Source organism: Sminthopsis crassicaudata, chromosome 1 (genome assembly GCF_048593235.1).
Source record: "Sminthopsis crassicaudata isolate SCR6 chromosome 1, ASM4859323v1, whole genome shotgun sequence".
Lineage (NCBI taxonomy): Eukaryota > Metazoa > Chordata > Mammalia > Dasyuromorphia > Dasyuridae > Sminthopsis > Sminthopsis crassicaudata.
In genome coordinates, this window is record NC_133617.1 from 39,250,016 (window position 1) to 39,394,194 (window position 144,179).

Sequence of the window (144,179 nt, forward strand, 5' to 3'; positions counted from 1 at the left end):
GAGAAAAGTGCTTTATAAACCTTGTTACTTTAAAAATATGAATATTGCTATAAGTGCTATTTATTCATTGGGCAAATAGAATGTTGTGAAATGAACAACAGAAGAAGAGAGAAAGATAGAGGTACACACAGACATCTATCCATACAAAGAGAGAGGCAGATAGAGAAAGGCAGAAATACACATGCAGACACCCACCCATCTAGAGAGACAGAGACAGAGACAGACACAATATAGAGACAGAGTGCCATAGAAATAGAGAACAGAGGAAGAGAGACAGAGACAAAGATACACATACGGACACACACTCATATAAAGGGAGAGAGAAACACATACACACATAAACACACACACACACACACACACACACACACACACGCAGAGACAGAGAAAAAGACAGAGACAAAGAGGAAGAGATAGAGACAGAGACAGCCAGAGAGCCAATGACACACAGAGAGATGGTGACAGAATATAGACAGGGACATCCAGATTGGCATAGTTCCTCCCATGCCCTTTCTCAAAAGAGCTTGAGGTAACATTTATAAGAATGTTGAAGGACAATGTTATAATATTTTTAAATGTAGTCAGTATGTTGCAATACATCTTAACACTGTCTGGATCTTAAGTAGATCAGATACTCTTTGTTTTAAATTTAGTTGTCACTCTTAATTCATTTCTCTAACAAAGGCCTTTTTGTTCTCAATTCATCATCCATCTAAGGGAAAGGGCCAACTCTGGCAAGGACTTTTAGACTATAGAAATAGAATATTTAGAAACAAAACAGTTTTTTTGTTTTGTTTTGTTTTAAGAGGTTTTTAATGTATGATCACACCCAGTATTTCTGACTACCAATCCCACATTTTTTCCCCTATTGAATTTACCCAATCAGATGGATCATGGGGAAGGGGAGGAACTTTTTTTTTAAACACAGAAAATTCATGAAAACTACTAAATACTAGAATTCTTAGCTTTCTTCAGAACTCAGTTTAAATACTAACTTTTTCTTGAGACCTTTTCTGATAATCCCTCCCTCCCCCTTTGCTGGTAGTTCCTTTTCTTTTGAAAAAACAAAACAAAACAAAACAAAACTTTCATTGCTATACTTTTATGTGTTTTATATAGAAATACCTCTTGCTCAGTCATTTGCAACTCTTTACAACTCCATGGATCATTGGAAGCCAGGCTTTTTTATACTCCACTTTCTCAAAAGATTATCTGAGTTCATGTTCATTGTTTACATGACACTCATTTTTTTTTTCACCTACTTTTACTTTCAATCTTGCCTAACATCAGGGCCTTTTCCAATAAGTTCTGCCTTCTCATTTGGTGGCCAAAGTATTTAAACTTCAGTATTTGACCTTCCAGTGAATAGCCTAAATTAATTTCTTTAAGTAAATTTGATCATACTTAGCTAGATACATATTGCCTCTCCCATCAGAATGCCAACCCCTTGTTGACAGGGCTATTTTTTGCTTTTTTCCCTCTGTATCCACTACTTAACACAGTGCCTACTACAGTTACTTACACTTAAAATTGATTGAGCCATTGATTGGTAGTTCAACCTCTTCATTTCAGAGAGGAAGAAAGCTAAGGCCAAAAAAGGGAAGTAATTTTGCATAAGATCATGAGGTTAGGAGAAATATTTCTTTCCCTTTTCTATTTGGTTTTACACTTTAAAACTTTTATAAAATCATTTCCTTGAAATCTTTTTTTATGTCACCTTCATTTCCAAATACATCCTTCCTCCACTTCCCCTATTAAAAAAGTCACCCCCAGTAACAAAGAATAAAACAAAGGAAGACAAGCAGCTCAGAAAAACTAACTGAAATCAATATTTATTGAGGAGTCAAAAGGACTACCAGATAAGATGAGGGAACTCTGCAGATTAGGGAACTGACACTTTATCAGTTGTGGGAAATTAATTTACCTTTTTTCTAATCAGGATTTTTATTATAGATTAATCATACTTGCTTCTTAAAACACTAAAGTTTTATCATGAAAAGTTTTGATCCTGTATTCTTTATGACCTGATCTTGCCCAATCTCCAGTTCTTTGAGTATCAGTCTCTTTATTAGTAAAATAACAAGATTGGGCTAGATTCGTTCTAAGTTTCTGCTAGCTCTAAATTCTATCTTGGGCAGGTGGGTGGTGCAGTGGATAGAGTGCTGGGCCTGCAATCAGGAGAACTTGTCTTCTTTTGTTCAAATCTGGCTTTACACTGGCTATGGGACCCGGGGCAAGTAACTCAATCCTGTTTGCCTTAGTTTACACAACTGTAAAATGAGTTGAAGGAGACAGTGACAAACCACTCTAGTATTTTTGTCAAGGAAATCCCAAAAGAAGTCATAACAAAAATTGTCTTCTGTAAAATTTGGACTGGATCATTTATTTACAAATGGAAGGGATTCAATCCCCTACTTCCTTTCCCCAACCTGTTCTTGACTTTCTCTTCTTTACCTTATTTTACTGAAGAGCTGGAGGATCTGAGAAATGTGATATGCTTAAGGTCATTCAGGTAGTAACAAAATTCAAATTTGAATCCAGCACTCTGCCTACATTGTTACTTTTCCAGTTCCTTTGCTGTGTATCTGTGCCTTAAACGTTCCCTCAATTGGGGGGGTCCCTAATCCAGAGATATTGGGAATCAACTCAATTCTTAGTGCTATTGAGAAGTAGAATATGCTGACTGGGAGGAAATAATAATAATAATAATAATAATAATAATAATAATAATGTGTAATTTCTAGTTTTAAGGATTAAAAAAGGGTTTTATATACATTTGTTTCTCCTTTGAAACACAATAACTCTGTGAAGTAAGTATGGGCATTGTTATCCCTTTTAAAAGTTGAGGAAACCTAGATTCCCAGGTCTTCTGATTCCAAGCTCAGCATTCTTTTCCCTTGATATACCTGGCAATAGGAATCTTCAAACTAACGCTTATATGACTCCTTGTCCAAATTTGGGATAGTAAATGGCTGGCATTTATATACCACTTTAAAGTTTACCAAGCGCCTTATGAATATCGAGATCATATTATTTCTGATCTTATTATTCTCATTTTACAGACAAGGTAACTGGCCCAGTCACTCAGCTAGTGAGTGTATAAGACTGGATTTGAATTCGTTTTCCTGACTCCAGGTCCGGTATTCTATCCATTATGCCAGTGTCCACTCTTGGGAAAATCGGGGCTCCTACTCTTGTTCTGACTAGCAGTTTCCAACTGCCCACCCAAGAAGACCCCCTACATACCACAGCAGTTTCTACCTACCCGTACCCGGAGAGAGTAACAAAGACATTTCTATGACCTTATTCTTCTGATCCCTTAATCTCACCACCTAGCTCCCTTCCAACTCCGAGAAACTGTGATTCTGAAACATTTATTAAGCGTCTACTGCATGCAGAGCACTGTACTAATTTTGTAAGGTAGGGTATTTTTAAAAGGACCTGTCTCTGTCCTCAAGAAGTTCGTATTTTTGGGGGGGAGCAGAGGTTTTCGCTTTTGTCTTTGTATCCTCAGCTCTCCTGGCACACAGGAGGCGCTCACGGAAAGAGGGCGGATGGTGAACAGGTAAGCATAGGGATGGTAAAAAGAACTGAGAGCTAGCAACTGAGCAGCAGAAAACCCCCGGGAAGGAGAGATTACTTCTGGGAAGTGGGGGTGGGCCATGTCAAAGCCTGCTGGTGAATCTGAATACCAGTTAGCTGCAGATGCTCCTCTGCCCTCCTCCTTTCTTCATCTCGTCTTGTCCTGGCACCAGGGGCCGCTCGTGCTCTCTGAGATGCTCCATGAGGTGGGAGCATCCCCGGCTCACCTCTCGTAGCCTCTCCTTTCTCCCCTCTCCCCCCCCTCCCATTCTTCCTCATTGGTACCGGCCGCGCCCGCGGATGGAGGGGCTCGAGCAGAGTCAGAGGTAGACCCAGGGAGGGATCGCGCCCTCCCCTCAGTCCCACCGCGCTCGTGTCTCCTATCCCAAGCCGGCCGGGTGAGGGGCTTCTCAGGCCGGGGGCGGAGCCTGGCTGGAGGCGGGGCTAGGGCCGGGGCTGGGGGCGGCGCTGGGAGCCTAAGCCTCTGCCGAGCCGGTCCATGGCCTGGGTAGCTTGTGTCCCCGGCTGGCACCATGCGGATCCTCTTCCTGGCCGTGCTGCGGCCGCACACCGGCAACGCCGTGACGGCTGCGCGGATCCGGTACGTGCGGGGAGGCACGGGGGCCGGAGGGGGGAGGAAGAGGAGGAGGAGGAGGAGGGAGAGGAGGAGGATGCGCAGCGCAATTCAGCCCGGCTCTGCAGCCCGGCTTTAGTCCCCAGGGCCCGGGAGGCCCGGCTCCCGCCTGGGCGCGGTAGGGAGGGCCCCCGGAGCTCCACTGAGGACCCTTGTTGCCGTCCCTTAATGTGCTTTGTGCCTTCCTGCTGCTGAGAAGCCAACCCCTCTACTCCATATATCCTTTCTCCCATTAACACTCCCTCTCCAAAATGCACCCTCCCTCCCCATTAATGACTTCTGCTCTCCTCTATTAACATTCCCTTACTCCCGTTTATATACCTTCTCCCATTAATGCACCCTCCCCAAGCCCACTGATGTTCCTTGTGCCTTCCTGCCTTTGGGGCACCTAATCTGCCCCTTATATGTCCTTTCTCAAATTAATGCCTTCTCCACCGCCCATTGATGTATCTCCCTTTATTAATGAAGACATCTTTTCCCTCTAATTCTTCATCCTTCTCCCATTGCCTCATATAAATTTTTCTCATTCGTGAACCCCTCCCCTTCTTAAAAGTATACCCTTCTGTTCATTAATTTTCCTTATGCCCTCTTGTCTTTGGCGTGCTTTTCTCCAATTAATGCGCCTTTTCTTTCCAATAATGTACCTTTCCTCTCCAATTAATATACCTTATGCCCTGCTACCACTGATATGTTCTCTCCCCATATGGCCTTCCCTTTTGCACTTAAGGTTCTTTAACTTACTCCCTAAAAACAGGCTCTTCTCTCCTCCAGTAATGTATTCTACTTACCCCTGCTCATTAATATACCTTATGCCCTCCCCCATTAATATACCCTTCCTCCCATTAATATACCCTTCTCCCATCAAGACCTCCTCCACAATAATATACCTCTCTTCTCAGGTATGTGCATTCTCCCCTGCTGCCATTAATATGCCCTCAGCAACTATTATTACTTTCCTCCCATTAATATTCCTTGTCCTTATGAATGCACCTTCCTCCCTTCAAAAATGCATCCTCCACCCAACCCATTAATATTCCTTATCTTCTCCCCCTCATTCCTTAGGATGATTCCTCCCGCCTTTAATATCCTTTCAACCCTCCTTTAATAAGCCTGCCCTCCTCTTAAAAGTCCCTTTATCCCATTAAAATACCTTCCCTTTATCATGCTCCTTTCCCCACTCTATCTCTTAATGCATTCTTAATTTGGGTCAATTCAACTTCATTCAAGAAAAAGAGACTGCTAGGAAACCAGGAAGACCTTGGTCCAAATTCTGTCTAGTTGTGTGGGACTAGTACTTATCTCTCTCAAATCCTAGGTCTAGGCAATTTTTCATATCAATAAATTCCAGAGAAAGTGCCAGCTTTAGAAGAAGGTCTCTGGGCTGGGCTGTCTTTCTGTCTCTCTTCTCCCCCTCTCCCCTTCCCTCGTCTCTCTCTCTCTCTCTCTCTCTCTCTCTCTCTCTCTCTCTCTCTCTCTCTCTCTCTCTCTCTCTCTCTCTCTCTCTCTCTCTCTCTCTCTCTCTCTCTCAGTACTAGGCGATATAATGAATAAAGCCTGGACCGGAAAGAATCATTTTCCTGAGTCCATATCCTTCCTTAGCCACTTAGCAGTGTCCTTAGATAAGTCACATAACTCTACTTGCCTCAGTTTTCTCATTTGTAAAATGAGCTGAAGAGGAAAATAGCAAACCACTCCAGTATTTTTTGCCAAAACTACCACAAATGGTGTTAAGCAGAGGCAGACATGACTGAAATAACTGAACAACAACATTAGCAAAATGTATATATCTATCAAAAGTAAGTTCTATGAGGGTAAGGGCTATTTCCTTTTTTCTTCATCTTTCCAAGGTCTAGCATTGCTCCTGGAAAATGTAACTCTTAAGAAATGTTTGTTGATTGATCAGGTGAGCCTGATGGATTCTAGAAGGTCTGATCTTAAAATTAATTAATTATTAATAAATAATTCAGTATATTTATTGTGTGACTGGCATTTTTCTATAAGAACACAAGAGCCATTAATTTTTTTTTTTTTAAAGTATGTTACACTGAAAACTGCAGTAATATCATGGTCTTACTTATCTTTTTGTATTCCTTTTTGAACTTCTCTTTTACTTTTTGATTCTGTGGTTTGTCAACATTTATATATATATATATATATATATATATATATATATATATATATATATATATATATATGTATATATTTGTCTCTCCTCTTCTAGTAGCATGGGCATTCCTGTGTAGCAAGTAGGGGTGGTGATACAAAGACAAAAACAAAGAATTAGGGGCAGCTAGTGTATAGGCCAGCCCTGGAATCTGAAGGATCTGAGTTCAAAAGTGACCTCAGATGTTTACTAGCTGTATGACCCTAGACTAGTCACTTAATCCCAATTGCCTCACAAAAGGGAAAACAAAACAAAACAAAACAAAAAGAAAGAATTAGTTCCTATCATAAAATTAGGGTGTGTTCTGCTGGACTTCCAGTAGTGTATTTGCTTGCTTTCCTTTTGGGGTGGGCTGTGTATAGATTTAGAGTTGAGAGGGATCTTAAAGTGCAACCTTATCATATTATTGAGGAAACTGTGACCCTGAGAGAAGTGACTTGTTCCGGGTCTTTGTTGTTTATTTGTTGTTCCTTCTTGTAGAGGACCCTAAATCCTGGAGGTGATGTCTTGATATGCAAATGATTTGATTTAGGTGTGGGAGGGCTATGTAACGTCACCTGCTTCACTTTTCCCTCCAGAAATATCTAGGTCCTGTGGCTAGACCCGGAGGACTGAAGATAGGCTGGATGAAATGGGAGATCTTGGCCTTTTTAAATTAAGTTTTGTCTCAGTTTGATCGAGTTGTGATCTGGTTGATCGAGGCAACACACTTTGGGTGTTTTAGGCTAGTGATTGAGTCAAAGAATGGCCTCTTTTTACCTGGTCAAAGAAGATCTTCTGGTTTCTGAGATAACAGAAACAATTCCTATTTATATTCACTATGAGTCTCTCTGAGACAAACCATGATCAATTTGGGCTTGGCCAATCAATGAGAGTCTGAGTGATTTGAGTTTAAGGTATGGTCTTCTGGAAAAAAATTTAGTCATTTAACCCTAAGATATGTTAGTTGGTTTGAGAATTCAACAAAACAAAACCCAAATATATTACATTTCTTTGGGCAGAACACCCATGGTAAGGGTATGATACCCTATGTGGACCGAAGGAAGAGAGGGGAAAAAAAGAAGAGAGAGGAAAAAAAGAGAGATAGAGACAGATGGAGAGGCAAAGAGAGAGACAGAGAGAAAGGAAGAAAAGAAAGGAAAGGAAAGAGTTGTGTTGCCCAATTGACCAATTCCAATTGGCTCCTCAGTTGGGGCACAGAGGAGGTTGCTTGTCCTTCATCCTCAAAGAGGACCATCTGGTATGGGATGTCATGACATGCAAATGAGTTGGATCTAAGTGAGGGAGGGCTGTGCAAGGTCACCTGCCTCACTTTCCCCTCCAGAACCATCTGGGTCCTGTGGGCAGACATAGATCTGGAGGACTGGAGATGGCTCTAGATGTAATGGGAGATTGGAGCCTTTTAAGGTGAAGGTCTTTAACAGATCTCAGTTTGCCTGAGGCAATGCCCAAGCAACTTTTTAGAATGGTGATTGAGACCAGAAATGGCCTCTTTTATCTAGTCCAAAAACAAAGCAAACAAATCTTCTCAGGATCACATGGCTTGTAAATAGGATAATTGGGATTTGAACCCTGGTCTCTTCCAAATTCAGCATTCTACTCACCAAAAGATGACATTTCTTAGAGAGGAAGCATATATAGTTACAGAAATACAAACTATATACAAAGTAATTTCAACCCTCTACCTGCCTTTCTATGTCTTACTCTTATAGAATCTTGTGAGGGAAAAGTTTTTTTTTGCAAGATCATAGACTCTGAACTTGCAATTCTTAGTTTCTAGAATTGAAAGGGTGACTAGAGACCTTCTAGTTAGTGGGCTTATCAAGAAACATTCTTAAATGTTTACTATGTTCCATGCATTGTATTTGCATTATAAAGAAAGGTTAAATGATAGACTCCATGCTCAGGAAGCTCATAATTTTAACAGAGAAGATAACACATACTAATAATGTACAAACTAGATCAACTATATGTTGGAATACACAGGAGAGCTGCTGAAATACATAGGAGCCATTTGACAGTGGCTGCTTGGAGATTTAACCCAGAATGGTTCTCCTCTTGTGAGAGGATGATACAAGAAGGCTGAGAGGCTGTTGTGTTGTCTGACCTCTCCTCTTCCCTCTGCCTCCAATTTATCTCAATCCTATAGTCTGCAACACCTATGTCAGCAAAGACTGCTTTGCAGCTCCTTCAGATGTTATGATTCATAGCTGTGGAGGCTCTCAGAGAATTGACCTGTCCCTTAACTATGATATGCAAACTATATACAACTATATGCAAACAAGACAGAAGGGATGAATTAGAAATAACAAAGGGAAGGCACTACAGTCTAGAAGCTCTGGGAAAGACTTGTAAAAGATGGGATTTTAGCTGAACCTTGAAGGAGAGAAGTCAGGAGGTAGATATGAAGAGGGAGAGCATTCCAGACATGGAAAATGGTCAGTGAAAATTCTCAAAGCTGAGAGATGGGGGTCTTGCTTGGGTAACAGTCAGGACTCCAGTGTCCCTGGATTGCAGAGTTCATATTGAGATGTAAAGTGTAAGAGTACTGAAAAGACAGTTAAGGGCAGCTTATGAAAGGCTTTGATTGTCAAATATAGAAGATTTTATATTTGATTCTGAATGTGATAGGGAGCCACTGGAATTTATAAGGGAGGAAGGGTAACCTGGCTGACTCCTGCTTTTGGAAAATATCTGAGTGGAGGATGGATTGGAATGGGGAGACCAAAGGAACAGACAGACAGGTACAACAAGAACCAGGAGAGAAGAGAGTTCTAAAAACCTAGAAAAAATTAGTTTTAAGGACAAGGAGGGAGATCTACCGTGTGAAAAGCTGTAGTGATGTTAGTAAGGATGAAGACTGAGAAAAGGCTATGTGGTTTGTTAGTGGAGAGATCACTGATAACTTTGGAAGGAACAGTTTTGGTTGAATGATGAGGTTATAAGCTAGACTGTAGAATTCAAGGTGAGAGTGAGTGGCCACATTCTATAGGAGGGTGTAGTCCTTGCTCAAGTTCATACAGTAGATTTGCCTAGATTCAAAATTATAGGTAAGAGCTGATGTAAATAAAGTTAATTTATAAATAATACTGACACCACAAATTTTGCATCAAAGTAGTGACACAGTGGAAAGAGCACTAGAGTGGAGTGAGACTCATCTTCCCATGTTCAAATCTGGTCCCAGACAATGACTAGCTGTGTGATTGTGGAAAAGTCACTTAATTCTGTTTGTCTCAGTTTTCTCATCTGTAAAATGAGCTGGAGAAGGAAATGGCGAATCACTCCAGTATCTTTACTGAGAAAATCCCAAATGGGGTTAGAAAGAATTAGACATGACTGAAAAAAACTGCTGAATATACACAGAACAGGAGTATTTAAGCCTTTTTTTTTTTTTTTTTTTTTTTTGAATCATGGACCTTTTTGGCAGCAAGCAAACATAAAGCATTATCATTACTTATAAAATTCTCTAGTGCAGTTAAATAATATTATTTTCCTAATATTAATACTTGGCTTTAGAATAAAATATTTAATCTTAAAAATCTCTTAAAATTATTTTTGTTTTACATTGAAGTTGATTGTGACCTATTTTAGGAAGGAAAATTTTATTCAACAACAACAACAAAGTATTTCACAAAAGTTCCAAGGATATCCATCTAAAGCTTGTGAAATAATTATAAAGTTTAATCTGGAATATATCATTATTATAACTTATTACAACATCCCTGTGAGGCAATATGTTGTAGTGGAAAGATCCCAGGTCTTAAGAGTAAGAAAGCTGAGATCGAAAATTGTTTTGGCTATTTAATTATATGTCATTGGGCACACCAGTGAGAACTGTCAAATATCAGAGCTTCAGTTTTTAGAGACTAGTGAGGAAAAACATCTAATATAGACCTCTACTCTGGAGACATGTGGCATAGTCTAGTGGGTAGAGAGCTGCAGTTTCTGACCACTGTCTAGCTAGTTGTGTGTTCTTGGGCAAATTGCTTAGCGTTTCCGTGAGCCTGTCACTTTATCCATGAAATGAGAGGCTCCTAAAAGCCCTTGCAGCTCAAAATCTAATCCTCTAATCTTGTAGCAGGTATAGTGCAGGATACTGGGAATCTAAAGGCAAACATGAAACCACTTGTACCTTCAGGAATTTTACTTCTATGTGGAAGAAAAATGTATATGGATATAAGTATATACAAAATAGGTATAAGGTAACTTTTGGGTAAAGAGTATAAGGTGGTGCCATAGTGGATAGAGTGCTAGGCCTGGAGTTAGGAAAACTCATCCTCCTGAGTTCAAATCCAGTTTCAGAGATGTATTAGCTATGTGATTCTAGGCAAGCAACTTAATCATTTTTGCTTCAGCCTACTCATCTGTAAAGTGAGCTGGAGGGGCAGCTAGGTGGCTCAGTGGATAGAGCACCAGCCTTGAATTCAGGAGGACCTGAGTTCAAATATGGTCTCAGGCACTTAACACTTCCTAGCTGTGTGACCTTGGGCAAGTCACTTAATCCCAGCCTCAGGGGAAAAACAAAAACAAAAAAAAAAAAAAACCAGTGAGCTGGAGAAGGAAATGGCAAACCACTCAGTGTCTTTGCTCAGAAAACCCCAGATGGTATCACAAAGAGTTGAATGTATTTGAGCAACAATAAAACTTTTGGATGAAAGCACCACTTGCTGAAATAATCAGTAGACACCTTAAGCAGAAAGTGGCCAAAAACTTTTGGTGAAGAATATCAACATTCTGTATTTTAGGCACAAGGTTGTCAGAAGCAAATTTTTTTAAAATTTTTGTTAATTGTTAATTATTTTAACAATATTTAAATATTTAATTATTTAAAATTGTTCATTAATTGAACATTAATCTAGATTCAAACATTGTTTTGCATAAGTCAGAGAGAGGTGTTCAAACTGGCAGAACTCCTCTCTTGCTCTCCAACATGCTCTTGAACCCTAGTCATTTTGGACTCTGCTATGCCCCATTAGTGAGAATAATGAATTCTCTGAAGTGGTCACATGTATTCAAGTTCAAAGTATTTGAAGAAGTTGTAATGTATGGAAAGTATGGTAATTGGTTCTAGCCCAGTGGAAATGTATTGTAAATTTGAATAATCTCCCCATTTCAAGGGGATTCATTATGGGAACCTAACTCAACATTTAGAGGAATAATAATCATGCTAATGATAGCCACATTCACATTGCATTTTAAGGTTTGCAAAGCACTTAATCTCAGTTGTTCTTCACAACAAACCTGGTGCTACTATACACATTTCATAAATGAGGAAACTAAGGTTGAGAAGTTATGTGACATGTCCAAAATCATAAGACTAGTAAACAAATATTATTTGAGAAATGATTTGAATTCAGAGCTTCCTGATTTTAGAACTTTGTCATTCATTGATTATACAACATGGGAGATACTGGCACAAGACTGCCCAACATGGCGTACCCTCATCAGAGAAGAGGCTGTGCTCTATGAATGAAGTAGAATGGAAGTAGCTCAAAAGAAACTTGAGATGAGCAAATTTAAAAAATCCATCCCAAGTATTCACATAGACTATTTGTGCCAGATCTGCGGTAGAGCATTTTGAGCTCTTATTGCTCTGATCAGCCACAGTCAGACACACTGTAACTTGTCTAACAAAGTGATGTCTTTTTGGTCCTCTTTGAGAAGGAAGGACAGCAACAGCCTCCATTTTTCTCTTTGAGTGGATCAGTCAAGCCCCACCTGCCTCTGGTTGGCCTACCCTTTAATTTACTTTAAAGGAGGAGCCCTTCCTGTAGTTGACTTGGAGAATGGGAAAGAGCTTATTGTTCTGGAACTGATAATTAAAGAAAGATTGATAATGGATTAATGGTTGCTTAATATTTTTGTAAGAGCTTATATGAGAGGAGGTTTTGCTTCTACACTTTTAAATAAACTAGGGATTCTAAGCTTTCATAGTTAAGATATATTTAAACATGATGGACAGCCTAAGTAAAAGCATATATATAGATGGGAGGACTGTGTATCATAAATCATTCAACAAGTCAAGTTACATCAACTAGCATTGAGTTTTATTATGTACCATACTAAGTGGACAATGACACAGTAAATAAGAGTGCTGAGCCTGGAGCTAAGAATGAATCATCTTCCTGAGTTCAAATGTGACCTCAGACACTAGCTGTATGACCCTGGATGAGTCACTTAACACTATTTGCCTCAGTTTCCTCATCTGTAAAATAAACCGGAGAAGGAAATAGCAAAACCACTCTAGAATCTTTGCCAAGAAAACTATAAATGGGGTCAGTGAAGAAAGAGTAAGACAGGACTGAACAACTACTGTACTAAATTCACATTCTAATGAAGGAGCCGTAGTGCAAAAGTCTGTATTCACAATATAACTGAGAAGCAATTTAGAAAGAAGATACTAGCAATGGTAGTGATGAGAAGAAGGGGCTGTTGTGGGAAAAACAGCAAAAAGATGTTTTTCTGACTATCCTGTAGAAGGGAAGTAATTTATAATGAAGGAATAAGCCTGAAATATTGGTTGAAACCAGTATGTGAAGGACTTTAAAATGCCAAACAGAAGAGTTTGTATTTGATGTAACTGGAACTATTCAAGTTTATTGAGTAATAAAGTGATAGAGTTACACCTATCTTTAGGAAATGTGACTGGCAGATAAGGGAGGATGATTTGGAGAGAGACCTCTCTGGATTTCAGTTTCTTCAACTTCTAAATATTAGTTCAGACTAGATCATTATTTATAAGTATCCATCTCTCTGAGTACGTGATATGAGATGTTGGTCTAAATCTAATATCTGTCAGATTGCTTTCTAGTTTCCCTAGGAAGTTTTTATAGTGAGTCTTTAATCCCAGTAGTTGGGGATGATGTGCTACAATGTCTAGTGTTCTGTTTGTTAACAGAAAGGAAAGACATCTCTTTTACTAAATGTTGTCCCTATTTGACCTAAGTTTTTGTTTTCTTCTTTGTTGTTGTTAATTAAATATTTTGTTCTTTTGGTTCTATTGTCTTCACTAAGCATTAGTTCATTTTTCTCTAAATTTCTCATTTTCAATTTCCCTGTGGCACAATAATATTCTTTCATGTTTTTATTGTAGCTTTATGGGAAATGGTTCGTAGCCATTCTGTTAAGTATATACACAATTTATTTCCAGCATTTTAAATTTGAATACCATTCTATTTTCCCCAATACATATAAAGATATTTTAAAATATTCATTTTCTGGTGAAACTGTGTTTTAAATTTTCTCCTTCCCTCCTTTACCTTCCCCTTTCCTAGAATAGCAAACAATTTGATATAGGTTAAATATGTGCATCCTGTTATTTCCAGCATTTTGTTACTACAAATGGGGCTTCCATGAGTAGTTTAGTAAATGTTTGGCTCTTCTGTCTGTCATTGTCGTCTTGAGGAATAAACCTAAACCTAATAGAATTGCAGGGTTAAAGAGTATGAGAGTTTTTAGTTACCTATTTCCAATATTTTCCCCACATATTTTGAATCATTTAAAAAATGAATTAGTGTGCTTGTTTTCTCACAATGGGTTGGTTGCTTATTTCTTCTCCAATTTTCAATGTCTTGGTTACTTGGGGTGAACACTCCTAAAATCCTTGCCCACTTATTTGGGAGTCAGCTCTAATTTGCTACAGGAGACAATTGTAAAGTTGTACATCTCAGAAATCTAATTTGTAGCCATTGCTAAAAAATTCAGGCTTAATTTTTTTTTTTTGTTTTGCTTATTGTCTAGACATAAAATTTAAAAATTTAGATTAAGTATAAAAGTATGCATGCATTTTTTTCCTCCTGGGAAAGCCCAATTGTTAAACATTTACCAGCACACCTATCTAATGCTCATTAAACATTTTTAGGAAATTTAGGGAACTAAGACTTCCCTAAGTTTCCCTAGAGTGTGAATCCTTCATCACTCTACTGCAGACCTGGTGATTGTAAGATAATAATAATAATACTTTATAGGGCTTTAATTTTTGTCTAATGCTTTATATCTCATTTGAGCTTCACAACATCCCTACTTATCTCTTGTGCTCCTTGAACTCTTTTCTATTCTTTACATTCTAATTCTTCAGGAGATAGAACACCTGATTTAAAGTCAGGAAGGCAGGTGTTCAGATTTGTCCTCTGAGACTTACAAGCTATGTGAGCCCACTTTTTTTTTTTTTTTCCTCTAATTGCCTCATCTCTAAATTGGCACCTGCCTCCTAGGACTGTTGTGAGGTGCAAATGATATTAATTGTAAAAAAAGCACAGTGAGAGAAAAACCCAAGATTTCATTTCATCTTTTGTCTCTTCCTTTCCAGAACTAAGCTACAACTTAATCTCCAAATGAGGAAGGGAAAAAATCTTGGATCTCCCCAATATTTATTATTTAATAACCATTTATCTCAAGAAGTACTTGTTGGATTGATTTAATAAGAACATTTCTCCCTAGCATACTACAATTGCAGTGTTGGAGCTTAAAAAAACTTTGAATTGCAATGCGTTTGCATTAGATAAATGATTAGAAAGAACCTGAATTAGAAAACTGGGTTTTCCTTTCTGCCTCTAACACTGTGTGACTGTGGCCAGATATCCTTCTCTATCTTTTTTTTTTTTCTGCATCTATAAAATGAGGAGATTCAACTCATTCATTCATTGGCTATTTACCTAGCTCCCATGAAATACAGGCTTGTATACTAGGCCCAAGTGAGGGAGGTACTTAACATACTTGCATTTTCATCTTAAGTATTTTCTTTCTTCCAATATAGAAGAAACCCATTTTCCGCTTATTAGATGGTCTTCAAGACAGGCTATGGCTGCAAAATTCAGCCCCTTTCTGGCTGACTTTGTCAGAATTCCTATTTAGACCCTGAGTGGCTTCTCGGTACCTGTGGGATTTTGAGGTTCTGTGACTTGGAACTGGGTCCTCTTTTCACTATCTCTGGATATTATCCACCTCCTTGGAAATAGAGTTGGAATGAAAAGGAACCAGAGTAAATTATAGGATTAAGAAGAAATAAAGATCTCATTTCCACCAGAGAAGCAGAGTTCAGTTGTGGAGGAGGCACAAATGTCTTACATAAATTTGAGAGAGAGCATTGGTTTAACAGTTGGTGAGGCCTGGATTCAAACATTAGCTCTGCTAATTACTACTTGTGTCATCTTTGGCAAGGTGGTTGGACTAGGTGACCTCAAAGGTCTTTTCTGATCTCATGAAAGTTTTGTCTATTTGAAAGTACATAGTGGATGATTACTAACTAAACTAAACCCAGGTCCTCAGGGGGAGGACCGTGGTGAGGAAGGGATTTAGCCCTTTTGGTGATTGCATAAGAGTTAAGTGTTTAGGAACCATGAAATAACTTTCCTTTTAAAATAATGCTTTATATGTAACAAATAGTTGACTCAAATGATAGGAATGAAAAGAAACAAACCATCCCTTTAAGATTCTGGAGTAAATGTCCAACTCTGAAAAGAGCATTAGATGAGGAATCAGATATATGATCTCCATCCTAGGTTTTATTGGGAGTTGGAGGTGGTGATATGGTTTGTAACTTCATCTTTCTGAACCCCAGTGCCTTTATCTTAGTAGTGAGGGGCCGAGGTTGACCATCTGTAAGCACTCTTCCAGCATGAAGTTTTTATAACTATCATTAAAATGCTGGAAAATATGAAAACGTCAAAAGATTTTTAGTAGAGATTGCTGAAGGGAAGGTGAGTACAATTTTGGGAGACGGGGCCATTATGCTTGCAGTTATCTTTGAGAAGAAAGATCATTAAATGCAGAAAATAGTAACCTTTTATTCTGCCTGCCCAGAAGACAGACTTCGATAGGTATTTTTAAAATGTAAAGCATTTCTAGGATTAATAGATCCAAAGAAGTCAATGGTCAGAAATTGATGGAAAGAGTAGAGCATAAGAAGTGAATTTAAAGACCATCCCCTAATATATTCCATTCTTTTTTAGGAGGCAAAGTAGTTTTGTGGTATTGTTATTCTTTTTTTTTTTTTTTTAAGAAAAAATACATGCATACTTTATTTTTTTATTAATTATTATTTTTAATACACATTGCTTTATGAATAATGTTGGGAGAGAAAAATCAGAACAAAAGGGAAAAAAAACATAGGAGAAAAAAGGAAGCAGAAAAAAGAAGTGAACATAGCATGTTGATTTACATTCAATGTCTTTAGTTCTTTTTCTGGATATGTTGTGCCACAGTTCTCTTTTATTGTTCTGCCTCAGTTTTCCTAATTGGTCCTGTCTCAGTTTCCTAAATTGTTCTGCCTCAATCCCCTTAGTTGCAAACTCCACCTCCTGTTCATTAAGACTGGTATAACTCAGAGGAAATGAATTATCAGTGTGTAAACTCAAGATAAGACTATCTTAGATACCTACTTGACATCTTTACTTCTATTTTTTCAGACATCCTGTCTCTAGCCAGACACTTTCTTACCTCCCAGTTTATTAGAATTTATGGTCCTACCCCCCAACCTGTCAGAACCTGATTAATGGTTCCTGCTTGGAGATTCCTGATCACCAGAGTTTGGACTCCACCCTCCTGTCTTTGTTAGCTACTGTGTATGAATGTCATTGAGAACTCACATTCTATGCTGGATGCTGGATTCTGGGAGACCATAGTCTCATTCAGCCCTGGAACCAAACCATGGATCCATTTTGTCCCAATAAATCTCTCCCTTTCAAATAAAATATTAAAAACTCTCTAATCTCTATCTTGCCTCAGTCTCTCTGGCATTACAGATGCAGATGGTATTTTCTGTCCAAAGTCTATTGGGATTGCCTTGGATCATTGAACCACTGAGAAGAACCAAGTTCATAATTGATCATCACACATTCTTACTGTTATTGTATACAATGTATTCTTGCTTCTGTTTGTTTTTCACAGCATCAATTCGTGTAAATCTTTGGCCTTTCTAAAATCAGCTTATTCATCATTTTTTATAGAATAATAATATTCCATTAACTTCATATACTACAACTTATTCAGCCATTCCCCAATTGATGAGCATCTCTACTCATTTTCCAGTTTTTTGCCACCACAAAAAGAGCTGCTACACACATTTTTGCACATATGGGTCCTTTTCCCACCTTTATGATTTCCTTGGGATACAGGCCCAGTAATGGCACTGCTTTGTCAAAGGATATGCACTGTGTGATAGCCCTTTGGGCATAATTCTGAATTGCTCTCCAGTATGGTTGGATCATTTCATAATTCCTCCAAAATGCATTAGTGTCCCAGTTTTCCCACATTCCCTCCAACATTTATCATTATCTTTTCTTGTCATCTAATCTGAGAGGTGTGAGGTAGTACCTCAAAGTTATTTTAATTTACATTTCTCTGATCAAAAGTGGTTTAGAGCATTTTTTCATATGGCTAAAGATGACTTTAGTTTCTTCATCTGAAAATTCTCTCTTCATATCCTTTGACCATTTTTTAATTGAGGAATGATTTGTATTCTTATAAATCTAACACAGTTCTTTACATATTTTAGAAATGAAACCTTTTAATCTTATTCCTGTTGGTTATGTACTGTTATTCTTAATCATCTCACTATTACTAAGAATTTAGAAAGAAACAAAAGACAAAAAAAAAAAAAAAGTTGTTGGGATGTGTGTGTGTAGAGTTTTGTGCCTATTTCTTTAGAGGATTAAAATAACTAGACAATTACTTTTTTTTTTTTTTTCCCCCCAGGAGAAACAGTAGATGCATTTTAAATCTAAAGGAAATTGCTACCTCATTTTTCACAAAATATTAAGTATTGAAAAATAATCAGTATTTCTGAAGGAAAATTGATGGAACAATAATACAACAATGAACAATAAGCATTTGTACATGGATACTAAAAGCTTTGTTATGGATGTGCATTTTACCCAATTCTCTAAAATATAAAAGAAATAGTGGTGATACTAATAGGAATATTTTCCGGAGACCAATGAAAGAAGACTTGGGATTGCTAAAATTGAGAGGGAAAGATATGCTTTTTTTTTATGTTTAGAGAAAAAGTTCAGCTTCAGTTTTCTTCTCCTTATTTAGAATCTGAGATTCTGAGAATGATTGTTTTGAAATGTCAAATTAATGATATGGCACACAAATATGCTATTTGGACAAGTACTGGATTTGGATTTGGGGGTACATGTTCATCTGGTTATGGTGCTGTCATTAACTCACCTTGTGTGAGACTATGGAGCAGTAAGTACTTTGAGGGCTAAGAAGATACCTGTATTCATGTAAGAGACATTTATTAATTACCTACTTTATACCAAGCACTGTGCTGGGCAGTTGTGATACAGGAACAAAAATGTGGAACATGGACTTTATTGTATTTTTTAACCTCTTTCCCTTTTCATACAAATGGAGAGTAGCTCCTTTTGGGATAGTATTACCCATACGTGATAATATTATTTAGAGCACAGCTTAGCTGGAGAGCTTTGTTCAGAAATTTGAGTTGCGTTATGGGGAATAGGTTAAAAAATTTTAAAGGGGCAGATATGGCAGGAAGTCTCTGCATAATATAAGCACTGCCAGAGACAAAAGAGGAAGTCTATTGAGCTTCAAGCAAAAATTCCTTTCAAACAAGTCCTTGATAAGTCGTGAGTCTTTCTATCCAATCAATCTCAAAGGTCAGAAAATGACCTTAATGATAGTTTAGAGCCAAGCAGCCATATGGAATGGGTTTGGCTATGAACTCACTTGACTGCTCAACACTAGCTTCCTAGTGCCTGGTTCCACTTTAAAAATCCTATTGATCCAGAAGGGACTAGGATTTCATGACAAAACATGAGACATTTTAAACATTTTTTATTTTACTCTATCTATTTTAGTTTCTGGCTTGTGGGGGTGTTTGTTTCAGTTTTGGTTTTGTTGTTTGTTTTGTGTATATGTGTGACCCATTTTAGGGTTATCTTGGCATTGATGCTAGAGTGGTTTCCCATTCTCTTGATCATTTTATAGACGAGGAAGCTGAGAAAAACACAGTGGTTTGCCTAGGATTATACAGTTAGTGTCTAAGGCCAGATTTAAATTTATGAAGATGAGTTTTCCTGATACCAAACCCAGCACTCTATCTACTGTGTCACCTAGCAGCTCATTTGAAGAGCTAGTTAGGTAAGAAGTTGATAATCTTTTGTTCTGCCTCCCTCATGGAAGATAGATTTTAGTTATATTTTTAGAATATGATGCATTTTGGTTTAACAGACCAAAAGAAGTCAATAGGCAGAAATTGTTGGGAAGAATAGAATGTAAGAAATAAGTTAGACCATGCCCCAATATTTTTATTTCTTTGAAAATTTGGAAGCTAGAATACTTTTATCTATCTGTCTGTCTATCCAGCTATCTATCCATTTCTGCATATTAATCTATCCATTAATCTCTCCCTTTATCCATCTTTGTCTATCTACTTATCTCTATTCTTTTATCATGTACCTATCTCTCTTTATCCATCTATTTATTTATTCAATCTATCTATCTATCTATGTATCCATTCCTTTTACAATTCAAGAAACTGAGGCCCAAATAGATTAATGGTTTAAACTGAATTACTTAGTTATGAAGGGCCTGAAGCTGATTTGAAACCAGGCCTTTCTGACTCTAGATCCACAAATCTAGCCATTGTATTCTATACTTTGTACTCTGCTGCTACTTCTGCTGTTGAATATCTAAATTAAGCCTTAAGAGGTTTTCTTCATATTATAGGGCCACATAAGAAAAAAATATCAATACTTGAGGAAAGCACAATATCCAGAATTAGGGAGCTGACAAAGCAGATACTTCAGGGGTGATTATTTGTATACCTGAAAGATTTTGCAGCTTTAAGCAATTTTCCTATAAATAGGAACATCCCTTATGAATTTCAGCATTTATAGACCCATTTATTACTTGACAGAAAGAATAGGAACAGAGTATCTGAATGTAGAATGAGCCACTGCTGACTGCTGATCAATCAGAAATTAAAGACCAATCATGTCCAACATTATCAGGTAATGAAGAAGTGAAATTAGAGTCACAAAAACCTTTTTCTTGCATTTGTCAGATATCAATTAAAAAAATTGTTGCTAATAACTTCTTAAAAAGAAAAATGCATTTTGTCATGTGATCTCTTTGGAAAACAGAACTCCCAGATAAAAAAAATCTCTCCAGTAATGCAAATCAGTACCTTCTCAGAAACTTGCCAGTTTAGAGAATTGGGGTATAAACTTAGTAATGGAATCTTAAGGCCAAAGGGTATGGACAATTAAGTCACTTTATTTAATTAATTCCAAATCGCTTAACAGAATAGTTATACTGATTGACAGCTTCACCAACAATGTACTGAATCTGATTTTCCAGATTGTAGGGGCATTGTGCCCCTAACCCCCTCTCCCCCCCAATTTGGAAGGAAAAACCATAGAACATTTCTAAGGAAGAATGACCGAATATGAGACTGAAGGAGAGAATGCAGTTCAAATCACCCCAAGATTTGTAAAGTCTGACTGACAGGAACAATAAAAGGGCTATTAGCAGAAGGAGAATAAAGGAATGAGTTTAAGGGGAGGAAGATGAAGACTTCATTTTGGAAGATGAAGACTAACTTTGAAGTACAACCAAGTGGGAGGATATTCCCCTGTAGAATGGGCAGGATAAAGTTGAAGTTTAGAGATTTGGGAATGATCAGCATAAAAGTGACAACTACAATTGTAAGAATTGATAAGTTTCCAAAGGAACAGAATGTGGGGAGAGAGTAGAACCTGTGACTCCCACAGTTAAAAGAGTGAGAGGGATTCAACAAAGTAGACAGGAAACAGATAAATCAAATGTTATGGTGACAAATAGCATAACATTCTGTGGCCACCAAACTACATAAAGTTATCATCTTTGGTCCTGGAGGAGAGTAGTTTCAAAGACATAGCCATAGACATCCAATAGCATGGGGCGGGGGGGAGGGGGGGAGGAGGCGGTAAATTGGCATTTTCAACAGCTATCAGGCTTTTCTCAGGGAAAACATCTATTTTTTACCAGATTGCCCAAAAATAAGTCAGCTCTGGAACCAATAGATATTTTTTTAAATCTATTTTCATTAAAATATTAATTCTAACAGCTAGCCTGTAGTATATTAATGTTTTTCTTTCTTTTTTTTTTTTTTTTTTTTTTTTCTTTTCTGGGCTTTTTCTTGATGAAGGGATCATCTAGAAGCCGTAGGTCACACATGTATTCTGAAAGACACCCTTGGCTTTGAAAGCTCCTCGGCAGTAACCAGCCTAATTGTCACTGAGAAGTGTGAGGCAGCCCTTGCCCTTCATCTGTATAAAGGAGGCAGATTTTTGCAAGGTAACCGCTTTCTGTTTAATAGTTAGACTCTTGAGAGACCAACAACAGCCATGCATACCTGGTGACAAATGAAGCATTAGCATTAAATATGCATCCAAATGGAATTATCCCTTTCATCCACATGCACAAGTGAAGGTAGAGGGACTACATCTTTGTAATATGTTTTTAATTGTTTGTTTTTTACCTTGGGACGAAGTATTGGACAAGAGACCCAGGAGGGAGGGAAAAAGAGGTGTCTAATAAATAATAGGTTCAAAGATAATGCCAAAATGCACAAATCTACAAATTTATAGAACTTATTATTAGTTTAAAATCCAAACATAGATAAATATCCAAATAAACATTGAAAATAATGAGAGGAATTGATTGCATTTTAAAATGAAGGAGTTTTCTTGGCAAAGATGATGGAGTGAGTTGCCGTTTCTTTTGCAGTTCCATCTAAAGATGAAGAACTGAGTCAAATAAGGCCTAAGTGACTTGACCAGGGTTTCAGAACTAAATCTCTGAGGCCAGTTTTTTTTTTTTTATTATTATTATAGTATTTATTTTTCCAAATATAGTTCTTTTTGAAAAATTTTAGCTTTTTTAAATTTTATTTAAAATTTTATTTTTATTATAGCTTTTTATTTATAAGCTATGCATGGGTAATTTTTCAGCATTGACAATTACAAAACCTTTTGTTCCAATTTAAATGTAGTTTTAAAACTATAAAATAGTTTTCTTTTGCTGAAGCAGTTGGGGTTAAGCAACTTGCCCAGGGTCTCACAGCTAGGAAGTGTTAAGTGTCTGAGGCCAGATTTGAACTCAGGTCCTCCTGACTTCAGGGTTGGTACTTATCCACTGTACTACCTAGCTGTCCCCTATAAGATAGTTTTCAATATTCACCTTTGCAAAACTTTGTGTTCCGAATTTTTCTCCCTCTCTCCTTCACCCTCCCCAAGACAGCAAGCAATCTGATATAGGTTAAACGTGTGCATTCTTCTAAGTGTATTTTTACATTTATTATATGGAAGAAAAATCAGGGCAAAAGTGAAAAAAAAAATGAGAAAGGAAAAAAAAAACACAAGCAAACAAATAACAACAACAATAACAAAAAGGTGAAAATTCTATGCTTTAATCCACATTCAGTTTCCATAGTTCTCTCTCTGGAGGCACTTTTCATCCCAAGTTTATTGGAATTGGCCCAAATCACCTCACTGTTGAAAAGAGCCATGTTTATCATAGTTGATCATCCAATAATCTTGTTGCTGTGTACAGTATTCTCTTGGTTCTGCTCAGTTCACTTAGCCTCAGTTCATGTAAGTCTCTCCAGGCTTCTCTGAAATCATCCTGCTGATCATTTCTTATAGGACAATAGTATTCCATGACATTCATAAACCATATTCAGTCATTCTCCAGCTGATGGGCATCCTCTCAGTTTCCAGTCTCTGGCCACTACAAAAAGGGCTGCCACAAACATTTTTCACATGTGGGTTCTTTTCCCTCTTTTATGATCTCTTTGCAAGCCCAATCAAACCCACTCTGGATAAAAGGGTAAGCAGTTTTATTGCCCTTTAGGCATAGTTCTGAGGCCAGTTTTGAATTCAAGTCTCCCTGACTCCAGGCCTGGTGTACTTATTCCCTTCTTTTTTCTTCCAATACCTACACCTTCTCTCATGCCAGCCCTGATGTCATTGATTTTGTGTAAATGAAGAGAAAAACAGCAGCTCCTCTTGATAAAACACTTTATAATTTCCAAAGCATTTTCCTTGGCAGCTACCCAATAAAGTAGCCACACTCCAATTTTATAGAACAGGAAGTAGGCCTAGGGATGTGATATCTGATTTCAAGGTTATTCTAAATCCAAATCCCTCCCTCACCTTTTTCTCAGTGGCCATTATAAAACCTAACCTTGTTTCTCACTCTCCAGAAATGCTTTCAATCGAATGTGATTGGAATAGATGTCTATCAATTACAATGGTTAAAGCAAGTGAGATAACCTTTGAAACCATGAGCAAATTATTTCCCATCTCTGAGATCCATATGTAAAATTTTGGGATTTGACTTGGACTTCTGTAAGGTACCTTTTAGCTTGGAATGCTTGATCCTGTGCTTTTATAAGAAGTCATTAATTGGAAAATCTAGTGAGAGCTGTTGGCACATGTGTCCATCAGCCCTATTTGCCTTTTATCCACTTCAATCTTTTTCTCTTTGGTGGATTTAAAATATATATATATATATATATATATATATTTTTTTTTTTTTTTTTTTTTTTTCCTGACAGTGAACGGGGTGGAACATAGACTAATGGAAAGAGTTGGAGTGAAAAGATTTGAATTTGGGTACTGGTTTCATTGCTTTAATTGCAATGTAAGGCTGGGTAAATCATTTCCCCCTTTTAAAGTTTTTTTTTTTTTTTTCCCCTTTTCTATAAAATGGTGATGTCAGTTTTTAAAGTACCTGAAAGGGCTTTTGTGAAAAGAACATTTTGTAAGCTTTAAAGTCCAATATAAATGGACCATTATCTTTATTTTGTATGACCTTTATTTTGTTGATGAAACTAGGGTTCAGAGTGAGAGCAGATGATTTTCCCAATCACATGACTAATGATAGAACAGGACACCCACAATCAATCTTTTCTGTTTTGTTACACTGCCTTACATTTACTAGCAAAACACTAGAAATTCTGTGTGTGCGCATGCATGTGTGCTCATGCACACCCAGTAATGACAACCCCAGATCTCTTGGTTCACATAATAATGTTTTTTCCACTAGACCATGACTTGCCATATTCATCGACAGTTGTGAATCAGTTGATCAACAAACATTTATTATATACCTACTATATGCCAGTCTAGATGCTGAGGATATTTATCCAACCCTAATTTCACTGCTCATTTCTGATCTTGCATCCCCAGCTTCCTTTCACTCTTCTGTGTGTCTAATAAACTGACATCTTATATTCAACATATTCAAAAGTGAACTTATTATCTTCCTCTCCCCCTTCCCTCTAGCCTTCTAAACTTCTCTATTACTATCAAAGGCACTCTCTTCCCAGTGCTCCAGGTTTTCAACCCAGGGATCATCTTCCACTCCTTGTTCTCTCCCACACCATCCCCAGCCCCATGCTATCAGTTGCCAAATTCACAAACTGTTTTCTATTTTCATACTATCTCTCATGTACACACTTCTCTCCTGATACCTGACCACCCTGGTGCAAGCTCATGCTTGCTGTGTTGCAGTAGTCTGCTCTGTAGTCTAAAGGCTCCAAGTCTTTCCCCACTTCAGTGCAAACAAAATTATTTCTTGCATGTATGTAATTCTTAGCAAATTGTTCACCCATTAGAATTTAAGGAGGGTGAGATCCTGTTTTTGTATCTCTTTTTTCTTGGCATACAGTAAGCATCTAATAGATGCTTATGGATGATGATGATATGGAGGTGAAGATGGAATGCTTACCAGGAAAGGGTAGGATTATAAGGGAGATGGAATACTATGCATGAGGAACAGCAAGAAGACATGTTTGACTGAACTACTGAAAGTGTGCAAGGATAGAATATATAAAGCTGGGAATCTAGGTGGGAGCAGTTGCAAAGGCTTTTAAAGGCCAACCAGGAGTTTGTATTTGATCCTAGAGCTCATAGAAGTCACTGAAGTTTACTGAATAAGTAAGTGAGTATATGACAGTTGGACTGGAATGGGAAGAGACTTGAGGTAGGGAGAGCCAGCTAGGAGGCTGCTGTGGTACCCCAGCCAAGAGTTGGTCAAAATCTGAATTAAAAGGAAAAACCAAGTATGGGAATTTATATATTTTTAAATATGCAAATATATTCCCAGATACAAATCCAAACATTTAAAAGCAAAAATGTAAAAAGCCTGGAGTAGAAAAAAAGGCAGTGTTGACTATGTAGGTACATTTACCTGTTCCCCTTTCTACCCCCTTTAAACCCCTCATATAGAAGTCTGGGTCTCTAATATATATTCATATGCACATTCACTTGTACACACACATCTTTGGTGGGGCAGGAACCAAGCAGCGGGATCTCTTTACAAATGATTTCTTATTCCTCTTGCTTATTTTAAAATTTAAAATAGAGATAATACCATAAAATCAGAGATTTTGAGCTGGGTGAAAGAGCTCATTCTAAAGATGAATTACTTAAGGCTTGGGGAAGATAGGTAGTAAATGACAAAGTTGGGTTTTGAATCCAGGTTCTCTAAATTGAAAACCAGTTCTTTTCCCATCATACTACACTGTAGTAGTTACAGAGTTGTCCAGGTTGCTTTTTGATACTTTTTTTTTTTTTAATTATACTAAAAGTCCAATTAAAGACATGGTTTCAAATTTTGGGATATACATAGCCCTCCTACCCTAAGATTTATATACCCAAAGAAAAGTATTTAGGACTTAGCTTGTGTCCTAAAGCTCCAGTAAGCAATGAAAAAGTTTTGAATTGAACATTATTAATAAGGGCTTTCACTGTGACATCCAATTTTTTAAAATAAGATGTAATATAGTTTTAATATGTATAGGTAGTCCTCATTCTGGCCCTTGAATGTGTTGCAAAACTTCCTTTGTATGTTGGTTATTTAGAACTCAGGATGCTTTTTTTTTTTCTCACAGATATTGTGTTGTATATGTATGTCGGTATGTTCACAACAGTGCAGTAGGCATAATACAGCATAGATAGGAAATGCATTCAATGTTTCAAGAAGTAGCCTTCTTTCTGAAGTCTTCCCTGACCTTCATCCAATCCTACAAGTGGTTTGTTGCTTCCCACCCTCAAATTAATTTGCATAATCCTTATCTATCTATCCATCTATTTTACATCTCCCACCCCACTTAGGATTTAAATTCTTTGGGGAGCAGGAATTCTTTGCTTTTTTCTCATTATCGCCAAAGCTGCTTTTAATACATAATATATAACCACTCTTTGGATGTAAAGAATGTTCTACTTCATACATATTAGGAGTTAAATAATTTTGTTTGGGCTAGCTTAGAAATCTAACATCTATTTGTATCATTATTTCTATGATAAGTTGTATTTTAAAGTTCTTGTTAGCGATAACAAATATTTCCCCTATTAGCATTTTTGGAGAACCTTTGGAAGACATTGGATGGGACTTGGGAGCAAATTGTTCTGGTTGATAATAATTTGTTATATTCTATTAGCCCTTTACATTCAAAAAATAATTCCTCTAATTTAAACACACATACTCACATATCAAATTAAACAAGAAAAAAATAGAATGCATTAAAGGATCCTTGCAGCCTCATGACTTTGAATGTATTTTGTCTAAAAAGGCCTTATAAAGTCATATTGGAATGGATATTTGTGTAAACCTGATAAGTCTTTGTCATTGTTTAGGTTTTGATAATTTAGCATGAGCATAAATAGTGGCCAGAAACTCTGAGGGTCTTCCGGGATTGATATCTTTTTGATGGCAAATTAAACCCTCATCTGTTTCAACTTTTACCCAGCTTTCACTCATTGAATCAGTGAATGGCCTCAGACAAACTGAATCCTGGGAAAATCCTTAATGTAGGAAGGCTAAGATCTCCCCATTGTGTGGCGAGTTAGCTTTACCTGTATCTTGCCAATGGATTTTAATAACTTTGGAGGAGAGAATGAAGCTAATGTTTTTGAGCAGCACTGTCTGAACTATTCTATCCAGTTCACCTACAAGTCAAGACATCGTCCTCAGGATGCCTTTGATCTTTTTGAAGATGAAGGACAAACAACAACTTGTGGCCTTTAAGAGGAAAGAGTTAAAGTCAAGCCTTCCTAGATCAGTTCTTTGATTCAGACTTATTGATAGTAGTATCTTTTTTAGCTAAGAAAGAAAAGGTGGCTTTAAATGATTTAGTGGGCAAATTCCTGTATTATTCGAGAAGCATCATTTTTAGATATTTTTGCTTTTTGGGGGTCAGTTTACTATCTAAAATTACTATTACTTTTCAGGTCAAAGAATTCCTTTTGGAATCATTTTTGGAGGAACAGATATAAATGAAGATATTAACCATGAAGAAAAGAGTCAGGTGATGGGGACTGTTCTAGAAGAAGCCAGGTAAATTTTAGAAAATTAGATGGTATGGTGAAGAGAGTGCTGGGTTTAGTTCAGAGAGATGAGTTCAAATTCTCCTTCTGATACTTAATTAGTTCTCTTACACTGGCTTAGTTTTCCATCTCTGTTTCCTCATCTTAAAAAAAAAGGAGTCATAGTAACTGTAATATGTGCAACAGTATTATTATAAAGCTCAAATTAGATAATTTGCCTAAAGTACTTCATAGACCTAGAAATATCTTGCACATGATAGGAGCTTAATAAATTGTTTGATAAATTGTATTAGGCTGTAATAACACAAACAATCCAGGCTTAGTTAGTTTTCCTTTTTATCTCTTGTTTCCTCATCTTAAAAAAAAGGAGTCATAGTAACTATAATATGTGCAACAGTATTATTATAAAGATCCAATTAGATAATTTGCCTAAAGTACTTCATGGACCTAGAAATATTTTACACATGATAGGAGGTTAATAAATTGTTTGTTAAATTATATTAGGTTGTATTAACACAAACAATTCAGCTTGAATAAATTTATTATAATAAAAGTTATACAAACAATTCCATTGACTAGATGCCTTATAACTCATTAGACTTTTCCTTCGAACTATTTGTTTTGGCATTTTAAAAAACTAGGACATGAGCAGCTTGCTTTTTGGGAACATTTCTTTTCTTTTTTTTTTTTTTTTAATAATAGCCCCATATGTTAAGTGTCTGAGATCAGATTTGAACTCAGGTCCTCCTGACTTCAGGGCTGATGCTCTATCCACTGCGCCACCTAGCTGCCCCTGGGAATATTTCTTTACCTAGAAATGTTACCTTTACCATCAGATTATTTATCAAACTCAAATAGAAAGTATTTATTCATACTACTCTTTAGATCATGGAGATCTTTGGGAAGAGGGAACAGTTACACTAGACTCCTCTATTTTGTTTATGTTATTCATCACATTATATCACTCTAAATGCACATCATTTCTCTGATTCCCATGCATCTAGATCTCTAGGTCTTCTAATCATTTTAAACAGGACTTGGTAACTCTATGTTTTTGGCTTGAGCCCCTTCCCCACCTGTCATTGGCTCACCTCTCTTAACAAATACAGATACAGGAGTAAGAAATGTGAGGGCTAAAAAGGACTTATGGCAAGATTTGGTACCTGAACTTGACAAATGGGGATTATCCTGATCTTCAAATAATTCACTTTCAATTTGAAGTGCTTAAAACATGTAAGTTCCTATTTAGTACCTTGTACAAAAAAATTTAGGATCATAGATTTAGAACTGATGGAACTTTCATCTTGAAAATTTAGTGTAGCCTTCTAATTTTACTGATAAAGAAATTAAATGACTTTTTCAGGGTCATAGGACAGTAATCACTGAGCAAAGATGTGAATCTGGGAATTCCTTCCATGTTCAGTGTTGCCTTTCTGGGTTATGATAGATGTCAATCTTGTCTCCTAAAACTAGTGTTATTAAGTATGCTCTTGGCTTTAAATTAACTAATACCTTGGAAATTTTTTGAAGGAATTAGCTAAGATGGAGTCTTTTAAAAATGTTTGCAAGTTTCTTTTGCAAATCTGTAGGCATCAGAGATATTTTAGGATAATTAATTTATAAATTGAAAGATACTATATTAAAATAGGTCTGCTCTTATACTTGAAAATAATTAGTTTGATATCATTCATAATGTATGATTTCTTAGAGAAAAAGTCATTCTGTTCCCCAGAAGCAGTATTGAATGAATTCCTCCTGTAGTATTATCACTAGTATTATTCATTGCATATTTATTAAAGCAAACATTGATTTTTCTCCTGTATTGATTGCAGACTAGTGTGTAGGAACATTGCCTGAATCATAGATTACTTGTCCAGCACAATATACCACAAAATTCTATAAAAACAAAATATTGAACTGTGTCTAGCTTTATAATGAGTGCTTTATTTTTAATCAAATCCCCTTAAATAGTAGCTATTTTCCTATAGGGTGTATTTTCTCTTTTTGTAGCATTTAGTGAACTTTAGATATATGCTTTTCTACTTGTTTAGGTGAAGTATTGTGAGCGTAATGGCAAGAACTGGACAGTAGAAAGACCTCAGTGAAGATAGCAGAAAGAGAGACACAGATGGAGAATGAGAGACAGAGACAGAGAATGAGACGCACAAAGAGATTTCAAAGAAAGACACAAGAGCATCCATTTGCTCAAGAGAACAATACAATTAATAAAAATGCCCCAAAGAAACAAATTTGTTATAAATTATCAAAGAAATGTATATCTCATTAAACAAACCTTTCTTTTCTTCTTTCCCCACTTCCAAAGAAAATGACATGGAAAAAAAAATTTAAAGTAAGAGAAGTAAGGGGAAAATCATCAGAATAAAGGCATATCCTCCTTATTTTTTGACACTATGTAGTATTACTACATAGGAAAGAGCATTGGATTAGTAATCAGAAGTCAAGGGTTTAAATCTATTACTTATTCTCTAGTCTCCCCATCTAACCTTGGATGACTTCATTTTTGGGGGTATAATCGCATAGGGCTCCTTCCTGCCCTAAAATGCTAGGATTATTAGAATGGTTTTTATAATGTAAGAAATGATATGCTCAAATGGGCCCCATATGGGTTTTTTTTGTTTGTTTAATTAAAGCTTTTTATTTTTCAAAACATATGCATGGATAATTCTTTGACATTCCTTGCAAAACCTTGTGTTCCAGTTTATCCTCCTCTTTTCCCACCCCTCTCCCTGGATGGCAAGTAATCCAATATATGTTAAGTCCAACATATGCATACATATTTATACAATTATTTTGCTGCACAAGAAAAATTAAATCAAACTAGAAAAAAAATAAAAAAATAAAATGCAAGCAAACAACAAAAAGTGTAAAAATGCTATGTTATGAACCACACTCAGTTCGCACAGTCCTCTCTCTGGGTGTAGATGGCTCTCTTCATCACAAGATCTTTGGAACTGGTCTGAATCATGTCATTGTTGAAGAAAGATGGACCCCATATCTTTAAGGAAAAATCTAAATCAGCAAAATTTTTAAGGAGATGCCAGAATTCAACATCATGGGAAATAGTGTATAGAATTTGTAAGTATCAATGAATGTCACCAAGAACAGAATTAATATAGTTAAAGATTAATTGACAGGCAATACTATTGAAAATTTAAAAAAAAATTAGAAATGGTAAGGAAGCAATTGTAATGACAGGTACAGATTTGGTGAAGAACCCTCAGACTTATTAAGAGTATCTGAAATTGCTGAAGGAGGGGAAAAAAATTGATAGATACATTTTTTTCAAAGTTATCAAAAGGCAGCAATGTGCCATGGATAAAAAGAATCCGCTGAATCCTATGAATGTGTGTTTATGAACAGGAAAAGCTCAACATTCAATTAACTCAGACTTCTTGGGAGTTTTCAGGACTAAAATCCAGCACTCCCTCTTCCCTTCCCAAAAATGTCTTTCAAGTTCTAAGAAGGAAGACATTTATCAAAAACATCGATTAGGATTCAAGTTTTTTGCTTTACTTTCTTGAGTTTTTCCTTCAGTAACTAGAAAGAAGAAGAAGAAATTGGACAGTGACTATACCATACCAAACATAAGTCTTGATCCTAGACTTAATTTTGCATCAAATCTAAGAATTCGTTTTGGATATAAAAATCAAGGTTTTTAAAGCCATGAAAGTAACAAAAAAATTAAGTATAGTTCAGTTAGCTATAGAAACACCATGAGTCAAGTACTTTAGAACATGAACATTTTTATTTTTCAATTGTGATTGCCTAGATGTTATAGAATATAAATATATAGATGTCATATATATATTATGTAGTTTTGTGTATAGTAGCATGGAATATATATGTACATATACCTTTTTAGTATGTGTGTGTGTATATATATGTATGTACTTATATATATACACATACAATACATATATAAAATTGATCACAGTTTTATACATACGTATAGTTACATATAGTTATGTTATTGTTAGGTAAATCATTGAATGATAAATACCATTGGTTAAAGTTTCTAAATTAGGGAGGGGTCAAGTTTTAAAGATGAGAATTATAGAAAAATGTGATAGTATTACGGAGATACTTAGTTTAGAATGTTTTAAAAGAATGGAATCCAGTGGTCTCTGGGAAGATAAATACCCAACATGTTATTGAAAGAGAGAAGTAGTTTAAAACTGTTACAGCTAGCTCCAGAAAATACAAAATTCTCTGGAAGATAGCAAAGTCAAAATCAAACCAGAAAGTACTGAGAGATAAACAAGGGAATTTTGAAAAGCACAAATAAAAAGGAATGCATATCAGTTTTAGATACACATGAACCAAATAATTTAGAAGTTAAATTTATAAAGGAAATACAATTTTGCAAAAAAGAAATAGAAAATAGAAAAAAAAAAATAGATCCAAATCCATCTATAACTTTTTGCCTTAGGGAAGTGGGGAGGCAGAGGGGAATTTGCCCTTGTTTATTTACTTAGAGGCAAGTTTTGAACTAACGCTTTTTGGACTTTGCTGTCCCAATCATTCACAACAGTGATAAATGAAATCAGATATTCAATCATTAAAACACATAAGCATTCCATAAATACAACTTTAAACCAATTTTGACATTCAGAAAGAAATAAGCAATTAGGGATATATCTTCTGCAAATACCCAGATGAAGTCAATATTACAAAAATGCCAATGCTTTTCAATTGACATATAGAGTCAAAACAATACCAATGGCTTACTTAATATGGCAAGAGTAAATGAAGGGGAGCTTTGAGATAAAAAAGGATTTCAGAAGAAGAAATTATTTAAGCAGATCTGAAAGCAGGCACCTTTGAGACTTTGATCAGAGATTTGACCTCTCTTTCTCATTCACCTCCATTCGACAAGTGATATCGATTACTTTTCCTCTGTGAGATGTTGAGATCAAAGACAAAAATAAAAAATAAAACTGGCCTTGCTCTCAGGAGCTTACATGTTGCTTTAATGTGAGCTCCATCAGAGCAGATTGCCACCCCCGCCCCCCCCCCTGCCATGCATGCCTTCTAGGGTCCAATTCTTATCCTTGCTTTTCCACAAATCTGTCCACGATCTATGCAATACAATAGGAACTGTCTGCTGGGTTTTTTATTTCCTATCTACCAGGGCCACTTTTAGGGCTGTCAATCTGAGAAGAAGCCATCATATTATTCAAATATGATAATGAAATCTATCTGGTACTGAATAAAAAATAGAAAAGCAGACCAAAGGAGCAGAATGAGCAAGCTGAAATTGAACCAAATGTATATTAATGTTCTTTTAACCTAAGAAGACATGGAAAACCTTATACAAAGTGATAGTGTGAGACAGAATTAGAACACTGTATCCACTATTACCATGTAAGAAATAATAGCAATGGCAACATGCTAGTATAAAAGTAGGAAAGAAAATAGGAGATTCTATACAAAAAAGGTAATATGTTAATTATACATTTCCTTTGCAAATGAAATGGTTTGTGTTTATGGCCTGATTTGTGATTATATTTAATTGCATTTATTATTGAGGATATTACAAAGTTTAGATTAAAAACAATTCAATAATGATATAAAACTTATGAAAAAGATTTTATAAGGAATTTATCTAAAACCCCTGAAATATATACATTTAAATCACTATAACCTCTTGAACCTTAATCTATGGAAGTGGGACTTATTTACTCCTTTCCTTCTCAGTCTCATTTTGTGGCATTTGCCCGGGTCCTGGATCAGAATTTTACTTAACAAAAGACCAGAAAAATAACAGGCATTTGCATTCTTTGGTGATTTTTTTTCACTCCAGCAAAACTCTTTTTGAAAGAACTTGATGGGAAAAAAAAATTGAACCTCATAGTAAGTATTTTAGTCAGCCTCTTGTTTTTTCTTATATGTTTTGCACTAAAGTCGTTTGGAAAAGTTTTCATAGTAATTGTTACATAGTAATTTTTATTTTTTTTCTTAGATTTGCAGTGGCTTTTACAGAATCAATGAAGGAAATGGCACTAACTAAGTGGGTATGTTTTAATGTTTTATAATTAATTATATATAGTTGTACAAATGGAATCTTAGGCAAAGTAAAAATAAATATATTGGAAAGATATCCCATTTGTATATGGAGATGTCACCCCACTACTTCTGATTGTAACAACCAATATGGTGAATTTTGTTTTTCATTTATTAATGTTCTTTTTTTATGTAGCTGCTTTGAACATTTATGGATTTTTTCAGTGGAAAAAAATTACTTAACCAACCATTTAAGGCAAATATTAACTTTTTCTCCTCTCCTTTGTGCTTGACTGACTGGAGGCCTATATTATAAAGTCCTAGTAAAGTAAAGATCATTGACTTTATATCTGCTGATAGCAGCAGACTCTTGGGGAATAGATGTCCTTTTCCAAAGTCAGGCCATTTAAACTGATAGAATTCTGTTGAGGAAAAAAAAAAAGAAGAAGAAAATAGTGGGGCAGCTAGATGGTATAGTGGATAGAGTATTGGCCCTAGAGTCAGAAAAACCTGAATTCATATCCAGTCTTAAAGACTTAACACTTCCTAGCTATGTGACCCTGGACAAGTCAATTAACTCTAGTTGTCTTGCCAAAATTAAAGAGGAAAGAAAGAAACTAGAATTCAGTTGAGGAAGTGATTGCATTGCAAGTTCAATCCCATGTAGATTCTGGGATTCAGTATTTCAGAGTTGGGAGGCTCTCAGAATATATTAGTCCAAAACATACTTTAAAAATAGTTACCACGATTAACATTACAAACAAATGAATATCCAACCTCTGTTAGAACAGTTGGGAATTAATTCTTAAGGCAGTCCAGGTCACGTTAGAACAGCTCTAATTGTTAGGAAGTTTTTCCTGATGGTCAGACCTTCATTTACCTTCTGGTAACTTCCACCTGTGTCTTCCTGGATTTTTGTAGGTGCATTCTGAGTCCAGACAAAACAAATTGAATGTCTTTTCCACTGCCCCTTTAATATTTGAAGAATGCCTTCCTATCCACTCTGAATCTTTTCTGCAGCCTAACCAAGCCAGTTCCTTCAGCTGCTTCCTCATCTTCTCCCCTCCTGGACACAAACTTGAGGACTTTATTATGCTGGTTGTCTTTCTCTAAATTCTTCCCACTTAGGTAGCATGTAGAGAAACTTGCTAGTTTTATTCAATATTTTCATTACATTCTTAGTAGTTGTAAATGCATCATTTTATAAAACCCATTTTCAGTTTCTACTTTTTTCTGATCATAATCAAGAATACAATAGTTTTAAATCAAAGAACAAAACAGATCCCATCTATATTATGGACATAGTCTATATCTTTGCATTTCTGCAATACCTTGTACATATGGAACTGTTTTTTTTTTTTTTTTTAATTAAAATACTGTTTTAGGAGGATTAATTTTGTAGAATTGTTCAGAATGGATTGAAGGAATGAGAGATTTTTTTATTTTTTTTTATTTTTGGCAGCAAGACTAAGTTGGGAAGTAATAACTCTTATCTCAGCATGGGAGACTTAAGGCCACCATGAGAGTTGGTGACTGGGAAGGTACAGTTGACAAGATTTGGTTACTCTCTGCACATGAGGTGAGAGAAAGACAGAAGAGGCACTAAACATGAGGTTTTTGAAATTGAGTAACTAAAAAAGCAGTGGTATAATAGAAATAGAGAAGCTAATAAGAGGAACTAAGTTTTAAATTTTTTTCTTTTTTTTATGGGGAGAGGAGGAAGGATGCTGCTGGTATGAGGAGCAACATAGAATTAAAATTTCTTTTTTCTACTTATTAAATTTATGGGGCAAATAGGACACTCAGGTGGAAAAATCTCAAGTTGACATTTGGTGAGCTCAGGATAGAAGCCAAAACTAAGGACAGAGCCCAGAAACTGGAGTCATTTACACAAAGGTGATAGTTGAATCCGTGAAGGTGGCTTATTTTTAAACTACTTTAGAATTTGAATAATGCAGCAACAAAAAGTACATGAAGTCCAACTCCAAAATATAAGGTCCATACTTTTTTTAAAAGATAATTTTTGTAAAGAACCTACTTCTCCTTTTACATTCTTGACAATCACATGGTATTTGAGTAATTATAATTTGGTTCTTAATTGCCCTATTGTCTGCTAGAATTTTAATTTTGTAATGCTTATATTAGTGAATGGATTTAGTTTGCTACATAATGGATTAACTAATCCCCTAATTATTACAAAACCACAATAAAAATCACTAATACCAATGAATCCTAGACAAAATAAATTTATGAATTTTCTTTGGATGTGATTCTCTCTCTAGAAATGTTATTTTATATAGTCTTATATAGTCTTAGAGGTTAAATGTAGGTCATAATGGCTTATGTATAGGTTTTTATATAACTACATATATATATATATGTATATATATACACATTTAGATATAATAATATATATGTATGTATGTAATATATATGTATACATATATATGTTTATATATATGTATGTAATATATATGTATACATATATATGTTTATATATATAAAACTACATTTATATATAATATATATGTATGTATATAATATATACACACACATATATATATATATATATATATATATATATATACGTACATACACAAACATTTTTTTTTCTGGTCCCTTTTCAGTATTTTTTAGATTTGTGTAGACAACATCTCAATGTAAAACTTTTAATGTAGTTAAATTGTGTTTAATGGTAAATTATGAATGTTACATAGTAGACTTTTATTTTTGGATAAATTCACTTCATATAATATGATTTTTGGCAGAGGTAACTGCTATATTTCATCATCATTTTTAGCTTGTATAATTTATATATGTTCTTATATATTTCATCTATAATTCTTATTAAATATTACACATAAGTGTAAATGTATGGTTTAAGAAAAAATTAAACTACAAAATTTTAATCCATTAGTATTTCATAAAATTACAATTGAGAGGGTAGATGCATTCTGCTATAGAGAAGATGTTCCTTATAAATAATATGCTTTACATTTCTGACTTTGTAGTACTGTCATTAATTTTGATAACTGCTTCACCTAATGGGGGGAAAATTATTTGGTCTGCTTGAAACCCCTTCTGAACAAAATACAGGTCATCAAAGGAAGGATTCTTGGAACACTAGTCTACATTCTTCGATCTCTTGACATAGGCTTGAGGTTGTTTCAATGCCTATAGGCTTATGATAAGTTTCATTTGATCCAGTCCAATGGGATGAAGATGATATAAACATTGTCTAACTCATGCTATTAATTGTTATAGGCTTATTCTCTCCTTTCTCATGTGCTTGCCTCATTTGGATTTTCTATGTCTGATTTGTATTTTCATCATTAAGAACAAATCATTGGCCCTAGGGATTTGAAGTAATTATTTTTTTGGGGAAAGGGACTTCAAGGCCATTATGTAAAATAGGAATCCAATACAGGAGGAAAACAAATGAATGAATGTTTTTTGGTTTTTTTTAAGTTTCTTCTGTTAAAAATCAACTAACATTTAAGCACTACAAAACAATGGAGATCATTTTTCAGTGGTTAGTATTCAGATGCATTCTTTGGGGCAAGAACATTTAATGATTTTTATTTATTTATTTTTAAAACTAGCCTCATTTCCAGCCTTTTGCCATTATCTTTCCTTCTGTATTTTAGGTAGAAATTGCTTTTTCTGCATTACTTATTGTAGGCAATATATATATATCATGTGCAATTTACTTTCCATTTGTACATAAACTCATCAGAAATTCTTTTGGAAATTGATATGCAGAAAGCAAGAGAGGTTTCATTAGCTGTTTCATGAACAGTTCCATACCACAGGTGAGCTTAGAAAATTAACCCAGTGACTGGTGCTAGCGTAACTAAGTGCACTATTTTTAAGGACTGATTCCCAGCATGTTGAACCTAATAACTTCTTATTTACTTTCCCTGCCTGATTTTTTGTCTGTCGTGTGGTTATCTCAAAATTTCAGACATCAGTAAAAACCGCACATATTCAGCCCACCATGTACCAATTCCTTTTTATATACGTTGATTTGATCATTTTTGTCTTTAAGAATGCGAGGTTTTACACCACTGTATCCACTTTCTTTTTAAGCAAAACATCAAGGATTGATTATATCTTAGCTTCTGCTTTAATAATTATTTAATAAAGTATTCTCTTTTCAGAGAACTTTGGTTGGAGGAACTGTGAAAATGTCTGAAGTTTTCTTTTCCATGTGAGACCACTGGAATCTGAAGTTCCAAATTGAGTAATGAATTCCTGAGTTATGTTACTGGCAAATATGTCCTATTTATCTGGGTGTCTAACCTTGGGAATGAACAAAGAATGTTCAGTTGGGCCCAAAAGGTCAAGCCAGGGGAAAGGCAAAAGTGGCTTCTGAGACATCCTTAGAGTAATTATCAAACAAATTGGATTTTTAAAAAGCTACAAACTTCCCTGGAATTTTCCTTTGACATTGTGTATATAGCTTCATCTTTCTGCCATTATGCAGGAACATGCAGAATGTACCACATAATAATACTGCCTTGTTTCTAATGGAGGTTGTGGCTTGTTATGGAGTTAACAACCATCCACCTGTTTGTTTCATTGTGGATTAGAGCAAATCATTATTTAAATTCCATTATTTAATTTATTTCTCATCCTACTACTCTTTCTATATGTTTTTCCTTTTTTTTGAAACATTTTTCTTTGGCTAGTTTTCTGGCCTTGGGTAGAGTTGAAAGAATGTTTATTTCTCCTCTGCTTGTGGGCAGGTAGAGGGGAAGAAGGAAATATGTGGTTGGGTCTAGGGAGGGGGAAGAGAGAGATCTTCTCAAGAGATGTGAACCTACTTCTATGAGTTATTTAATTCTTTGATGAAGACATTTTTGGTAATATATCAAACCTATTTTCACTATTTATTAAAGAGTTTTGGCTCTTTAAGTCAAAATGTAATCAGAAGCTTTTTAGTGATTTTAAAATCACGTTTATTTAAATCTTTTGGGAAAATTACTAAAATTGCATATATCCTTTTAAAAATGTGAATGTTATGTATCATCTCCATTTACAGGTTCTTTACAAGTTTTTATAGAGATCTTATATACTAAGATTACATTTAAATTCTGTTTCACACTTTGAAAAAAACATTTTAAATAATCTTTTTAAAAACTTGGTAAATAAGGACTTTGATAAAGAGTATTTGGCTCATTAAACAAATAACTTTTTATATCTTTAGTCCAAAGTACACTGCACTTTCAAGTTATTATTTTTCTAATGTTTGTTTCTGTTATTCAGTAGCAGAATATATTATAAAAAACTGCCTTGAGGTGATATAATTATATATGTATGCATATATATATATATATATATATATATGTATGTATGTATATATGCCAGTGTTTTGTGATAAATCATAATGGGTAAATAACATATGTAGTTCCAAAAAAACTTTCACTTTTCTGTTCAGTTACACATGCACATGTTAATATAAGTTATTTCTAAAAGGCTTTTAATCTTTTTTAATGTATCAAATTAAGCAACAGCTTCTTATTGACTCATAAAGTATAGGTGAAGGTTATTTTAATTTCTTTCAGAGAAAAAGCACTTGAAATATACTCATCTTTATGGTTTTTGCATTAATTAGAGAATATAAGCAGCTAGATGAAACTTTTATTAGGACAAAGAGAGTTATATCATTTCAAAAAAGTGAGGAGATAATATGAAATGAGCAAAGAGAAGTAATTTCTATCTAGGGTATTTTAATATATAATATCTTTCAAAAATCAATATCATCCTTTTGACTTTTTACTAGGTTGTATAATTTTTTCCCTTTATTATGAAGATTAAAATAACCACAGTCTTCTTTTTCCCCTTAATAGTATTTCTTGATATACATTATTTTTTTAAAAAGTTGAAAAGTGTGTTACTGCAAAATTAAATAAACTTGATTCTTTCCCACACCATTTTTAACCTTATTATAAAACAGATTTTAGTGAAAGACTATTGTGATTTATAAAAGCTCACTATACAAATACCAAAGGCTTTTCAAAAGATGAATTTGTTCCACTTCTGTGCTGAAAATTTTTTTTCTTGTGGGTTGAAAAGTATGCAATATTTTTCTAAAAGGAGCATTTTAAGTTTGTATGCTAGTGATCACAGTGGACATGAATAGCCTCAATAAGAAACAGTGATGAAACCCTAATCATAGCTCTCCAGTCTGTCTTTTCCTCCTTTATAAATGAATTTTTAGGCCTCCTAATTTTTTTTTTTTTAATTCTGTTTTAGGACTGAAGATTAGCAAGGTGGATAAGAATCTCAATTTCTATTATAATACAGAATTTTGTTAGCTCCATTCACTCAAGTACTTTTTCCTTTTGTTTTTCAGGAATATTATAGCTTAATACATATATTTAGAACCATCTCAGGGGTTCTCAAACTACAGCCCGCGGGCTAGATGCAGCCCATCCGGTTATGGCAAATGGGCTGAGGGGCGGAGACAGAGTGTGAGTTTTTGTTTTTACTATAGTCTGGCCCTCCAACAGTCTGAGGGACAGTGGACTGGCCCCCTATTTAAAAAGTTTGAGGATCACTGAATTCTTGAAGGATTTAATCTTAAAAGTCTTTGTTGCATACATATGTCATTTAAAGGAGATTTTGCTTCTGGTGTCTTCAGGAATGCTTTCCTGGACATAGTCATTTTGGTATGCAATTCTGTATTCTTCCACATTTTTGCCAGCTGATTAGTGATCCAGGGAGGCAACTGGTAGAGATGAACTTATGAATGGATGCTAAAATGGTAATGGACTTAAGAACATACTGCTATTCCAAATCCTCTCACCCCAATCCCATAGTCTGCAATGCCCCATAATTAAGTGGCCAAAGGTTATCTTATCTCCCCTACACAGGTGGCCTTCTTATGATTTCTTTTCTCTTTCCATTTTATACATGATATTAATTAAAATTTAGTTCTTATACAGGCAATTTCCTGAGTGCTGACCCTTTTCTAGGGACACCAGAGGCAAGGCTCTTGAGATTTATGTTATACCAAGATGTCTTTGTAGTTTGAGTCCATCAATCATCATCTAGACCAGAGGACATTTTGCGGCCCGCCTATGGCAAAATCAGACCTGAATTGAGGTTCAACCTAAACTCACATTAGCAACACACACTTCTGGCACTGGGCTGAGGCGGCGGAGACAGAGTGTGAGGCGCTCCAACAGTCTGAGGGACAGCGAACTGGCCCCCTATTTAAAAATTATGAGTACCACTGATCTAGACATTTAGTTGCACATTTAGTGATACCAGTCACTCAAACATCCAGATTGGCTTTTTCACTGAATTTACGGGACTGTTTTGATGTCATATCCATATAGTCTGATCATAGTCCTGGCACCAACCTTCTGCAGTTGAAAATGTGACTTCTCCATATCCTTATCTGTTAATTATCATCTTGGTTTTAGACTTGATCTTATGTAGGAATTTATGCTAGCATTTTGAAATAGACATATTAGTCAATCTGAAAAATAGATTTTTTTCCCCTTTTGGTAACTAATTGAGGAATCCTATCATCTTTACCCAAAAGGAATAGTAAATATGTACATTTGATGAACAATCCATGAGTCATTCATGTTAGGTAATTTGGTCTTTTTGATTCTTGCCATATTGAAAAATCTGAGTTTTTTTCCCCCTTTTGGAGTCTAGTTCTAAAGGTAAACCCCTTCCCTACCCAATAAAGCAAGAAGCTCAAGCCAAGCTGTCTGAAAACTTTTCTCTTCACCTGAATTGTTAAATCATTGTTTTTTGTTTCTGGCATTTCTAAGCTCATTTAACTTTTCTACTAGCCCAGTAAGTGCAGAATCATCACATTGGTTGGTGTCTGTTATAACATGCATTAAATCTAATTTTAGGTCATTTCTTTCACTCTGCTTTTGGTCTAACGTGTGTGTGTGTGCATACGTGCATGCACACATGTGTGTTTTGTTTTAATGGGCAAAACTCCTTAAAATATAAGGAAAGCTTTTTGCTTTGGCAAATGTCAAAAGTCTGAGTAGCTGAATAGATGATTTTGGATAAGTGTTTTATGAGTAGGCTGTTAATGGTTACTTTATTTCTGAAATTTCTTTTTTTCTTTTCTTTTTATAAGTCACATGCTAAGGGTAAAATCTATGTCCAAAATCAAGGTAAGGACTTTTAAATAAAAAAGGTATGTTCTTTCTTTGATTTTATCCTATGTGGTAATATCTGCTTTGTTTATTTGCCTATTTATTTATTTATTCATTCATTTATTTATGTATTTATTTGTTCATTTATTCATCTTCATTCTTTTTATTTATTTAATCTAATATTTATCTAGTCATACATTCATTTATTTATTTATTTGCTTATTTATATTTGCTTTTGAAGTTTTTTGGAATGAATTTTGAAGTTTTAGAGAATGAATTGACCTACTATTCAGTCTCTTGATTGTCAAAACCTGTTTCCTCTTTGTCTCTTTTTCCTACCATAGTCAAATTTCATAGGTATTATGAAGCTTATAATTCCCTATGGCATCATAGTTTAAAACTTAGTCAACTAGATGCATCTTCATCATTATTCTCATACCTATCAGTTTTTTTTAATGGGGGACCTAATAATAGAATTACCTGGAAATGTTATTTGAGAACTTCCATTAGTAACAAATAAGCTAGAGTCAGGAGAATGATTTATAGTATAGAACACCAAAACTGGAAAAATGAATAATTCTGAAATCCTTAAGAACTCTGATCAATGCAATGTTCAATTATGATTGTAGAAAACTGCTAGGGAGGAATGCTGCCCTCCTCTGACTGAGAAGTGAGACTCAACATGTAGACTTTTTTTGAAAAATCAGAAAAATTGAAATTTTCAATGAAAATGAAAAATTGAAGATTTTTTCATGGGAATTTTTGTTTTATTTGGTAATTTTTTTTTAAACGGGGGACTACTCCCCCACCAGAGTGAGGAAAAAATTATAAATATTTAATGATTGAAAAAATTAAAAATAAAAATTTCATCATATAAGTTTTGGAGAGATCTGTTTGAAAGCTCATTCCAAAATCATGGTTTCAAGTATAATGTTTGTCCAATTTAATGGCTCCAGAATGGACCTTTTGACCTTATTAGCTATTTTATGCATACACATTTTTGGTAACAAAAAAAGACCAGATGAAAGGTCAGAGTGGATTAGTCTAAATCTCATACTAGAAAAACACTTCAAACAATCATGGGCATGACTGAAAAAAGCACTAGACTGAGAGAGAGAGAGGAATATTTGATTTTTAATAGTGGCTCTAGTTAGGACTAGCGGTCTGATCTAGGGCAAGTCATTTCCCTTCCTCTGAGCCTCAGTTTGCTTTCTTGATGAGGTTGCTGATGATGACTGTTAGGGGTTCTTCCATTTCTAAGACCCTAGATTGCTAGGATTCAGATGTTCCTCTTTCTCTTCTCCCTGGGCAGAAGTAACCCCTATAAATAATTTCAAGCTTTAGGGTCTCATAATTGAGTGAAATTTCTCCCTCTACCAAATCTATGTTTGATGCTTTATGTTGGGAGTTGACACTTAGGTTTTTTTTTTTTGTTTGCTTGTTTGTTTTTTTTTTTTTTTTTTTGAGGCTGGGGTAAAGTGACTTGCCCAGGGTCACACAGCTAGGAAGTGTTAAGTGTCTGAGACCAGATTTAAACTTGGGTCCTCCTGAATTCAAGGCTTGACACTTAGTTTTTGAAGACTAAATTTTCTGAGCACAAATTCTGATAGGTATTACTAAAATGGAAAAGGCCTCAAGCATAGACCTAGCTTCTGGCTATTAATCTATCACCTGAAGACCAGATTAGCCAACATTGGTTACAAGGGGATTTTTTGTTTTTTTTGGTCATATCTATACATAAAACTTGACTATGAAACAGGCTTGTTATCTGCATTTCCCCAGATAGGAAATCATCAGTTTGTGAAATATTGAAGAAAATATGGCATTCTCTTCAGAAACTGGGATTTTATGTGATTTTTCAAGTATAAAAAAAGTTGATGTATTTAGGGAATTAATGTAATTCATCCTTGGTTCTGGAATTTTCACTTTTTACTTTCTGAGTAGTTGTAGCAGGAGTGCCTTATAATGGCTTTTTACAATTTACCCAGAACATCTAAATCCATTGTTTTGTGATCTTCACGATTCTACAAGGCAGGTGAAAATATTTTAAACTTTATTTTCACAGAAGGAAATAAAGGCACTGAGAGATTATATGACTTGCCCAAAGAGATAAATCTAGGAATGACAGAAACAAGAAGACCCCCAGGTTCAGAAAGATCTGCCCCTCTACCATTTTGCAAATTTCTAACTCGATTGTAAACATTTTGAATTAAAGAAAAAGTGGATTAACTATAACACATGCTACTCTGGGGGATTGGAGATTATTAGAAGACTGTCTTGAATTTGCTTGTTATACCATTTCATTAAATTCCTGAGATATGAAAGATATCATAGATGTCAATTATATCTAGCCTATTAACTTTGAGCAGCTTATAACTTCCCTAGTCATCATGGTCATGAAACTTTTAAAGTTTACTAGAAACAAGTGAACTTTTAGAAATTTCATAACAGGCAAACACAATCTCTTGTAGTTGGGAGTTTATAATCTAAATTAAGGATTTCCCCTTGCACTTCTACTTAATCGTGCAGAACTTTTAAGTAATTTGTTGTATACGATAGCCAATTAGTTCATTTTTTCCATGGATCTTGATATGTTAGAAATTTGGCTTAGTAAAACTCCATAAGCAGAAATCAATAAGTAGAGTCCAGGGAGCTTACCAGTTTCTCATATGTAGTTGCAAGGATTAATGAGAATTCAGGAAAGTATTTAGATTGCATAGCTGCCACATAAGAACTATCCTCCTCATTTAAATTCAAAGCATGATAGCTTTTAATTATATATTAGTAATGTGATTCAAATGAAATGTCTTTTTTTTTTTCCTCCCTCACTTGGACTTAGGTGTTTCAACAATACCAAATGTCATCTTTAATTGGAACACATTTCTACAAAGTACAGGTAATATATTAATTCTTTTTATAGCATTTGTCTCAAAATCCCTATGAGTAAATAAATCAGCATTCCTTCACTGTAAGCTGCTGGCCGAGGCTGAGATGAGGAAACCCAGTTCTTAGGGGTATGAGAGGAAATGGGAAATCGGTGCTTAATGGACAGAGGCCTCTCTCTAGGCATAGAGCACAGGGCTCAATTAAAACCAGACTGGAAACAATCCTGCTTTCCTTTGATTCCTTCTGATTTCACTTCCTAATCTGAGGGCTGAGGAATCATTTGGAGAATTTCCTTCAGATCTTTTTTCTCTTTCCCCCTTTTTAGTGACAACCTCTTTTCTCCCCTGCACTAACTGAGCCTTAACAGTGAAATACAAGGGAAAAGAATCAAGGTGTTTATTCTTAAAAAAAAAAAAAAAAGTTTTCAATAAATACTTTTTTTTAAGATGGCTAGTAATTCTCAATTACATTTTATTTAGATTATATGTACTTCACAGTTGTCTTAGAGAGATGGTAGCACAGCCAAGAAGTAAAACTTGACTTTGTATCATTTTTTTTTCCTTTGAGGCAATTGGGTTCTTGTAATTTGCTCAGGACCTCCTAGCTAGTAAGTATGTGATGCTGGGTTTGAATTCAGGTCCTGTTGATTCCAGGGCTGGTACCCTATTCACTGCACCATCCAGCTGCTCCTTAAACTTGACTTTAAATATGTAATCTGAGTTATAAAACTCCACCTATGTGCTAATGCTCACACCCCACCCCCAGATTTTCCATTCCAGAGATTACAAATCAGGACTGTACCAGATGGGCAAAAGGCAAAACTTAATGAGGGTAAAAGTTAAATTGTCAATTCTGTTTCTGGGCCTGAAGCCATTTTAAATGCATTCATTTCAAATTGGAACAGTTTTCACACCTCAGCATCGGAACCCTATATCACATGCTCCATGTGAATGTAATATTATATCAATAAGAAAAATTCTCCACCATTTATGGGCAGTGCTCATTTCAAATCCCAGTCCCCTTTATTTCCCAACTCGAAACTTCTGTTTTCTCATTTTTTAAATGAAAGGGTTGAGTTGGATTATCCTATGGTTACTTCCAGTTCTAAATTTAGGATTCTCTGATCCTCTGATTAGAAATCATTTTAGAGTACAGTCATCAATTACGTAAATTCCAGCAGCTTCTGCTCTCAGCATTACAAAGTACCAACATTACCTAGCTTCTTTGTCATGTCAGCAGATGTGTAACCTCCTATGACCATTCAAAATTGATCAATGTGATGTGTTTTTAGAATACAATAGCAACACATTTGAAGTTAGCTATTCCCCAGAATAGAATAATTCATCATCAAATCCTGTATTTTTACTGTGGATTGTCTCACAAGTATCACTGTTCAGTAATTTAAAAAATAACCAAGTTATTAAAAAGGCTCTTTAGAAAATATTTTCTCTTATGATAATTTTGGATAAAACATGATCTTTAATATCGATTAGAGTAAAATTTCAGATTTATTCAAAACATTTTAGATAGGAGGAACTTATGTGTGAATTACCATCCTATTTGAGCCTGTCTGGTAATAGTTTGAAAAAAGATGTAAAGTTATTCTGGCCAGTGGTTTTTATAACCAAATGATTCTCATATTATCAGTTATTGATCTTTTTTAGATTCTGGTGATGGTGACCTCCATGTTCTCCATCATTCTTGAGCTTATGGAATATTGAGTAGCTTTCCAGCTGTAGTACGCATGTACTTTGGGAATGTCACTTCCAGCTAAACACCAGACAATGTAAATGGTAAATGTGATTAAAAGTCCAAAATTAGTAGTTTCTCTTATGAGAAAGTTGGCCATTTTTAGGGCAGGTACTCACTCACACTCAGAATTCCAGAGAAATATTAACATCTGAGAAGTCAAAGCAGAAGATGAAGGGAAATACCTAGTAGAATAATATTTAGTATAATTAGAATGAGTGTTTGACTGTAAGTCATGTTTTTTTTATTGTATATTCTTTAAACATCTGTCTCCAATTTTATGATATTCCCAGCTTTTAACTTGACTCATATTTTCCTTTTTCCTTCCATAGGAAAACTATTTTAAAAATTATTGGCCTATAAAGATATAAAATACACATACCTCCTGCAAATGACATTGATAACAAATATAAGACTCAATATTTATTTAAGGATTAAAACACTTTGCTTGTGCTAAATGGATCTTACCTATCAGTGTGGAACACAGTAACTACCATTAAATTAAGAACCAATAAGGCAGGTCAGGTGTCCTAACGAGGAATTCTCATGGGATACTTTTACTAGCTGTGCTCATCTAAAGATCTATTTATAGACATTAAACTAATTACATGTTCCCTAGAACATTTCCCTTTGGCGTGCCTATAAATCATGCATGGTGCAACAGCTCTATATTTTCCTAATGGATTTTTTTTTTGGTTTGGTTGTGGTCTTTTTTTTTTTTTTTTTTTTTTTTTATTTCAGACGTACCTGATGCAAATAAATTTAGGATGTCTCCTAGATAGGTAGGGTGATTTAAAGCACCAAGAGCTATTGTCAATTTTAGAAAAATAGATTACTCTTCTGTTTTTGTTTTGTTTTGTTTTTTTCTTGGCTTTTCACTTTGGAAGCTCAATTTGCTTAACTTATTGTTGTGACTTCCTTAGTAACTTGATAATTTAAAAAAATTGATTTTTCATAGTTTCATGGATTTAGAGCTAGAAAGAAATAGAATTTAAGAGGTCTCTGAATTAAACTAATTAAACTAAGACCCAGAAAAGGAATAAGTGACTTGTCTTCAGTCATTTTTTAGTTATATCTGACTTTTAGTGATTCCATTTGGGGTTTTCTTGGCAAAGTCTATTCCCTCCTTCAGTTCATTTTACAGGTGAGGACACTGAGACAAAGAGGGTTTAAGTGATTTGACCAGAGTCACACGATTAATCAGTGTCTGAGGCTATATTTGAACTCGGGAAAATTAGTCTTCCTGACTTCAGACTCTGTACTTGATCTATTGCACTATCTAGCCCAGGGTATTTTATTCTGTTGTAGCTGTCCAGTTGTGTTCAGCTCTTCATGACTTCATGGAGAAGTTTTTGGAGTTTTCTTGGCAAAGATACTGCAGTGGTTTACCATTTCATTCTTTAACTCATTTTATATATTAAAAAACTGAGACAAACAGGATTAAGTGACTTTTCCAGGATCATGCAGCTAGTGAAAATTTATATTCAGGAAGATAAGTCATCCAGACTGTAGGTCTAATGTTCTGTCTACTGACCCATCTATATCCCCGATATAAATACATACTGCAAATAATCTGTTGAACTCAATTAAAAAAAAAAAAAAAAAACTAACCTGTAACTAAAAAAATCACCCCCTACAAAATTATTGCCCATATTCTTCTAAAGAAAATTCATCCTTAAAATTTTAATGATATTTTTAATATCACTCGACTGAATATTCCTGATCTACAAGTTATATGGCTTGAAAAGTTTTGACGGTGTAACAACCTAGAAGAAAAAAAAAATAAAGATGTGATAACAGAATAAGGAACATACTATCCTTTTCATGCTGTCTGCTACTTGAGTTGTCCCAAAGATACTTTGTGACCCTACAGAAAATGAGTCTACAAAGCAAGTTTTGTTATAGTTGTTGAATCATTTCAGTCATGTCCAATTTTTCATGCCCTCATTTGGGACTTTCTTGGCAGGAATACCAGAGTGGTTTGCCATTACCTTCTCCAGCTTATTTTACAGATGAGGAAACTGAGGCAAACAGGGTGTGGTGACTTGCCCAGAGTCACACATCTAGTGTGTGGCTGAGTTATATTTGAATTCAGGTCTTCCTGACACCAGGCCAGGATCTCTGGGCACTGTAGTACCCCCAAGGTATTCAGATAATAAGTGGCAGAGACAGGAATCAAATCCAGGTTGACCCATTCCTAATCTACTTTCCACTGGACTACACTATTATTTTTCTTTCCTTAAAAATCAGGTTTTTGTTAGGTAGTAAGTGGTTGTTATGAGGCCTTGTTACAGTTTCCCAAGGTGACACTATTTAGGATATATTCTCGAGTCCATGCATTTTCTATTTCAAGCTCAGTAAAAACGACATGTTTTGCCTGGAGTGCACTAAGTTTCTTGTGTCCTTGTAACGTATGTCAAGTTCTCCACAGAATCAAAAACCATAGAAAACGCTAGGGATGGCTTCCAGGGGAAAAATCGGTTGCAGTTTATATTTGTGAAACTGACTTCTGAGTCATTCCCCATTTACTTGATTTGGAGCCAGTTTGTATGGTCCTGGTCTTAGACTTTGAAAACGGTAAACCTGTAGTTTTATCTTTGTATTTTTTTTTTTTTTTTTTTTTTGTAATTCAGAGATTAATTTTAAACTCTAGACTCTAATATTCTTTTGGCTGATGATGTTTTTTTTTTTTTTTTTTTTTTTTTTTTCAAAATCTACACAGGAGAGGGATGATTAAAAAAAAATGGTTAGAAAAACATTGCGACATATAATTGGATCACATAATTGATAAATATTGCATCATTAGATACTGATAAAGTAACTGAAGTAAAAACTTGGCACTAGTCAGGGAGAAACCTTTAAGGTTCAAAGAGGTTTGTGGAGAGTCAATAATAATTACATAAATACTCATGTTATCTAATGTTTTATAGTTACCAATTGCTTTTCCACATACATAAGCTCACAAAATAAATAAATATTAGTCATTCATATTTTGAAGACAAGGAAACTCTACTTAGGCCAAATGACTTGCTTATATCTGTCCCTATGTTGGTGGAGTCAGGACTGAGATTCAGTCTTTTTATTCCAAGTCCACTGCCAAAAGGCAGTACAGTACATTGAAAACAACAAATGACTAAATATCTTTTTTCTTAATAGTATTTTATTTTTTGAAATACATGCAAAGATAGTTTTCAACATTAACCTTTGAAACACTTTGTGTTCCAAATTTTTCTCCCTTTCTCCCTAAGACAGCAAACAATCTGATATAGGTTAACCATGAATAATTCTTCTAAACATATTTCTATATTCATCCTATTGTGCAAGAAAAATCAGCTCAAAAGGGGGAAAAGCATGAGAAAGAAAAAAAAAATACAAGGCTAAATATCTTTTGCCTCTTAAAAATACTTGGAACGATGACACTCATCATTTTTTTTTTTTTTTTCCTGAGGCTGGGATTAAGTGACTTGCCCAGAGTCACACAGCTAGGAAGTGTTAAGTGTCTGAGATCAGATTTGAACTCGGATCCTCCTGAATTAAGGGCTGGTGCTCTATCCACTGTGCCACCTAGCTGCCCCCTTGGGCATGTCTGGCTGGCTGAATAAGTTTCTGCTGTGTCCTAGTCCTTAACCCCATCCAACCAATTGCAAAGTTTCTTGGACTACTTTCCCCCCACCCCAAAAAGGAATGGATAAGAGTTTTTGATCACTTAGAAATCAAATGGTCTAGAGTCCCCACCTACCCAAAGTATAAGAGAATATTTTCAGTTGTCAGATTTTCTTTGAGACTAACCAGCCTAACTTTGGAGGCTGATAAAATTCTCTAGGATTAACGAACTCTCTTGAAGAGAAAAATAACCATTCTCCAGAAATGGCAGTCTGTGAAAGAAATTTATAGTTGTGTAAGTGATGAATTGGAAGTTTGAGACATGAAAAAAATACACATAGAAAAAATAATACTTCTTATTATAGTCTGAAATGAATTGAAGAAATAAGATCAGATAAGTTATTCAGTCTCTCAGTACAGGCTATTTTATTTACTTTTTAAATAAAAAGAAGTGACATGAATGAGTTTTCTTAGAGTTGGATTAGATCTTAGGCTATAATTGTAAACCAAGAAAGGATTGATGTCAAAGTCAGGAAAACTTAAATACTTTGGCATCTCAATCAGAATTTTCCAACCACTATTTTGATTTTCTTGAAAATGCTGCTGATATATGATGAGAATACTCAATTTGAATCGAAACTATTTCTGCATTTGTTAAGTTTAATACAAAAAAAAAATTACCATTACCATTTGCAATTTCATTCTTTTAAGTAAAAAATAAAAGATAACCTTTCTTCTAATTTCACTTTGTATTCAGATGTCCATTTTCGTTATCCTTTTAATTCTTTCTTCCAATAAAGAACACATCAACTGCCCCACAGCCTGGACTGGGAGACCTGTAAAGTATGGGGTAGGCAGGCAGTTGTCCATATTATAACTCTTATCCATTCCTTTTTGGGGTGGGGGGGAAAGTAGTCCAAGAAGCTTTGTAATTGGTTGGATGGGGTTAAGGACTAGGACACAGCAGAAACTTACTGAGCCAGCCAGACATGCCCAAGGGTACAACCATGGGTTTTTGGACCTAATTGGGCCAAGCAGTTAAGCCTTCCTTGTCATCAAAAAGGGGAGATTTCTCTTCCCTGTCTTCATGTCTGAGATTAAAGTATCTGTGTGCTGCAGAACCTTCTCATATTACCTCTGATTCATTTCTTTCGGACATTCTCTCTTGTGTACCTCATTTTTTTCATGAAGATGTTGGGGGTACACTGAGAAAGGAGAAGTCTTAAGGTTTTTTTCTCCTTAGTAACATAGCCAACTACATTAATTTTAATACATACTCTATAATATGAAATATTTATTCATTCTGCCACCACTGTTTCTTGAAAATTTTCTTTATATAAACACTGATAGGTCTGCACTGCTCCAAATTGACCAAGAAGTACTTAGATTCTTTTCTGCTTTTTCTATCCTTGGAGATTGTTTTCTGCCTTTATTACCTATTAGAGAGAGATTTTTTTTTTCATTCCCCAAATCCAAATCATATACGATTAACTTTGTTAAACTGAATAAAACTTTTCATTAGGGTTCTATTTTTCTGTTAATATCGAAGGAGCCATAGTTGGGGGGCCATAGTACTGTTTGTACATTACAGTCATTTCTATATAGAGACAGAATTCAGGGTCCCAATTGAAACATCATTATATAATAGAGCAACTGTGTACTCTGAGAACAGTTTAGGGTTTTTTTTTCCCCCAAGAAAAGGTGACTTTTGTAAGAAATTCATCTCAGCCTCACATTTGAATAAAAAATAGCAGCAAAGCTGGTTATGAATTAATTTTTTTTAGCTTTTGTGCTTGTGTCAGAGAAGTTTCAATAGCCTTGATTAAATTCCAAAGCAGATGTATTCACCCTGAAGACCAAAAAAGCAAAGAGAACATTTATTTTGTGGATCATGAGCACAGGGAAAATTAAGTTCGGCACAGAGAGAAATGATAAGAGATTGTCCTGGTTTCAGGGCCAAAAAAAAAAAGGGTCATTCTTACATATTTTAAAGACCATTGTGGAGGATTATGGTATCCCAATTGAAAAATCTGAAGCTTTAATTTAGTTTATATTAAAATGTCAACAACATGAGCCTGAAATGGAATTTTTCATGCAAGCATTCAATACATTTTTGCCTTCTTTTTGTGTGATTGTATATGGATATGCATTTGTGTACTTATAGAGGTAAACAGGCAGTACTTTTTTGACTCTAGAATCACAGGATTGTAGAATCATAGATTTAGATCTGAAAAGGTCCTTAGGGGTTGTCGAGTCTGGGTTCTTCTTTTAAAGATGAGAAAGCTGGGGGCCAGAGAGACTGAGTGACCAAGGTCACACAAGTAAATAAATGGCTTTGCTAGAAGGAGAGGGTGACTTTTCTCTACTTATTTCCCCTTCTCAAAACAAGACCCCATTCTCCCTCTCTTGATGTTTGTGCATTTCCTCTTTTTCATTTCTCTCCATTTCTCATTTCCTTAGTTCCCGGCTTGTTAATTTGGGCAAGTGATAGGGGATAGAGGATAGTCTGTGTAGGAAGAGTCTCTCCTGGGTAAATTAGCAGAAGAAAAAGGAGGAAGGAAGAAAGGTCTGTTGAAATGCCTTCTGGTTCTTTGTCTTATGTAGAAATCTGGGGTGGAGGGATGAGAAGGGTGGGGCTTGGACTGTCTTGGGTAATGCAGTTGATTAACTTTTGTGTCCCCTAGAAGGAACAGCTAGAAAATGTCAATGGAGTGAGGAAGAACCCTCAGATTCAGGACCCATTTTATCTAACCTTTCTCATCCATTCTAGCTAACTCTTTACTCACCATAGTTTCTATCCTGCTCCTCATCCTGGAGCTCCCAACTTTGCAGGCTTTCCAGAATAGGACAGAAGAAGTATTTCCAGTGCCCTTAGTGGGATAGTGGATAAGAAAAGGGGTGAGGGTGGGGAGAGTTCCTTCCCTCATAACAAAAGGATATATCCTAGTATCTTAATACATTTCCTTATAGAAATCTCCTTTGGTTAGGTATGTGCTTTTGTGGTGTGTGTGGGTTTCTGAGACCCTACTTGGGATTCTGACCATTATTTTTAAACATGCTACTATGAAAAAAGAGTGGCAGGGTAGAGTGGGGAAAGAGCTAATGTTGAAGTCAGGCAAACCTCTGCTACATCCTAGCTCTGTGATCCTGGGTAAGTCACTTAGTTTTTTGGTTCATTGGGCAGTTTTCTAAGGTGAGAAGATGCAGACCTGGTTTGATAGAGGGAGTTTTCTTTCTCAGTGAAATTCCCTGGGAATTCCTCTATTAATGAAATCACAGGCCCAGGCTTTCTCCTATGAGAAAATGCATTTGAGGTTAGCAGTGAATTCAAAGCACATTCTTTATGCTCTGTTCACAAAATATAGACTGCCTTTTTGTGTAAGAATTGAGGATTAGATGGACAAATTTCTTGCTTTCCTGGTTTTTACAAATGAAACTTCCCTAAGCAATTCAAAATTAATGTTCAGAATGTCTTCATTAAGAAATAATAAGGGGACAGCTAGAAGGCACAGTAGATAGAGCACCAGGCCTGAAGTCAAGAGGACTTGAGTTCAAATCTGGCCTCAGACACTTAATACTTCCTGGCTATGTGACCCTGGGCAAGTCACTTAACCCAATTGCCTCAGCAAAAAAAGCAAAATAAAGAAACAATAAGTATGAGGAGATTTTGGGAAAATTTACATGATGCAAAAATAAAATTTATAAATAAAAATGTATTTTAAAAAAGAAATGAGTAGGGTTTATGTGGGGAGCCAGCTTTAGAAGACCAAAGGAAGGCAAGGTTACTTGGAGGACTTAGGGGACTTAGCAAGGCCAGTTCTACAGCTGATAACTCATATCTGAACTTCCTAGAATTATTTACTGGAGATAAGAAGGTCAAAAGGACTGAACATATTTTGTGAACAGAGGATCTTTTAAAAGAAAAAGAAAACCAGGATAAACCTTGACTAATAGAACAAGGAAAACATCACAGCCTTGGTTATACCCTCTATGGTTTTATGAAGATTGTATGATGAATAAAACATATTTATGATGGGGTTTAAAAGGGAAGTTGTAAATTCCAAGATGTAAGCTTGAACTTACCTGGCCCCACATTCATTTCGCACATTGCTTAGTCTAGCACTCAGGCCAATTATGATAGGTCAGTTCTCCCCCTCCTCTTCCTGCCCTTGATCTCCATCTTCTCCAGCATGGGAGGAGCCAACCTGTGCACCAGACAGAACAGGTTTACAAACTGGGAGAGTGATTGAATCCAGGAAAATCCAACCTAGAAGTGAAAGACTGGAGAGGACCAATGAAAACAATTGAGTCACCTACCTTCTATAACTTTGTATCTATATTTGTTGGTTTTATGTGGGGGGAAAGTTGTTCTCTTTAAATTTTCCAAATATTCTGTTGCAGAAATCAACCAAGGAGCAGATAATTTACACATTTTTCTTTTGATATGTGGACTTAGACGAGTCAAAGATCCTCTTTATTTGGTGGATGCTTTCTCAGGTAGGTTTCTTATGGATACATCCCTTCTGTTTTTGGATAAATCTCTTGATGTTTCCAATATCCTCTGGGGATACTTATACTCTGGGGAATGCATTCTACCTGCTGTCTATAAAGTGGCTAAACATGAGTGATGGGGTACAGCTTCTAGGGGAAATATAGCAATAGTCCTGAGGCCCCCTGACTTTAGAGTGCTATTTTATCCTTACAATCTGTCAATAATTCTAAAATTCCCGGCTTTAGGAATATTATAGTGTAGTCCTATAAACATAGCTGAGAGTCAGATAGACAATCTGTTGGTCAGTGATAACCAAGTTCCTGAGACAATAGTGAATAGACCACTCCTTAAAACTACCTGTAAGCCATAAAATTATCAAATAACAACATGAAGCTCTGGTCTAACTTTTCCTATAAATTTGTCTTTTTATTCTTGGTTCTTTGCTAAATCCTTAGGCTGCTTCAATTGGCATTATAATTGTGAAGTCTTTCCCCTCCCCCCATATCTCCCCTAACTCCACTATGTTTCCCAACCCCACTTCTCTTCCTTACAGCTAACTAACTCTTCAGAGTGCTAAGTCTCTTTCAGGATTTATCTTGCCAGCTAAGTGCATGTCCCAGCTTCATGGTGTATACTCTTTCTACTGATTAATTGTGAGGTCCACTGAGGAACTTGCCTTTCATATGTTCTCCCATTCTATTTCATATTTCTCCTTCCTGGTGTCTATTGTATCCCTTCATTTTGTATGTAAACCATTTCCTAAGTAAATCTACCTTTTGCCAAAGAGAATGGCCATTGTGAATTCTTCACGTGACCAAATCCGAACTTTTGATGGGAAACCCTCCATCATAGACCCCCTGGTCTCCTTTGGCTAAAACATGCCTCATAGAGTTCTGAGAGCTTTGCCTTCTGGGGAAATGCTCTGCTCTGAAGGACTTGACTTTTTAGGGTGACAATTTCCCTGATAATTGGTTCAATGGTTATGATTCAGCTTTGATCTAAGTACCAAATGCTTCAGAGTAGAGCTGAAGTGACCCCAGAAGTAACCTAGGTACAGATCCTACATGCCACAAGGTGTGAACCAGTCACAAGTGGAAGGAAAGGTTCTCTTTATTCTCACTGCATATGCAGGGACATAATTTTCCCTAAAATAATGATGACTAGTATTTCAAGGGGAAGAAGGGATGTTTGGTGATTGGGGCATTTCCTTGGAGCATTTTATATCTGCCTTAAGATTTCTGTGAATTTCAGGTTGGAAGGAAATAGTAAAATCAACAACAAATCACAGAGATATTTTTACAAATGCCTTGACTTACAAATATTTGATTTTGACAATAATCTTCCATGGACTATATAATTTAATCATCTTAAAATATTCAGTATTGAATGACAAGAATACCAATAATTCTTACTAAATTAACTATTAAGTTTTAAATTAGAACCATTTTTTGCAGTAGAATTTGAGTGTTACATGAGTCTTATAAAAGATATGTAACTAAATATTTTAGTGTTTAAAAGCATTAGGCAAGTCTCACCATGTAGTTGGGGAGGGGGATTCTAGAGATTCTTTGGGACCAGACAAATCTCTAAATATTTGGTTCTGATCCAGAGCTTACTGTGGGTTTAATACTTTTCACAGTGCCCACTTTCTCTTCAGTTTTCCTACTTTCAAGCTCTCTCAGTCCTCATAATTATATCAGAGAAATTGTCTCAATTAGAGGCTAATTTGTCCTTAATACCACTAATCATTTAACCAGAAAATATACATTGAGTCATCTTAGACCACAGGAATAATCACTGAGCAAGAGAACTGACTACTGGATTAAATCCTTGTCAAGTTACATAGTAAATATTCTAAGTCACAATCAAGCAAGGAAGCCATCATTCACCAAGTATCTAATAAGTGTCTGCTATGTGCCAAGCACTGTGCTGGGTGCAAGGAATATAGCTTAAAAGTCCCTGTCCTCAAGAAACCCTACTAGGTGGGTACAACCCAAGGCAATGATAACCAGGAAAAGGAGCTCTCATTTAGTCAATCACAAAGATTATAAGAGGAATTGCTTGTAGTTACTTCCTTTCCAGTAGCAGTTATAATATTTATTATTCCCAGAGCAAGGGAGTAATGTTTAAAAAGTTGAAAAGACATAATGTTTTTGGTAATTTTTAATCATTTTATTAATAATGTTAGCATGTTGTCAATAAAAGAAGTCAGAGGTGCTCTCGAATGCCAAAGACAATCATGGTGAAGGACTCATGGCTCATAGTGGATTTTCCAGAAGGTGGCAATTGACTCTGGTTGGTTAAGAGGTAAAAAGGGAGAATGAATATTACAATAAGGGGCTGGACTATTTCCAGTAAGGATCTTGAGGTACGAGCCACTGAACATCCAAACTTTTGTAAAAGAACTTTTCAGTTTGTTACTTGTTTGAGGAAAGAGAGAATCCACATTTTCCTAACCTGTCTGAGAAAACACATTGAACAGGAATGTGCCCATTTGCCTAAACTTAGAATTTCTTAACTATCTTTGATTGGATTTTGGATTTCTTGGCTGGATAAGTCTTTGAACAGAATTTTCCATACTAGTTGATTTCTGGGTGAGGAAGTAGAAGAGGGGAAAAACCTTGGTCCTAATTTAATGGTTATTCACTAAATACCATAGAGAAATATCAGTTCTCCCAAGGCGAAATGAGAGAGGAGGAGAAATAGAAGGTAAGTTGGGGATTGGGAAGATCAAAATGCCCCCCTTGGATAGACCTTGCTATTCTAGTGAGTGGCCTGAGGGAATGAGGATGATTTAAGTTCCGAAATAGAAGACCAAACTCAAGACTGACTTTTATCTTTCAGAGTGGACAGTTGTACCTAAATCTTTAACCTTTGAGTCTGAAGGACTTCCTCTGTAGCTAAAGTTTACTAGGTATTAAATGTTTGATGAAGTCAGGGCTGTCATGTGAGTAAATGTGAAACAGACATTCTTTGCTTTAAATATCCTACTTAAGTATGTGTAAATAGGGGGAAAAAGATCATCATGATGATAATTTTCCCCTTGGTTCAATGTAAAATTGGAGTGAGGTAGAAAGGGTAGAAGGCAGTCAATCTGTCCTTAGCATTATTGAGTATTTTGTGGGACTATTGGTGTTCACTTTCTCCCTTATGACCTATTTTGGATCTGCTTTACAGGCTGCCTCCAGACTCTGAGAATCTCCCATATAGTGGCTTTCTGATAGCTTTCAGAAATGGGCTCACCATGTTCCTTTGAATATTGACAAACCCTTGTAAAATTAGCTGCAAGCTAATGTTTTCTCATAGGATACATAACAAGTAGTTATCTGAAAATCACTCGAATTTACAGTTTTGGGTTCTTTAACACAAATTGTTACATTATTTAATTGTGCAAATTTAAAAATCTGTAGTATGTGCTCACTAATGAAGGGTGGGAGTGCTTTCATTTCAAGGATTACTAACAAAACAGTTGCAAGAGAATAAAAAAAATCACAAGGATTCCTTGAGACAAAACTAATTAGTATCTCTAGAGATCTAAATTGAGCTGATAACGTGCAACATTATGTTTTTAGCTTCCTTATTAATCTGCAGCTTTAATAATTATAGAAATTATAAATGATTGCAAATTATTTCATTTAAAGCATTAAGCATTTCTACTAAAAGAATCAATTAGAAAAATACCTCCTCTTCTCATACGAGATGCAGATATGTAACAATTGTTCATATTTGGAGTTTTAATTGAAGAACGAAGAGAGAATATTATGCATAAAATTCTGCTCTTTTACTTCCAAATTAGATAGAAATTTTCAAATTGTGATAACACATGTACAGTTAGGTATGACTGAGAACCAATTTTTTAAAATTTCTTTTTTTTTTCTCTTTAAAGAATGGCATCGAGAAGAACCCAATGTTTACATGGTTATTTTGGGACCTGAAGTAAGTTGATGTATTTGTAAATTACAAGCCATCATGTTTGAATGAATGAATGATGAATGAATGAAAAAGCATTTAAAAAGTGTCTGCTATGTGCCATGCAATGTGCTAAGTACTCAAGATACAAGTAGAAAAAAATGAGAAAGTTCCTAACCTGCAGAAGTTCCCTCTCTTATTGAAAAATATGGCATAAAATAAAAGTTCAGCTGCAGGATGGATGCCAGTGCCCGATGTCATTAGGTTACATCATTAAGACAACAGTACCAGAGATTTAGGATATATTCAGTCATTTCTTTTATGTCCAACTCTCCATGATCCCATTTTGGATTTTCTTGGCTAAATTACTGGAGTGTTTGCCATTTTCTTCTCCAGTTCATTTGACAGATGAGAAAACTGAGACAAACATGGGGAGGTGACATGGCTAGGGTCATATATCTAGGAAGTGTCTGAGGTCAGCTTTGAACTTGGGTCCTCCCGTCTCCAGGCCTGTATGTTGACCCATTTATGTCTATTTAGGGCACAGAGGCCAGCATATGGCAAGATTTGATAGTCTACTTTAGCAACTGAATTAATAGAGTTATTGACTCCTATATTATTCTCAGTTCAGAACCATCTAACTTTCTGTTCTTAACCTAATGCTAGTATTCCTCTATCTTTTACACATCAGACAAACTGGACTATATCCATATATCCATATATATATATATATATATGGATATATGGATATAGTCCAGTTGTATGTATGTGTATGTATAAATATATATATATATATATATATATTTATACATACACATACCCCGTACATAACCAGTGCTTAGCATAGTACCTGGCACATAGTAGGTGCTTAATGCTTTTGACTGACTGGTTTCCCTACCTTTGTGCCTTTATTCATACAATTTCTTAGCCTTTTAATTCCCTCCCCTATTTCTGTCTGTTCATATTCTTCCAGGTCCCACTTAAAAACTTCTTCCATGAAACCATTCCTGATTCCCTCAGTCAGAAATAATTTCATTCCCTCATCTCAAAGGAGACAGCATTTTGCATCGTGCCCTTAGAATTTTGTTCCTCTGTTATGTACTTAGCTTGAGAGATTTTGTATTACAGTTATTTGTACGTGTTCATTAGTTATGAACTGTGTCTGATTTAATCTTTGTCTCCCTTTCAGCATCTACCCCATTGTACCCTAGACACTGGGAGAGATAGAAAGCTTAAAGAACGATTACACAAGAGCAAAGGTGTTGAGAATATCAGAGAATGGATAAGGCAGGGGATTGATCATGCAGCAAGACTGGGTGAATCCCCCAATACCAGACTGCATGCTTCATTGTTATCCATGAAAAGATCTGAAGGTATAGAGCAAAATACAGGCTTGTTTTTCTATAAGAGAGATTAAAAGGAGTTTGAAGATTACCTCTACACTTTCCTTCTTATTAGGGAAAATGAATTGCTTAAACCAAACACACACACACCACACACAGTTAAGGATCTGATGAAGAGAGGGAAAGTTTGACCAATCATGTCATGTCAAATCATGTCAAAGGATCATAGATGTAGAGTTGTAAGAACCCTTAGTGGTCAGCATAACTGACCTCCCTATCCCATTTTACAGATGAGGAAACTGGCACCCAGAAAAGTAGAATCATTTGGCCAAGGACACAGATAGTAAGTGGCAGAGCCAAGATTTGAATCCAATCTTATTGACTCCTAATTGGGTTCCCTTTCACATTGCCACACAGTTGGAGAACTGTGCAACTTTAAAAAAAATAATAATAACAACTACAATCTAAGACATTCTAGAATCTTACTGGTTGAATTAGGAAACTGAAAGGCCTTATCTACCGAATAAATGTTAAGACTTGTAGATTACCCTTATGATAACTCATAATTATTGCAAAATTGTGATTAAGGCAAATAATGAATCCATTGAATGGGGTAATATTGTTCAAATTAGAACAGCATATTTCCATTGGACTGGAATCAATGACCATATTTCTTTTTTTTTTTTTTTTAACTTAGTTGACATATTATTATTTAATATATTAACATATGACAACTATTATTTAATATTTTATTTCCCCCCAATTATATGTAGAATTGATTTTAGCATTCATTTTTAAAATTGGGTTGCAAATTCCTACCCTCTCTTCCCTTATACACATCACTGAGAAGGCAAGGAATTTTTATTTAATTTTTTTAAAATTGCAGCTTTTTATTTTCAAAACATGCAAGCATAATTTTTCACCTTTGACCCTTGCAAAACTTTGTGGTCCAATTTCCTTCCCTTCGTTCTCCCCCTCTCCTAGATGGCAAGTAATCCAATAAATGTTAAACATGGTAAAAATATACATAAATCCAATATACGCATATGTTCAGTGACTATATTTCACAAAGTGCTAGCATCAGAGAGTGCTAATTCAAATGCAGGTGACCACTTCAGTGGATTCATTATTTGTACTAATCACAGGACCTGGATCTAATGTACTTTAAATGACCAAGTAATAGGTTTGACTACAGCAAACTGGAACAGGAATATTGATTGTTGTTCAAGAGAAAAACTGTTCCATATATTAGGGAAATTTGCCAATTTAGAGCAAATCATCTTCTCTTCTTACCTCGCATGTTAGGAAAACGAAGAAGAGTTATAAAAACAAACATTTATCTGGTCATTGTTTTTGATGTGCAGAATGCTTTTCTAAAGTTTGGGCAATGCTAATGGTCTCTGCCTTTATGGGGCCTATTCAAAGGATCAAACTCATAGACAAGGTGACGTAATACAAGATATAAATCTAATCTAACTTGAAAGGGAGTAGGAAGTAGTTCATAGAAAGGTGGTATGTTATATCTGGAGACTTTACACATATTTCTTTAGATACTAAGATGAGGGTGTTCAGGTGGGATTAAAATTTTCAGGGAAGTCTATATTTCACAGATTCATCCATCTCTTGGGCAAGTTCTTGTGCCCCTTAGCTTCCATGTTGCTCTTTCTACATTCATGACTTTTCTTATTGACTGCTTCTCAATTCTTAAAGCCCCTTTTCTCCTCCCAGGTTCTTTCCCTCATGACCCCACAGTAGATCTCCTAATTGCCTATCTACCTCTAGCCCTAAATCCATCTTGTCCACAGCTTCCAAAATGATTTTATTAAAGTTCAGATCCCTTTTACTCAGTAAAATCCCAGTCGCTATTGATTACCTCTAGGATAAAATATCAACTCTCAGTTTGGCTTTTGGAAGATTTCATGACTTGGACCAATCTATCTTTCCAGTTTCATTTTACTTCACTCCTTTTCCACATTTCATAATAATGCCAACCTGGCTCTTGCTTTCTTCCTCCTACAAAGGGTGTTTTATCTGCCATTTCTATTTCATTATAATTGCAGTCTCCTGTGGCTGGAATTCAGTTTCTCTCTTCCTTCAACGCACAGCTTAAACACCACCTCCTACATAAAGCTTTCCCTGACCTCCCATCCTCTCTCCCCAACTACTTCGTGTTTATTTTGTACTTTTTCTTTATTCAGACATGTTGTAAAGCTCAACAGTTTAAACTGTGATTTGTGACCTTATATGGGTTCTCATAACTGAATGTGAGGAGATCAAGAAGTTACGGTTTTTATCAGTAAATGTTTGATTTGTATACTTATTTTGTACATCTATATACCTGAGGTGACATAAAGGGGTTGCAAATGGAAAAAAAGTAAGAAATTATAAGATATACTGTAAATGATATGCTTCTTTTATAAAATCTAAATATGTTACTTGATAAACAGCAAACACTATAAATGTTGTTCACCTGATTTCTTGTTATGCTACTTTACTCCTTTTCACATATCCTCATATCCTTTTAAAAATTTTTCTTTTCTTTCTTTTTTTTTTTTTTTTGCTGAGGCAATTGGGATTAAATGACTTGCTCAGGGTCACACAGCTAGGAATTGTTAAGAGTCTGAGACCATATTTGAACTCAGGACCTCCTGACTTCAGGGCTGGTGCTCTATCCACTGTGCCACCTAGCTGCCCCCTAAATTTTAATATTTTATGTTTCTAATTACATGTAAAAACAAATTTTAATTTTTAAAAAAAAACAATGTTGAGTTCTTAAATCTCCACACCCTCTCTCATCATTGAAAAAGGCAAGTAATTTGATAAAGATTATAATATGTGCAGTCATGCAAAACATATTTCCATCTTAGTCATGGTGTGAAAGAAAATAAAGACAAACCAACCCCAAGAAAAAATAAAAAGTGAAAAAGAATACAGTATGTTTTGATTCATTTGGATGTCATCAGGTCATCATTCTCGGGAGGTGGATAGCACTTTTCATCATGAGTTCTTTAGAATTGTCTTGGATTATAGAATTGTTGAAAATAAGTCATTCACAGTTGATCATCCTACAGTATTTCTGTTACTGTACTCCTTATACCAGTGGTCCTCAAACTTTTTAAATAGGGGCCAGTTCACTGTCCCTCAAACTGTGGGAGGGTCAGACTATAGTAAAAATAAAAGCTCACACTCTGTCTCCGCCCCTCAGCCCATTTGCCATAACCTGGCGGGCCACATAAAGGTCCTCAGCAGCCACATCTGGTCCGCTGGCTGTAGTTTGAGAACCCCTGCTTTACATTGCTCTTTACTTTGTATCAAATCACTTCTTTCCAGAGTTTTCTGAAAACCATATCCTGTTCTTTTGTTTGTTTGTTTTAAAGAAAGTATATTATTGCCTCTGCATTCAGAGAAAGAACTATGGAGCCTGAATATGGATCAAAATGTAATTTTTTAAATTGTGGTTTCTTTTTCATGTTGTTTTTTTTTCCTTTGGGTCTGATTTTTCTTCCATAACATGCCAAATATGGAAATGTGTTTAAAAGAATTGCAAATATTGAATTTATATATTGCAAATATTGAATTTATATCAGATTACTCACTGTCTTAGGGAGGGTTGAGAGAAGGGAGGAAATGAGAACACTTTAGAACACAAAGTCTTAAAAAATGAATGTTGAAAACCATCTTTACATGTATTTAGAAAAATAAAATACTATTGAAAATTGAAAAAAAAAAAGAAATTAAATAGCTGCTATGGGCTAGCTGCCATTCTAAATACTGGAGATATAAAAAGAGGTAAAAGATAATTCTTGCCCTCCAGGAGAGACAACATGTAAACATACATACAAACAAATCTATACAGGATAAATTGGAAATGATCAATGAAGAGAAGACACTAGAGTTAAGAAGGGTTGGGAGAGGCTTTCTTTAGAAGGTGAAGTTTTGTTGGGACTTGAAGGAAGCCAGGGAGGTTTGTGAATTGCTTTATAGAATCCCTCCGGCAATATCAGTTATACCCACATGAATAACCAGAAGTACTTAGTCATCATCTAATTTAACAGGTCTTGGGAAGCTCTCTGTCATGCTGTGGATAAATGGTGCTGGGAGACTGTAGGCCTTTCTACAGTCGACAAATTAGCTACCTCAGTATCCCCACAATAGGAAGTCGCAATGACTGCCACTTATTTCTTCTTCCAGAGACTCTGATGGATAAACACTTGACAACAGCTTTGGATTCATAGCTTCTTCCTCTTCAGAGAGTTCAGTTTTCTCCAGTTTAGAAAGTACTTTATCTAGCATTTTATCCCAAGTCTGGTAGTCCTTCTACTTTTGTTTTCTACATAACACAACTATGTGGGAGTGTGAAAAGGAACTGGATAAGGACTCAGTGAGCCTAGGTTTGAATCTTAGCTTTGGTCCTTACTATCTCTGTCTTTGGGCAGATGACTCCAGTTTTCTGCATCCTAATTTCCTCATTTCTGGGGTGTCAGATGGCCAATAAAAGCCCTTTCAGCTCTAAATCAATAGGACAAATTTTCCCTCTCCTCCAGATCCCTTTTCTTCTATATTTATACACTGAAACCTTTTTTGTGTATATGTTTGTGTTAAGGAATTCATTTTCCTTAAGAACAAGAAAATTGAAAGGACATTTTTCAAATCTGCTTTATCTTGTGTTCTAAGAAGACTAACTTGCATTTTGAAAATAGATGAAAATTGAGCAATAGCAAATAAACTACATAGTTTGGGACCCTCCATATTGTGATATAGTATATAGAATGATACATTTGGAGATAGAAAGACTTAGGTTAAAATTTACTTCTGCAAATTATATGAGTTGTATGGTCATGGGAAAGGCACTCCATGTATCCAGTCTCAGTTTACTCATCTGTAGAGTGGGAATAATGATATCTATAGAACTTACCTCTTAGGGTTGTTATGAGAATCAAATAATTCCATGATTGTGAAATGTTTTGCCAACTTTAAGGTCCCATATTGTTTAATATTATTTATGGTGTTGCTACTTGTTGCTGTGGAATTCTTCAATTATTTACAAGGTTGTTCTGTGGGAGAGTGATGAAAGTTATTTTGCTTGACCTTAACAGGAGGAAGTAGGAGCCACTCTGCTTTGTGGAAGAACAATATTAGATGCAATGAAAGGAGAAACTCCCATAATGAGAGGTCTCCAAAAGTAGATTGGACATCTTTGGAAACTCTCTGGGGGGAAGTCCTCAGATGTATTGTGGGAGATGCTATCAAAGGGTTAATGAATCAAGGAAACATTAGACAAGTCTGTAATTCCTTTCAGACTATGATTTGATGTTACAGATTTGTTGAAATTTTAGGATTCCTTTTCAGCTTTCAAAATTAAAATAGAAAGCAATTTCAGAATTGTTTTATAGAGCTGCATCATATAAACATTTATCATGTAATTCAGACACTTCTCAACAATATCTTAATTCTAATAAGATAGATGAAAGTACTTATGGCTATCTGCTGGGTAGTATTATTATGTTCTATGGATTTAAAAGTGAGAAAATAATGTGGTCCCTGTTCTGTATCTGCTGGGTAGTTTTATGCTCTATTAATTAAAAAGTGAGAAAACAATGTGGTCACTGTTCTCAAGAAGCTTCCATTCTATTAGGGGAAGATAAAGCATAAAGGAGAGCTGGGGATGGGGGGGAAGGAAGGTAGGAGTAGAGTGGAATCACCTAGAGGGGAACAGGCAGCTGGTGAGGAGATGAAACTGGAAGAGGACTGGGCAGCTGTGACCGAGATTTCTTAGGATATAGAGTTTTAGGCAGCAACTCATCAATTATTGAGATTGCCTCAGGAGTGGAGTTGTCCCCAGGGGCCAGAGCGTTACCATTAATTTTCAGAGACAAGGATTCCACTTAATATCACTTGACTATAGAATAAAAAAGGGAATGAAACAATTTCACATTTAATTTTGAATATTTACTACTTATGCTGGGTTATTATGCTGAAAATTTGCTTTAGATTTATAGGAAGTAGTTGAGAGGTCAAATCTTATGATCACATTAAAATTCATACTTTTAACCAAATTTCTCTTATAATAAATTAAACATCTTGAAGATTGCAATTATATCTGACATTTGCCATGAGTTCTTTTTAAACACAAATGAAAAATTACAGTACAGCCTTTTTTAGCCTGCTTTTTTGGTGGTTACAATGGATGATTACATTGTCTGAGTGTAATTATATACTTCTGGAGTTGTAATACCTCTTTTAGGTCAATAAGGACACCTTTCAGTACAATACTGCAATGGCTAAGTGTTATTAATGAACAGTGTCCTCCTTAGCTTCATATGGGCTTTTAGTCTACCTTTGCAGTTTAGCTGTTACACAACTCTTACCTTTGGCTTTGTGAAGCTGTAGCATGTGCAGTGGCCACATCCTGGTCACCTGTCTCAGCAGATAAGCTAAACCAGATTGAGGGTAGCTGACAGGTTTTAAAGCTGTTGGTGAGTTAGAGGATGTCTACCCAAAGCATGAGTTATCTTGGTGGAATAAACAGATGAGAACAATTTGTTCCAGTGACCATAATGGTGGACTGCTTAGAGCTTGGAAGAGAATGGAAGATGACGAGTTCATTCACTGCATCATGGCCCAGAACCCAGTCATTCTGAATTTTGTGTTGTTGGACTTGAATGACTCTGGAAGACAGAATAAGGCTCATGATTTGTGTACCTCACTTAAATCCCTTTCATTCACAAATTAAGACATCATTCATTCATAATGTCATTGGTCCTCTTCGAAAATAAGTGATGAATACCAATGAAGGGCTATATCCAAAAGAATTCATTATTGGCTGTATAGTGAATGAACCTTACTTTCTAAAACTCATTTTTTCTCACCTTGCATATCCAGTAAATTACCAGATCTTATTGTTTCTAACTTCACAACATTTTTCACTTTTATTACCTTTTCTTCACTTATAGAACTCCAGGTTACTTCCAACCTTCATCACCTTTCAGCTTTTAATTAGTCCCTCTTAAGTCTGTATCTACTCCATTTCATTTGCTACACATTCCCCAAAGTAATTTTCCTAAGGTGGAAAACTGACCATCCTTCCCTCCCTACTCAATCCACTCCAATGGCTCCCTATTGCTCTTAAGATCAAATATCAACTCTTTAGGCATTTAAGACTCTTCCTAATCTGGTCCCATATTAACTTTCCTGTCTTATTACACATTATTTCCTTTCACACTTGGCCTTCTCACTATTCTTCAAAAATGACACTTAATCTTCCATCTTTGTGCCTTTGTGTTTCCTTCATGCCCAGAAAGCTATCTTTCCTCACTTTTCACTTTGGGAAGCCTTAGATTCCTTTATGGCACATCTCCATGACACATTCTGCATGAGGCTTTTCTTGATTCCATGGCAATTAGTGTCTTTCCTTATCCTCGAGTTTTCCTTGTACAAGTTTTGGATGTACCTATATTTTTATGTGTTGTCTTTCTTTAAAATGTGTACTTCTTAAGAGTAGACACTTATTCATTGTTGAAACCTGTTCAGCTTGGTCCAGTATGGTTCTTTACATGTAGTAGGTTTTTAAGAAATGCTTTTTGTTGAGTGAATGGTATCACCTTCTAGGGCACATACATGACTGATGTAGCCTTTGAGAATCTAATCATTCTCCTCCCACCTTTGGCGAGGCATTAAAGAACTTTGGTGGAGGATCTTGTATTTTATAATTGTTGTGCAATCATTTTCATTCAGGTCTGACTTGTGACCCCATTTAAGCTTGACTTGGCAAAGATACTGGATTGGTTTGCTATTTTTTCCACACCTTTTACAGATGAGGAAGTTAAGGCAAAAAGGGTTAAGTAACTTTCCAAAAGTCACATAGATAATAGGTGTCTGAGGTAGGATTTGAACTCAGGAAAATGATCCTCCTGACTCTAGGCCTGCCAAAATATACATTGTGGCACCTAGCTGTCCTGATTTTGTATGTAGGGTGCACTTAATAAGTATTTATTGATTCTGATTTTTCTGATAGCTTTCACGCTTGGTTCATTCAACAAACATATAAAAAACTTCATTATGTATAAAGCTTGCGCTAAGAGCTGGCAGCAGTTAATAATATAGTAGTACTAAGAATAAATATTTTTTAGCACCTATTTTATGTCAGGCACTGCTAAGAACTTTGCAAATATTATCCCATTTTATTCCATAGCAACCCTGTAAGGTAGGTGCTTTTATCATCTCTATTTTATGGATGAGAGAAACTGAGGGAAACTTGCCTAGTTACACAACTAATAAATATCTATGGGCAGATTTGAATTCAAGTTTTCCTGACTCCAGATTCAGTATTCTATTCACTTTTTCAATTAGCTTTCCAGATTTAAATATGATTTAAGTAAGCTATTATTCTTCTCATGAAGCTTGGGAAGCGAATAAAATACTAGACATAGAATAATACTTATGTTCATCATTAGATGATGAAAGCATTAAAGAGTTGTGAAACAAAGTGGTTATGTGGGTTTTGAGAAAGGACATTAGTAATCTGGGGAATCAGGAACATCTTCCTCTAGGTAGGAGGTGGTATTTAAACTAGACTTTAAAGAATGGGTAGAACTTTAAAGGTAAAAAGATTGAGAGCATAGGGGACTGATGAGCAAAGGTAAAGAGTCAGACGGATGTATGATTCATTCAGGTGACCATTAGTCACCTGCACAGCCAGTACAATACCTGGTATGTAGAATATGCCATATAATTGTATATTTCCTTCTCCTTTCCCTTTCCTCCTCCTTTCTCTTTCCTTTGCTGTAATCAGACTCTCCCCTTATAGCAAATTCCATATATAGATAGTTCTAATGGTTGGGTGCTCTCTCTGTTTCATTCCTGTCAAATCTCTGCCAGTGATTTTTACAGATCTAAAGAATGGACCAGTTTGACTGGTCTACCCATCAATGACAATACAGGCTTTTTGAATGAATGAATGCTTAGATAGGTTTTATTGACATTAATTAACTTTGCCATTTTTTTTTTAAATAAGAAGAATAATGTAAAGATCTACTGCAGATACTTGAAAGTTGATAACCTTGAATCTTTTCAGAAATTAATTTCATTCTAGTAGCTAATGACTAATGACAGAGGTGAATACTATCTGAAAAAGAAAGATTAATGCCTTTTTAACCTTAGAGTTAATCTTGATGATGTTGGATTCATTTGTTGAAATGTCCCTTTGTTCTTTTAATAGGTAGCTTTTGTAACATGGTAGTTTTAAACATCAAATCTCAGAACCAAAAGGGGACTAAGATCATATCTACTCTGTCCTTGAAGAATTCTGTCTATACCAGGGGTTCTCAAACTGCAGGCCAGATGCTGCCCGCTGAGGATGATTATGCGGCCCACCTGGTTATGGCAAATGGGCTGAGGGGCAGGGACAGAGTGTGAGCTTTTGTTTTTACTATAGTCCCACCCTCCCACAGTCTGAGGGACAGTGAATTGGCCCCTATTTAAAAAGTTTGAGGACCACTAGTCTATACCATTCTCAGAGATTACCTATGCTTGAAGTTTTTGAAGCAGCTGGTAGCACAGTGGATAAAATGTTGAGCCCAGAGTCATAAAAACCTGAGTTCAGATCCAGCCTCAGACACTTATTACTTGTGTTACCCTGGGTGAGTTGCTTAAGCCTGTTTGTCTCAGTTTCCTCATCTGTAAAATGAGGATAATAATAGCACCCATCTCCCGGACTACTGTGAGGATCAAATGAGATATTTGTAAAAAGCCCTTAGTGTATTGGCAATATGTAGTAGGTATTATGGGAATTCTTTTTCCCTTCTCCCTTCCCCTAATTAGATATATTTCCCTGCCCCCAAATAGCAGATTCTAAATTTGGATAGCTCTAATGGTTGGATGCTCTCTATATTTCTTCCTTGTCATAAATCTCTGCCAAGAAGCAGTGATTTTTTGCCATGAAATACTGATTTCAGTGTCTGTCACATGCCCAGGGTTTTCTTGAAGATGGTCCTTTATTATTTCCTTCTGCTTCTGCTCTTTGCCTGTTCTAATCTGTGCCAAGGATTGTATGTCTGGAAATACTCCTCAGTTTAGGGAGATATGTTCAAATCACAGTTCTCTTGTAGGGATGGCTGCTTTATTCATACAGCAACACTTAGGAAATGGCAAAGCCCGACAATATGTTTTGGAGATTTGTTCAATTCTTTTAATTTATAGTTTCATCTTATGTAGCATCTTTCTTCAGAGAGCTGCAGATGCTTTTCTATGACCTTTCAAACATTTTCTTAGTCTCAATTTGTGAAAAGAGTGATGAAAACCAGAAAGTGAGCTAAAGCAAAATGGTAAGTTGTAATAGAAAGTCAGTGTGGGGTCTGTTCTGTTCTTGCCCAGGCTATCTCCAAATCTGTTATGGTTGAGGTGATTAAATGAAATGAGACTCAGGGCATGTGAAGATTTTAGTATGTACTATTAGAGATATGATTAGTGAATTTCTAGAAATGGAAGCATTGATCATGGAGAGATAGCGTGGCGACTTTATTGAGGATAGGCCATAGCAGACTTATCTTCTTTTTTTTTTCTTTTTGACAGAATTATAAGATTGCCAAGTCAGGACAAAGCATCAGATATAATTTATCCAGATTTTAGCAAAGCATTTGATGAAATGTTGTTGGTATGTGAGAAAGACAATTGTTCAAGAAGCTGGAAAGTTGAATGATTGAACCAAAAGAGTTGTTTTTAATAATTCAGTGTCAGCTGGGAAGCCAGGTCTTCAATGGAGTGCTCCAGTGCTGGTATTTGGCCTTGTGCTTATCATCATCATCAAAATGATCATTATTATTATTTTTAAATTAATGACTCAGATAAAGTCATAGATAGTATGCTTATCAACATTTCATTTGCTAAGACTTTGAATGACAGAGTAAGGATTCAAAAAGTTCTTGACAGTCTTGAATATCAAGCCCAGTTGAATAAAATAATGTTTAATAGGGAAAAAGCTAAATTCTGACATTTGGATTTAAAAATCAGTCTTATAAATGCAAAGCGTAGACACTCACGATTCTATAGCAGTTTGTCGGAAAAAGATCTGGAGGCTCACGTGATCTCCAAGACTATTATGAATAACAGCCAAAGTACCTTAATCTGCATAAAGAGAAGATACCATCTAGAAATGAGTAGGTGATGAAGTAATGGGCCTGCTATACTCTCAGACCCCATATGGAGTATTGTAGTTTAAAAAGGGCATTAGTAAGCTGGAGAGCTTTCAGAGGAGGGCAGCCAGGGAAGTGCAGAATCTCACATTCTTGCCCTTTTGAAGTCATTTGAAGGAACTGGACAGGTTTAGCCTACAGAAGAAAAGCTGTAGGGAGGTCATGATAATCATCTTCAGTATTTTGAAGGCCAGAAGAGAGATTACAATCTGCTTGATTGTAGCAGACAAAACTAGGAATCGTAAGTAGTAGTTTCAAAGATGCAAATTCAAGCTTGACATAAGGGAAAACTTCCTATTAGGAAGTGATTAGATGTGACACCGAGTCACTGGGGCTGTCTCACAAAATAGTTGGTTTTCTCTCCCTTAAGATCGTTACACAAAAGACCATTTATCTGGGATGTTGTACAGGGGCTCCCATTTCAAATGTAGATTCCTTTTTAGGTCTGAAAATAAAGAGATGGGAGGTAGAAAGTCCATTCTACTGATGTCCATAATCCACTGGTAGCTCTTTGGAGCTATCCCTCTTCCAGAGTATCCTCCTCGACCTCAGTTTTGTTGGAAGGGGAAATGTTCTCACCCTGCTTGAGGGCCAGGGTTCTGAGGCCCCCTTCTCTGTTTTATGTCTGCCTTCTCATCACTTCTCCTAGCATTACTTCAGTGCCTTGCCCAAAGGACCAGGCAGTGACTCACTAAGTTTAAAAAGGGGACGTTTGGCTATTTTTTAACTTGCATGGACTCATAAAATGTTAGAAAATGTTAGAGCTGGAAGGAAGCTTAGCATGCCATCTCACTCTTATCTGCTTCACTTTAGAATTGGAAACAGGTCAGAGATCTAAAGAGAGTTGTCTAAAAGCAGAGATACTAAGTAGCAGAGCTGACATCCTTTGTCTTCATGTACAGCCCTTGCCTCATCCACTCTTTGTATGGTGTGAGTCTTAACTTTGATACTTGTTGTGGTTTCCAGCAGAGTAAACTGTGGTTCTGCTTTATATATTGACCCTATTTAGAGCACAAACCATTTATTTTAGAATATTCAAAAGAGAAATCAATATAATTCTCTCTCTCTCTCTCTCTCTCTCTCTCTCTCTCTCTCTCTCTCTCTCTCTCTCTCTCTCTCTTTCTCTCTCTTTCTCTCTCTGTCTCTGTCTCTGTGTCTCTGTCTCTGTCTCTCTCTGTGTCTCTGTCTCTGTCTCTCTCTCTCTGTCTCTCTCTCTCCCCCCCCTTTCTCTCTCCTTTTTCTCTTTTTCTATCTTCTTCTTTCTTTCCTTCCTTCCTTCTTTCCTTCCTTGCTTCCCTTCCTTCCTTCCTTCCTTCCTTCCTTCCTTCCTTCCTTCCTTCCTTCCTTCCTTCTTTCCTTCCTTCCTTCCTTCCTTCCTTCCTTCCTTCCTTCCTTCCTTCCTTCCTTCCTTCCTTCCTTCCTTCCTTCCTTCCTTCCTTCTTTCTGAAGCTCTTTTTGCTCTTAATTTAGACATTTATATTCCTGTATTGCTTCTGCTTAGAGGGAAATCATGAATTTAAATATTTTTTAAGGTTCCATAATAAATAGTACAGTGTGGAAGTATAAAGCAGGAAAATCTTTCAACTTATTTGAACATTTTTTAATTCTGAAAACATAAGCTTTTTTTCTTTTATTAGAAAATACATACCCAAGGAGGAAATAAGGATTTTTTTTGGTTTACAGTTCTATTGCCTTTTAAAATGTCATCATGTGTTTTCATTAAGTCAAAGTGCCTGCCCCTCATTTTGATTTTTTTTCTTTTTGTTCAAATCCACTACACCAAAAGAGTTGAAAAATAATCTTGAATAGAAGGTAAATGGAATAAAGCAAGTTTTTACTCTTAGAAATTGCATTTATCCTATAGTTAAGATATAAAATGTTCCATTGATCTTTTAAGATCTGTCTCACTTGTTCTTGAATGAATTGTACAAAAACAAAATCACAAAAACAGAAATTCAGAATAAATAATCTTAGCAAACAAAGGAATAGATCAGGCAACATCTTAATGTTTCCAGGAAATTAAAACAGTTTTATACACTGTATTTGCTCAATACATATTTGTGTAATTGGAGGAACCATCTTCTTAAACTTAAGTGTATACATCCATATATATGTAAGATTAATTTATTTGAAAGGCACTTTTAAAAATTAAGAATATAATCTAGTTCATGTATATAAAACAGAAATGGGAAAATAAGAGTAAACTTAATTGGAATTCTGATTTTCAGTGCTGGAAAGGATCTGAAGGGACTCTTGTCCATTCTAACCCAAATGGGATACCTTTCACAACATGCCCCAAAAATGGTCATCCAATATTTTTTGGAAAAATTTCAGTGATGGGGAACTTGATAGTTTATGTCTTAGGCCATGATAAGCAGCTCTGTTGTTAGTGTTTTTCCCCCCTTCTCTTATCAAGCTTAAATATGCTCTGTAGCCTGATGTGCTCCTTCTAGTTGTGTCCATTGTGTCATTCATATATCCATTGATGTATCATGCAGCTATTCCCTCAGAACAGAATTTTGGTAAATTTCCCAGCATTATCACCTGTATGTTTTCTGACTCGTCTGGGGACCTAGAAGGTGGAGAAAAGATTGGAGTAAATCTAGAAAACAATGCTAGATGGCTCAATGGATAATTCACTGGTCTTGGAATCAGGAGAATCTGAGTTCAAATGTGGCCTCAGAGAATTAACACTTACTGGCTGTGTGACTCCAGTTGCCTCATGGGAAAGGAAGGAAGGAAGAGAGAGAAAGAGAGAGAGAGAGAGAGAGAGAGAGAGAGAGAGAGAGAGAGAGAGAGAGAGAGAGAGATACAGATACAAAGAGAGACAGACAGACACAGACAGAGACGATGGCTGACTTCAAGTGACTTTGGATTTTACATGCCTGAGTCTCAGCCTACTGCTTTCTACAGAGAGAATCAGGAAATGAAGTAGTAATTTTGAAGGAATTGAGGACATAGAGATCAGGCAGAGAAGTCAAAAAGGATAAAGAAACAATACAAGATGTAGTTAAAAAAAAAGAAAAAGGTTTGTTTTAATCAGAGGAGTGGAATATGAGTTTGAAGTCTTTCTCTGTTATTTTCTAAATTTAAGATCAGGGTTTACTTTTTATCTATTTTGTACAAATCTTGCATGTACCTATTTATTTTCACATCTCCCTTATAAGGATATGAACACAAAAACTGTTTTTGCCTTTCTTTGTATCTGCCTAAATACCTAGCACATAGTAAGTTCTCCATAAATGCTCACTGAATGACTGATTGACTCACTATAATAGCATTTATGAGGCAGTACTGTGAAATATGAATATTAATAGGAAAAATCATAAAAATATTCCACAGAATCCCTTATTATTTAGAATGCTATCTCTTCTAAGCTGACATCCATTGATCCAATGGATCAATCTTATAGTAAACTTTGGAAGGCTGCCCTAATTGGTTAGATAGGTAAATATCTTGTATTTACTCCATCACCAAATGTTTACCTAGTGCCTGTTCTGGGGTAGGGTTCTGTGCTGGATGTTAAGGTGTTACTCAGTGTTTAGGACAGCAGCAGCTTTAAAGTAAAATGGGGAGAGAAGGATATAAAATGGAGGCAATAGGTGAAGAATGCCACAAGTTCAGGAGGAGGGAGAGAGAATGTGTATGGAGAGGTGGTGACTGACAAATTGAATACCAATCCATTTGTATTTGAGGTTGGGGAAGATGAAAGCCTTCAATTCCAGAGAGAGAAAGCTGGGAAACATTATTGGACAAAATAAGTTCTCTGGCTTATGGCATAGCAACAGATAAGTAGGTTTTTCATAGTTTTCATGAACCTACTGTTATGTAAATTTGGCAGAACTATTTCATAACCGTTTTTAGGCTTAAAAGACATATGAGAAAAGTTTCTAGAAGAGCCTTTGAAATGCCTCAGAACGTAACCTTATCATGTCTTATGACTCCAAAATGATTTAATCACTAGAGTGATACGGATGAGAATACACTGCTTTACCAGCTTCCCAAGGGTAAAAGCAGAAAAAAATACCAAAAAACATAAAACTGCCCCATCACTAAAGTTGTCTGAAAATTCACAAGTTAAAAAAAAACAAAAAAACAAACAGCAAACAACAACAACAATAACCAAATATCCTCTACACAGGGATAATCTGTGAAATGAAATATTTGGAATGCGTAACAGCCTTTTTTGTTTGACAATTATTCTCCTGGACTACCATCCTTTCTTTTGCAACTACTTTATTTGTATATTTATTTATACACTCCTTATATATACAATGTGTCAATGAGAGTCAATTTTAATCGGATTGTGTTACTAGCTCATCATTTATAAAAATAAAGATGGTGCTGGGAATAGAATATTAACCAAAGGTATTCATTCTCACCCTCCTCCATCACAACAAAACTGGCATTTTTTCCTTAGCTTCCATCAATTTACAGATTTTTGCCTTCAACTTTGTTTTTAATTGTACTCATTGTTGATAGCACTGGAAAAGCAGTAAATTTATTGGTGAAAAAGCAGATACTTCTATGATGATGCTGAAAAGTTAGATATATTTAGATGAGTCAGATGTGCTAAATGATGCTAGTAATCTGCCTTGGAGGCTCATGCTCTGAAACTTTTGTTGCAGTTGAAAAGATCTTTTAATTAAGTTCTCTCTACTTCTAGTAAGTAAACTTATTCTACATGCAGGGAATAGATCTACCCAATGCTAAATTTGACTCTTTAGCAAATAAAATTTTAGTGACATTCTAAAGTATTAAAAGAATTGATAGATTGTATTTATGATATGGTTGAAATGGGAGAAAAGTGACAGGCCCTTATTTAAAAAGAAATTGCCTTCAAGTATTAAGGAATATCTTTATTACTAAGCTTTGGAGAGTTCACAAGAGTGATGATAGCAGTTATTAAACTAGCTAAGCATATTTGACACTAAGCTCTCACATACTTGTGGATTTAGATAAAATTCCATTTGCTACAGTAATCTTAGTCTTATTACTTTCCAGAAACTCTTCTGTAATAGAATTCAGGTAACTCATCTTTAATTAGATTCTATTCACATGGCTTTATCTCTCTTATAAGACTGTAAGCTTTTGGAAGGTAGGGAATTGAATGCTCTAAATTTGACAGTTTTGGAATACACTGTTGTATGAATCATTCTGGAGAATGAGAAGTGGTTATTGTAATAAATCTTTCTGAAAACATGCTTAAGCTTTTGATCCTTGGATATGTAATGGAAGAAAAATTTGAAATTGTGAGTCTCAGATTCACCAGGTTTTAGGTTTAGAAGAGACTTTGGGAGTCATTAGTCTAACCAGTTTTGGGGCTGGAAAAATTGTCCTCAGTCTGTCATGTGGTCATCCAGTATTGCTTGAAGATTTGGAGTGAGGGAGAACCCACTACTTCCCAAGACAGCTGTTCTTTTTTGAGACAATTCTTATTATTAGGAAAAATTTCCTTATATCAAACCCAAATTTGCCTCTTTGCAATTTCCTCACATTGGTCCTTCTTCTTCCTTCTGGGACCAAGCCAGTCTTTGTATATGATAACCTTTATAAAGCATGAACATTACTACTGTCTCCCTCTCCCTCTTACCATGCTCTTCTGTTTTCCCTTTTCTAGGTTAAATACCCATATTTCTTGATCTAGTCATTCTGTAAAGCAATTTGGAATCATGCCCAAATGATTATAAAACTGCATGCCCTTTGATACAGCAGTGTCATTACTGGGTCTGTGTCTCAAAGAGATCATAAAAGAGGGAAAAGTTCCCATATATGCAAAAATGTTTGTAGCAGCTCTTTTATAGTGACAATAAACTGGAAATTGAGTGGATGTCCATCAGTTGGGGAATAGCTGAATAAGTTGTGGTATATGAATGTAATAGAATATTATGTTCTGTAAGAAATGATGAGTAAGCTGACTTGAGGAGCCTAGAAAAAAACTTACATAACTTATGCTGAGTGAAATGAGCAGAACCAGAAGAACATTGTACACAGTGATAGTAAGATTATGTGATAATCAACTATGATAGACTTAGCTCTTCTCAGCAATGTGGTGATCCAAGACAATACCAATGGACTTGGTATAGGAAATGCCATTCGAATCCAGAGGGGAACTGTAGACACTGAATATGGATGGAAGCATACTGTTCTCACCTTTTTTCTTGTTGTTGCTTGTTTTTCCTTTCTCAGGTTTTCCCCCTATGGTCTGATTTTTCATTCACAACATGACAAATGTGAAAATCTATTCAAAATCATTGTATCTGTGTAACATATATCAGAGTAGGAAGGTAAGGAAGGGAGGAAGAAAAAATTTGGAACTCAAAATTGTACAAAAATGAATATTTTTATTCATCTTTATCTTTAAATGTAATTGAAAAATAAAATATTGGAAAAAACAAAACAAAACAAAGCATCCATAATTCAGCATGCTCCTGGTCACCTACGTATGGATACTGGCACCCAGAATGCACTAGTCTGGATGTGTTCTTACCAGGGCAGAGTTCAATAGGACTATTGCTTCCTAACTCCTGAATTTAGTTTCTCTTAATGCAGCCTAAGTTTGAATCAAATTGTTGACTTGCACTGATGTTGCATGCAGTCCACTCTAATTCTCAGGTGCTTTTTGGATGAGGCCAGGAAACCAATCAGGAAAGTGTTGGGATAATTCAGGTGATAGCCAGTGAAAATCTGAACTAGGAGGGAGTGATTGTATGAGTGAAGAAGAAGGGATGGATATGCAGAAATGTTGTGGAGGTAGAATTGTCTAGATTTGGTATTTGGTTAAATGTGGAAGATGAAAGAATAAAGAATAGGTTCTCCCTCTGAGGTTATGAATCTGTATGGCTGGGCAGATGGTGCTGCCTTTCACAGAAATTGAACAGTATCACCTACAAATTTTATAAACCTGCCATCAATATTTTTATCCAAGTCAATAATAAAAATATCAAATAGTACAGGGCCAAGGAATAGCCCAACACTGGGAAATTTGATTGGTTCACTCCTTATAACAAACACAAAGCTGTTATTCTTTTAGCCTATAGCCATTTAATCATTTCCAAGTTCATCTAAAATCGTATTGTTTCTAATTCACATCTTGCCTTCTTTTCCACTAAAATATCATGAGATTTTTTTTTAATCAAATGCTTTGTTAAAATCCAAGTAAATCCAAGTGTTTCTGATCTGTCAGTGTATTTATTAAAAATGAAGTTAGTCTGGGCCGATCTGTTCTTGGTATGTTGTGTTCTGTTCTTGATTAAGCTCTTTGTGAGCAATGGCCTTTTTTAAGTATCCAGACTTTATGAATACATTCTGGAATTTTGCCTATATTGGAAGTCTACATCTCTGGTCTATAGTTAGATGATCCCATTATCTTTCCTGACAGACTGAGCATAACTGTGTAGTTATGCATAGCTCTTAAACCTTGATTATAGAAAAATTAAAAAAAAAAAAAACTCAAAACACCACCATACCATTAAAAAAAAAAACCCAGGGGTAATCTTGTCTTAGAACTGCTGAGGGTTGTAATTTGACCCACCCAACTAAATTCATTTGCTCTAGCTCAATGACAAAATGCTTTTTTAGTAGTGTTGACTTAGTTTCATGTGATTTCACATAAAAAAAAAATCAACTTGACAGTTCATAGAATTAGAATTAGGATCAATTAGAATGAGAAGACAATTTATAGGGCATCTAGTTCAACTTCCTGATTTTACAGATGATGAAAACCGGGTCCAGAGAGGTATAGTAACTTGTCCATGATGATACAAGGATTAAATATGCAGATTTTGACTTTGAATCTAGGTTCTCTTGATTCCAAATTTAGTCCTCCTTTCATAATATCATGTATGTTTTTTTCGCCTAATACTTTCTTAATGCTTAATTACTTAAATATTTAATTCACTTAATAGTATTTTCTTTTTTTCAACTGCATGTAAAGGTAGTTTTCAACATTCATTTTAGTTAGATTTTGAACTCCAAATTTTTGTCCCTTTTTTGCCTTCCCTCCCCCTTTCCCCAAGACTGCAAGCAATTTTATATAGGTTATATATGTCCAATCATATTTCTATATTAACATGACATATATTTTGGTTTGGCTGAAGCACTCTGCTCTGCTTTGAGGTTTCATTTGCTTCTGACTGTGGCTGAATACTCTTTTAACATGGTCCTTCCTCCTTGGAGGATACTTCTGATTGAGTGGAAGGACTTTATTTATTTATTGTTCAATTTAACTATCTCTGGCCTGATTTCTGGATATTTAGCACCAGTCACTTTTGGCTTGAATGTAAAAAAAGTAGTTGTATCTTCTTGCATCCTTAGGTCTGCTTTTGTCCTTACTTAGAGTTGTATGTGACAATCCACTGGGTGGAGTTTTTCAGACTTTATTTCTTTCTCCTAGGTTGATCCAGTGTTTACAAATGAAGTGAAAGCCAAAGTGAAAAGGTATCCTATTCATCCTACACATCTACATCCTATTCATGTTGCACACCTAAAAAGCAAAAAAGAGCCTTTTTTCTAACTCTTCTTCAAAATAGCAACAAGACAACACACTAAAGTTCATCTCTTATCATCACTTATTTTAGAACAATTGGCAGCAGAGAGTCCTAAGCTAATTTTTTTTAAGGTATTTGGGGTTAAGCGACTTTCCCAGCTAGTAAGTGTGACAGATTTGAACTTAGGTTCTCCTGGCTCCAGGGCCAGTATTCTCTCCACTCTGCCATCTCGTTGCTTCCTTCTCCCCTCCTCCTCCCCAAGGAGCTAATCTTAAAGTATAACTACTGAAATGAGGCTCTGAATGGGAGATTTCCTTAGTTTCTCTATCTCAGGGGTACTTTGAACCTATATCTCCCTCATTCCATATGAACTTAAAGAGAAAAAAATTGCCTAAAGAGGTTTCCCCAGTAGAAATCTGGGTCACCATCCTCATGAAACTTTGTCTGCAGAATAATAAAATAAATAATAATAATAATAAACTAGCATTTATATAGCACTTAGTATGTGACAGTCTGCACTAAGTGCCTTGCACATATTATCTCAGTTGGTCCTCACAACAGCCATGGGATAGGTGCTTTTATATTCATTTTACAGATAAGGAAACTGAGACAAAGGTGAAGTGGCTTGCTCAGTCACATAGCTAGTATATGAGGCTGGATTTGAACTCAGGTTTTCCTGATTCTGGGTCAAGAACTCTTTCCACCATACCACCAACTGCCTTAATTTATATTTACTTATAGCATTTTCTAGAAAAAAACCTGTGTCTTCTCCCCTTGCCCTCCTATCCCTACAAGAAACTTAAAGGACATGTTTTTCATGATGTGTTTAATTTCTAGGACAGCTGGGGTACAATTGATGGGGGAGATGCCTTCAGAAGATCTTTATGCTGTTGTGAAAAATTGCTTTGCAGTTGTAAATAGCTCCATTTCAGAAGGAATGTCAGCTGCAGTTCTGGAGGTAATTATATAACCTTTTACTTTCGAATGTGGGAACCTGAAATTGCCCATCACTCCTTGACTTATTTATAGAAGTGAAGTCTTTGTCAATAAAGTTCTGCACATTTCACAACTGGGAGGGTAATGCTGTATTTTCTGGAGTCCAGAAGGAGCTTTTCTATAGTTGGTATTTTAAATAAATCATTTCATTTCTTGTTGCTACTTCCCTTTTTAAGGGACAAAATAAAATAAAACCAGGAGTGTGTATAGTGCCTCTCTGCTCCTGCAAATATTTTTGGGAAGGAAACAGACTTAAGAGATATGAGCAAGAACTCAAATGTGAAAACAGTGTGCTTCTAATAGAAATATTCCTTCATTTTTTTCTTTTGTCTACAGAGACAGATAAGACAGGGGAGTAGTACAGGGAAAATCTGGGGAAAAAATGATTGGTTGGATAGGGAAAATGATAGTAGTTATTGGTCTGGTTGATCTTGTAGTTATGTACACTGGGCTTCAAGCAGACAGCAGGAAAGGCCTTCCTATGTGCTCGTGTAGCTTGGGTGAAGGTGTGATAAGATTCATATATGAACCTTTTCAATATTTCCATAGTCAGCTATGTTAGAATACACTATAGCTTCATCTCTTTGGGCCAAATTGTGTGTAATACGTGCGATCTCACCTTGTGGATTTTCCAGTGCTCCCCACATCTGAGGAATCACTATTTATAGGCCAGAAGAATAGATGATGGATAGTGCAATACTGAAATTAAAAAAAAAAAGTTTTGCTCTTAAACACTAGTGCTATAACTTTAGCAAAATGACTTTCATATAGAGGAGCATAATTACATCTTATATCTAGCCTGAATTTCATCTGTCAGAAAAAATATTTCTTATATAACAGTAAAATCTTTCCCCCAAACATCTGGCTGCACCAATTTTAGTTATTTTAAAGGATATATGAGCGTCAATGTGATTATATATGGAAGGAAACCCTTAGGTGCTACAGAAATTTCAGTTATTATACCTTGGGGAGAGGTGGCGTGGGGCAAGTCACCAGTATTTTCCTTAACAGCAAGCTTTTTTCCATGCTTTATTTTTTAGTTCAACATGTTCTGGTATCCTGGAGGGTGGAAGGTCTCAGGGTGGAAAGTCAGCAACTATTCTTCATTGGGTATCAGATAAATAAACCCATCACTTTAGAAATCTTCCAGGACTATGCTTATGTCATATTGTAAATGTAACGTACAATTGCATATGAGTCCTATTTGGCTCATCTTCTCTAATCTACCATAAAGGGCTCTCAAATATTTATTAACTTGGATATAAAATGTTGTAGTATATTAAAGCACAAGTCAAAAAGATTAAATCATCAATTCTCGGCACTGAGTGAGATCTGGATGAAGGACATGAAGTCCAACTTCACACAAGCCCCTCTAAAAACCTTCCTGGGAAGTGTTCATCTTTTGCCCATATGCATCCTATTTTCTGTTTTTCTAAATGCACTTCTTGCTATTGTATTTTATAGTTCCCTTTTATATTTTCCATTATGTCTGCATCAGTCCTTGGTGGATTATTATTTTATTACAAGTATTTCTACCTTACTTCTATTTCTTCAGTTGGATACCAGTTACCCTTACATTAAGATCTGAAAGACATTCTGTTATTTTACCAGAGCTCAGTGTTCCTAAAACTGTAGAATTGAAGCAGGGAGAAAAAAAATAAGCCAGTCCCTTTTTTTTCTGCATAGCAGACCTGACCTACATTGTTCATCTGATATTTTCCCTGAATGTGATGCCATTTAATAGAACAAAATGGAAAAGACAGAAGTAGCGCACCCATTTCCATTTATACAATGATAGGGAAATTTTCCATAAGTCAGAATTACTTGTTGTTTTGGTTTCCTCCCTGTATTCACATATAGCGTGATGTTAAGAGTCCAAAAGTCTCCAAGGCCCACAGTCTAGTGTTTAATCTTCACTGTGTTTTGGAATTTGTTTGTTAGTTGTAGCTGTTGATATAAATGTTTAGTTACCTGTTTTAACCTTGAAAAGATAAATTCTTGCAATAACAGTTATCAGGTTTTCATTGAATTTATATCTTATATATATAAATATATTTCCCCTTTTTAAAAAATCAGTTTTCATTCTGTTGAGAGAAGGGATAGAATTCAAGTAATTTGCTAGCACATACATATCACGTGGCAGTCCACTATCATTTCAGTGGAACAATTTAGTGAATTGCTGTCAAACCTCGTTTCTTTTTAAGGCAAGGGCTAGTCTCACTGCTTTAAAGTGTTGATTTTTGTATTCTTAAAACTCTTAACCTATCTTTGGCCCTAGATTTTTAATTAAATCGGGCATGAAAAACCTAGGGGCAAACACAATTAAAATGAACTCATCCAACATACTTACTCATTGAATAAGTGTTTAGTGTTTTGTTTTTTGTTTTTTTTTTAACTTCTGAAAGAAGTAATCTCTTGGTCCCTCAGTGAGATATATTTTCCAGAAAGACATATAAGAAATAAAATTCCATTTGTTAACTTATTTCTCTTTAAGAGAGCCTTGCATCAGACAAAATTTCATTTTTGGTTAGGTGGAAGGGAAACAGCTGGATATTAGCTAAAATATCTCTTTAGTGAACTATGGAAACCATCTTTGACTTTGAAATACTATCACATGTTTTGAAGACACAGTTAAGCAATATAAATTTTATCAAGTAGTAGGATGCACACCAAATACTGAATTTAAACCGACAGAGCTTTGTGTGGTTCCAAATACTGTTCTGTTCTCATCTGCTGCCTATGAGAAAAATTATTGTTTTAACAAATGAAAAAAAGCATTGCGAACAGGTGTAAAGCTTTACTTTTACTGGAAACTTATTTGAAGAGGAAAAGGAATGACTTGAAATTTTCACAGAATCTTAGATCATCAGAGTGTGGGGTCACCTACCCTAACCTGACCTTGAGTAAGAAAGCTCTTCCTTTCTTGAATAAGAAAGCCAAGAAAGAAAAAGGTAATGTCAAATGTCATTGGAAAACTGCTCTTGGCTAATGAGCAGTAAAAGTTGAGGGACACACTATTTCATTGCCAATTTATATTTATAGGCTATCTACCCTGATTCTACCCTCATAGGCATGACTTTCTATTGTCAAATTCTAGAAAGTAGGTGGATTCTTTTGGAGTACAGCCGAAATCTAAAAGGACCATTCGGCATAGAGTCCTATTGAGAAATTGGGATTTTAAAGTTATCCACTAATGGAATTTGCATATTAAGATTATAAGGCTGGACATGTCTGGAAACAGATTACAGTTTCATTATGAGAGCTCATTACTGCCTGGAATTATGGATATCATATGCTATTGCCAGAACAAAATTCCTAATGCAAGCCATTTAATTTAGCTATATTCCCTAAACCATCGTTCAGCAAAAGTCTGATAGAATGTGGGTGTTTGCCTCCAAAGTGGATTTGTACATTCCCAGACACCAAGTAAACAGGAATTAGCTCTTCTTTCTGAAAGTAATAATTGCTGATCTCTGTAAAGCATTGTAAGATTTGCAAGAGAATTTTATGTACTCTGGCTTGTGTGTATGTGTATGTGTGTGTACACACACACTCATAATGAAACTAATCTGTGAATGTGTGTGTATACACATGGACCTACACACATGCACACATAAATTATCTCTGCCTCAGTTTCCTCAACTATAAATGAAGATAATAATAGTATCAATATCCCACAATTGTAAGGATCAGATGTGATACTTTTAAAGCAGTTAACATGAAGTCTAGCCCATAGCTCCTTCTGTGAGCCAAGTGCTATTACAGGGCTTATTTATTCAGTGCTTTTCAGTCATGTCTTATTCTTCATGACTCTGGGGTTTTCTTGGCAAACATTGGAGTGGTTTGCCATTTTCTTCTCCACCTCATTTTTACAGATGAGGAAACCGAGGGTTAAGTGGCTTGCCCAGGGTCACACAACCATTTAATATCTGAGGTTAGATTTGAACTTATAGAAAAGAGTCTTCCCACCTCTAGGTTCAGCACTCTATCCAAGGCACCATCTAGCTGCCCTTGATGTCAGATTATCTCTGTTTTACAGATGAAGAAATTGAGATTTCATGAAATGACATGTCTTGCTCAGGGGCTAATAATGAGCAGAATTGGAATTAAAACCCAGACCCTTCCAATCCAAATCTAGTGCTCTCTCTGCTGGCTCCCTCTGCTTGAGTCATTCTGGGTCGATCATTTGGATAGTCTGTTTTGGATACCTCTTTTTCAAAATGTTCCTGACAACATTGATCCAACCCTTTCTACCTCATTTCACCTATCCTTCTTAGGAAGGGAAGGCCTATTCCATGCATAATCAGCACGATCTTGCAGGTCCCTTCTTCATTCTGTCTGCCTGCCAAAGAAACACGTTCAGTCCTCATGGCGCTCATCTTGCTTGTACTGGAGGAAAATTACTCATCAGGGAAAGTAATGATGGTAATTAAAAATGTATTCTCCAACCTGTCAGTGAATCAGTGTAAAATGTATCCTCTGAGAGGTGGGTTTTCTCAGTGTCACTTCAGTAATGGTGCCCAGAAAGCTGTTCTCATCTATGAGCTTTCCAGGTTTCTAGATCCGCTTACAGTGATTAAAAATTCAGGTGTCTTTCAAACATGTGACGAGCAGAATGTCTGAACAATCCCCTAGACTGTATTCCTGTGGAGTTCTGGAGGCCAGACAACAGGAGAGAGCACTTTTACAAATTAGATTCTTCTCTCTGCAAACAGTTCTTAAAATGATTACTATCAGCCCACCTGTCTTTCTTACATTTTTAGGCAATGGACCTGGAAGTTCCTGTGTTGGCAAGAAACATTCCTGGCAATGCGGCCATTGTTAAGCACGAAGAGACAGGATTATTGTTCTCCAATCCTCAGGTAATAAACACACCCAGCCCTAACTAAACACGTCATTAAAACTTTATTTCCCTTTTGAAGGGGGAAATAATAATCTTTCTGGTTGATCTGCCTGTCTGTATGCATTGTTTTCCCAGTGAAAAGCAATATTCATGGCTTTGAATCAAGGTTCTGAACTAGTTCACCTGGGTGTATATAATGAATTCTACATTTTAGGAAAATAAAAGTTAGCTTTCTAGAAGATGAAAACAAATAGAAAATTCCATTTTAGGGTCCTATTGAATAAATTATAGATTTGCAGTTCCACAGAAGTCATTGGGTTAAACCCCTTCATTGTGTGGTTGGGAAACAGGGCCCTATGTGACTTGACTTTACTAAATATAAGGGACAAAAGCCAGGATTCTACCCTGTAATCTCTGCCTCCAAATCCAGCATTTTTTTTTTTTTTTTTTTTTTACCGAACCACAAATTTTAGACTTGTTTTAAAAATTGAAATTAAAAGAAAATCACAGGTTCTGATTATTATCCTGATAAATATGTATGGTGGTTGTTTGTTTTTTGAATTATCAAAAGTGAATTTTAATCCCTTCTCTGATTCCTCAAAATAGCCTTGATCATTTTGTCCTCAGCACCCAATGAAGTGTGCTCTCAGATTCAAACTATTTCTGCCATCAGCACAGGCAGGAAGGAAGAAATCTTGCTGACAAGAAAAGCTCTTTTGCAAAGACTTGCAGTCAGGTTTCAGTGGAGCGTTATTTGGATGAGAGAAAGGAAAGCTAATTGGGTCTTCTGATTTCATGTAACTACTTATTAAATTGTTCCCTTTAATATTTGGAAAGGTCTCTTAGGTCTGCAAGGTCGATGAGTTGTTTTTACCAGTTACTGCCTTAGTCATACAACATAAGACAAAGACCTGCCATGCTGACAAAGTTAGAGCTACAGGCCAGATGCCTGTTTTTAAAAGGGGATTCTGAAAAACATGGCCAATTCCGGGTTTGAGCTTCCTGAAGCCCTTTCTGCCTGTTTCTTAACACGTTTTCAAAGATTTGTGCTAGACGGCAGATGTCTGTCACGGCTTTTTGTTAAATAGACATGCTCATACTTTGCCTATCACAGGGAAGCAGCTGTTACCTTAAAAACAAGCCTTTTAATTAAGTCAGTGACTATGATCATATTAAAATCTAAACAAAGCAACTCAGGTGAGAATAAGTAGCGATTTCATCACTACTAGTCTTTTACAAATCCATTTGACATATAAATAAATAATGGAGCTCTTGGTTTCTGTGTTAGCTTTGAAAACATTCATTTACAGAGATAAGCACTTTCAAAATTAATATCATCAGGATAGGTGTTTTTAAGATTCAGGCTAAGTCATAACTTCATGGCAACTACAGTGGTTTTTCTCCCATAATTCAACCTGTAAAAGAAAGCAAGGTAATATTTATCAAGATGAACCTGTCCATACCTACCTTTCATCTACCTCCTCTCCTTTCCTGAAAGAATTGATTCTATCAATTTATTGCTCTCTCACCTCTTCAGGCAACCCTTGTTGTGCTCCTTGGTATCATTATATTAAAAATAAGAAACAATAAAAACTCAACTTCCTCTTGACTCTTTCCCCACATCTGCCTCGTGGACATTTTCTCTCTGTCTCTTCTGTGTGTTCCAACTGTGATAATGTTTGTAAAAGTGCTTAGCACAGTGCCTGGCACGTAGTAGGTGCTTAATAACTGCTTGTTGACTTGATCAATGGGGTTCTCAAATAAATTAAATAACCTGCCTGCTTCCTTAACATGCCTCAACTTCCTCCCTTTCTTCAATTATCTTGTAATTTGACTTCTTCCCCCACCTTTGCACAATGTTATTGAAATTACTCAGCTGTCAGTATCCTCCTCCAATAGCATCATACTCTTCTACTCCCCAGCTCTGGTGTCTTTTCTGTTTTCCAGTTTCCTATCCTCTTTGTACTATTTGACACTGGATTACCGCTCCCTTGAAAGCTCTTCTCTTATATGTACTTTTTTGGTATATTCCTGTCACCTTCTCTATGAGGAGAGAGCCAGGGGGTGGCTCAGAAGGTGGAACTCTGGACTTAGAGTCAAGAAGACCTGAGTTGAATTCCAATCTCAAACACTTATTGGCCGGGTGACCCTGGGCAATACTTAAACTTTACCTGCTTTCATTTTCTCATCTTATTCACCATTCTCAAATAATAGCTCTCCCAATGATGTAAAGTTCAACTGTGAAAATGTTTGTAAAAATGCTTAGCCCTTTAGTAGGCACTCTATTATTGCTTATTCCTTTCCCTTCTCCACTTCTCTGCCATTTCTTCTTCTTCTTCTTCCTCTTTTAAATACAGACATTTCTCAGGTTTCTACTTTAATATTTTCTCCTGCTCTCTCTGTCTCTACTGTCTTTCCTAGTGATTTTTATCTACTCTCATGGGTCAACCTCTACATAGAAGACTTCTAGATCTCTACCTACAGCCCTGACTTTTCTCTTAAACTGTCCCTCTATATTTTGGCATGTTTGCTGGATATCTATTTAGAGGTATTGCTGGCACTTGAAATTCTACACAGGTAAAACTGAACCTATCTCTTCCCATAAAGCTACTACTCTTCCTGACCTCCTTATCTCTTCTAGTGACGTTTCTGTATTTCTAGTCCCCTGGGCTTTAAGCTGTATTATCAGCTTTGCCATCTTCATTCCCCCTGCTTGTGTCTAATAGTTTTGTTGATTCTCTGCAAAAATCTTACTCATTTCTTTCCTCTGTCCCATCTTTCTCGTCACTTCCTTACTTTAATATCTTGCTACATCCTGCCCGGATTTCTGCAGTAACTCTCTAAGTGATCTTTGTCTTCTGTTCTCATTTTCTCTGAATTCTAATGCATCTTCTATATTCCCCTGAGTGTACCTTTTCATTCATTCATTTATTTTTTGCAAGTCAATTGGGGTTAAGTGACTTGGCAGTCACCCAACTAGGAAGTGTCTAAGTGTCTGAGGTTGGATTTGAATTCAGGTCCTCCTGACTCTAGGGCCAGTGCTCCATCTGGCTGGCCCTGATGAATGTAATTTTGATAAACTATAATTTTGTCTATCATCCTGCTCAAGGCTGTTCAGTTAAATGCAGGCTCAAACCTTTATTCTCTCTGTAACCCTGGACAAGTCACTCAATCTCTCTTTACCTCAGTTTCCTTATCTGTATAATGAGGATAATAACAGCCCCTACCTTTCATGATTGTTGTGAGGATCAAATATGATAATATTTGTAATACACTATGTTCAGTCACTGAACATAGTAAATAATGTATAAATGTTAGCTACTGTTATTATTATTTTCCCACTTCATCTCCCTCTATGCTCACTCCAACCAACTAGTTGATTCACCCAGATACACACTTTGCTTTTACCTCTGTCTGTACCTGTATCCAATGTTGTTTCCTCTGCCTACAGTGTCTTTCCTTCCCCCAATTTTGCCATTTCTATCCCAGCAATTCTTCAAAGACCTGTGTTCCAGTGCTATGTCCTTTACAATACTTCTCCTAATCTGTTCTTCCAACACAACCTATTTCATGTCTTTTTTTCATTTCCTATTTCTTTTGTGTTACTATAAAATCCTGTGACTCTTCTGTGGTGTGTACCAGTGCCAAGGATCATTGTCATTTCATGTTTTATTCTCCCTGCTGATCTGCACACTCCCCAAAGGTAGGGTGTGACTTAATCTTTTTTTTTTTTTATCTCTCCCATAACCCTAGGTTTAATAAACATTTGTTGAATTGAAATCAATCATTTATACATCAGTTTGATCACACCCTTAAGGGCACATTCATCTAGTGTATCCGTAGTTAATCTATCCCTAAAATCCTTTTCTTTGTTTTGGCAGTCTTCTTTTAAAACATCCACACCTATGACAATAAAAAAAAACCTAGTTTTCTGGTTTTTCCTCCCTGAACATATGGACAGTCTATTTAGTGATGTTTTTATGATAAATAACACTAACTCTCCCTTGCCCTTCCCTGTAATTTAATACCTTACAGGTGTTCTCATCTGGGGATTTGTACATATAACATCTGAACTATTTTTGTACATTGAATTAGCAGCCATGAAGTCACATCAAATGTGATTTGAAGGACAAGACAGTCCCTCTTGTTCTTAGTCACTCTTCATATCCTCATTTAGGTTTTCTTGGCAGAGATAACAGGTGTAGTTAGCCATTTCCTTCTCTAAATCATTTTACAGATGAGGAAACTGAGGCAAACAGGGTTAAGTGATTTGCCTAGAGTCATCTAGTTAGTAAGTGTCTGAGACTGGATTTGAGCTCAGGGGGCTTAGTCTCCCTGACTCCAGGCCCTTATTGTATCCACTGTCCCATAGATAGCTGGTACTTATCACAGCACTGCTGATATCTCCTTTACTATCTATAATAGTATTAGAAATTTCCTACTAGTCAATCTTTGGGATGAGCTATTTCATTTCACAAAGTTCTATGCAAATTTTAATATATGATCTAGTGGGGTAGTATATAGAGAGAAATGAACTGGTATTAACACATAGACTAGTTTATGAATTCAATAGAAAAGGATACAGGATAGATAAGTTTTGATATGAAGATAGGGGAAGAGAGTGCTTTGATGGATCCGTGATTCCTAAATATGGGTAATCTCTCCTCATTCAGATCACAGTCCCTCAGTGATGTCATAAATCATAGATCACAGATTTCCACCTGTAAAGGAGGGATTTCAAGGGGCCCCTTACATTAATTCCTTTATTTTAATGATAAGGAAACTGAGATCAGATGACTTGTCCAAAGTCACACAGGCAGTAATTGACAAAAGTGAAATTTGAAACCAAGTCTTTTGACTCTAAATCTATTGTCTCAACCCATTCTTTTCATAATTCCTACTGAAGGAAGCTGTCCATCATGTTAGAGGTCTACCCCCTCATTCTTAGGACATCTGTCTTCTTTTTTGACTTTTTCACTATGGAACTGGTCTATCACCAGTTTTTTTTCCCCAAACCACAGGGACCTAATTCTTTCTCAGCCACTATGATTGCAGAAGTCTACAAGACCTTCCAACCTTGGGGAATTCAGCCGGACTTGACCCTAGAATATGTGTCCCCCTATTCAGTGTTCATTCCTTCTCTCCTGATAACAGATTTACATCTCCTTCTCTCCTTACCACTATGCTTCATAGTCAGCATCTATGGAGCTGAAAATAATTTTTGTCCCTTTGGTCTTGTAATAAAAAAAATTAATGGCAATAATAATAACTGGCACTTATAGAATGCTTTAAGTTTTTCAAATGGCTTTATAAATATCTCCTTTTTTTCCTCACAACAACCCTAGAAACATGAGATAGAGTATCTACTAGAGATAAGTTGACATGATTTTAAAGGTAATTCAGCTTGTTTTCAAGATTTCTCAAAAATAAGATTATTCCAAAGCATAGAAAAGATGACATATTGTACTTTTACCTAAATCCAGTGATCAAGAGTCTCATCAAAATCCTATGAGGTGGATACTATTACTCTCTGGATTTAGGGATATGAAAATGATGTGCAGAGAGGTGAGATGTTTTGAGATCTGAAGTATCTGAGACTTGATTTCAACCCTAACTCTTTGTTCCTCATATTTGTATCATGAGAATTAGCAATTAGATCTTATACAGAGGATACAAAAATCAATGTCTGAGGAGGTTTGTTTGAAGGGAAAAGTGTCAGAGAATAGGTGGAGAGTTGATTTTATAGTGGTTGATTTGTTGAGAAGAACATTAAAAATCATAGAAATCTTAAGAGGTGGATGTGAAACCTCCTCTTTCCAGACTATGCTTCAATATTTCCAGTGCTAAGTGGGAAATTGGAACTCCTGGATTAGCACAAAGGTGTATGGGCAGGGCTGTGGAGAATATAAAACTCATACAGTTAACCAGATCTCTGAGTTGAAAGAGCTTCAGAGAATATCTAGTTCACTGTACCTAAAGAATAATATCCCTCCTTAACATACATTTTTCTGACTTGAAGCTGAGATTTACCACTTTACAATTTACACATATTTCTTTTATTTCTGCTCTCCGGGTTTAATCTGATTAAGTCTTAATCTCCTGGGGAACAGCCTTTCAAATACTTGTTGTCAGCTATCATCAACATGTATCTTATGCCCTTAATTCTTCTCTTTTCTAAGGTAAATTCTATTTCCTTCTGCTGATTCTTAGAGGGCAAGAATTCAAAGCTTTTATCATCCTGATAATCCTCTTCAATTTGGCAGGGCTTCCTAAAGTCTTGTCTTTTCATTATAAATACCTGGAAATCCTCTATTTCATTATATATAATTTTTCCTCTGTAAGATTATATCTACTTTTGCTGGATAAATTATTCTTGTTGCAAATCCTAGCTCCTTTGCCTTCCCTTGGAATACTGTATTCCAAGCCTTCTGGTCCTCTATTGTGGTAGCTGCTAAATCTTGTGTGTAACTGATGGTTTCACTATATTTGAATGATTTCTTTCTGGCATTTTTTCTTGACTTGAGAGCTCTAGAATTTGATTGTGGTATTCCTGGGAGTTTTTATTTTGGGCCTCTTTTAGGAGTTCGTAAATGGATTCTTTCAGTTTCTAGTTTATCCTTTAGTCCTTACAATTAGAAGAGTTTTCTTTCATAATCTCTTGAAATTTGATGTTTAGGCTCTTTCTTTTATCTTGGCTTTCAGCTAGTCTAGTAATGCTTAAATTATCTTTATTCAATCTATTTTCCAGGTCTTTTTTTTTTTTTTTGTCAATGAGATATTTCATATTTTCTTTTATTTTTTTCATCGTTTTGATTTTGTTTTATTGTTTCTTTATGTCTCATGGAGTTATTTACCTTACACTTGACCAATTCTTATTTTTAAGGAATTATTTTCTTCATTGTGTTTTTTGTACTTCTTTCTCTTTTTATTAAAAAAAAAAAAAATGTTTGGCCAATTCTGCTTTTTAAGGAGTTTTTTTTTTTTTTTTTTTTTTTTTTTTTTTTTTTTTTTTAGATAAAGCCTTTTATTTTCAAAACACATGCAAAGCCATGTTCCATTTTTTTTCCCTCCCTCCCCCTATTCCCCTACTCTAGACAGCAAGAAATCCAATATATGCAATTCTTCTATACATATTTCCACAATTATCATACTCCACAAGAAAAATCAGATCTAAAAGGAAAAAAATTGAGAAGAAAACAAAATGCAAGCAAACAACAACCACAAAAAAGTGAAAATACAGTGTTGTGATCCACATTCATTCCCCACAGGCTCTCCGTGGACACAAGTAGCTCTCTTCATCACTAGAACATTGGAACTGGTCTAAATCACCATATCCATCAGAATTAATCATCTTATAATCTTGTTGTTGTTGTGTGTAATGTTCTCTTGGTTTTACTCACTTTACTTAGCATCAGTTCATTTAAGTCTCTCCAAACCTTTCTGAACTCAACAATATTCCATAACATTCATATACCATAACTTATTCAGCCATTTTCCAAAAGATGGGCATCCACTTCAGTTTCCAGTTCCTTGCCACTACAAAAAAGGGCTGCCACAAACATTTTTGCACATTTTGCATAATAAGGAGTTTATTATGTGGACTCCTCTTTGACCCCACCTATTAATTCTTTTTTCATAATTTTCTTGCCTTTGCTTTGCTCTCATTGCTTTTCCTAATTTTCCTGTAATATCCTATTTGATTTTTTTTAATTCTATTTTTATGCTCTTTTCACCTCCTTTTTAAAGTTTTTATGTTCTTTTTAAAGTTTTTTGGTTGTTTTTTGCTCATTTTTTCCAGATGATTTTCTTGATTTTGAACTGCATAAAATTGAACTCTGCTCACCTGGGACAGGGTGTTGGCAGTGGGGATACTGTTTCAAGCTTCAGGACTTTTTGCAATAGTATTTTCCTAGCTAGTTCTGGGGCAAGGGTGGAGGGGAGCTGTAAATTTTTGGTGCTTTGAAGGTGGTATGATCTGCTCCTCTGATCTTTACTCAGGAAAAGCATCTTCTCTCAAGGTAACCAAAAGTGCTAATACTTCTCTTTACCCTCGAACTGCAATGTGGAATTGGATAATGATCAATGGAATTGCTAAACAGCGCTCAGTTCTACCCCATTTCCTACACAGGGATCTCCTGCCATTTCTTTCTGACCATTTCTGTCTTAGAGAAGTGAAAGCTCTTAGTACTACTGCTGCTGTTGGTATTGCCCAAAATGTTTCAGTCTGACCTTTTATTGATTCTGCTCCTTCAGAATTCCATTTGATATATTATTTAAAGTTGTAATGGAAAATAGTGGGAGAGTTTAGCTAGAATGATCCTTTTGCCATCTTGCCTCCATCCTTCTGAAAGTTTGTTTGTTTGTTTGTTTTTTAAACTTGGAACTAGATATAGTGTTCCATATGTGATCTGTGTAGGACAGAAAACAATGTGCCCATTTCTTCTATAGTCCTGGATACTATTAATCAACCAGTCCATAAACATTTATTAAACATATTATCTGACAGGCCTTTTTCTACATCCTGAAAATACAAACAAAATAGTAGGAGCTTACTTTCAAATAGGGAAGAGAACATGAACACATAGCTGTAAATACAGAATGTATGCAAAACATATGTGAGACATCAGCAGTTTGGATCAGCAAAGTTTTCACATAATAGGTAATGTCTCAATTGAGCTTTGAAGGCAAGCAGTTTCCAAATACTGGAGGGGAGTTAGGGGGGAACATTTCAGACATTACCAAGGGATGGAGATCAGAGATGGAGTTTCAGTCAATTTTGATTTTTTTTTTCTTCCATAAATAACATTTGTCATCTATTTAGAAAAATAAAATAGAAAATCTGAACTAGAATTTTCCAGTCTATGGTGTAGATAGGCAGGGTCTCTTTCCAGCATCTGGCACAGTGCCTGATACATTGGAGCTACTATATAAATACTTGTTGATGATTGACAAGACTGATTAGCATCATTCCTTCAAAAATGGAATCTTGTCCTTTAAGTGAAGATGAGTGAATATGCTCGATGGGATCGAACTTTTTTTTTTTTTTTTGGCTTATTCTTGTATTTATTCAGCTCTAGATTAAATTAATTTTTAGTTATTGAGTCATTTTTTTCCTGAATCATTATGGCTTTGACAGACAATTTTAATGTTTGAGCTTACAATACTATGAAATTTTAATTCCAACTCAAATAGAAATATAGTCACAATTTGTTATTCTCAGTAATAGAATAATAGGAATAACTAACATTTATGTAGCAGTTTAAAAATGGCAAATCACTTAATATACAGAAGCTCATTTGATCCTTACAGAAGCCCTAGGAGGTAAGTGTTATTCATGTCTTGATTTTACAGATGAAGAAACTTAAATTCAGAGAAGTTAAAGTGATCTGCACAACTAATAAGTGCCAGAGGCAGTATCTGAACCTAGATTCTTCCATTTGTGAGATTCAGTGCCCATGCTACTAAGCTGACTTTCCAAAAAAAGTGTGGAAGTGGGTCTGAACGAGTATTTTAGAGATCTATGCTTTCATTGGTTTAGTTTCAGTTCACCAACACAGGTTGCCTAGGACTCCTTCAGGATGCAAAATCATTTGCATTATCAACCTCAGGTGATGATGAGCTGAAGGGTCAGCATAACAACTTCCCACTGCTTGAATTTTATAAGTTTATAATTTTGATGGCCTGCAAATGATTTTATAAATATCCAAATAACCCGTGGTGGAAAAAAGTTTTCCTGTTTCTAATTTAGGGCAAAACTTCTTAAACTGTGGTTCTGGATCCCATATAATATTGTGTAACTAAGTGAGGGAATTAAGAAATTATGATTAATTATCAGTGAATTTCTTGGATAAAAAGAGGTTGCTAATGGAAAAAATTTAAGCAACTCTAGGTTAGGGGAGTTGTTGAAACTAAAACTTTGACCTATCTGATGACAAATTTCTACAATCTTACCTTATCTAGAACCCAAACAACTGGTCAGTAGACCAGTTACTCTGGAGTTCATTTTTGGTATAGAAACACTTTCAGGAGCTTGCTTAACTAGCTTCGTATTCCAGAGTTTAGGGTCACATCATGCATTAATGAGGTAATGGAAAAGGACTGTGGGAAATGAAGCAAAGGAATAAAGCCAAAGATCATTTATGTCTACTATGGGTTTTTACTTTGGCCCTTATTTTCAGTTAAGCCTGTATCTGATATTTCTGAAAATCATTCCAAATCAAGGGATGGGATTTGCTGCCCTAGCCTGAGTCCTACTCCTCTCTTTCTTGTAACTTTTTCCAATTGTCTCAATTTCTATCTAGCCTTAATCACTAATTAGATATTGCCTTGGTCAAACTGAAGACCTGTTGAAGATCTTAGCTTAAAAAGACTAGGTTCTCCCACTATATCCAGGGCTGTTTCCAGTTGACCTATTCTATATCTGGCCTGTGGATCCAGATTGTTCTGGAGGGGAAAGTGAGGAAGGTGACCTTGCATAGCCCTCCCTCACTTGAACTTCCCTCACTTGCATGTCATGGCACTGCCCCCCCCCCCCCCCCATAGCATGGTCCTCTTTGAGAATGAACGACAAACAACAAACCTTCTCCAAGACAATTATCTGCCATCATTTACTTCTCTGACCAAAAGTTGCAGCCCAGAGAGTTATTGTTACTTTCTCCTCTTCTCCTCTTTTTCTTGTTCTGGTGTGGAGTTATTTCAAAGTAAGAATAGATACTAAACTAGGTGTTTATTACTTTAATCAGTCGCATACCTAGTGCTGAGGTTACAAATGCAAATAAAAAAAGAAATAGCTCCTGCCCTCATGGAGTTTATGGATTTAGTGGAGAAAGACTACATGGGAAAAGAAGCTGGGGGTAGGGAGTGAGGGAGGGGCTTGATCATGACGGAGAAGTCCTAGGGACTCTACCGGAGTAGGAAATGAGGAAGTGGCTTTAAGTGGAGATCTTAGAGATCTAGGCAGAGTAGCAAAGAGTTCTGATGAGTTGTAGGACCAAGGTTGATTAGATCTAGCAGAATGATGGGATTTCCCAATAATGAGGTTCCTAGGATGATGACGTGATGGTAACAAGCATTCGCTGACTCAGGGTAGTTCTTAATGTGGCTGATGTAGACCCAGGTTACCCAGATGATGGTAACCACCAAATATTGGGGTCTGGTCATGTGAAGAATGTCCATTGGCCATTCCCTTTGGCAAAAGGCAGATTTATTTAGGGAAAAGGTTACAGACAAATTGATGAGATCCAATAGGAATAGAGTGGGATAAACATAAGTTACTCAGTGGAACTCACCACTACCCAATAGAAAGAGAGTATCTCATGAGACTGGGCATGTTTTTTTTGCTGGCAAGCTAAATCCTGAAAAGGACTTAGCACCCCAAAAGACTTAGTTAGTTTCAAGGAGGAGAAGAGGGGTTGAAAAGCATGATGGGGATTAAGGGACACATCATGTGGCATGGGGGAGAGCTAAGGGGAAAGACCAAGAGGCAGAATGCCAGGGCTAAAATAACTCAAAGGAGGGTAGTGGCCATGAAATGGGCCATGGATAAATTTATAGAGGAAATTTAACCTTAGAGATTTGACATAATTTGGATTTTTGGCTAGATTATCTACTATTAGAATCTTCTTGCTTGGCCCAGGGAATATACATATCTTTTTTTTTTTTTTTTTTTAATCAATTCTTCAGTTTCTCTCTGCCCACCACACCCACTATTCAGGACCTCAGTTCTGACAAACAAGAAAATAGAATTTGCCAGGGGAATTCAGGAAATGGAGCTGGATCCTCCAGTTTCTCATGGCTCTTGGACTTTGTTCTTTACAGTTAGCATAATCTTATTTGTCTTATGTATTTATCTTCTCTTTCTAGATGGTAGGCTCCTTGAGGCCAGGAAATAAGTCATATATGTTCTCAGGCATAGAATAATGCCTTGACCACTAGAAGGGCTAATTATATGGTATTTGGAATGGTACTGAATATGTGGTTAAAAAAATCAACAATCCATAATAGTACCTTTATAAAGGTAGGGACAGACCTGTGATTTTATAGAGACCTTTGGGTGAAAACAGGACTTGAATGCCTTGCTGGCTCCTACGCCACCTCTCTTTATAGACAACTCAGATCATACTCTCTCTGTGTCTCCCTTCTGACTTCTACATCACAATCTCGAGAAGCCATTTAATAAATAAAGCCAAAAGGTTATTATCCTCCTCAGGGGAGCCAAAAGCAGGGACAGAGGTGTTTTCTCCCAGCGTTCTGTCCCCACTGTGTGCCCTGCATTTCTGTCCCCACTGTGCGCCCTGCTTCCTCTTGGCTCCCTCAGTCTGGATGAGCCCGAATGAACAGTGAGCAGTAAGCATCTCCTTTTGGCCACAAAACCACCGGAATGGGAATGAGCAGGGAGTCCACGGGGGCTTTATTAGTTCAGGATAAAATACAGCTGAAGCCACAAGGTGGGGCTCACTCCTTAGAAAAGCCGAGCGCCTGGGACTAGACAAAATGGGCTCTGTGTGTGTGCCAGGCTTTCTTGTGGGAGTGACAGCACAACCGCTGTTCCCAGCAATAATAGTAGCCGTGTGGGGCACTCTGGGTAACACAAGGAACATTCTGCTTCTGATGCATGATATCTGGAGCCCTCTTAAAATATGAGCAAAGGGCGAAGGTTCATTTCCTGTCCTTTTTTTTTTCCCCCATTGGTAAATTCAATTCCCCTTTGATTTAGGATGGGAAAAAGGCAGCTTTTTCCCCCTTTGATTTAGCAGTATTGACTTAACATTTCTCTTGGCTTTTGCTTCTCTCTGTGTCATTCCCCCCCCCCCCCAGGTTTGGGTTTAGGCTGAGGGCATACTTCACATGGGTATTATTGGGGGACATTAGGCAGAAATAGGAATTAATAGCATAGAGTGCTCACACTCTTTTATAAGCCCATCTCTGCCAGGCTCCCATGAAGTTTTTCTTTTTTGGGGACTTTCGAGTAGAAAGTAGTGTTGGAGTGCTTATTATCACGACAATCTCAGTTTACTAGGTATTAAGCTATAGCATCTGTATATATGGCCCATATTATGGTGTTAAATTATAGGATCTATGTACATGGCCGATATTACAGTGTTAAGCTATAGCATCTGTATATATGGCCCATATTACAGTGTTAAGCTATAACATCTGTATATATGGCCCGTATTACAGTATTAAGCTATAGCGTCTGTATATATGGTCCGTATTACAGTGTTAAGCTATAACATCTGTATATGTCAGTTCTTCTTAGGCCCAGGAGTTAGAGTTAGAGACAATGCAACTGATTTTGGATTCTCATCATAAGAAAAACATCCTAACAATTATAACTGCTCAAAAATGGAAGAAAGAGACTGACTCAAGAGGCCATAGGAATCTTCACTTTGGGAGATGTTGAATAGGGAATTCCTTTTCATGAATCTCCACCTTACTTAACAGTGAGCTTCTTGAAAGCAGGAGACTTTTTACTTAAAAGCAACAGATGTTAACAGTGGCCTTGCCAAATTTCTCAAATCCTTGAGAAAGATCACTGATTGAGACGACTTGGAATTTAGTCCTAGTTCTCTGGGTGACCCTGAACCAAATATCCTCACTTTTCTGGCCTTCATTTTCTTTAGTTGTACAAATAGTACAATTAAAATCCCACCTTTGACCCTTCCTATATGACCTTGCAGAAATTGCCCCTTGATTTTTTCCTTTGTGAAAAGAAGGGATTGAACCAAATGCCCTTTGGGATCCCAGCCGCTTGGAAGTATGTAATCCTAAGTCATAGGTCTGATATGAAAATCAGATGATAGGAGGATGACAAATCCTTTTTAAAAAATGATTTTGCAAATTTGAGGGAATTTAAAGCTTCTCATCTCCCACCTCTCACATCAGAGAGCATTCTGTAAGAGTATTTCCTGTTTCTAATGTGTTTGGTCTAATGTGAAATTCCACTGGTTCTTTGTCAACTCTCAGATAAAATACAGGCTTCTTTGTTGGCATTTAGAGTCTTTCTCAGCCTGGGAATGGAAAGGAAATTAGTATTTCTATAGTACCTATATGTGACAGGTGTTATGCTAAAAACTTTTCACAAATAACTCACTTGGTCTTCATAACTATCTTTCAAAGAAGGTACCATTATCATTCCCATTTTACAGCTGAGGATACTGAGGTAAACAGGGCTAAAATGACAACCCAGAGTCACACAACTTAGAAGTATCTGAACCCAGATTTGAATTTAGTTTTTCCTCTCTTCAAGCCCAGATGTCTTAACTATTGCAACTACAACTGGTTCCAGGCTGGCTCCTGCTTTCTTTCTAGGCTTGTTGTATATTATTGTTCTCCACAGACTCCGTGGTCCAGCTTCTGTTCTCTGACTATGACATCCTGTTTTGAAATGCACTTCTCCCTCCTCTTTGCCTCATAGAATATTTGATTTCCTTGAAGATGCACTTTGGGTATCACTCCTACAGGGGGGATATTTATCCCTTACTAGCTGCTAATACCCTTCCCTTAAAATGACTTTATTTTTTGTATTTAATCTTCTGTGTACATTTTTTTTTTCTAATAAACACTTGGGTCTCATGGATCATTGTTAGCCATTTAGTTTCCTATTCATTTTTGTCTCCCATAACTACAATGACTTAATTGCAAATTTGCTTTTTTCTAAATAGAATATAAGTTTTGTGAGGGCAGGGATTATTTTGTTTATTGTTTTTGTGTCCCTAGTGCCTGGCACATAGTAAGTGCTTTATAAATGCTGTTGCTTCTTATTTCTTTAAAGTGACCTAACAAGTGTGTTATCTGCTTTGTGGGAACTTGTAATCTAAGACATATGCCTCTGGCATGGACCAATCTTTTTAATTAGCAGCTAGTTTTCTATTCATTCACTTATCAAATATTTATTGAAGGCCTACTGGATACCAGGCACTGTTTTTAAATTAACAGCATCAGTGAAATCATAAGCTCTGCCATTGTTCTCTACTTGATCCTATCTTCAAGAATACTGGTGTTTATTTATCCAAACTTACAGTATTTTGTAGAAAAACCTTGGTCACAGGTCACTATCCCTTGCATTATCTCCCCCAGGACTTCAGCAGCCTGTCCCCAAAAAACTGATGTGTATTCTCTTCTCAAATTGTCAGTAACAGAAGCAATGGGATGATCTCCTCCCTCCTTCTACCCTGACTTCTCTGTGTCATTAAACAGGTTTCCATGAGCAGCTGTCATTGACTTCATTATATCCTTGCCCTGTAGATTCTCCACAGGTTAGGGATGCATGTGTGTTATCACTGTGTGTACTGAGACTGTGAGCCTTGTTTATGAAACATCCCTGTATCCAGAAGTCACACATATATATACAGCAAGCCAGAGCCGCTTATCTCCCAAACAACACATTTTCCTTGATACCAACAGAGCTGTTTATTTACCAGTTAAAAAGCCCTGCATTGTCCCTGATACTGCTCAGACTTGAAATAAGAGTGCGAGCTGAGTTAATGTTACATCGGGAGGATAAGTGGTCATTAAGAAATAGGCCATGTAGGAAGATCAGGCCATACATCATCTACATCATCTAGGGATAGAAATAAATCCAGTGAGGACACTGGAAATGTTTGCCCATGTTCCAAGCCTTGGTTCAGGCAGATTGTCTGTTTGTCTAGCAGAGAGATGTCCAAAGGGCCTGAATTGCCTTGCAGGTGATGAATTCCTCTGTCCCTCCAAGCTGCTTCACTCCTTAATTGCTCCTTTAATCGCACAACTAAAGTTAGCCCTTGGGTCACTGTTAGCCATTTAGTTTCCCATTCATTTTTGTCTCCCAAAGGCATAACTACAATGACTTAATTGCAAATTTGCTTTCATATTTTTTTAATGCACCTGCTCTTCTGCTCTGCCTCATCTCCTGGTTACTTTGCCAAGAACTCCAGCATTCACTGGAGATGTTTCTGGGCCTGCCCTCTCCATTTAAAGCCTTCAGGGTCACATCCCAGTGGGGTCACCTGTGGCTTCTTCCTGATGGCAAGCTAGAGCATGGGGGCTTTGGAATATAGCCCTAAAAAATTAATATGAAATGGAGAATCACAGCTTTTTTCATATTCAATCCTGGTTTTGTGTTGTCGAAATGCTCTTTTTTTAGATTTAAGTTCAGAATAAAATAAAATTTAAAAGAAAAATAAATGCAAATGAGCTCTGCAGGATGGTAAACAAAAGGATGAGAGTTGTAGAATAAATGAAACCATTTGTTTATTCATTTTATTAAACACTTACCTCAAGTGGAACACAGTAGATAGAGTGCTAGGCCTGCTGTGGTAAAACTCGAGTTCAAATCCATTAGCTATTATGATTAAGTATGTGACCCTGAGTGACCCTGTTCATCTCTGTCTGGCTCAGTTTCAACTTTAAAATTGGAATAATTATGACAGCCTCCTAGGGTGGTTGTGGGGTTCAAATAAGGTAATATTTTTAAAGTACAGGCACAGAGCTGGACATGTAGTAGGTGCTTAATAAATGCTTATTTCCTTCCCCTTTCTCTCTGTTCCTTCCCTTCCTTTCCTTCCTTTCCCTCCCTTTTCTTCCTTTCCTCTCTTTCCTCTCTCCTTCTCTCTCCTCCCTCCCTCCTTTTCCCTCCCTTCTCTTTTTCCCTCCTTTTCCTCCCTTCCTTCTTATTCCCTCCTTTTCCTTTCTTACTTCCCTTTCCTCCCCTCCCTTCTTTCCCTCCCTTTCTTCCCTTCTCTCCCTTTCCTTTCCTTCCCTCCCCTTTCTTCCTTTCTCTTCCTTACCTACTTTCCCTTCCTTCTCTTCTCTCCCTCCCTCCCTTCCTCTCTCACTTTTTCCCTTCCTCCATCCCTTACTCTCTCACTCTTTCCCTCTTTCTCTACTTCCTTCCCTTCCTCTCTCACACTTTCCCTTCCTTCCTCCCTTCCTCAGAAAGGGAACACCTTGTATGTAGACCAAAGAGTTAGGAAATATTAGTTCAAAATTCAGCTTCTATTCTTGCTGGATCTACTTCTACCAGAAAGTACCTAAATTGCCTCATTTGTAAAATAGAGATGACATAATACCTGTACTGCCTACTTCATAGGGTTATGTTAAGAAAAGTGCTTTATCAGTTTAAGCTATTATCAGGAAATAATAAGCAGCCATCAAATTAATAACAGTTATTATCATTAAAGGCATCAGTTATACTCTAAAGTGTATGATGGGGAAAAGATGAGCTGGTCATGTGGTGACGGTGAGGTGGGATAGTAGACAGCTTTGCTGTAATCCTGGTCACACAAATCCTATGTCATACTGGTGGGAGGACATGGATGGGAGTCATACAGAGTGGATGTTTGGGGCAGTTTGTGATCTGAATCATTGGAAAGGATGTGATCACAGATTCAGGGGAGTATTTTAATGTAATCTCTGCCAGTGTTTTCATTACTAGTATCACTAAGGGAGATGTCTTTAAGCAGTCTCTAAAGCAGACTCTTTCTTTTGGATTGGAAGCATCCTTTTGATAGCAGCATCTCCTCATGTTTTCTGGCACTGCATCCAGCACTTTGCAGATAAGGATAAGACTATTATAATCCTCATTTATTTTAAACTCTAATGTCCCTCATTTTCAGTCACAGATTATATTTTCCCACCCCCCCGTATCTATCCGAAAAAGGATTTTAATAGCCATTTTTTGTATTTAATTTTAAAATAATTTATGTAAATTGCTAACTTTCTGTACGAAGTCATGCTATTATTTTGTCATGTCAGTGAGGGTAAAAAATGATTCTTGTTGCTGTGGTTTAGGAGAAAGGAAGAAGATTCCTGTTGTGTCATCATTATATTCCTTCCAAGGGTCATTTGCTACTGCCCTTCCTTCACTCCCCTTTCCTAGCTAGTTCATCTTCACAAGAGTCCACAGGAAGACACTTGATATATTTGAGTGGATTTCCTTAACTATTTATATATTACTACATGTATTGTATGTGATAGTGATTGATATTCAAGGTACAATGCCTGGAGTTTGCGATCGGGGAGATACAATAGCAAGGGCAATAGTTGATGTCATGTAGCTCTTTAAGATTTGCACAGGACTTTACTTACAGCAGAATAGGGAGATATAGCGGACCTGTGATTTCATTGGTGTATGGAGCATGGGTGAAGATACTCCCTCCACCAATTCAGGTTGGTACCTTCTCTGAAACTTATCATAGAGAGCTGGCTAGGTCATAGAGAAATGAAGTGATTCATCTCATGTCGCACAGCCAGTATTGTCCAGAGCAGGACTCCAGCCTGTTCTTGTGGTGTCCATTGTGCCACACTTTCCCCTCTTATATACAAAGCATTCTGCTTATTGTGCTAATATAATGTTTTACTCTGAGGAAAACATCCACCTAAAAACTTATTCCATCCCTTCTTTCCCCTTCTAGCCCACCACACCAGTTCTGTCTTCTCTTATTACTTATTACTACTTACTTACTTATTACTTATTAATCTTATTATTCTCTGGCAGTATTCTCTAATAGTTTTGACCTATAGTTAATCCATTTACTTGGCCCCCTTTGTTCTTCTCTCCATTCTCAGTCAGTCCTCAATCCATATATATTTTCCTGTTTTTTAAAGTTGTTCCCCTGCTAAAAGGCAGGGAGTTGTTTTGTTTCTGTTTTTGCATCCTCTGCATGTAACCCAGTACTTTGTCTATAAGAGGTGTTGAATTGAATTGACCTTTAGGCATTCTTCATCCACATGGTTTTTCCAGTGCTGATCTTAAATTACAGTGGGTATCATTAAAAAAGACCCATTAGTTTTCCCATATTGGAGTTAACTAACACAAGTTATCTTGGAAACAAGAGTGTCTCAAGAACTTTACTTCTCTAGGAAGTCCTCCATTTTGCCTTTGGACAGGAGAATATCCAGGAAACTGAGGAAAAATCTTTAGTGATCAGATATTTATTTTTATTTTCTTCCTTCTTTGAAAATGATGAGTGGCCTAATCAGTTGCTGATGATAGAAACTCTTGAAAAATTAATTTCTCACCAATCCTCATATCACATACTATTCCATTTTCAGGAGATCTTATGAGTGGTGAGAGCTTGATCTTTTCTGTGGACTTTCTGAACCCCCCTTCCCCTCTAGTTTTGCTTGATTCTTTCAGCAGACAGATTTCTCACATGTACACAGTCCATTTCCTTTTTTTTTTTTTTTTTCTCTCCCAGGGCTTCTATTATTTGGTATTATTTTGAGCTTTATCCATATTTTATATTTGTATGCTGCCACAGAAATGATTCCAAGAAATATTTGGCAGTAGAATAAACCAGTGAGAGAGAGACCAACTCATGGGGAGGGGTGGGGCTGGAATAAATGTTTGACAAGCAGTAGATCTGTTTCCTGGCAGCTTATACAATTCAAAATTGCATAATAAAAGCCTTGAGGAATTTTACCAGGTGGCTTGGATCTTTGGGCCATGAAACTGGGGCCTTATTTTGAATACTTTTTTCACTGAGGTAAAGAAAGCTACATGTCATAACCTCTTTTCATCTAGATTCTAGCATACAATTAAATCAGGTGTTAGGTTTCTGTGTATAAAAGAATGCATATACTATTTTCATTATCTCTTAGTAGCTTTCTCAAAAAGACCTCATTGATAAGCCAGTAGAATTCAGTTTGGCCTAGAGGAAAATAATCTTAAAACTAAAATAGACCATGAGAAATGATGGAGTCTACCCCCTGCCCTCAGGCATCCAGAAGAGATGATTGTCTGTTGTCTTACTGAGTTTCCAGACACCCAGACTCAATATTCCCTTAAAGTTTCTCATTCTACTAAAATCTTTGTGTATGTATAGACTTATTATAATGGGTATATGTGGAAAAATCTTATGTCTACTTATAAATCTTGCACATGCATAGGACTAAAACTTTAATTTTATTCTTATTTGCTTTGTGGGTATGGACTATAAAGTCCTTGGGGGAAGGGATTGTGCCTTATCCAACTGTATCTCTCCCACTGCACAGGGTATTCTACCCACATTAAGGGCTTAATAAGTGTTTGTCGCATTGTATTTGTCAATCTTTGCTTGTATTAGATACCTCTTTCTATTTTTTATTCAAAATTGGAGCCTTTGTGAGGAATATAACCCCTCAGAGACCTCATTTTCCTCATTTGAAAAATAAAAAGAGAGAAAGAAATAGTGATAATGGGATTTAGACTGTGAGACCTAGAAGGACTTTAAATTTACAGGTTCGTTTAGTCATTCAGCAACCTACTTTTTGGCCTTATTACATTACACATCATTCCCTTTCAAGCACACTGTGCTCCAGTCTAGCCAAATTGGACACTTGGCTGTCTTCCTACATGTTCACCACCTGTCTCTGTGCTTCTGCACAGCCATCCCCCAAGCCTAGCTTCCACTTAAAGGAACTAAGAATTTAAAGGGATCCAGCAGCCATTAGTCTGCCTAATGCACCAGAGAAGTTCCTACCATAAAAATCTGATAGCCTTTGTCTGAAGATGTCCAAGGAGGGTGAGCCTACTGCTTCTCAAGGTAGCCCAATCCACTTTGCAATAGCTTTCATTATTAAGAAAATTTTTGCTGAAACAGCCTAAATTAGCTTCTTTTTTATCCTGAGACAGCCAGGTAGCTCAGTGGCTAGAGCACTGAGCCTGGAGTCAGGAAGAGTTGAGTTTAAGTCTGGCCTCAGACACTAGTGTGTGATTCTGGGTAAATCTCTTAACCTATTTGCCTTAATTCATTGAAGAAGGAAATGACAAACCACTCTTCTATCTTTTCCGAGAAACTCCCATGGACAGTATGATCCACAGGGTCACAAAGAGTTGGACACTATCTAACACATGAATAACAACAACAAAAGCTACCCATTATTCCTAGTTCTGCCTCGAGGATCAAACAGATCAGGTCTGATAACAACTCTGTGGGGTAGTCCTCTGCGTATTTGAATGTAGCTTCCATGTTCCCCTGGAGCCTTTTGTTCCTCTAGCTAAACATCCTTAATACCTTTTACTGACCATCATATGACATGAACTCCAGGCTCTTCACCATGTTTTCTGCTTTCTTCTGGCTACTCCATCTTTTCATTTTTCTTAAACAGAGACACTCAGAACTTAGCACAGGACTCACTTCAGACAATCTGATGGAAGGAAGGAAGGAAAAAGAAATGAAGGAGGAAGGAAGGAAGAAAGAAAGGAAGGAAGAAAAAGAGAAAGAGGGAGGGAGAGAAGAAAGGAAGGAAGGAGAAAAGTTAGACAGTGCAATTCACTTCCTGTTGAGGAATCTTTGCCTCTAGATACAACTCAAGGTTTCATTAGCTTTTTTTTTTGGGGGGGGATGTCATATCATAATTATGATTAATGTTGAGCTTGCAATTCCCTAAAACCTTCAGGTTGTTGTTTTTCTTTTTTTTTTCTTCCTCCCTCCTTCCCTTCCTCTCTTCCTCTCTTCCTTTTTGTTTGTTTTTTAGGCAAGTAGGATTAACTGACTTGCCCAGAGTCACACAACTACTAAATATCAAGTGTCTGAGGCTGGATTTGAACTTGCTTTGTTCCCACTCCAGGAATATCCACTGTTCCACCTAGCAACACCTTTGTTGTTGTTTTTACAAAATAGATTCTATGTCTCCTCCATATTTTACTGAGGAAACTGATTTTTTTGAATCCAAGTGTAAGATTTTGCATTTTCTATCAAATTTCATCTTATAGATTCAGCCCAGTGCTTTATCCTGCCAAAATCCTTTGTCATTCATTTTGTTAGCTATTTCTCTATACTTTTTGTCATTTGGAAACTGGATGAGTATGACATCTAAACTTTCACTAAGTCCTTGACATAAATGTAAAAAGTAAAGGGCCAAGAATATCTGTGGGTATACTCCTTCCAGGGAAAACGCCTTCCATGTGGGCATTGAACCCTTAATAACAACTCTCAGTTCAGCTACACATTCAACTCTAGCTTCACCTAATTGAATTCTATTCCAGTCTCTGTCTCCCTACATTGTTCATCAAGAAATTCTAGTATGAAATTCTTGATCAAAATTTCTCTAATAGCTAAGTAAATTATATTCACAACATTCCCCCATCCCTCAAAATGCTCCAAACAATTAACTTTCCCTGTTGACTTTAATTTCTTTTCCTAGCCTCAGCTTCTTCAGAGACAAGAGCTCCAATATAATTTCATGTTCTTCTTTCCATTCTCTGTCACTTGGCTTTGTTTCCATCTTCTGTATATTTCTCTTTAAAATCTACCTCTTGGGATCCCTGATTTTCTTTAAGGTTTAGCTGAAGTGCCACCTTCTACCTGAAGTCTTTCCTGATTTTCTTGTTCTATTATTCTCTCTATCTTCTGTTTCTTTCTTTATATTTAGAGATTTATAGAGATACACATATATCTGCTAAGTCTGTCCATCTGTCCATTTCTCTTATCATTTATGTAGTCTATCTACCTGTCTCCCTGTGTCTGTCTGTCTCTATCTCTCATTTATTTAGTCTATCTAGTATCTTATCTGTCTACCTGTCACTTATTTTTTATTTATTTAATTTATCCAATGTTTATATACTACTCTGTAGCCTTTTCTCTCTTTTCTCTGTTTATGTAACTATCCACCATCTATCTATCTATCCACCTATCTATCTACCTATCTATCCATCTATCTACCTATCTATCCATCTATCCATACAAAAAAAAATTTTAATCAGCACATAATCTCTAGCAAATAATTAAGTTAAAACGGTCCCTTGTCTGATGGTGTATTTGAGTGGTGCTGGTTTTGTTGATGTTTAACCATTATTGACCAGTGGAGGGCAGACTTTTGTATAAATATAAATCACAAATACTTTGGGTATGGTCCAATGTCCACTTGTGTGCCTGACATATAAGGCCTGTCTTAGTGGGGATTTTCTTTCAGAAAACAGTAACTCCCCCAAATAGTCTTCTGAGGCACCCTAGAGAGACCATGGTTTCTGTTGTACTGGGAGCGCCTGCTCTGACCCCATCCCATATCCTTAAAGTATCAAAGTCATTGACAGTTTATCTTGGGAAGAGGAAGAAAGGCAGAAGGCAGGCCAGAAGTGCAAATAGATAAATGATCTTGCAATTATTTGCAGGGATTGTATTCCTAATTAATGATTTGTGTTTCTTTCTTTCCTTCCCATCATCACCCATCTCTTTCTCAGGAATTTGTTCAGCTGGCCAAAAGACTGGTCAACGATCCTGCATTAGAAAAGAAAATTGTGACACAAGGAAAAGAGTATGTGAAATTGTGCCATTCATGGAAATCTGAAAGAGACACCTATCAAAATCTCATGCGGAAACTTCAGTGAATTATCAAAATGTGCATGGGATTCATCATGTGTCATTCCAAATCAATTGTAAACCACAACCCATGGGTATGACATCCAGATCTGGATTTAAGTCAGTGGGGTCCATTTTAGTAAAAATCAGACATATTTCATTGGAATCTTAGAAGGACACAAATGTTCAATCATAGAATGCTCATTCAAACCCTAAAATTAGAAATCTGTTCAGTACTTTATAATTGTCCTGTCGAAATATCCCTGATACATTGCATCAACTGATTGTGGTGGAGGTTCAGAAGCTCATTTCAGAGGAATTAGCTTTTAGCAGAAGTGGGATTTAAAGAGTCTGTCCCAGAGGAACATAGATATAGTTTTCAATAATTATTACCCTCCCCACTCTCAACCCATCCATGCATTTTTTTAAATTTTGGAATAAAACAAACATTTCTATAACATAATACAATAAAAAAGATGATTGCACATGAAACTACAAATCTACTATGCACAATTTGCTATTTCTTTCAAATATACAATAAAATGATCATGTAAATTTCTTTTTTTTTTTTTTTTTCTTCCCTCCCCTCCACCTCCTACCCTAGAGATGGCTACTGTTAGACTGGTCAATAGACAACAAGGTTTTTTAAAATGGCAAAGAAAATCTCAAGGGGAAAATGTCCTTTATCATCTTTCTTGTAAAGTGAATTAAATTCATATTTTGACATTTAAATCTTAGGAATACAGATACAAGGTATTTGAAGCATTAAGTATAAAGTCTGGCAATCGGTTGTACTTAGTGTTTAAAAAACCTGTAGGTGGACTTCTCCACTGAAGTCCTGTTCTGATGCCTCCTTGTGGCCTGGAAAAGACTTTGAGGTTTTCTAGGACCAGTCCAGGTTCAGAGGAGTTCATCAGATTGGCTTTAGGATGATGCATTTTTTGGCCAACATAGTTACAATCATCTATTACATGGTGTGTGTGTGTGTGTGTGTGTCTGTGTGTGTTGAAATTAAGTGATTTGCCTAGGGTTACATAACTAGGAAGTATTAAGTGTCTGAAGCCAGATTTGAACTCCAGGGTCCACTGCACCATCTAGCTGCCCCCTTCTACTATAAATCTTGGTGGGGGGTGTGATTTTGCCTTGGAAGTGAATACTCCCTACTCATGAATTTCCAGATTCTGGAAGTATTGAAGGGGGAAAATGCTGTCCATAGTACTGAAAACAGTGATATGAAATGGGTATATCTTAGCCCAGGCATCTATTAATTCATCATTTACATAATTAAAAGATGCTGGCTAGAATCCTGAGGAAAGCAACAAAATTCAGAATAATTGGCTTTTTGTTCTAGTTTGAGGGGATGAGGAAAATTGAGCAGGAGGCCATGGGATCTGGAGCAGCCTAAAGTCACCAGTAGGCTGAAAGAGGCTGATCTGAGTACACCAGGCCTGCTCCATCCCTGCCCCCCAAAAGGTTAAGAATTAACCTGGGGCCAACAACCCTCAGAACCATGGCAGACACAGGGGACCAATATTGGTGAGAAAACCATATATTCTTTGTTATGTGTATTGTTCGGTTTAACCCTTTAATTGTGCAATATCTCCCTCTTATTGTTAATATGCTTTGAGAATGGGAACTGGACCTGTGATTTAATTGATAGAACTCCCAATTTTCTCCAGCAATTCATGTGTCAACTGCTCTGTACCTTAATGTACCTCAACGTTAAAGAGATGAGACCTTATGAGCAGCTCAAAGTCAAAGCCAATTGTCAAAGGTAGTATGTGAACCCTAGTCTTTCTGGTTTTGTGACTATCATACCCATTGCTTTTCCTATTAATTCCTATTAATACACATTAATCCCTTGTAATAATGTTCACTTATCCACCAATCATGAAATCTATGGAGTGCTTTAAGATTTGCAAAGCACTTTCCATATATTATCTCATTCAATCCTCACAACAACCCTGTGAGGTCAGGGTTGTTATTATCCCCATTTTACAGATTAAATGACTGAGGTTGAAAGGCCTTATAGATAGTTTTTGAAACAAGATTCAAATTCAGGTCTTCCCAACTCTCAAATTCATAGTTCCCATCCCCTACCTGCCTCTGAATTTGCGTTGAAAATTACCTGTTGTAGAGAGCAGTCTGTCCATTTCCACGGGTATGCTGTCACCCCCTAATTAAGAGGGAGGGAGAAAAACAATTGATTGAGTTTAGGGACTCAAGGCTTCTTGTAAAAAGGGGGAATAAAGTAGGCAAATGTTATCTGGGGCCACTCACATCCCATTTGAGAAAATCGTTAATGAGGTTTTGCTGCTGTGGCGCCTGCCAAGAGTGATCAGATCTGGCTGTGCTTTAAGGGGCAGATTGGGATATTTTGGACTCACTGTTTTTCAGCCTTTCTATTTTTAAAATAATGGGTTTAAACTATCTATTTTGAAATGTTAAAAATAGATCTCAAAGCAAATAAATTCCGATAACAGCTCGCAAGGGAGAGGAATGAGTTTATCTTACTCAGCCCTTCATTATAACATTCCATCGTCTTGATCTCAGGTGTTTCTTCTAGATACAGACCCATTACCCAAAGACCTTTGTGGGTGAGCGATGGGGGCTCTGCAGAGCTAAAAACATCTGCTTAGGGCCTTTGGTGAAGGGCTATATGGCAATCTTTGCTTTGTCTAAGGGTTTAAGGGGAATGAGAAGCCATGGTTGTGGCCAGAGATAGGGCATCAAAGCCTGGCAGCTGGATTCAGGGGGGGAATATCCAGCTTTTTGATATGACTTTGAATGCAGCTGAAACTGGTTTGTGCAAAAATGGCCCAAATAGGAGGGACTACTGTATCTGTGTTCATTTCTCTACTGTCAAATATTGCTGCTATTATAAAATGCTGATTGTTTGAAAACCTGGCTCAGTCTTTCATTGAATGACATTAAAGATGCAGGACTTCCCTCTTGTTAATTTATGCTTTTATTTTCAAAATGTACATATTTTTAAGACAATAAAAATGTTTCACCAACAATATACAGAAAAAAGTTGCCTTTATTTATGCTGTAAACTGTATGTTATATAAAGATACTTTCCTCCCTTCTCTCATCTTAATAAGAAAACAGCCAGACACTGTATTTAGAGGGATTTAAAATACATACCATTTAAAAATAGATTAGAGACATAAAATGAATTGTAGTTTTCTATGAAGCTTCTGCTTGGGACTGTTTCATACTCAGTTAAGTCCGTGTTTAAATATTCCATTTATAGCTTTCACTTAGCTATGGTACACAGCTTACACTAAACAGGGCCTTGGACCTTAACGTGATGACTGAATTTCCAGATAAAATTGAAATTGGTAGAGAAATGGAGACCCCTCAAATGTGGTGTGATTGTAGTCAGTCAAGGTGTGCAGGCCATTTAATTGATCAAGCCAAGTCTTGTGATCAGTGTAATTAGGGGAAGTGTAGCACTTCCATCCAAAATGTTCGCCTTTTTTCTGGGATGAGCTTAGGAATCAGGGAACGAGGCAGAGACATGAACTGTCTTAAATTTGGATGGGTCGTCAATTCCGAGAACTCCTAAAAATGTAGTAGCTTTTAATAATAAAATAAAGATTGAGATCACATTTAAGAAAAGTACACATATCATTTTGTGAGAGTCTCATTGGCCCACTGCCATGATTGGGAATTTTCATTTAACAAATGCCTATATTATTATTATTATTATTATTATAGCTTTTTATGTACAAAACAGATGCATGGGTAATTTTTCAACATTGACCCTTGCAAAACCTTTTGTTCCAGCTTTCCTCCTCCTTCCCCCTCCCCCCTCCCCTAGATGGCAGGTAGTCCAATACATGTTAAATATGTTAAAGTATATGTTAAACACAATATATGTATACATATTTATATGGTTATCTCGCATTCAACAAATACCTATTCAGTGTCTACTGAGGCAGCAAGATTGTTCATTGGATAGAGAGCTGGGTATGGAGTGAGAAAACCTGAATTCAAATCTGGCCTCAGATGCCTCTTAGCTGTGTGACTCTGGATAAATCATTTAATCTCCATTTGCTTTAATCCATTGATGAAGAAAATGCAAACCACTCTGGTATCTTTGCCAAGAAAATCCCAAAGTCACTGTATGTAAAAGTCTAGAACTGAGAAGATGCAAGGTGACCTAGCAGGTAGGGCTAATTACCAGTTGGACAATTCTCTATTAACCCTCCCCAACTATTCTGTGCTGGATCAGTGGGTGTGGACAAAGAAGGAAAAGAGAGAGATGAGAGGGTGGAATAGGACAGGGAGGATCATTCTTTTGGAGGTAGAGAGAGAGGAAGGAGGTGTGAAGATTGCTAGATCTGATCCCCTGATGGCGACCCCAAAAGACCAAGAATAAAGACTTTTGCTTATCCTGACTCCGGCTGATTCTAAGATATCTAGGTTCACAACAACTGTAGTCTATGGGGTTACAGAGACAGACACTGCAAAACAACTGAACAACAACATATACACTAAGATGCTGGATATTAGGTGAGAAAAGACAAAAATAAAATACTTTTTGCCCTCAAAGACCTTATATGCTACTGGGAAGAAGAAATATGTATCAGATGTCAGCATAAGAATTTAAGGCCTTGTATCTATTATAAGGTTTTCAAAGCATTTAATATATATATTAGTATAGTATATAGAGTAGTATATATATATATATATGTGTGTGTGTGTGTGTGTGTGTGTGTGTATGTATATGTATAATATATACCACATATGGGTATAAAATATAAGTTTTATATAAAATATACATATATAAATGTATATGGGTATAGGGTATAAATATCTGTCTATATATGTGTATGTATCCCTTATTAGAATCTCACAGTAACCCTAAGAGTTAGGTGCTCTCTCCATTTTGCAGACTAAGAAACAAGCCAAAATAAGTTAAGTGACTTGACGAGGGTCACACAGCTCATAAATATTTTGAGTTAGGATTTGAACTGATTTCTTTCCAACTCCAAGTCTAGTACTCTAGTTGCCTACCAAATCATTTCAAAGTTTGTAGAGAATAAAACTTTGAGGGTCAATAATCAGGAAAAACCTTATGTGTTTCTGTTAACAAGAAACTGTCTTTTAATAGTATGTCAACCTGTGGTCCAAATTTGGCTTTTGTATGGTCCACAAGCTAAGAATGTACCCATTCTTAACTACAAAAAGCCCCAAAAAGTAAGTGACATTGGGCCTGCAGGTCATCATTTGCTGATCTCTGTAAATCATGGGGTGATATTTCTAGACAAATACTATAAAAACAGAAGTGCAAATGCTAAATTTGCTTGTATATATATATATATATATATGTATAATATATGTGTGTAATATTACCTTATATAATTATATATTAATATATATGCATTGTACTATAATTTATAATAACAGCCATATATAATTATATTAACTTACATATGTATATACATATATATTCACACACATATCATTTGTATCTATGATTTAATAAGTTTAAAATTGCACTGACTTTTGGGACCCTTAATGTATATGTGTATGTGTGTAAGATAATAATCTCCATGTGTGCACACACACATGTAAACACATGTGCTTATATGTACAGGTATGTAGGTCTACTTGGCTATTTGTGTGTATGCATGTGTGAGTATATTACGTTCACACCTGCACACATATATACATACATATATCTATGTGTGTATACATTTTTGCAGGATGTTAACATTTTAAAGTTATAAGGAAACTTGGAGCTCTAGGCCATAGTCCTTATTCAGTCAGTTCCCTGATTTGTATGTAAAATACTGCTCTTAAAACACACAAAAAAGAAACTCTAAATTTAGCCTAAGCTCTATCTAACTTTTCCATTGAGTTGTTTATTTCATTACCTCCTTGACCTTAGTGACAGGGAATGCCATAGTTAATATTTCAACTAACTCTCTAACGCTCCCCTTTTTAGAAAAATAGACTTCTTATAGTCCTGCCTTTCCCCAGTAGCACCCAAAGGATCCATTCAATTCTGGGCACTATTACTAAAACCATACATACCTGTTCAACATTTTCCCTCCATTGCCTATCCCATGAGATAAATACTCTGTCTCCCATTTGTCATCAGCTTCCAATGACAAGTGCACTTCCATGTCTTGACCCTCTTCCTAGGAAACCAGTGACAGAATGAAACTTATTTATCTGCCTATTCCAGTGGATTACACTTGGTGTAGACCCCAGAATTACAGCCCCAAAAGGAGGTCTTATGTATTTCTACATTTGTAACCATCACAATAATATGTTTTTGAAGACTATAGTGCCCTGGACTGGCAGAAATGCTTTTTCCCTGAGCCCTGGTCAATGTTTTTTTAATGCAGCAAATAATTTTTTTTTGGACTTTAAAAAAAAATTAACTTTTCAAACCAGTCTTCCACAGCTCTCTTCCATCTCCCCTAAATCCTTTATTTGTAATACAAGTTCTAAGTCATTGCCTTCGATTGATTAACCCCGCAAGCCCTGTATCTTCTGAATTAAAAACTCATGGTCAAGGAGGATGTGCTTTCAGCCTGTACTTCTCTGAATGTTCCTTCAGGTAAGTGAAACATGACTATAAAATTAAGCTTTTATTGACCATTCTGATCGAGATAAACTCTGGGTAATTGTGGAAGTTCTTACCACCATAAAAAGGCAGCCAGCGTGTTATTGGAAATGCTAGAAAGTCAGGTGAAGTGGGATTCCTTCATATAGAACAGTATATAAAGGGTGAGATAATTGAATTCATATTTGGCTCAAAGTGTGCAAGATGTTGAACAATTATGGATAATTTTAAACACGGGGCCAACTTTCGGCCATACTGTAGAGGACTCGAATCAGGTCAGCTCTTGGATGTTATACATTGGCCATCCCATTTATTTGGGTATAATGTCCTTCACGTTTCACAGAATAATAGCCTAAGATATCATAAACCATTTCTCACAGCCTTTATGGTGTTCCACAGATAGAAAGAGCAGTTTGTTGAATACTAGACTTGGACCCAGGAAACTTGAATTCAACTTTGACCTCAGATAATTACTAACTATATGAACCTGGGCATCTGATTTAACCTCTATCTATGTCAGTATCTTCATGTATAAAATGGGAAAAATAATAGTACCTATATTACAAGTTTGAAGTAAAGATCAACTAAAATAATATATGTAAAGATCTTAGTACAGTGCCTGACATAGAGTAAATGCTTAATAAATGTTGGTGCCCTCCTCTCATCCTCTTTTTCCTTCCTTCTTTCCATGGATAACTTAGTAACTTGGCTCTTTTAAAAAAAATGTGTAGGGGAGGTTCTCTTTGTCTATTACCACTACATTTTTTGGAAAGTTATTTTACAATTCAACTTATTCCAGCCTGAGATGTCCATGAGCTGAAAGCAATACTACTTTTTCACAAATTACACAATTCTGCTCAATTACAAAAGCTTCCTCTTAAGAAAAAAATATTTCTAACACAATCATGCCTTCCTAGGTACAGAAGCATTCGAAATAGCTTTAAGCTCTTTGGGAAAGAATGCCCTATTACAAAAAATCATGCTTACTATGAAATAAGCTTTCTACATTGACTTGTTTCTGTATATTTGATTTCATGCTTTATTATTATTATTCTTTTATACTTTAGGGCAGAAATATATTAGGTATATCCTAAAATCAAATACATAGACTAATAACACTTGTTTGTAAGAAACTAGAAAAGTAGGGGAATGTAAATGAGAAGGCAAACTCGGAAGCCTCTTTACTGACTTGGTCCCATTATTCCAAATCCAATAACTTTGCAGCAGCTCGAGAAGAGTCCATAAAGATATTTTCTTCTAGGAAACTCCAGATAACTACTTTGTGAAACTGCTTGTCTACTCTACTGATTCCCCTGCTCATGTTCTTTCTCCACCCCAATTATTTCTTGCCTTCCAAAGTATATTCCTTTATTCAAATACCCAACTCATGTCTTATTTTCATGATAATTTAATCTGATTATTAGAAAAACAGATCCAAAGTGACTTATACTTCAGCAAATGAGTATTTTTCCAAAAGAATATGATTAAGGGGACACACAGCTAGATGACCTCTAAGATCCTTCCTAAATCTAAATTTATGAGAGGATGGCATATAATAATAATAGCTAGTTCAGATTATTCCAGCTAGGTGACAGCAGTTGGCGGGATCTGGAATAGGAATACCTGAATTCAAATATGACCTCAGATCTCCCCCAACTGGGCCAATCACTGAACTGTTGCTTTCCTCAGTTTCCTTATCTGTAAAATAGGTATATGACAGCAACCTACCTTCCAAGGGATATTGTAGGGTATCAAACTTGAAAATACTTGTAAATCTCTTTGCAAATCTTAAATAATTGGGTTATTGAATCACCTTCTGCCTCTATAATGAGTCATAACTCCCATTATGAGAAAGCTGAATGACAGGAGTGGAGGATGAGGGTGGTTAAGTATAGTTTGATAGGGAGATGATTAGGGATACCCTAGGTACTTTGGAGCCACCTGGTGGTAGAACAAGGAATGGTAGAATCTGAGAGATGGCAAAGAATTGAGTGGTTTTATATAGGAGTTCAGAGCGGGTGTGACCTGCAAGATCATTTAGTACAACTCATTTTATACATGAGAAAAAAGGCCTAGAAAAGGGAAATAATTTGAATAAGGTCATACTAGTTTGTATCTAGTAGATGTGGGGTTTAAAAATAAATAACAAATAAAGAGATGTGTGTGTCTGTGTTTGTTTTAAATAAGGTGGGATGATAAAACCAAAACTTTTTTTTTTCCATTATACAATATTGCCTCTAATACTAATACCAAAATCAGGACTAGTACAACAAACCCTAGACTCTTTGAGTCTCTGCACCTGGAAGATTCTCCTTCTTCCTACCTACTCATCTTTGGATCATAGATTTGTACCTAGAAGAAACTTGAAATTTATCTCCTTCAGACCTATCATCTTTACCTGTTGGGAACTCAGGATTAAGGGAAATTAGAGTGCTTGCCTGAGGTCACCCAAGTTTTAAATGGTGAACCTATCCCTTGTCTTCCAATTCTAAATTCACTTTTCATTGTTCTACATAAAATATAATTCAAGCCTCTTCCTTTGTTCCTCCTACAACCCCAACATCCTGGCTCTATTTCAGGTCCTGTTCTTTTGGCAACTAATACATTTAACCGATGTACAACATTCAATTTTATCTTATTCCCATACCCTAATAAAGATCCATGAACTCTGTGAAGTCAGGGATTGTGTCTTAGATAAACAGTTCCTTGTGTCTTGTAGAATGGTCTGCATAAAATAGATTGAATTCATGGAAATATTTATTTTTCCATTATGTTATTGAGGTATACAGTCTCTGTCTCTCTCTGTGTATGCATATATGCATATGATATACATATCTATCTACCTATCATGTTATCTATCTATCCACCTATTTATCTATAATCTACCAATCTACATATCCATCCATCTATCTACCTACCTACCTATCAAGTTATCTATCCATCCATCCATGTATCTATCTATATATCTATCTACTATCTATCTATCTATCTATCTATCTATCTATCTATCTATCTATCTATGCATCCATCCATCCATCCTTCTTTCTATCTATTATAGTCTCTGTTTGAATGCAGATTGTTTCTTTTGGGCAAATGGTCAAGCCATGCAAGGTTCCAGGAAATTATTTTCTACCCCAGGATTCCAGTCTTGTTTTCATTCTATCCTTAGATGACACTTTTTTGGAATATAAATTCCTTGACAGTTTTTTTTAGGTCTGTGGGTCTGCAGCTCTTTCCACATAGCAAATGCTTTAGAAAAGTGTGTTGAATTGAATTGATGCCTCAGGGATCTCTAAAGACATAAAACTTTATGCTCCAGTTTAAGGAGGTGTGCTTGGTTCTGTGCTGTTTAACATTTTTATCAAGAGACTTGGATAAAGGTATAGATTGCATTCCCATCAAATCTGCAGATGACAGACACAAAATGGTGAGAAATAGAGATGAATGACATTTTTCTCACGTGGCTATGTCACTCTAGGACTTCCCCACTATACCCCAGGAAACCATTATTAGGAAAATCTCATCATCCGCTAAGATCCCATCAGCCTTGGTACTCTACCTCGTCACCAGTCTGTATCCTTCTGATTAGAGGGTGAAACCATGAACTCCAAAAAACCTTTTTTTTTTTTTAAAGGAAGGAACTTACTGCAGACCATCTTCTTACTGAGATGCATTACTTTGGGACTGAAATAATGAAGTCAGCATCTGAGAGGATATTGACAGGCTCAAATTTTGGACTGAGTTTTCATAAGATGTTATATAGCTAGCTAGAGTTCATATAGCCCTCTAAAGTTTAATCAGCCAAACAGACAATAAACATATATTAAATGCCAGATACTGTACTAAGTGCTAGGGATAGAAAATAGAGGCAAAAGATTATTTCTTTCCTTAAGGAACTCACAGCATAATGGAGGAGACAACAACAGATAAATATGTATATAATCAAACTATTTATAGGATAAACAGGAAATAATAGGAGAAAAACACTGGAATTGAGAGTTTACAAAGCTGCTTTACATATATTATCTTGTTTGATCTTCTTAACAGTCCTAGGAGATAGGTGCTATTATTATCCCTATTTTACAAAAAAGGGAAACTGAGTCAGAGGTCATCAGCCAGTTAGTCAATAAACAATTATTAAGCAATTATTTTATGCAAGTTACTATGCTAAGCACTAAGGATGGGGAAAAAAAGGCTAAAAGATATTTCTTTCTCTCAAGGAACTAACAGTCTAACAGAGGAGATGACATGTAAATAACTATGTCCCAACATGATAATGCTAAGAGCCACACAGCTAGTCAGAAGCTAGATCTGAACTCAGGTCTTCTTGATGCTAGTTCCAATGCTCTACTCATTGTACCACAAGTTGCTTCCTATATATTGATTTAGGCTAAAAAATCAGCATTAAAAGTATGAGGTGAGGGATGCAAGTCTAAATGATAGTTCATCTGAAAAACTATTTCTGAATCTTCATGGACTAAGGCTCAATATGAATCAATCACCAATATGGCTGCCAGAAATGGTGGCCAAAAAGCTAATATAATCTGTCTGGTATGCTTGAAGAAAAGCCTGGTGTTTAAAACTAGTGAAATGATAATCCCGCTGTATTCTGCTTTGGTCTGACCAGATTAAAAATATTTTGTACTTTTTTTTTTTTTTTTGGTAAAATCTGAGTTAAGTATTTGGCATGTCAAATGTAGCTTCTGCAAAACTTCCCCCAAATTCCAATTTAATTTCTTATGCTCACCCACAATATATTGAAATCATTATGGGGAAAGTTGTGATTGGAAGGGATAACTCATTACCTCTCCTTCCTCTCCTCTCATTCTTCAACCATTTGCACGATGGCTTCTCACTTCTCTGCTCAAATGAAACTTGCTTCTCTTAAATGCTAAATCAAATGGTCCTTTCTCAGTCATCTCTGTTGTCATCTCTCCAATTTTCTCTTCCTTCTGGACATCATACTACTGCTTTCTCTTTGTTCTCCTATCTATTGATGACTCCTCCATAGTCTCCTTTTCAGCATCATCATTCTTGTCCCATACTCTCTCAGTTGGTATGCCTTTTGACTTTTTCTTGAGTCCCCTTCTCTCTTCTCTGTCTGTCTCTTTGTCTCTTCTCTTCTCTCCTCTCCTTTCTCCTCTTCTCTTCTTTCTCTGTCTCTCTCTGTTGTGTATGTCTGTCTCTTTCTATATCTCTCCCCCTTCTGTCTGTCTGTCTGCCTCCCTCCTTCCTTTCACCTTTCTTCCCTCCCTTTCCCTGTCTCTTTCCTTCCCTGCCCTTGTACCTGTTGTCTCTCTCTCCCCTCTGTCTCCCGTTCCTCTCGCTTTCTTTCCTCTCTGTATTCCCTGTCCCCACTTTCATTGTTCTTCATCTCTCTCTCCACATCTTTATAACCTCTAGGAAACCTGACTGAATTTCTTGCCCGCTCCCACCACTCCAATTGCTAGTACTCTCCCTCTGAAAATTAACTTTTCAGTATTAACTTTCATATATATTACACACATAAGTACCGTGTTTCCCTGATAATAAGACACTGTCTTATTATTTTTTTGGGACTAAAAAACACCAGAGGGCTTATTTTCAGGGGAGGGCTTATTTTATCCTCCATCATGCCCCTTTTATCCTCCATCATGCCCATTTTAGCCTCCATCATGCCCCTTTTAGCCTCCATCATGCCCCCTGAGTGCTTATTTTATTCTCCATCGCTTACTGAACTTACCGAGTTTTTAGATGGTCCTGTCTCAGCTCTACTCCGCGGCGCTGCTCTCAGTAGCGCCAGCAAGCAAATCACCAGGGAAGAAGAGGATGACGCGCTCACTGCTGCAGCTCTGATTGGATGCAGCTCGGAGCGCGACGTGCGTTTCACCCGGGAGGGGAGGGCGGCGCTGCTTACTGAAGGTACCGCTACGCAGCATATAGCGCAGGGGATCACCATGATGACCGTTTTCATAGTAAGTTCGATAGGGCTTATTTTCGGGGGAGGGCTTATTTTAGCGGAATATTAAAGAGTATGTGGGTGTCTTATTTTCAGGATAGGTCTTATTATCGGGGAAACACGGTATTATATATGTAATATAACAAATAACATACATATGTAGATATATATACTTATAAAGAGATATATGTATCTGTGCAAAGTTGTTGGCTAGTTATTGTCCTTTGTTCTTAAAGGAGACAAAATGACATCACTCTATTAGAATCAAATTACAAAATGTCCAACTGTGGCTGCTCAGACCAATGTGAGGTCAGAAGGCACTATCACAGGTCAGTCACAAATAGTCTCCGTGAATATTTGGGATGGACTCTCTAAATCTGTGAATCTTGCATTTCTTTTGAGCTTTTTCAATTCTGCTTTACTTATAGACCAGAGCACCTTCTCTGATGAGGACATATAAAACTAGGTAGTGCTGTGCTGGTATCTTCCATGGCACCAATTAATTCCAAAATTCTCCAGAGAATTAAAAAAAAGCACATAATAAATATTTGTTGATTAAATGAGTAAGTGAATGAATAAATGAAAAGGGAAAAAAGAACTCACATTTATTAAATACCTATTACATATCAGACATTATGCTCAGTATTTTATAAATATCTCATTTCATTCTCACAAACCCTTCTGATCCCTATTTTATAGGTGAGGAATTGAGGCTACTTGCCCAGGGCTTTACAGCTAATAAGAGTCTGAGGCTGGATTGGATATCTGGCCTTTCTGAACCCAGTCCAGGTGCTCTCTCTACTGTATCTTAGTTTCCTTTAGGCAGGATAGAATGAATGAATGAGAAGGATTCTTCTGAAGGGAATAGGTTGAATGAGTTGAGTTTTTGCATCTCTTCTATCTCTGAGATTCTATAATTTCAATTCTGTGAAGTTATGATCCTGAATAAGAATCCCCACTAGAATACACATTCAGAAAACTTTTGAATAAGGAGTGATGGTATCTTCTACTGAAGTAGCATAAGATTTTCTGGAATATTGAGTTTCCTAATACAGTTCTAGATCCCCCAACACCCCATTTTTCTGGGTCCTCACATAGGAATTTACAGCAAATACAGGGAGACTAAGCAAAGAAAACTTGAGCTCTGAAATGATCTGAAATGATGAGGTCCATGTCCAAGGTATTTCTAGATTTAACAACTTCAAATAGGAAGAATTGGAGATTATCCTTACTTTATTACTACATGTTCTATGGAAACAATCCTGCACACTCCCATGTTCTAATCAGCCAGCCCATGATGTGCAGCCACATGTAAACCAACCTTGCATTGGAAATTCCTGGAAAGCCCAAATTAGATTTTGTGTTTTCATTGCTTGTGGGAGTTCTGGGGGAGAGCTGCATTCCCTTCCCATCACAGGAACAGAAATCTGGAGCTAGACAGTGATTTCGGAGATTCTTCCATTCAACCCTTCTCATTTAACATATAAGGAACTGTCCAAGATCACATCGGTAGTAAGTGGCTGATGTGGAATTTGGTCCAATTTGATCCTGACTCTAGGCTTTGTATCTTATTACTATAACATGTTGCTATAGCTAATAACATTATAATAAAAAAGCAGGAATTAAGTAAGAAAGATATACTACTCCCCTTCTCTTCTTAATCGCAGAACTTTATTGCAATGTCCCAGCTAAATCCCACCCACCCCCCCAGATCTTCTTCAGCATTTGGAGCCTTCTCACCTTAGAATATACCTCTAGCATAGCATGTCCCTACTCTTACTGTTGAGTTCCTCCAGGTCCAGGCTGGTCTTAACACTTTCTTCTTCTGGCTCTGCTTTTGGCTCATAGGGATTTTCTACAGTCTTTACACTTAGCTCCCTTGCCCCCTCTGCCTTCCCAGAGTCCTTTTGGGTGTTGCCTTTCCCTATTAAAATGTAAGTTCTATTTAAAAAGAAAATTCTTTGCTCATTCAGGCTTCAAATCAAGCAAAAATCAGGAAAAAGAATTTGAAAGGACTTTATTAAAATAGTTCATGGTAGCAACATGGGACTGATCACTGCAGAATATGAAAGGATTTAAGGAGGAACCAGTTTTTATTGGTAATTTTCATAATGATATAAAGGCAATTTCGATAGGTCCATGGTAGCAGATAGGGATGCATCTGTACATCTTAGTTCCTCCTCTGTATATGATGTTTATCAGGTGAGGTACAAACAGCACTGGTAGGAAAAGGTGTTAAAAGTACTTACTGGATGCTTCCCTGACTTTTCTCTCCCAGCACTGATTTACAATCAGGACCCCGAACAAAGAGGTCATTAAGTCAAAATATCTTTCAATATTTCCTAAGGGCAGAAAACATTTTACTTGGATTTGTAACCCCAGCCCTTAGCACAAAATCTGACATATAGTGTGAAGGTCTGGGCTAGCTCCTCTGAAGGGCTCAGAATAAGTCCTTGCCCCACATTGGGCGCCAAAATGTAAAGTTCCTGTCATCTCTCAGTTGTAATCCTTTTCTGGGAGGAGGTTTCTTTTCTGTATAATCTTTTTCTCTGTGTGCAGGTTTCTTGGGAAGCTTCTGGAGCCTCCAGCCAGAGCAAACGTAGAATCTTGAATCCTCTTCTTCTTGTATCCTGGCTCTGAATCTCCTCGTGCTTCCCTGAAGTTCTCCCGGGAAGTCATGTTCTTCTCCCAGTCTAGACTCTCTTTCCAGACTGCCATCTAAACTCAATCTCCCAGTATAGACTGACTCCTTGCCTTACTGCCCTCCTCTTTTATCATAACAGAGATTGGGCTAGTGAGAACTCCCAGGTGCTTGTGGGAACTCCTCTACAGCCAATGAATTTGCTTCTTTAAAAGGTTGTGTAAACTCCTTTTCAGAAAACTAAATGTGTAAACTCCTTTTAAAGGTGTGAACTAAAGGTGTGAACTCTGAGCTAGAGAATTGTTTAGACAACTTGAGTTATCACCTTGTGATCCCAACAATATAGTAAGTGCTTAATAAATGCCTCACTTTTTCTTAAGTGAAGTGCCTTAATATTTGAAACTTCATGTCATATCTATCATTTCTATAGTTTCCATATGGTAGGCACAGTGCTAAGCATTTTATAATTATCTCATTTGATCTTCACAGCAATGCTAGAAGATAAGTGCTAAAATGTATCCCATTTTACAGATGAGGAAATGAAGTAAATACAGATTAAAAAATTTATCCAGCTTCACACAGCTACTAAGTGGATTTGAATGCAGATATTCCTGACTCCAGGCCCACTTTCCTATGCATTAAAACTGCTTAGCTGTCTCAGTCTGTGACTCCTATCTCCAAGGCTTTTAAGAGCAAACTTTGAATAACTTTTTGGTCAAAACTGGTGTGCTACTTAATGGATGAATATTACCAATGTGGTTTCCCATCCCTTCTGAAGTGAGTTGTGGAATAAGAGGCTGTCAGTTTATCAGAAGTATCAGGGATTGAGAATCTTCAATGTGTTAAGCCATAACATTTTGTAGTTACTTTGCAAGCTCAGTAAATTAATTACAGAACTTAGGGAGACCAATTTCAACCTAAAATTGACTACAGTGATTTAAATTCTTAACGAATAGCTCAGTGGTACCAAATCAGCCAAACATAATTCTTTTTTTTTTTTCCAAGCTGTGGAAAATGAACTTTTCTCCTTATTATCCAATACTTTTGAACACTAAAATTTGAAAAAGCCAATCATTGGGAAGATGAACAAATTCTGCTTTAAGACTAGAAGATGTTGATAATAAATTGTATTTTTTTTAAAAAAGATAAGAATAGCTAGCATTTATAGGCTAAAGGGCAAATAGTTAGCACAGGGAATAAGAGCAATAGACTTGAAGTCATGGAGACCTGAGTTCAAATCTTGCTCAGGATCACAGAGTTAATAAGTTTCTGAAGCTGAATTGGAACTCAAATCTCTCTAACTCCAAATTCTCCATTCATTGAACCACCCCATCATTTTATATAAGCAAATCATTATAGAGGCATCATGAATGTAGAGGAAAGTATAATGGCTAATCTAGAGGATGTCTAGAATGTAAACAGTACAGATAAGAATTTTTGACTTTTTATCCCAATCATGCAGCATAGAACTATACATAATATTCAACAGATTTATGAGCTCAAGGAAGATTCATGGTTTATGTGGTCCTTTCCACAATATGAAATGTAACCCATTCTATCCATATAGCATAAATAATACTTGATAAATTTGTATTTGATTGGATTGCTTTAGAGCTAAAATATCTGGTTTCAAATCCTAGAATAAAGATGAAACAGTCCAGTCACCTCCTGTAAGAGAGATGATAAATTTCATATGTCATGGCCAATGTAGGAATTTGTTTTTGCTAGACTATGCATGTGTATTAAAAGCTTTATTTGAGTTAGATTTTTTCATTTCAAAAATTGCTTGATGGGCATGGATAATGGGAAGGATAGATCAATAAAAGAAAAGAAAATCCTAGCTCAATTACTCACACTGTTTGTGACCTTATGTATGTTGTTTTAGCGCTTATTACCTCAGTTTCCCAGTCTATAAAAGGCAGAGGTTATAATATATGGTCTGTAAGGCCTCTTCTAGTTAGGAATCTTTGATCTTATGAAATCAACTAAGACTATATAATTAGTGCTTCCTGTTTAGTGGGTGTGAAAGAACAAACCCTTTTATCTATTCCTTTGACCCAACTCCTCAGTTGGGTCTTTACTGATATAAAATGAAACTTACAAGGCATATTCTAATTTGGGAACAGGCTTTTTTTGGTTGATCTTTTTAATCCAGAACAGCTCCATGAAAAAATAAAGAAACAGTTTGTCAAAGGCTTGTCACCCGAGATGGGTGCTTCCATGTGGAAACCAATCATTAATGGCTCAGTGGAAACTGAGCATTTTTTCATTAAGATGTCTAGTATAATTTCATCAGCCTGAAATTTGTTCCTTTTTTCTTATCCTATTCTTTCTGGTTGGTCAGAGTCTAGTCTCTAGAAAATCAACAACTCTATCAGCATATACTCATGTCCTGTGTCCTGAATGTTTGTTTTGCTGTTTTGAGATCTAAGGAAAGGCATGTGGCTGTCTTTCCTCTTGGGATAAGCTATTTGTTGATTCTTGAATATATACTTTCTAAATTTCCTCTTTCTGTTGGCTATGTACCTCAATGCTGTCTCTTCCACTGCCTATCCACTGCCAGACTTATTTGATTCAAGTCAGTTCAATATAGTGAGCATTTGTTTAAGGACCTACTTTGTGTCAGAAACTTGGATAAAAATACAAAAACAAAAATAAAGAGTTAAACTCTTAAGGTACTTATATTTTAGTGGGAGAAGAAAAGTAATGTTTATAAATCAATAAATATGAAATATATGCAAAGCAGAGGTAAGAATCCAGCTGTGATTTTTTTTTTTTGATATAGGGAATCTTGTTACCAGTACAAATATGGACATCAATCTCAGAATTGGAAAGAGTAGTGTCAAACTTGAATAGAAATAGGGGCCACTAATCTGTACATGAGAGTCCCTGCAGTCTGTTTGTTGGCTTATAAAACCACATATTTCACTTATAAAACCACATATTTATACTATCTATACTCTACTATACCTTTATTTATTGTATTAAATGTTTCTCAATTACATTAAATCTGGTTGAGCAGCACTCTGGAGTGTTACCCTACAATGTGGCCAGGATGCTTGCCATTTTAATATTTCTGGGTTAGAGCAATAAGAGGTTAAGTTACTTGTCCAGGGTCACATAGCCAATGTATGTCAGGGTTAGAGAAAAAATGAACTGATTATTCAGGCCCCCCCAAAAATAAAAATTTTTTCTTTCTCTCTGATCTTAGGAAGTAACAAGAGCAGGAACCCTACCTTCTGCCAGTTCACTTAACGCTATATATTACAGATCCCAGTTATAACAAAAAAAAGCTTGAGGAGGAACAAGTGGAAAATCCCTGTGATCAGTTTTTATTAGCTACAGAACTTTTTCTTACTGTTTAGGATCATGTTGATAATATATCCCAGAAGCTAACTAGTAAAGAACCGAGGAAAGTGACTTATTCTCCTTGAGATTCACTTTCCTCACCTGCAGAATGGGAATAATGACTACATGATAGACTGTAGAAGGTTGCTGTGAGTATAAGCCATAGTCCATCACCCTTACTTTTTGGCTTTTATAGACTAAGTTTAATGATAATACTATATTTCTCACATTTTAATACATATGTATATATGCACAGACACGATCATATATATATATATATATACATATATATAATAGATATATACACAATGCATATATATATTATGTAGATACACAATGTGTTGGTGATATTTACTTCCTTCACTGGGAATTTTCAATTTCCTAGAGTCCTAATGCCTTTCCTAGTCCTAGCACTACCCTGTGATTTAGACTCTATTTAGAAAGAATATGAACTTGGGCTGCTTAATATTCCAAGGCTCCCATCTTTTAGTATAGTGACCTATCAAGGAATCCATTCTTAGGTTACTACACTAAGGAAATTTTTCCAGAGTACAACATGCTGTGTGATAACTTTCCTAATTCCCCCAGCTTCTGGTGCCTCCCCTGAAATAACCTCTTATTTATTTATACAACAATTGAATCATGTAACAAAACACTAAATAGACATTCACGTACCAAATATATAGAAAAAAAGTAGAGATGTCCCACTCCAAGCCTCTGAGGGAGACTGGATTTCCATCTTTGTTGGTAGCTGGAAGATTGCCATTGCTGGCCTGTCTCTCTCCTTCACTTCCTCATCTTCAAAATGAATACTGGGCCAAACTTTTATATAGAAGACTTAAATATACTAGCTTTTATAAAGAAGACACATGAAATCAAGAATCATAATTCTTTTGGTGTTCAGGACAAAAGATACTTGCCTTGGTTGTTTTGAGAGGAAATAGTTCCACCTCAAACTTCGAGGATAACACCTTATCTCATTCAATTTAGCTTCTCCTTCCCACCATAATCTTATTACACCAAAGTTAGTCATGGATAGAGCTAATCTATTTATCAAAGCAAGCCAGGTAGACAGTAATCCGGAAGCTACACATATTAGTTTAGGTGACAGAATGCACAAGGGCCTAGGAGTGAAATTAAATTTCAGCTCCCAGATAGGATTTGACCCAATGAATCCATTCTAAGCAATCTCTAGGGATACATCTGCTGAGGATAAAGGGACATAGAGGAGGGTGCTATCTTGTCTAAATGTAATGATTCTCCTTGACATTTCTGGTCCTCCTATCCCAGTGCCTTATAGAGTTCCCTGCATACAGTAGGCAGTTAATAAATAATATATTTTTAAAATTGAACAGAAGAAGATAAAGCTATTTTACATTTATATAGTGCAGTAAGAATTAAGCTTTTTTCCACACCCAGTATCTCCCTGAATTCCTACAGGAACTCTATGAGGCAGGAAATCATAATCAAAATAATAATCATAATAAACAACTATCATTTACATAGGGCAGCTAGGTAGCATAGTGTATAGAGTGCTGAGCCTGGAATTAGGAGGACCTGAATTTAAATCTAATCTCAGGCACTTACTAGCTGTGTGATCCTGGGCAAGTCACTAGTTGCCTTAGTTTCTTCATCTGTAAAATGAACCAGAGAAGGAAATACCAAACTTCTCCAGGATCTTTTCCTGGAAATCCTCCAGTGAGGTCATGAAGAGTCAGACTTGACTGAACAACAATGCATTTACATAATACTTTAAGGTTTATAAAACACTTTATAAATATTATTTCATTTCATCCCCATAATAGCCCTGGAGATAAGTGCTATTATTAATTTTAAATATGAGAAAATTGAAGCATTCTGACTTGCTTAAGGTCATCCACCCAGTAAGTATCTTACCTCTGAGAGGACAGATTCGAACTCAGGTTTTCCTGACATTAGGTCCAGTGCTTTCTACTGAACCACCCTGACTGGGATAGTATTTTATATCTATATCTTTAAATATTTTAAAATGATGAAACTGAAGCTTAGAGATGCAACTTAATAGAAAAGTTAGAGAAGGGGGTAATTAAATTTCTAGCTCTAGAGTTAGGAAAAGACCTCAGAGTCTGTGTAGTCCAAATCTCTTCCTTTTACAAATAAGGAGACTGAGACTTAGAGAGGTGAAGGGATTTGAACAAGACCATATTGATAGTAAGCATCAGAGATGGGTTTTGAATTCTAATCCTCTAAGTCTAGAGATGGGACACTTTTGCCAGTGGCCATCAAATCTACCTCCCCCCAACCCTTCACTGAAATGTACCAATCAGACATTTGCTTGAAGATCCCTAGTGACCAACTCTCCAGACAATGGGATCTACTATTATCTCTAATGACCTAGAAAAAAGAATTAATAAATGAACAAATACTTGCAAATATATGTATGCATATATATGTATATATATATGTGTGTGTATATATATATATACACACATGCATACTCTCATTTCTGTCTGTTTCTCTCTCTCTCTCTTTCTCCATATTTATGCTTTTTGCATCAATCTTACATGTGCAGCTCTTCAAGTTCCAATGTTCCTAATCTTATTAAAGGAGATAAATGCTATCACTTTTTGTCTCACTCACATTGCCAATAGTCTACTTAGCATTGTTAGGTATCATGCCTTGGGTAATAAGCGAATTTAGTCTCCAAAAAGGACTGTTTTCACATAATGGGCACTCTTCATATTTGCCTGGATGAAGGAACAAATTGTGTTCAAAAGTCAGGCTTGGTGGGATTTAGGCAAGAAAGACCCGGCACACTTTTTGCAAAATTTCCACATACTCAGAAGGCTATTAATAATCAATCAATAAACATTTAATAAGCATCTACTATGTGTCAAACACTGTGCTAAGCACTGCCTTCAAGAAGCTAATGGGAGAGAAAACAAGCAGCAATTATGTACAAAGTAAGTTATATACAGGATAAAAGGAAAATAATTAACAGAAGAAAGTCATTGGAATTAAGAGGAGTTAGGGAGACTTCCTTTGGAAGGTAGGATTTTAGGATTTAAAGGGAAATTTTCAGATGAAGGCAAGATGGATAGTAAAGCTTGTGAGGATCAGTAGGAAGGACTGGGTTAAGCCCTGAGTGGGAGAGAAAGGGGGGGGGAGACTTAAGGGAACCCTTCGAGTTGCCTTCACCTATCTGAACGGCCTCCATGGAAAAGAGAGCTTAGTTATAGTGCTTGTCCCCAAGCGGTAGAACTAGGTTAAATTGGTGGCTGGTATTGGATGGCAGATTTAGACTCAGTGACCCGGAAAAGCTCCTAACAATTCGGAGTGGCCTGTCAGCTGCATGATGGGTTCTTCCTCATTGGAGTTTGTCAAAGAGAGGCCAAAAAATGGCACCTGTTTGGGGATGTTCTAGAGAGCCTTGTAATGGATTCAAGTTGGACTAGCAAACCATTGAAATCCCTACCTGCAATGTGACAGAATACCCTAGAGAGGGTCTCAGTGGTCCTCAAACTTTTTAAATAGGGGGCCAGTTCACAGTCCCTCAGACTGTGGGAGGGCCTCACGCTCCGTCTCCGCCCCTCAGCCCCCTTTGCCATAACCCAGCAGGCCACATAAACGTCCTCAGAGGGCTGCATTTGGCCCTCGGCAGTAGTTTGAGAACCCCTGGATCACTCCCTGGGAAGGAGTCAAACCACAAGCTAAGCTACTGTATCTGAAATGAAAGTGAAAACATAAACACAACAGCTGAAATAGTTTCCTCTCTGAGTTGTTCTGTATCCAGCCAAAAAAAGAAAGCAGAATCTCTCCTGACGTGTGAAGGAACTTCCTTCAAAGACTTGGTCACGAGGGTAACTTGGTCACGAGGGTACGAGGAGATGCAGAGGCAGGGAGATAAAAGCCACACAGCAAAAAATTCAAAAGCCCAGCAAGCCACGAGGAGTCCCTTTCGTGCTCGCGGACGGCCTGGGGAAGGCGCTGGCGGGCCCTTCCTCGGATCCCCTGCTTGTGCACATTCCTCACCCCCTCAAACTGTTGCTAAGTATTTTTAGTGGGGCCAAAAGTTCCCTTAAGCCCCGTAATTATCTCGGTTGGGGATGTCAGGAGAGTTACGGTGAAAGAAGGCTTCTGCGTGCCGCAAACATGATAATAAGGTACATTCTGCTCTGTTTTTAGAGCCGGGGAACAGAAAGTCACCGCCTGCCGCTGCTCCATATGGACCGGGGGATTCTATTGTCCTACAGTAGGGAGCCATCGACCTAACGTCTCGACTGCGGAACAGAGGAAGGTATTCGCCCTGCACCAATTACGGCCTAGGAGGGAGCACAAACGCATTCACATTTGGCAGAAAAAGCTTCGCTCATTAGTCGCCGGCTGCTGAGGGCCGCTTAGTCTTGGGCAAGAGAAAGGAAAGCAAACGAGCACCCCTGTAAGGATGAACAAAACCCCGAAGCCATCGAGAGCGGGCTGTACCCCTTACAGAAACCACGTGACGATGGGAGCTCCTAGGCCGGCACCGAGATAGGGGACACCGCCAAATGCGCACTCCCGTACGCACGCGCGTGCTCTCTGCCCCCCACCAAGGACCCACCCAAAGGCCCGAAGGTGCATCCGGGACTTTGTTGCGTTCACCCATGCAGGAAAGGGGGTCTGTGGCTTTATGCGTGGGCTCTGCTTGGGGCACGGATAGCGATGCTCTTTCCCCCATTAGAATGAAGGCTCCTTGAGGGCAAGGTCTGTGTTTCGGCTGGCATTTGTACTCCCAGAATTTAGCACAGTGCCAGCGTGGGGAAAACACTTAAAGCATGTTTTCTCTCATTTATTTCTGCATTTACTTGGCAGTCTCTTATCTCTCATCTAGCTTTCTATTATCTATTGTTTACTATCTATACATTTGTGTTATCTATGTTATTTATCATGTCTCTCTATGTCAATCTTTCTGTCTCTGTCTCTTCGTTTCTATCTCATTCTCTGTCTCTGTCGGTCTCTGTCTCTCTGTCTCTGTCTCTCTCTGTCTCTGTTTGCCTGTCTCTCTTTTTGTCTTTCTATCTCGGTCTCTCTTTTTCTCTCTCTGTGTCTCTTTCTGTCTCTGGCTCTATCTCCATCTAATATCCGTTTCTCCCTGTGTTTCTGTCTCTCCCTCCCTCCTTTTTTCTTTCTCTATTTCTCTTCCCCTTTCTCCTTCTCTCTTTCCCCTTTCCTGCCTTTCTCTTTCTATTTCTCTCCCTTCTTCCCTCCCTCCTTACCTCTCCTCTTCACACTTCCTCTCACCTTCCTTCCTTCTCCCTCTTTTCCTTTTTTCTTTCTTTCTTTTTCTGTCTCTTCTCTCTTTCTCTTTTTTCTGTCTCTCTTCTCTCTCTGTCTCTTTCTCTGTGCATGTCTCTCTTCTCTGTGTGTGTCTCTCTGATTCTCTCTGTGTCTGTCTGTCTGTCTCTGTCTCTGTCTGCCTGTCTCTCTATCTCTATCTGTCTGTCTCTGTGTCTGTTTCTCCGACTGTCCCTCTAAGTGTCTCTCTCTGTGTGTTTCTGTCTGTTTCTCCCTCTCTGTCTCTCCCTTCCTCCCTATCTCTTTCTGTATCTCTCTCTCTATCTGCCTTCCTCTCTGTCTTTCTGTCTCTCTCCCTCTCGCTCATTTCTTCCTTCTCTCTCTCTTTCTCTCTCTCTTCTCTCTCTTTCTCTCTCTCTCTCTTTCTCTCTCTCTCTCGCTCTCTCGCTCTCTCTCTCTCTTTCTCTCTTTCTCTCTCTCCCTCTCTTTTCCCCTCTATCTTTCTCTCAATGTCTCTCTCTGGGTGTCTCTGTGTCTCTCTCTCTGCCTTTCTCTCTGTTTCTCTGTCTCTTTGTCTTTCTCTCTCTCCTTTTCTCCATCTCTCATAATATTTGGTTAAAATGCACAGTGTATTAAAGAAACTGATGTGTGAAGAGTCTGGAAGCCAAACTGGAGCTGATGTAAGATGTCCAAGAGAAACATTATTTTTATCTTAGAGGCAAGAGAGAGACAATGAAATTTCCTGTGCTGAGGAATAACACGATCAGACTCCTTTAAGAATATAAATTGATAGGAGTTAGGCTGGAAAGAAGCTTACAGCTTATCTATGTCTAGACCAATGAGCAAGTCACAGAAAAGGGGAATGACTTACTTAAAGTTACATAATAAGCAAAAAATTTGGGATTTGAACTCAGGCTCATGGACTTTAATCCCAAGATTATTTTCTTTTTTTTTTTTTTTTTTTTTTTTTTTTTTTCTTACTCTAAGGCCATATGGTTTATTAATAAAATATTCTATTCCTTCCTTAGATTATTTCTTTTTTTTTTTTTTTTTAATTTTTTTTATTATATATATATATATTTTATAATATTATCCCTTGTATTCATTTTTCCAAATTACCCCTCCTCCCTTATTCCCTCCCCCCGACGACAGGCAATACCATACATTTTACATGTGTTACAATATAGTCTAAGTACAATACATGTGTGTGAATATCATTTTCTTGTTGCACAATAAACATTAGAATCCGAAGGTACATGCAACCTGGGCAGACAGATATTAGTGCTAACAATTTACATTCCCCTCCCAGTGTTTCTTCTCTGGGTGTATCTACCTCTGTCCATCATTGATCAACTGGAAGTGAGTTGGATCTTCTTTATGTTGAAGATTTCCACTTCCATCAGAATACATCCTCATACAGTATCGTTGTTGAAGTATACAGTGATCTTCTGGTTCTGCTCATTTCACTCAGCATCAGTTGATTTAAGTCTCTCCAACCCTCTCTGTATTCCTCCTGCTGGTCATTTCTTACTGAGCAATAATATTCCATAACTTTCATATACCACAATTTACCCAACCATTCTCCAACTGATGGACATCCATTCATCTTCCAGTTTCTAGCTACAACAAAAAGAGCTGCCACAAACATTTTGGCACATATATGTCTCTTTCCGCTCTTTAGTATTTCTTTGGGATATAATCCCAGCAGTAGCGCTGCTGGGTCAAAGGGTATGCACAGTTTGATAACTTTTTGGGCATAATTCCAGATTGCTCTCCAGAATGGCTGGATTCTTTCACAACTCCACCAGCAATGTATTAGTGTCCCAATTTCCCCACATCCCCTCCAACATTTGTCATTATTTGTTCCTGTCATCTTAGCCAATCTGACAGGTGTGTAGTGGTATCTCAGAGTGGTCTTAATTTGCATTTCTCTGATCAGTAGTGATTTGGAACACTCTTTCATGTGAGTGGATATAGTTTCAATTTCTTCCTCTGAGAATTGTCTGTTCATATCCTTTGACCATTTATCAATTGGAGAATGGTTTGGTTTCTTATAAATTATGGTCAGTTCTCTATATATTTTGGAAATGAGACCTTTGTCAGAACCTTTGTTTTTAAAAATATTTTCCCAATTTGTTACTTCCCTTCTAATCTTGTTTGCATTAGTATTATTTGTACAGAAACTTTTTAGTTTGATGTAATCAAAATCTTCTATTTTGTGATCAATAATGATCTCTAGTTCTCCTCTGGTCATAAATTCCTTCCTCCTCCACAAGTCTGAGAGGTAGATTATCCTCTGTTCCTCTAATCTATTTATTATCTCCCTCTTTATGCCTAAATCATGGACCCATTTTGATCTTATCTTGGTATATGGTGTTAAGTGTGGATCCATATCTAATTTCTGCCATACTAATTTCCAGTTTTCCCAACAGTTTTTTCCGAATAATGAATTTTTATCCCTAATGTTGGAATCTTTGGGTTTGTCAAAGATTAGATTGCTATAGATGTACCCTTTTTTGTCCTTTGTATCTAATCTGTTCCACTGATCTACCGGTCTATTTCTTAGCCAATACCAAATGGTTTTGGTGACTGCTGCTATATAATATAGCTTTAGATCAGGTACACTTAGACCACCTTCCTCTGAGTTTTTTTTCATTAGTTCCCTTGCAATTCTTGACCTTTTATTCTTCCATATGAATTTTGTTGTTATTTTTTCTAGGTCATTAAAATAGTTTCTTGGGAGTCTGATTGGTATAGCACTAAATAAATAGATTAGTTTGGGGAGTATTGTCATCTTTATTATATTCGCTCGGCCTATCCAAGAGCACTGAATGTCTTTCCAATTATTTAAATCTGATTTTATTTTTGTGGCAAGTGTTTTGTAATTTTTCTCATATAATTCCTGACTTTTCTTTGGTAGATGGATTCCCAAATATTTTATACTATCAACATTTGTTTGGAATGGAATTTCTCTTTGTATCTCTTGCTGTTGCATTTTGTTAGTGATATATAAAAATGCCGAGGATTTATGTGGATTTATTTTGTATCCTGCCACTTTGCTGAAATTTTGAATTATTTCTAGTAGCTTTTTAGCAGAGTCTTTGGGGTTCTCTAAGTATACCATCATGTCATCTGCAAAAAGTGATAGTTTAATTTCCTCATTTCCTACTCTAATTCCTTGAATCTCTTTCTCGGCTCTTATTGCCGAGGCTAGCGTTTCTAGTACTATATTGAATAGTAATGGTGATAGTGGGCAACCTTGTTTCACTCCTGATCTTACTGGGAAAGGTTGCAGTTTATTTCTATTGCATATTATGCTTACTGACGGTCTTAAATATATACTCCTGATTATTCTAAGGAATAATCCATTTATTCCTATACTCTCAAGAGTTTTTAGTAGGAATGGATGTTGGATTTTGTCAAATGCTTTTTCTGCATCTATTGAGATGATCATATGGTTCTTATTAATTTGATTATTAATATGGTCAATTATATTAATAGTTTTCCTAATATTAAACCAGCCCTGCATTCCTGGAATAAATCCTACTTGATCATAGTGTATTATCTTGGAGATGATTTTCTGAAGTCTTTTTGCTAATATCTTATTTAAGATTTTAGCATCAATATTCATTAAGGAGATTGGTCTATAATTTTCTTTCTCAGTTTTCGATCTACCAGGTTTAGGTATCAGTACCATGTCTGTGTCATAAAAGGAATTTGGTAGGACTCCTTCATCCCCTATTTTTTCAAATAATTTATATAACATTGGGGCTAATTGTTCTTTAAATGTTTGGTAGAATTCACATGTGAATCCATCTGGCCTTGGGGATTTTTTCCTGGGGAGTTGATTAATAGCTTGTTCTATTTCTTTTTCTGAAATGGGACTATTTAAGCAATTTATCTCCTCCTCTGTTAATCTAGGGAGCCTATATTTTTGGAGGAAGTCATCCATTTCACTTAAGTTATCAAATTTATTGGCATAAAGTTGGGCAAAGTAACTCCTTATTATTTCTCTAATTTCCTCTTCATTGGTGGAAAGATCCCCCTTTTCATTTGTAAGACTATCAATTTGATTTTCCTCTTTCTTTTTTTTGATCAAATTTACCAAAGGTTTATCTATTTTATTGGCTTTTTCATAAAACCAACTCTTGGTTTTATTTATTAATTCAATAGTTTTTTTACTTTCAATTTTATTGATTTCTCCTTTTAATTTTTGTATTTCGAGTTTAATTTTTGGTTGGGGGTTTATAATTTGGTCTTTTTCTAGCCTTTTAAGTTGTAAGCCCAATTCGTTAATCTTCTCTTTCTCAATTTTCTTCAAATAAGCCTCTAAAGATATAAAATTTCCCCTTATTACCGCTTTAGCTGCATCCCAAAGATTTTGATATGATGTCTCATCATTATCATTATCTTGGGTGAAATTGTTAATTGTTTCTATAATTTGCTCTTTCACCCAGTCATTCTTTAAGATGAGATTATTCAGTTTCCAATTACTTTTTGGTCTATTTACCCCTAACTTTTTACTGAATGTAGCTTTTATTGCATTGTGATCTGAGAAGAAGGCATTTATTATTTCTGCCTTCCTACATTTAATTTTGAGATCTTTATGTCCTAGTATATGGTCAATTTTTGTATAGGATCCATGAACTGCTGAGAAGAAAGTATATTCCTTCCTATTGCCATTCAGTTTTCTCCAAAGGTCTATCATACCTAGTTTTTCTAATGTTCTATTTACTTTTTTAATTTCTTTCTTGTTTGTTTTGTGGTTTGATTTGTCTAAATCTGAGAGTGCAAGGTTGAGATCTCCCACTATTATAGTTTTACTGTCTATTTCTTCTTGCAGTTCTCTTAACTTTTCCTTTAGAAAGTTAGATGCTATACCACTTGGTGCATATATGTTTAGTATTGATATGGCTTCATTATTTATGCTACCTTTCAGCAGGATATAGTTTCCTTCCTTATCTTTTTTAACGAGATCTACTTCTGCTTTTGCTTGATCTGAGATAAGGATAGCTACCCCTGCTTTTTTGGCTTTACCTGAAGCATAATAGGCTCTGTTCCAACCTTTTACCTTTACTCTGTATGTATCTCCCTGCTTTAAGTGTGTTTCCTGTAGGCAACATATTGTAGGGTTCTGCTTTTTGATCCAATCTACTATCCGTCTCCGTTTGATGGGATCGTTCATCCCATTTACATTTACAGTTAAAATTACTAATTCTGTATTTCCTGCCATCGTATTATCCCCAGATTATGCTTTTTTCCCTTGACCCCCCTGATCCCCCTCCCCGATATTTAATTTACAGACCCCCCTTGTGACGCGCAACCCTCCCTCTTTTTTTTTTTTTTTTTTTAGGATCCCTCCCCCCTCCCTCCAAGTCCCTTCACTTATTCCCCTTTTCCTTTTCCCTTTTCCTCTCCCCCCTTTTAATGAGGTGAGAGAAAATTCTCTGAAAAACAAATATGTTAATTATTTACTCTTTGAGCCTCTTCTGATGAGAGTAAGATTCACACAATGATTCTCCCCCTCACTAAGTTCCCTCAGATATGGTGTATTTTCTATATCTCTTCCTGGGATGTAGTTTCCCTCTTTTTATCACTTCTTCCCCTTTTTCTGAACCGACCTCCTTCCCTTTACTACACCCCCCTTTTTTTCTTTTATATCAGTAAAATCAAATTATCCTTGAGTATTTTTTATATACCCACAACAGAGTTACAGTTCTCAAGGGTTCTGTGTACCTTTTTCTGTTTCTCTTCAGTCTTGTGGATGTAGATCAAATTTTTTGTTTAAGTCTGGTTTTTTTCTTAGAAACATATAGAATTCCTCTGTTTCATTGAATGACCATCTTCTTCCGTGGAAAAAGATGCTAAACTTAGCTGGGTAGTTCATTCTTGGTTGCAGTCCTTGATCTTTTGCCTTACGGAATATCAGGTTCCAGGCCCTTCTATCTTTTAATGTGGAGGCAGCCAGATCTTGGGTGACCCTTATTGTGGCACCTTGGTATTTAAATTGTTTTTTTCTAGCTGCTTGCAGGATTTTCTCCTTTGTGTGGTAATTCTGCAGCTTAGCCACAATATTCCGTGGTGTTCTTTTTTTAGGGTCTATTTCAGAAGGAGTTCGATGAATTCTTTCCACATCTACTTTCCCTTCTGTTTCTATTATCTCTGGACAGTTCTCTTTGATAATTTCCTGTAAAATAGAATCTAGGCTCTTTTTTTGGTCATAGTTTTCTGGAAGTCCAATAATCCGCAGATTATCTCTCCTAGATCTATTTTCCAGGTCTATAGATTTTCCCAGTAAGTATTTGACGTTGTTCTCCAGCTTCTCATTTTTTTTGTTTTGTTTGACTGATTCTTGGGTTCTCTGTGAATCATTCATTTCTATTTGTTCCATCCTGACTTTTAAGGAGTTATTTTCTTCTTTCACAGTTTTTAGTTCTTTTTGTAAATGCCCAATTTCGTTTTTAAATGAATTGTTTTGCTCTATTGAATTTTTTTCCATTTCCCTAATTTTTTTTTTTGAGAATTATTTTCTTTTTCCAATTCAGAAATTCTATTTTCTTGAGACTTTTTTATCTTTTCCAATTCAGAAATCCTACTTTCCTGTGTTTTTTTAACCTTTTCTAATTCACTAATTTTGTTTCCCTGCATCTCCTGTGAATTCTTTATTTTTTCCAACTCCAATTTCAGGACGTTGTTATTCTCTATCATAACTTCCCTTTCCTTGCCCCATTTTTCTTCGATCTCCCTCAATTTCTTAAGAGCTTCTTCTAGGAGAGAGTTATGTGATGGGGGGCAGGAATCGTTCCCCTTTAGGTTGTTATCTTCTGAATCTTTGCTGTTAACTTCCTCAGGGTTGGATACCCGCTCTTTCTCTGTATAGAAGGAATCTATAGTTTTTCTAGCTTTTTTGCTCATACTTAAAAAATGTTTTGGGGTCTGTCCCTGGGGTAGGAAATTATTTACTTCTTTACCAGCTTCCTCCCAGACCGGATGGATGCAGCGGCCCCTGCGCCCGCGCTAAGAGAGAGCTCTGGGAGAGAGTTCCCCACCCCCTCCCTGGAAGTGCCTCAGAGGTGATTAGCACTGCTGTGCTTTGAGGGTGTAGAATAGTGAAGACAGCAAGAAGCTCAGCCTATGTGTCCGGGTGGGGAGTGGATGTCTGCAGCAGGTGACGTGAGAAGCCCCTGCGCTCAAACTGGAAGTGTCTGCCAGAAACCGCGGTCCCTAGTTCAAAGGTTCCGCTTCTCTGGGACTTCCTGGAGCTGAGTTCCACTCCCTCCAGCTAAGCTAGGCAGTGTGTGTTGCCTTGGGCCGTATCCACCCACTTGTCAGTCTCTTAACTATTCTCAGGAGGTAGCTGAGGCCACACCCCCTGGTGCCGAGATCTGTGCCTGAGTCACCCCCAGGGTCCGGGGAAAATCTAATCTGAGTTTTAAAATATTTTGGCTTTCTCTTCTGAACTGCTAAATAATTAGCAGAGAAGAGCTAACAGCCTGTGCCAGATTCCTTTACCTCAGTGGCTTCTCTGATCCCAGAGCCCCTCCCAGCGCAATGGGCGCAGTGTGCCCCTACCCCACCGTCTGTGCTGGTCTTTCTTATTCCTCCCCTGAGAACTGACCTTTCCTGTTGAAACTCCAGATTCTCTTCAGCTGGTAAGTCGTGCTTCCAGTCCTTGTGGTATCTATCAGTCCTGAGCTAATTTTGAGACTTAGTTTATCTAATTGGTTGTGAGGGAGTGAGGACGTTCACTGAGTCGTGTGTTTCTTCTCCGCCATCTTGGCTCCGCCCCCCAAGATTATTTTCAATACGCCAAGCTATCTCCTCTGAGAGTTTCAGGGAAGAAAAGCTCACTTCTAGTTGAACTGTTTGAGGAAGGTTCATGGAGGAAGAAATATCTTAGTTCCATCTTGGGAAAGTGGAGACACTGCAAAAAAAAAAAAAAAGTATTAGAGATCCATAAAAGGCGATCCATAGTCAGCAAAGACTTTTTAGGCACTTATTGTGTACCAGGCTCTGTGTTAAGTACCAAGAATACAAATTAAAAAACAAAAAAACAAAAAACAAATCTCTTCCTCGCTTACAAGGAAATCTCATTCAATAGACAACTTGAAAACTTTAATTATATACAAGTATAATATATGCAGAATAAATATGAGGCAGTTGTGTTGGAGGAGACCAAGGAAGCTAGGAGCTATCAGTGAGGAAAGAGAACATTTTGGGTATAGGGAGATACACATGTAAAGGCATTGGATCAGGAGATAGAATGTCAGCTGTGGTTCAGCAAGTAAACCAGTGTGACTGAATCAGAGTACATGGATTAAAATGTAAGAAGATGGGAGGAGGCAGCTAGATGGTACAGTCCAAGAGCACCATTCCCGAGTTCAAATTTGACATGCACTAGCTTTGTAGCTCTGGGCAAGTCACTTAATCCTGGTTGCCTCCACAACAACAACAAAAGGACCAGAAGTGATGTTGTTAAATGACAAATGGCTCTTCTGGGTCATAGGGAGAAAGTAGAGTATAGAATTCTTTTGTTTATATTCCTATCTTAGCAGAGTATCTGGCACATAGTAAAGATAAATAGAGAGTTTCTAGAGAAGGGGTATGTGAATAAAGTAATCAGATCTGTACTAAAGATGAATATTTTGGCACTTGAGTGAAGGATACATTGGAGTTGGGAAAGACTTGAGGCAGAGAAACTTAGACACAATGAATAATTCAGTTACAGTAGATAAAACATTTTTTAGTCATTTAGTATATTCCAGGTAATGTACTAAGGCCTTGGAATATAATTACAAGAACAAATGAGTCAGGCACTGGGTTGAGTTCTGAGGCTACAAAAAAGTCAAAAGACAGTCCTTATCCTCAAAGTGTTACATTCATTTTTATTTTATTGTTTTTTCATTACTTTTTATTTATTGAAATGTACAAGATACCAATCAGGATCCTGTCATCCTACCAAGCAGCTTACATTCTAATGGGAGAAGACAACACAGAGAAGGGAGCTGAAAGACAAGGAGAGAGGAAAGTGAAAAAGAAGTCCAGGGGAAAGAAGCTGAACTGGTATAGAAATAAACATGGTTGGCATAAAATAGTTTCTTAAATGAAGCTTCCCATGAGGAACTCACCAATAGGAACAAGAAACCATAGGGGTAGAGACAGCTCTAGCACAAAAGTGAAAATGGAAAAGTTGTTTGGAAAATAAGGCCCTATCTTATTTTGGCTGGAAATTAAAGTGCACCTAGGGGAGTTCAAGGAAATAAAGCTAGAAAGATATGGAAAGATATTAAAGCCAAAATAAGGGTCATTCAGGTCTTGGCTATATTCACTAAACCCCACTGTTTCTATATAAGAAATTTATACAAAATAAAAGCAAGGCAATTTAGGGGAACACTAGCAGTTAGGGAAAGTTAGGAACAGCTTTACAGAAAGTGATATTTGAGTTTTGAAGAATAGTAGGGATTCTTAGAGAGAAGATGGTGAAGGAGTGTTTGTTAGGCATGGAGGACAACCTGTGGAGATGGAGATGGAGTATAATGTGTAAAGAAAAGCAAAAAGTCAAGTTGTTTGAACCAAGAATGTGTATAGGAGATTCATTGTTCAAATGGAGTTTGGAACAAGGATTTCAAAGGGTTTAAAGCTAAACAGAAGAGGAAGTGAGGCTGATATCATAAATTGGGTACTTGTATCTGCCAGGCCCCTGTCTACATGCTCCACTTTTAGGCTGCTCAGGGACTTAGCAATTAAATACTGGACACCTTGGCCCCTATGGGATGGGTTAGGTACAAATCTGGTTAAAAAAAGCTTTGCTTGGTATAACCCATCCCAATTCCTGGAAACTCAAAGAGAGTTATTTTTGTACATACCTTTTTCAATCTTTTTATGGCAAACATGAGAATTGAGGGTTGTCAAATTTGTGGTATACAGAGCCAGTGGAAGATTTATAACTCACAGAGCATCACACATTTCAAAGAGAGGGTGGATATGTGAATTTCAGCTCTGTAAGTGGTTGCTCCCATGATTTCCCAACTGAGGCAGAATTGGGCAGGATACTGCCCTATACTGCCAGTCCAAGGAAGGAAAGTATAGGTCAGTAGGTAAGAGATCCTAAGACCATAGATTCAAAGTCAAAGGTACATTAAAGATCATGGCATTATAGCTCTTTTATTTTATAGATGAGGAAACTGAGACTTAAAGAGGATCATCCAGCCAGTACATGTCAAAATGGTTGAACTCAAGTCTTCCTGACTTGATCCATCATGTCACCTAGTGACCAGAGTATGAGTCAGGGTCGTGTTGCCTTCACTCATAGATTCATGCAATATCAGAATTAGAGGGGACTCTAGATGTCAATAGTCCAACCTACATTTGGATGAATATACTCTCTAAACACAAAATAAATGGTCATCCAGCCTTTGCTTTAATATTTCTAACCAGGGGAAACCAACACCCCTTGAGACCTTGAGACATTCTACTTTTGGAATAATTTCATTTCTTAGGAAGGTGTCCTTCATATTAAGTCTACATTTGCCTCTGCTGTCTACTCATGGTCCATTTCTGATCTTTGGGGACAAACAGAATAAATCCAATACATCTTTTCCAAGGCCCCCTTTCAAACATGTGAAATGATCTCTCTTTTCTGGCTCTCCATCATCTCCCTCTCTTAGCCTATTACTCTAGAAGAACAATATCTTATTTCTATCGTGCATCAGTTATTTTTCAGTTCTGTCAACTCTCTGTAACCTCATTTGGTGTTTTCTTGGCTAAGACACTGCAATGGTTTGCCATTTCCTTCTCCAGTGCATTTTACAGATAAGGAAACTGAGGCAAACAGGATTAAGTGACTTTCCCAGAATCACATAGCTAGTAACTGTCTGTGGCCAGGTTTGAGATTAGGTCTCCCTCAGTTTTCCTGACTGTGGACCTGGTAATCCATCCACTACACTATTTTGCTGTCTTTATTTCTGTAGCATCTCATTGATAAATCCATCAGCAAATATGTATTAAGCACATATGTCAGCTATTGTGCTAGTATATGAAGAATCATAGCTGCCTTTATTTCTGTAGCATCTCATTGATCAATCCACCAACAAATATATATTAAGCACATATTATTTGTCAGTCATTGTGCTAGTATCTGAAGAATCATAATATCACAGTTTTAGAAGTGAGAGGGAACTTGGAAATTATGTAATCCAAACCCTTTACTTTAAAGATTAAAAAATAACAAAAGCAAATATTTATGTAGCCTTTAAATATTTACAAAATTCTTTACCTATATTTTCTTATTTGATCTTTATAACATCTCAGTGAGGTAAGTATTATTAAGTATCCTCATTTTATAAAAACTGTGGCTGAAAGAGCCTCAGGTAAATGATTTGCTTGATCACACAGCAGCAAATGTCTAAGGCACAATTTGATGGAGAATGAGAGGTGTAGAGGATAAATGACTTCCCAAGGATATAGAGATGACAATTAGTAGAACTGGCTCCTCTGGCTTTCAATTCATTTCTCTTTCTCATATGCCATGGACTCTCTCTCTCTTTTTTTCCAAACTATGCAGAATCCTGACCTAAAACAAAACTCATTTTAAAGATGAGGAAACTGAGGCTCAGAAACATTAAGTTCCACAATCAAGGTCATATAGTTAGCAAGGAACAGAGAAAAAAATTTGAGTACTATTTAACAAACATTCCCTGCATTTATTCTCCCATTGGTCCTTATTTCTATCAACTTTAGTCTTTCCAATTTCCTTCCTTTCTTTTTCCAA

The 144,179-nt window shown here is 36.5% G+C and overlaps 1 protein-coding gene across 2 annotated transcripts; it reads left to right on the forward strand.

Annotated features, from left to right (window-relative positions):
- The first annotated feature begins 3,768 nt into the window (after positions 1-3,768).
- Positions 3,769-109,139, forward strand: GLT1D1 (glycosyltransferase 1 domain containing 1). 2 transcript variants are annotated; one of them, XM_074299447.1, is made up of 12 exons: positions 3,769-3,788; positions 21,538-21,686; positions 27,629-27,734; positions 33,708-33,759; positions 41,865-41,901; positions 44,723-44,779; positions 54,523-54,618; positions 58,500-58,549; positions 79,450-79,493; positions 80,381-80,501; positions 85,303-85,401; positions 108,526-109,139. In XM_074299447.1, exons 1-12 carry the CDS (start codon positions 3,784-3,786, stop codon positions 108,670-108,672), a joined length of 963 nt encoding a protein of 320 aa, XP_074155548.1. In that variant the 5' UTR covers positions 3,769-3,783; the 3' UTR covers positions 108,673-109,139. The 2 variants fall into 2 exon arrangements, with proteins under 2 accessions (XP_074155548.1, XP_074155556.1); XM_074299455.1 differs by lacking the exon at positions 3,769-3,788 and adding an exon at positions 4,000-4,183.
- The last annotated feature ends 35,040 nt before the right edge of the window (positions 109,140-144,179 follow it).

What these genes read in the sequence shown, in the direction of transcription:
- GLT1D1 (XM_074299455.1), top strand. Translation starts at nt 4,116, where the DNA reads ATGCGGATCCTCTTCCTGGCCGTGCTGCGGCCGCACACCGGCAACGCC. An exon ending in GTGACGGCTGCGCGGATCCG is followed by an intron (nt 4,184 to 21,537) that starts GTACGTGCGGGG and finishes TTCTTGATGAAG; the next exon opens with GGATCATCTAGAAGCCGTAG. An exon ending in AATCTATGTCCAAAATCAAG is followed by an intron (nt 41,902 to 44,722) that starts GTAAGGACTTTT and finishes ACTTGGACTTAG; the next exon opens with GTGTTTCAACAATACCAAAT.